Source organism: Silene latifolia, chromosome X, assembly GCF_048544455.1.
Source record: "Silene latifolia isolate original U9 population chromosome X, ASM4854445v1, whole genome shotgun sequence".
NCBI classification, from domain to species: Eukaryota; Viridiplantae; Streptophyta; class Magnoliopsida; order Caryophyllales; family Caryophyllaceae; genus Silene; species Silene latifolia.
The window spans coordinates 44,922,232-45,066,410 of NC_133537.1; the positions used below are offsets into that span (position 1 = coordinate 44,922,232).

The window sequence follows — 144,179 nt, forward strand, 5'->3', positions numbered from 1 at the left end:
TTGCACAAACTCCACTTTTCGAACCCATGGTGCGGTATGGTTCGCACCAACTTCTTGAATCGGACCCATGCTTCATGGAAATTCTCATCTGGCCCTTGTTTAAAGCCCGTGATTTGAGCTCTAATAGCGATCGTCCTTGAAGCAGAAAAGTACTTCTTGTAGAACGCCATTGCCAATGAATTCCAATCGGTAATCCCATGAACGGCTCGGTCCAGATCTCTATACCACTCTCTTGCAGCATCACGAAGGGAGAAGATGAACATGGTCTCCTTGATCTGGTCCTGGGTCACACCGGCTGGTGGGGGAATGGAGCAGCAGTAATCAATAAAGATCTCCATGTGTTTAGCTGCATCCTCATTCGCAGCTCCCCCAAACTGGTTTCTCTCAACCATGTTGATGTAAGAAGGCTTTGGTTCGAACTTCCTGGCATCTCCTGGTAGTTTGAACCCCTTGTATAAGTTTTCAGCTGTCGACTCAGAATGACTAGCTATACTCGCTTCCTCGGCCATGACTGGAATTTCAGGAGAAGTAACTGTCTCGGCTGAAGAAGTGGAAACGGGTGAAGACTGTAGGTCTTCTTCGAACAGATTGTGCTCGTAATAGCTTGACGAGTACTCGGCTCTTCCTCGTGTCGGTAGTACTCTTTGTGTTCGTCTCAACTCGCGCAAAGATTTCTCTATCTCAGGGTCAAATGGCACTAGTTCACCACCCTGTGACCTGCGCATAAGAGGAAACTACAAAAAGAATATAAGAAAAGTTTAAGGAACAGAAGTCCCTTAAACTAAGAAAGACTAGGAATAAAAACAACTAAAATTAGGACTATTGCCTCCCCGGCAACGGCGCCAAAATTTGATACCCGTCGTTGTGAGTACCAAAGATAAAATTTATAATTCCTATTAAGACTAACCTAGGCTAGTGGTAACAGGGTCGAACCACAAGGAGGCAGATGTAAATTTTAGTTGATTTATGTTCGGTCTGGGGTAACTATTGTGGGGGTTGAATTGAATTGGTCTACAACTAAAAGTGAATAAAGATAATAAACTAAATAAATGATTTAAACAGATAAAAGAAGGGTACTAGGTTGGTCGGTTCATTATAACCCGGCGGCGCAAAGACAAACTAAGTCGGTCTGAATCAAACACAGGTAAGGCGGGAGATAAAGAGGTCCTCTCGGTCCACTCTTAACAAATAGCATCTTTCGATCTCGCTATAGGTCCCTAACGTCACTAATACTAACTTTCGTCCTGAAAAGTGACTAACGGTCTAAACTATACCTATCTTTCGATCTTAGCACAGTTTAGTCGATTTAGTTGATAGTCAAATAACTTTCCCTATCTTTCGATCTAATGGGTCAATCATAAATTAGGTATCTAACTGGTCGCATGCATTCGATTTGTTAAATACAACATTAAAACAACTAAAACGAATATAAAACCCTACGAGGTCGGTCGATCGACCTACAATGTCGATCGATCGACCAACACGCGAGACGATCTGTGTATGATCTATTGCCGCCTATGCCATAAATCGCCTACATCCTAGCACTATAGAATTAGCTACTCATGCTAAGGGTAAAAACAACAATAAAACTAATAACGATTCACGAATTCATGCTTAAAGTAGATAACGAATAGCGATAATGCGATAATTGGCTTTGGGATACTAACTAGCAAATCTATACTAATGATGAAAATAAAGCAATAAAGCGTAATTAGGCGAGAAAGAATACCGAGATTTCGGAGGAAAGATTAAGAACAAGAGAAATCCAATGCTAAAACGATGTTCCAAACCCTAATTACTCGAATGAACAAAAATCAAGGTTCTTGTATGAAACTTTGATAAAAACTCCGATCCCTAAACTGAAAGTTTGTGTTACGTTATATAGCAAACAAGCGTAACAATTATTCCCAAAACCTAAACTTCACGGGCTTCAAGATTCACGGTCTTTTAATTCACGTCGAAATAGCAACTGGTCGATCGATCGATAGGATGGTCGATCGACCGCTTAGCGATGAAAAGTAGCTTTCGGAACCCGAACATTGGTCGATCGATCGATTGGATGGTCAATCGATCGCTTGAGCTGCTACTTGACCTCTATAGACTCGTGGATTTGTCTTCGGGCCTTGAAATGCGCACCAAGCTCGTTCCTTAAGCAAACACTTCTCGTCACATGCAATGCGGGATACTGGGACGGATTTAGCTTGATTTCGCTGGATTCTTCACATTTCTGCAATAATGTACAAAATGCGGAAGTAGACGGAAATAGGGAGAAATGCAGCATAAACTACATGAATGAGCTCTGAAATGCGTGTAAAAAGGGATGCAAAACATCATATAAAAGACACGCATCACCCCCTACCCCCATGGTATTGACAATATGAATTGCCATCCCACAATTTAGATTTCTTTTCTGGATCTGGTATAGGTCCTATTGGTTGAAGAAGACCTAGAGTGGATAATTGGTTCAAGGCTAGGGCTTAAGGTATTCCTAGATTTGTAAATGACCTGGGAGAGTTGTTTAATTCCTTTGAGGAAGGCTCCATGAGGTTGCCTTTGGTTTTGACTCCTGGATGAGAGGAACTAGGAATAGATCGCTCACTTTTTGCTTTCTCCTCGAGACCATGAGGTTGAGGGTTTGTCTGGACATTCTTCATCTTGAAAGACTGGGTCTTAAGCTTCTTATCCATTTCAGTAAATTGATTCCCCATGTGGGAAAGCCGAGAGTTTAGAGTATCAATGGCTCCCTCTATCTTGGAAAGCATGAGCATTCCACTTTGGACATCGTCCTCCTTCGGCGCTTTGATTTCTTTGTCATCACGAGGATCGAGAAGATGAGAAAAGTCTAGGAACGATCCTTCATCGTATTTAGTGTTGTTAGACCCAAGAGGGTCGGTCCCATCGAATTGCTCCACAAATGGTGGCATTGGAAGCTTGCCATCCTCGATCATATCTTGAATAATGTGCTTCAAACAAAAGCATTCCTCTGTATCGTGTCCCCTACCTCGATGGTACTGACAATATGAATTGCCCTTCCATCTAGGCAGTATCTTTTCAGGGTCCGGGGTTGGACCAATTGGATGAAGTTTCCCTTGGGAAACTAGTCTTTGTAGAGCTACTTCATATGTGATTCCGAGGTCAAGGAATTCCTTATGAGCTCGTCCCGGCCTTCTGGGTGGAGTTTCCAAGAGGTTAACCCCCTTGTCTTCATTGCCCTTCTTAGATGGGTGAGTTGTGTTGAAGCTATAACCTGGCCTTGGGGTATGAGAGGATGGTAAAGGTTTCATCATGTCTATCTTGTCTTCCATATTGGTGACACGAGTTCTCAAGTCTTCAACGGTGGCCTGAAGCTTAATGACTGCAACACTTAGTCCCTCGACTTCGACAGATAAACGTTCTTGAACACTTTCATTGGAAGTTGCAGAATTCCTACCGGAAGAAAATGATGCGCATTATAACTTGATTTGACATGGGATCACGCATACTAAGGCAACAAACAAAGGATACACGACGAGACGAGATGGCTAGACTCTTGAGTTGTGAATCCAGGAAATGTCGTGAGTGACTTCTCGTGTTTGGACTCACGGTGTTTGACTTTGACTTTAGACTCGAGTGTTGACTCTGACGGAGTGACCCTAATATGATTGACTTTATTGAGGACACATGTTGATTCTGGACTCGAGGTTTGCTTATAGGTGTTAAGAAGACTATTTGTAGTTTAGACTCAAATACGAGGCCCATTGAGACTCGTGTGTTAAGCCTCAAAACGTGTGACTCGATGTGTCGAAAATGATTAGATCCTAACTGAATTAGGGTAAGGAGTCCAAAATGACGGCGTGACGCCTTAGGACTTGACTTGAATTTGAAAAGACCCAAAATGTAAAGGAAGATGAGTTTATGACTCGACAGAGTTCCGACTAGGACATAGTCGGTTTGAATTTTGACTCTAGCTTAGCCCAATTGAATTACATATTTACATGTTTGAAAATATTTTGAATAAAACGTTTTTTGTTTTTTTTTTCTTTTTCGATTTTTTATTTCGGACCTTTTTTTTTGTTTTTTTGTTTTGTTTTTAGTTTTGAAATGGGTTTTAGGCCCGAAGTTTGACTCGACATATGGACAGAGTTTAGACTGGTTTTGCGCTAAATTTGGCCTTTTTCGAAAATTTACATTTTAAAAGAGGTTTTGACTTTTACAAATTTCGCCATGGTTTTGTTTAGAAAGCGATGATCACATATGGTACAAACATACAAGCATTATAACGGGATGCTGAGTGCATTTAAAAGGGTTTTGGTTTAAAGGGTGGGTTGCCGTACCGAACAATCAAACCCGGGGTCTGTGGAGAGGCTCGTACCAAACAAGAGTAAGGCCGATTCCTAGTCCATTTCCTCAAGTAGTGAAAGTCCTTGATACAAACAAGAGTAAGTACCATGGTATGGATGACATCAATCGCTATCCATCCTTAGGCCCAAATAAGAATTATGACCGTTTAGACGGGACGATTGGTCGAATGGGTTGGGTTGGGCCTAGGAAGGCCGAATAAAACAGTCTAGGAAGACCGAGTTATGAAAACCGACAATTGTCTTGTACAAACTATTCCCTAACCTTGTTCAAGTTTCACCCTTGCTACACGTAAGTGTATTATCCCAATGAGTCGCCAAACTGTGGACAGCGGGGGCCCACGGGGGCGCTTGGGAGGAAAAGAGAAACAAGCGTTTGCATTTTTGTATGGAGTCGCCACCAATTTTTATGGGAAATTGGAACCGTTCGAATACCTCGCGTCATGTCAAGACACAAAGTAAAGACATGAACAGTAAGCAATCGTTACCCTTAGCATTCTATGTCTAGAATGACTCTCGTGGATGCCAATGAACACGGATGTTCACAGAGATCTGGAGTAAGGGGTGAGGGTACGTATTAGGAACCTCTTTTGATCGAACACCTAATCCCGCCCGCCTCGATAGCGGCCTCTACTAATGATTAGGGAAATCGTCTATACTCGATATATCGTCGGGTATATGCATGCAATGCAACATCCAAGTTTTAATCCTAGCATGTGAAGATTTAACTAAGTCGGTGGACAATTAATTATCATACAATTGGGTCGAAGTAGGATGTAATACTCAATTACATGTGAAAACATACAAACAATAAAAGAAATACAATAATTATAAATTACAACAATGAAAATTACAATAATTACATTGGATTAGGCGATTTATGTCGAAAATACCTTTAAAACGGATAATTTGAGAAAAAGAATAAAAGAGAACGGATTACGACAAAACAGAAGGTGATAATACGATTAATAGTCAATTATACGTAAGCTAAATAACTAAGTCAAAGCAACAACGGAGTTCAGGGACAGAAATCAACCAGGAACAGGCGCAGCAGAGCTGCGTCCCTTGGAAGAGGCGCAGCAGTTGCTGCGTCTGTTCCTTGGCTCAGTTCTAGCTGTGAAGCCGGAATTGCAAGTTGTTAATATTCGTTGGTTAATTTAACGATTGATTAAATTATTTACTCGGATGAGAGTGATTAGTAGGTTATTTAACATATGAATGGGTCATAAAAACAATAAACATGGATGAGACGGAATTACGAATTAACATAAGATGGATTAATTACAGGAGTGAAAAATATTAACAAACCAAACAAATTAATTGGACTAAACATGATGGATTAATGACGAATATATGATGAATACGACAAATAACAGATGAAAACTATATCAAAGACGAATTCCAGAAACCCAATATTGATGAATTGAATCTCTATAACCCGGAATTGAATTTAATGACGAAAACCCGCAAATATTGGATTATTTGGGATTTAAGTCGGATTTGTGATGATTAAAACATATTAATGATGAATAATAAATATACATGTGAATTATATGCTATCATGATGAAGAATTAACGAACAAACGAAAACAAATAAAGAACTTTGACGAATAATGAGAGGATCTAACGAAGAAGAAAGGAAGCGAAGGCTGCGGCGGCCCTCACGAAGAGGCGCAGCAGAACTGCGCTCCTTCAAGAGGCGCAGCGATTCTGCGTCCTTTCTCGACGGTTATCTATCTCGGAAATCCGTAAAAAGAGGTTTTAAAGCATGGTTTTAGAAATCGGTTTTAATGGTATTTTCGACATAAACCTTACAATTGATGATACAATAAATAAATACAATAAATAAAAGAGAGATTTACACCCTCAGACTTACATGTTGACGAAACGAGAAGGACTAAGATATCGATTAGTGATGCTCGACGCGAATGTAAAGAAAGATGCCCTCGTAAGAGGAAAACGATTAATTAATTAAGTTGGTTGATGTGTAGTTGGTCAAATTGGTCGGTCATGCAACGGGGAGGCTGGTACTCAGAAGGATCCGAGCTTACGTGGTCGAAAGTTCAAGCACGTAGACGCCAAAAAGTAAGAACAAAGTCTAGAATGCAAAGGGAGAAGAGAAGGGCGGACACTCGCGTGAGAAATATGAGGAGCGAAGGCTCCTATTTATACTAATCACACGACGGAATTATGGTAAGACTAGGATACGGAAGGAAAGATCCGGAAACAACCGACTTAGGTTAAAACACGGAAACTTGGACAAAAAGAAAGCCCTGGGAAAAGGCGCAGCAGAGCTGCGTCCCTTGGAAGAGGCGCAGCACTTGCTGCGTCCTTTCCTCAGCGGGTTCCTCCTGCGCAAGAAAGCGCGTTTGACAGCCTGTCGTATTTTAGGCATAACGTTCTCTACAAGACTCGGATTAAGGTGATTTCGGTGGCATTGGATAGCTAAGAGAAAGATCTAGAACTTTCTGTGAAATAGGCCTGACCCAAAAAATTCGTTATGACCTCATAAATTGGGCCTAAAGCTCGAGTTGTCAATTTAACTAAATGAAATGCACATTTTGTAATGTAAACTTTAAGTTTAGCCTAATGAAGTGACATGGGACTCAAAATGAGATATAATCTCAACATTTTGTGATATCCTAACCTTAGGTAGACAAGCACATTGCTTTGACTCGGGATTTGACGGTTTTAGGAAATGAAGACGATTTTTGACCCGGACTCCAAATGTACTCTAATTACTGCCAAAACGACCGTATCGGCACGTAGATGACAATTAAGAGGTAGACACAAGTATTTGAGCGATCACTTGACGATAAACTTACGAACTGTCACAAATCGTTCCGCGTACCAAACATGCGGCCCAATCATCACCGGGTGGTTTGCGGGAGGTGCAGAAATGAGGTGTCTACACATGGTAAACAGGACATGTACGCCTCCAATGCCCAGTCTTGTGGCAGTGATGGCATTCCATGTTTTCGGTTTTGCTCTTTGTCGCGCCTGATGAGTTGCTTGCCTCACCAGGCCCACTCTTACCTGATCCCGACTTCTTAAACTTCGGTTTACCTACCGCTAGGTCTACCTGAGCTTTGCCCTTACCCTTGCCCTTGTTTGACACAACGAGAACATCCTGTTTCAAGCTCCCACTGAACTTCATGTCCTTCTCGGTCTGTACGAGAAGGGAGTGTAGTTCATAAGGACTTTTCTTCAAATCATTCATATAGTAATTCGCTCTAAAGAGCGCAAAACCATCGTGGAGTGAATGAAGCATGCGGTCAATCACGATGTTCTCGCTGATTTTACAATCAAGCGCCTCCAGTCTCTCGACATTCTCAATCATGCTGAGAATGTGTGGGCTAACCGGTTGGCCCTTCTGGAGTCTCGCATCAAAGAAGCGAGTGGTATGCTCATAGGTCACGATTCTCGGTGCTTTCGAGAATTCCTTGGTGAGCGTGGTGAAAATCTTGTTTGCACCTTGGGCTATGAAGCGTTTCTGCATATTGGATTCCATTGCAAAAATGAGTACGTTTTTAATCGCACCCGCTTCCATGACAAAATCGTTATACTTGGCGATCTCGTTAGCTCCAGCCGTGGGACCTGGGTTTGATGGGATGGGCTCTGTCAGAAATTTGAGCTTCCGTCGGTGCGGCAAAGATTCCGTAATGCCGCCTCCCGGTCCCGCGAAGTTTGATCCATCATTCTTGATCGAGTTGACCGATTCATCTGATTCATGAAGATCCGAAGCCAGGACTCACGGTCCAATGTGGCACTTGGCATTGGGTCGTCAGCACGGCCAGGCATTTTGTTATTAGTAGTTTAAGTGATCGTGATCTACACTGAAAAAGAAAGGAAAACAAAAACGAAATAAGCAACTCATCGAGGTGATTTAAGTCTATTTAAAATTCATTTTAATCGTGTAGACTCATTGCACTTGCATGATTGATCTCCCTCAAGAATAATTCAAGTGATCCCAAGACTCAATTTCCGTAAATTGATAAGCCAACTGTTTAGCTAGTTCTTCCGTAAGAACTCCTGGTCGATAGATTTCCGTAAATCCTATCTATAGTCCACCATAATCACAGGATCGTACGAGTGACCATAGTGTTGAGATAAAATAGGTCAATCAGTTCCAACTTACCCGACGTAGAAGGGGTCATATTATGCCTACCGACGAAGAAGGGATTCATTGGAGTTTGACCTATAAAGACTATTCTCAATTTTTGGTTATACGAGGAAGATCCCATCAACTTAGTTTTAATTCATTTTAAGTGAACGAAAAACTAGCAACTGCGTGAATGAATTAATTTAGGTGATGGCTTAAAATGATCGTGTGACATATGAATGCCATAGAAAACTAACGCGTGACCTCTATATGAGTCAGTTTTCATGCAATAATTAGGTGGTTTGGTTTTAGGCGGAATATGATGCAATCTATCGTTACGATAAAATAAATAAAAGAATGCAAAACGTAAATAAAAATTCCTAGTGTGGCCTATCCTAGTAAAAAGAACATAATACAACTTTGGAATCCACCGTTGGACCCGAGAAGCTTGTCTTGATGTTCCATCTTTTTCCATGCAGTGGGAGTGAGCATCCGGTCTCCATCTTTGGTCTTCTCAAAATTACAATTAAAATTTACAAAATATAAACCTATTTACATTCTAAATAAAAACTGTAATTACAAGGAAAAAACCAAAACGGAGATACAAGATCTCAAAATACAACCAAGACCGTGTTCCATCATTACGGTAACACGTTCTACTAAGGCCACACTAAGTTACAACTGTTTGTAAAAATTAAATACGTAATAAAACATTCAAGGCATTCAAAAAACGATAAATAAAATGCATCAACTAAAATAAAATTTATTCGTGACATAATTCCGTAATTATGTTAAATTTATCCAAACCACCTTTAATGATTAAAATTATGTGACAAAACCGCTTTAATCAACTTAATTTTAATCCATGATAATCCGTTACTTTAAATCGCTTTAAAATAACTAAATGTTACGTGAGTGAACCGTTTTACTTATCAAGCGAGTGCACAAAATCCGTATTATGCACATATTGGCCGAGAAAAAAAATAAAACACGAAATTTTTTTTTTCTTTCTTTCACGGCCTGACCGTGAACAGTACACAAATTTTTTTTTTTTTTTTTTTTTCAGCTAATTGCCGAGAGCAAGAAAAGGCAAAAAAAAATTTTTTTAGCGGCTCAAAAAACGTGAGCATCAACAAACCAAAACAATATCGATTTGATAAAAACCAATTGCAATTTCACCTAATCCGTATAGAAATGAATTTACAATTGATGATACATAAACATATTGCTATGATAATCGTTTAAAATAACAATATGCAAAGAACGATTGAAAACAAAACATCGTCTGATCAGACGAAAAACATTTGTCACGGTTTTCAAAGAAACAAAACAACAACAACCGTGTATACATGACACGGTTTCCAATGCTAAAAAAAACAAAACAGGCCGTTAATTAAACAGTACGGCCGAACGGTTTTTCAAAGCAAAAATCATCGTTTCAAAATCGTTTTACGAAAATCACAAGGAAAAATTTACGTGGCCTCGCTCTGATACCACTTGTAGGGTAATATCCGTATAAAACCCTTAAAATTTAGGACTATAACGCAAAATTTAACATGTGATTATTGTCATAAAACAAAAATACAAGAGAGAAACGATAAAGCATAAGAATTAACCTCGGGTCCTTTGAAATGCGGCCTAAGATAGAAACCAACGTAGATTTCCTCCTAATCGTTGCACCCAAGACCGTCTGAGACTATGCCCCTTGTGCTAGAAATGCTCTCTAATTGCCTTGCAATATTGAGAGAACTTTTGTGAATTTTCTTGATGTGAGATCTAGGATTTTCAGAGGAAAATTGCTCTCAAAACCCTAATGTTTTGCAAAATGAATGATTAGGTTACAAAATGAGAGGAGCTCTCCTTTTGTTCCTCATTCGGCCAAACCGTGAGCCATGGGGGGAAATGGGCTTTTATTTCCTCTTTATTTTAACTCGTGGTCCGTCTCGAAAATGCTAAATGTATATGACGGGTTTTATTATAAATCGTCATCGGTTATCGGTTATTAAAACATCGACTAATAACACGAATTAGTTAAAATATTAATACATGTCCGACAAAGACAATATTGTATAATTAATTCAATATACATCAATTAAATATAATCGTTTATATTTAATTTACGAATTAACCGCTTAATTCGTCTTAGCCATTATTATTTAATCCGTATTAGATAATTATCTCAACATCGCGTTTGACTAATTATTAGTCAATAACTCCGACTAACTGCTTAGTCAAATTAGCCATCAATATGACTGTATTTTCATACCGTCACATCTCTCAAACGTATCCTATAGGTGTGACTTTTAGGGGCCAGTTGATCACCGTCATCTGTATGACAATAACGTCAAACTTATCTAGCAAGCCAACCGTTATTGATAAACGTGGACCAACTGATAATAATACAAAAGTATGCCCTTTGATCCGTTTAGAGATTTAAATGTTATTGCACTAACTGTAGAGGACACCAGCCCCAACATTAACCCCTTAATTACCCCCACTTAATTAGTCAAAACCCTAATTAATTATAAGACAACCTATTAGAGAAATTAAGGTTCACTAAATAAGAATAAGGGAGAAAGGTTAAGGATAAACTTACAAATGCTAACAAATGAGCAAGAACAAGAAATGGAAGACAAATCTTCAAATGAGAGAGCTAGATCTTTGTGGATAGTGTTTGTGATGTTTAAAGATATTTCTACAGAGTAGAAGGGATAAGGTGGGGGTGTTTTTAGGGGAGGAAATCTGAAAAATAAGGATTAAAAAGTGATAAGCCACTTACCAGAATCTTGTACAAAAGTTGGACAGCGACAGGGCACTCGGTCGAGTTCCTAGTTCACTCGGTCGAGTGAAGCTCCACTCGGTCGAGTGAACCGCCACTCGGTCGAGTGACTCAACATCAGAATGTTTCACAAAGTTACAGGTCTCACTTGGTCCCTCACTCGGTCGAGTGAGCTCTACTCGGCCGAGTACCCGGTTTACTCGACCGAGTATAGGTCTTATAAACTATGGGTATTACAATCTTCACCCCTTAAAAAATAACTTTATCCCCGAAATTCACCTCACTCTCTCTCCTTTCCGATTACTCCCTGAAGCCTCATCACTGATTCCCATGCTCTCTCTCGAGGTTCTTACTGATATCATCACCTTCGTTATGCCAATATGATTCTCATCTCTCTCACCAAGCTCACATGTTTTACTTTATCGTATACCCTCTCTTATACTCATATGCTTATTCATATGCTACTCATATACATACCACGCTTGTTTTCCTTATTTCAATTCCCAATTGTTACATTCACTCCTTCTAAAAGAGAACTTCGTCCCGAAGTTCAACGCTCAATACTCATAAATTACTCTCGCATGACTCATCATCTAATGTCACAAGCCACCACTTCCCAGGTTTACCAATCGCTTCTCTACTACCCAAGTTTATGGTCAAATCTTGTATGTTCATAATGTCGTTAATATAAGTCTTAGTCTATGAGTCTCTCGAAGGTCAAAGTACGAAGTCAAATCTGAGGTTTGACATTCTGATTTCATAAGTATATATATATATATATATATATATATATATATATATATATACAGACACATATATACATATCTACCACGCAACATGACTCAAACATTATTACGCATGCATATGACACATAAATGTATATCAAATCACAAAATATATGGACTCCATGAAACAATTAAGAAATGTCGAAACTACTCGTGATCTGACTCATCATGTTCAATCACTTTCATTTTCCGCATACACCAAGTCACGCATGTACCGCATAAAATCCCCCACATGATCACACATGTGTTTTTATACCCGTTTCCATCCACCATCGACACTTTTGTTACAAGGAAGATTACCATACTCAATCATGCAAATGACCACAATATGACACATTTGGTAAACCTCAATTAAAACGAATATCATTATTACCTTGCTTTTACAAAATAAAATCACGACAATTAATCATGCACCCCACAACATTATCATATTGTCTTTATCATCAAATTACTCATGTCAATTACCAATTTTCATTTAATTGCACCTTGAAATAGCAAAATGTCACATAATATGACCAAACGTAAACAACTCACGAGAATATCACCCCTATAGGCTATCATGCTCATCTAAGCATAAGTCAGCTAGCATATACCGCAAAATAAGGGCATACACCCAATATTTGGTCGAATATTAACAAAACAAGGGGCATAGCAGGCCACTCAGTCGAGTGGGGTGGCCACTCGGCCGAGCAGACGTCACTCGGTCGAGTGAACGGAGCACTCGGTCGAGTATCACCTAGCAGAACTGGATTGTTCCCAAAAATCGTTCTAACCCTGCCTATACTATTACACAAACGTAAATAAATCCCAATGGTGACTAACACAACGTCTATTAAACGAATCAAAATCAATATCTTGGCCTTATGTCCATCATTATAACATAATTAAAATAAATATCCAAGTTATACGATCGACATAAACATGATATTTCAAAATTCGTTTCACAATATCACAGCTGAAGCAAACACTACAACGAGATCACAATGCATAACAGATGTTTTACTGAATAATTAGAAGACAACTTTGCAAGCAATATCTATGCTACCATTCATAGGGTCAGTGCCTCACATAACTACTTCCACACTTGTACATACATACTTAAATCAAACGCTTATACCATATAATACAAGTGATCAAAGTACTTTAACAACATAATTGAACCTATGCAGTGCATATCACACTCTCAATCTCACAAAATAACACACCCCGAAAACCGACGTCAGTACGACAATGTAACCATAGTTTTTTCTATTACACGTATATAATTACTCTCAAGTAGTTTCGCCACCAAACATTACTATACCTTTTTGCTAGATACCTCTGACCGTCCGATCTACTACTTCTTATCACTTAAAATTGTCACTCACCATCCATAGGTTGTTTCGTACAACTAATTCACTCAAATAAAGACTTGGTATAAGCTAAGTCTTTTCCTAGTACTTCCAACTATTAAACATAGACTATCTGCCATACTACATTACAACCCTTCATTTTAACCCTCTAATGTACCAACGTTCCTAGACCACGAAACATTACTTCTTTTATCTCAAAACTCTACTATACATAACACTTACATCACTACCTAATCAAGCCCAGTTCAATTACCAACAATCATTTAGAGTTAAAACCAATAGCATTCTCATACACATACTTACACGACTCAAATCCACATCAAAAGAATAAGCTCACATCAACCCTAATAAAACACATGTCTCGCGTCCATAACCTTCAAGGCACATATGGAAAGATGAACTTAAGTGAAATTACACAACATAAGGACTCTAATTCAGGACAATACACAACAAGTTTAGTGAACACCAAGGCTTTTCACAGGATTAAACCAATAATGAAACATGAAATCAAAACTTTAGCATGAATGTTGGGTATCTAAAAACAATTCGGAGAAAATTTATGATAAAATTTTCAATTTAGACAATACAATGCATTATCAACAAAACTGTAGTCTTATGGGACAATTAAACCAGGTATTAAGCAAAAAATCAAACTTTTGAGCATCCACACTATAATTTTACACACATAGCATCATTAACAAAGGTTGAGGCACTATGAGACAATTAAGCCATGTTTCAAATACAAAAACCAAAATTTAGTGATCTACACATGAAATCTCAAAAATTGTTCCAAACTTTTAAGACATAATTCCCGTTTTAAGACAATACATAGCTTTGCTAATAAATAAGATGGTCTTATAACACAATTAAACCAAGTTTTTACACATGAGAAATCCAAAATTTGGGCATGAACACCCTATAATTCAAAATTCTTAGACGGAGTTTTAAAACAAAATTTTCACATGCAAGACAAGATCTACCACTAACAACAAACGTTAGCCCTTTGTTGATCATTTAAACCAAGTATCAAACACAAAATCAAATCATTGACTCAAGAACACACATTTTCGAGTTCATAAAATTTTGATGCAAAATTCAACATAAGAATTTGATGTTCGACGAAAACAATGATGGGGAAAGTGAATTACTAACATGAATTAAACAAAACATGCAAATAATTGACAAAACTTGAAGGAAATAGGATGGATCTAAACAAAATTAAATTGGGAAAAATATGAGAAAAGAGAACATCACTTACATGGTTAAATTAACAAAGTTAAGGGAGTAAAGTGGAGTAGAAAACTGGAATCCAAGCAACAAAAAACAACGATGGAGTTTTGGAAAAAATTTTAAAGAGGTTTTTGTATTTTTGTCACGAGAAGTGATAAAGAAAATGAAAGAGTTAAGATAAGGTAGGTTAATAATACAACTCTCGCGAAACTTAAAGCCCAGAAAATGGCACTCCTTCGAGTGCTGAGTCCACTCGGTCGAGTGGCTGTCCACTCGGTCGAGTATCCTTCTCCACTCGGTTGAGTGACCCACTTCCAGAAATTTTCCAGGTTTCTGGAAAATGGTCCACTCGGTCGAGTGCTAGGGTTCACTTGGTTGAGTGACTGGTACTCGGCCTAGTACTAGCTTGCACTCGGTTGGGTGCCTCTCCCTGATTTGCAATTTCCGACTAAGAAATACTACTCTTATGCTAGCGGCTACTCTACTAACCACAATTACAAATCACATTCTAACTATAGTACTAGTGAAATCCAAACATATATGCGGTATTAAAATGCAAGAGGACGGAGCTAATGCCCCTCAACCACCAACACGTAATAACCACTCTCAAAATAGTTTCATATGTATCATTGCTTTCATCCAACTTCCATACAATATCACATACCACATGAATGACCATATCATATAAGAATTCAACAACTAATCATAGTATATATGCATTCACATCATATCTCACATAACGTTTACCCATTTTTATAACCACCCACGTAGTAACCAACCAAGACAATAAGCACTAGTTTTGATATGAGGGCGCCTACTCATCCAAAACCGACCTCTTATTGTAATCATGTCGGGTTCATTTTATTTGACACACCTAGGTTCATTATGTTTCATTGATTTAGCTTCCAAAATCGTCGCCCTGATACCACTTTGTAACACCCCCTTCTTACCCGGCCAAGGTAATGAAAGGATGTTACCATCTCGGTTTCACGAGGCAGTGTTTCAAAACTCCAATTAAAGAACAACTTAAATAAATAACAAGTTTAATGATTTAAAAATGATTAAATGATTAATAAATGTAAACTATAACATATACAACTTGACTACTCTCTAAGTTATCTAACTAGGTAGCTCGACTCCAAGTCCAAAGCGCGTCCCGTCTCTCACATGACACCAAATCAACCTGTACTCAACCTGCTCCCCATATGATCGAAAATATCATACGGATCGATACAGGCCACCCCGGAAATAGGTGACAATTTACACACAACCCAAACACGTCAGTTTCAATAAATAAACATAGAACACGATATAATATGTAAGTATGCAATATGTCAATGAAATGCACAACTCATAACTACACAACACCACACAGGTACCGGGCCACGCCCAGCCGTACCCACAACCACACCGGTGCCAGGGACACGCCCACGACACCACACCACACAAATAAGCACTCGGGATACACCCGTGTTACGGGGTACGGAAGCCAACCGGATCCCCTGCCAAACGTCGTGCCTCAACCATACGAGTCCCCCCGTACTCAAGTCATTAATTTGCACATCCCTCTTGAAGTGGGCAGCTCTAAGAGGCGACTCAAGCGAAAGACGGTCTCCCAACCGCCTTACAACTCCTCAATCAACCAAGTATCACCACCACAATTCTACTAACAACCACATATATCACAATATGCATCACAATGAATATAAAGTGTAACTCTTTCACATAAACATGATTCACCAACATGACCCAAATACATGTACTCATAACCATACCGACTCTTCAAGTCGCCTTACCATTATCATGCCAAGATGCAACCTCCGCGTATTATGAGTCTAACAACGAATGCCAACTATCATGTTATCTTGCAATTACAATGTTCATATGAGACCAACACTACTACTTAATACCATTTCACAAAGAACACCCAACAACATTATGAAGCCAACACTCATAATCCACAAAATTGTATTATAATGCAATAACAATACAATAATGACACATGCAACCATTTATACTTACTGAAACCGAGTAGGATTAACCTACCTTTTAGTATACTACATAAGCCACTCGAAACCACCAAGTATCCATCTTATAACGCCATCTGATCCTACATAATTACTTAATAACTATTGATACGTGCATTTTATATAGTCCTTTTTGGCCTCTTATGCACGCATTTGTATGTAGTTATCGTAGTTTTATAGTGCGAAATGCCCCGAAAAGGCTACTTTGGTTTGGTTTGCTTTATTTGCAGGAACGGACCCAAAAGTAGCGGAATCATGCCTTTTTCAGTCCCCTTAGCATGCATTTATGGAGATGGAAAAATTGAAGCGGAATTGCCTTTGCCTCGGGAAGCGTGAAGGAGTCTCGGAAGCTAACCAACGAAGAAATGAGCTGGTTCAGTGGCTATGTAGTCGATCAAAGCCTTTTCTGTTCGAACGAGTGAATATGGTGGTCAACAGTGCTCGATCGAGTCCCTGTTGTACTCGATCGAGAGGTGGTATTTTGAGGTTACTCGATCGAAGATGTTAACTGTTCGATCGAGGGATTCTGCTGGGAAGTTACTCGATCGAGAGGTTCTATCGTACTCGATCGAGAACGTCTGTCTTTAGTCGTAGGATTTAAATTCTTAAGTTTCGTTTTAGGTTAATAAAATATCTTCTCTATAAAAAGAGAAGACGTCATTAGGTTTAATCATCTTTTAATCTTTCAATAATCTCAGAAACTCCTAATTACTCAGTAGACTTTCCTCTCTTGTTCGACGTTGCTTGTTCTCTATTTCCGGATCATAATACTTTGTAATTTTCTTTCTCTTTTATTCAAGTCTTAATTCTCTTTTGCATATTTAATCCCTTGTTCTTAATTTCTGATTTTATTAGTGTTATCATTAGTTTATGCAAATTCTCTCTTTTAATCATCTACCTTATATCATGTCTTTCTTTAATTCATTTATTCTTATTATTTTGTTATTCATCGCCATGAGTAGCTAAATCCTTTTATGTTAGGATTAGGGGAGTCATGGTAGTGAAACAATGATGTTATAATTAGGTTAGATGATTTTGTTTGTGAGAACTGTTTTATAGCAATTTAATTGTAATCATTTAGTTGAGTGCACGCTTCTAAAATAGTTAATCCGATTAAATTCAGAACTAGATGGAGAGATTGGAATGAACAGACCTGTTTGGAACAGTAGACTACACTAATGAGGGCGAGAGCTAAGTTAGTAGTATTTTAGGGCAGATAACGGACCGAGAGAACCTTTCTTTTACCCTTCTCACATCAGACCGACTGATCTCATTATGACAGAATTGGCTAATTCCCATGATAAACCGACTTCCTAGCATTTCTCTGCTTATTCGATCACATCCCTTATTTCTCTTTACTGTCTTTATTGTTCCTTTTCTCTCTGCCTTAATTTCATTTAGTAGTTAGAAAGCAAATTCAAAACACCCCAATTGTTACCGTGACGGATTAGGATAACAAGTAGATATAATAGCCTCCCTGTGGAGTACGATACCCGACTTACCTCTACTATATTAGTTGAGCCGATTGGTTTATTTTTTATAAGGCTGCGACAACCGTGTCAAATTTTGGCGTCGTTGCCGGGGAGGCAATTAGCCTATTTGCTTATCTATTTTCGTCTGTTTAAGTCTCAAGGGATTTCTAATTCCTTGAGACAGTTCTTATTATTTTTCTTTCTTAATTTTGTTTATGCCCAGGTCTAACAAGTCAGAATTAGTACCAGCTGATCCTGAACCGGAGCGGACTTTTCGCCGTAAACAGAACTTGTTGAGAAAGAATCGTCATGAGGAAGCCTTGAGTACTATTGAACCTGATCTTGAACACTTTACATTTGCAGAAGACCGGTCTTTAGAGGAAGACACTTCTATTTCTGCAACAGTTGCTGAATCTGTGAAAATGCCTAATATTGCGAGTCATTCTGAGCCAACAGCTGCTTCCATTCCTAAAGGTTTCAATCTTGCAACGGAAGATGGGAATACATTTGATATTCGGCCGTCTTACATTAATCTGGTTGAGAGGAACCTGTATCGTGGAGTAGCTGGCGAAGACCCGAGAAAGCATATGGAAGTCTTACTGATTACTGTTCTACCATTCCCGCTACTAAGGGAGTGACTCAAGATAAGATAAAGGAAGTTCTTTTTTCTTTTTCTCTGACTGATGGAGCCCGAGAATGGTTAACTGATCTGGATATAGTTGCAGCTGGAATTACAAATTGGGAGACCTTGGCTCTCGCTTTCTACAAAAGGTACTTTCCTTCACAAAGAACCAATGCATTGAGAGGGAAGATTACGAGTTTTAAACAAACTCCGGATGAGAACTTGTACAAAGCGTGGGGTCGGTTTAAAAAGCTGGTTCGGTCCGTCCCTCATCACGGTTTCAACCAGTGGTTTTTGTGCAACCAGTTCTATAATGGGTTGTATGATGACCACCGCGCCATTTTGGATGCTGCAGCCAACAGTCGATTTCAAAAGAACATTGATGATGACACGGGCTGGGGAATTATTGAAGTGATGGCCACCCATTGTGGTGAATATGGGAATCCTAGAGGTGGTATTAGAACGGTTTCAACTGTTGATAGTGCACTAGTGGCTCAGCTGGAAGCCATGAATGCCAGATTTGATAAGTTTGAGTTGCAGGCCATGGGGAATCAACAGACGGTTCACTTGTTGTCTAGACAAGAAACCGTCTCATATGAGAGATGTGGTAGTAACGATGGTCATACTATCGTGGATTGTTTAGCTGAGAAGGAGCAGGTGTATGCCTTTCAACAATACAGGCAAGGAGGCTCCTATTACAATAACCAAGCTAAAGTCCATCCTAACTTGAGATGGACTAGTCAAAATGTCTTAAATCCTACACCTCCACCGCGGCAACAAGCTTATGTGCCACCTCACAAAGCTCAACAAAGCTTTCAAAAGCCTCCATCTTTCCCACCGCCGCAACAAGGTGCCTCTTCTAGTGGCATAAGTGAAATAGCTGAGTTGAAGTCGATGGTGCAATCATTGACCATCCAATTGCAGAAGATTGACCAAGCGAAAGATGCCTCAATTAAGTCATTTGAATCTCAAATGGCTCAACTAGCTACAAATCAAGCTTCGAGGCAACCAGGTCCTTTACCGTCACAACCCGACAAGAAACATCATGAGATGGTAAAACTGATAAATCTAAGGAGTGGTCTTTCTGTTGGATTAGTGTCCTCCACAATAAGTGCGTTTACATAATAAATCTCGTAAAAGGAATATCAGGGATTTATTTATTTATTTGTCAGCTGGTCATCGTTAATCGGTAATGATTGGCTGACTAGAGTTTGACATTACTGTCGTGTGACGGCGGTGATCAGCTGATCCCTTTAGGTCACACCTATAGGATGACGCCCAAATAGAATAAATTAATTGTTTGTATGAGATACGAGATAATTAATTCCTTGTATTATTTGACTTAATTAGTCACGTAAATATATTATTTGATGACGGGTTACGAACTCGGGACAAGGAGATTTATTATTTAATTATGTGATATTTAAATAATAAATGATTAGAACTTATTAATTAAGTAATTTTATACGATATGTGTATATGTTTTGAGGTGGAATCAATTAGCTATTAAATTTTACAAGAGGTTGTAAAATTAGCTAAATGGGTTAATATTGACACATTGTATGTTAATAAAATGGTCTTATGATTACTTAATAGTTAAGTAATTATTGGTAGTTAATTTATATTATTTAAGTGTTAAATAATTAAATTAATATTTAGTTATGTAAGATAATTAAATATAAGACTTATAAGCATTTGTGGGGCAAATGTCGAAAATCGAAATGGACCAAAAGTAGTCCATATGGACCGGTTTTTCGAGGACATACAAGTGTCCTTTGTAGTGGATTTTCCACTAAGGATTGTTCCCATATTTTTGCTATAAATACCTCACTATTCACCTCATTTCTTAGGTTGAAAGATTTGAAGTAAAATTGGTCCATTTCTACTACAAAACCGGTTGCCTTCTTACCATTTGAAAGACCAATTTTCCTTCTTATTTTCTTCACCTTATTCATCTAAAAACACATATAATTATCAACTAATAATATTATCATAGTAATAATATTTATTAGTACATCAAATATATTATAAACAAGGTTTACTACTAAATTTACCAAGTTAGTAATTTAGTAGATTTTGGGTTGATTCTTGGGTGTATCCTTTGGAGACCATCTATTTTGGTGGTTTGTTGTCTTGGAGGATCATCCATAGTTGCATAGCTCAAGAACGCCCAAATTTTGCCTGATACCAATGTAAGGAACTTTTGTCTTAAGATGGTTTAATACCATTTTTATACTTTTCTTTTGCATGCATGCAGATTTAGACTAAACAAAGTTAATTTATAATTTTAATATCATAAGATGAATATTAACATGGTCTAAATAACTTACAAGTGGTATCAGAGCATTGTTAAATACATGCATGTTGTCTTAAGACGATTTTAGTAATTTATGAGATAAATTGATAAAATTGATATTATGTTACTAAAATTATTTTTATCACACAATATGGTCTTGCATGTAAATAATCTGGTCTTAGGATGATATGGGACGAAAATTTGATTTTTTTTAAAATTTTTCCACTTTTTATAACTTAAAATGGCATAAAATTGAGTAAAAATGCATTAAAATTAATTAAGAGTTAATTAAAATTGATTGCATGTTAATTTTATGCATATTTATTTAGAAATAACCACATAAATGTTCTATTTATGAGAAAAATAGAAATTTTAAATTAATGTGATTAATTTAGGTAGTTTATTGAATTTTTATTTGATAAAAATTGGTAAATAATGGTTATTTTGCAAATAAATATTGATTTAACTTTAGGGCTCGAAATTTTTAAATTTTTAGCTCCTGGAAATTGTTTCAAAATGTACAAAATTTTATTTTGAGTCATTTCAATTTTTATGGTTTGATTTAGAATTAAATCGTAAAAATTGTCGCTTTACCGATTAAATTGTGAAATCGTTTTTAAATAAATTTTTTTAAAAAAAAATCACTTGCATGGCTTTTTTGGTGTCAGACCAGAATGTTCATGGCTTTGAAATTTATTTTTCCATAAACTTTTAAATTGAATGGAATTTTTGTATGATAATTGTGAATTATTATATCATTTTTGTCATAATTGTGTTTTAATTCCCATATAAATTCAAGATAATTGTTGAGAATAATTATTTTGATATTATAACAGATTATTATGATGACTAAGTCTTAAAATTATTTTAAGAATTGTTTATGAATTTTTATTGGTAAAAATTCCGTCAAAGCAAGCTCAAATGATCGTTGTTGGTAAGTTAGACGATTTGGCATGTCTTTTTCCATAATGCATTTTATTATTCATTTGGATGAATGTTTTTTTTAGCATTATAATTATGTAATTTTTCCTAATATGGCCATAGGTAGAAGTTGGTATTTCCCGTAATGTAAAGGAATATCGACTTGTTTTGTAATTAATTGCGATTTCGTATCGCCTAATTTGTAATTAATTAATAGTTTTATTTTAATTTTATTACAAATTGTATAATAGGGTATTTTTATGTAATTTAATTATTAGTAATTAGATGAAGCATCTAAAGACGGTGTTTTCGGAAAGGCTTTCCGAAATCCTACAGAAGGATGCCCTTTTATGAAGACTCAAGGGACCAAAGAGTTGGTTTCCGAAGTGTAATAATTTTAGTTAATTAGATTAACTAGGTGGCCATATTAGGACTTGTTTGTTTTAATTATTATATGCATTCATGCCAAATCGTCTAGCATTCACTAATTATTGTTCACTTAAAGGTGATAAACAATTAAATTGATAAGATCTCTCACATTTGTTTAAAATTGAGATTAAGCCTTACCAAATAATAGCACCTATGAATCCCTTCTTCATTAGAGGTAGGTTAGGATCACCGAGGTACACTCTTTTTACGTTGGGTAAGTAGGGTAATAAAGGTTATTATTCGTGAAAATTGGTTGGACTCAACGGGATAAATATGGGTTGAATGGGTCCACCGTGCCCATATTTATTTCTGGGGCTAAAAGATAGATTTTAAGAAAATCCGTCAACCAAGAGTTCTAGTAGCAGAATCAGTCAAAATGTTGACTCACCAAATTTATATAAATATGGGTTGAATCGGTCCACCGTGCCCGTGTTTATATAAAATTGGATCTTGGAATCATTTATATAATTCAGTGGGAAATCATTATATAAATGGGAACTTGTTAAATAGTTTTACAAGTTAAATATTTCTAGACGATAAATGTTAATCTTTCCTTTATTTCCTTTGTAGTAATCACGATGACTTCTACTAGTGAAACCGTCACCATAGAATGAGATTTATGGCTACGTTCTTTTATGGACAAATATGTATTAAAAGCCGACGGTAGTAATTTTAAAGATTGGGAGGAACAACTTCGATTAGCTGCCGCAGGTGATGGCAAATTACGCTACCTTGTCGCTCCCTCTCCCCCTTCGCCTAGTACTAGGGCCACTGCCGATATAAGGGAGGCTTTTTCAAATTATCAAAAGGAATCCGCTGCAATTAAAAATGTTTTGATTTTTTCAATGGATCCTGCTTTACAAAGGCAATTGTCAAGTTTCGCGATGAACATGAAGTATTCTCGAGGCTTTCTACTATGTTTTCTCAAGCCCCGAGGATAATCCAGTATGACACCGAAGTTCGTTTCTTTGAGGCTAACCTCAAAGATGGTCAACCTGTAAGTTCACACGTACTTAAAATTATTGAGTACGTGGAAACTTTAGAGGGGCTGGGATGTAAAATCCCCGACGAACTTGTGGTGGACCGAGTGCTCCACTCTCTCTCGCACGTCAAAGGATTTACCCAATTTAGGGTAAATTACAATATGACAAACATTAGAAAGAGTTTACATGAGCTCCATTCTCTGCTTGTGTAAGCAGAGAAGGACATGGGATTGAGTGGGCGCACGAGGAAAGATGTGCTTGCGATTAACGTGAAGGGGAAGAAGCAGTTTAAGAGGAACGCGGGTAAGAAGCCCGTTCAGGTGGAGGGCAAAGGTAAAGCAAATATGAATTGCTCTACCAAGCCTAAACCTATAAAGGGTAATCCTCTAAAAGACACTTGTAATTATTGTAATAACAAGGGACATTGGAGACGTAATTGTACAAAGTACCTGGATGACATAAAAGCTGGCATTGTGAAGCCGACATGTAATTTCTCAACCGAATCTTTTATGATAGACATAAATTATGCTTCAAATACAACTTGGGTATTAGATACTAGTTATGGTTCTCACTTGTGCAATCATTTGCAGGGCCTAAAAAGCATAAGAAAGCTAAACAAGGGTGATGTCGATCTCCGAATGGGAAACGGGTCTAAAGTAGCTGCCGTCTCAGTAGGAACTTCTGTACTTAGTTTAGCTTCAGCAATGCAGTTGCATCTTAATAATTGTTATTTTTTACCAACGCTATCTAGAAATATAATATCTGTATCCGTGTTAGACACTGAAGGGTTTTCTTTTGTAATTAAAGACAAGTGTTGTACTTTTTCCCTTAATGAGATTGTATATAGCCAAGCTATTTCGATCAATGGAATTTATATTCTAGATACCTGCAATGATGTTTATCATTTAGATAATAAAAGACTCAAAACAGGTGATCCCGATCAATCTTATTTATGGCATTGTCGATTAGGACATATCAACGAGAAGCGCATTAAAAGACTACTGTCGACTGGTGTAATTAAACTTTTTGATTTCGAATCATTTGGTACATGCGAATCTTGTCTTCTTGGCAAGATGACTCGTTCACCTTTTCTAGGAAAAGGATCTCGAGCTAGTGAGTTATTGGGTTTAATAAATACCGATGTATGTGGTCCAATGACAGTCACTGCTAGAGGTAATTATGACTATTTCATTACTTTTACCGATGACATGAGTAGATATGGGTATATCTACTTATTGAGGTATAAAAGTGAAGCTTTTGATAAGTTCAAAGAGTTTCAGAATGAAGTAGAAAACCAATTAAATAAGAAGATTAAAGCATTACGATCAGATCGTGGTGGGGAATATTTAAGCAATGACTTTAAAGATCACCTTAAAAACTGCGGTATTGTATCTCAGTTAACTCCTCCTGGCATACCACAATTAAATGGTGTGGCTGAAAGGAGGAATCGAACTTTATTAGATATGGTTCGATCGATGATGAGTCAAACAGAGTTACCTAAGTCATTCTGGGGTTTTGCCATTTTATCTGCTATACAATCACTTAATAAAAGTCCCACTAAAGCAACTGACAAAACTCCATATGAGATATGGAAAGGAAAAGTCCCAAATCTGCGATACATGAAAGTATGGGGTTGTGATGCTTATGTCAAGAGCAAGTCTGACGATAAGCTTGCACCTCGTTGTGAAAAATGTATTTTTGTAAGCTACCCTAAGGAAACTTGTGCATATTACTTCTACAATAATAACGAGAATAAAGTGTTTGTTGCTCGTGAAGCTGTCTTTCTAGAAAAGGAGTTTATTTCTAGGAGACAGAGTGGGAGAAAATTTGAACTTGATGAAGTTCAAGAGCCACAAACTGATGTGACAGTGCAGGAAGATGTTCCTTCTACGTCTGAATCGGCTATTGTTCCTGTTGAACCTAGGAGGTCAGAAAGGGTTAGTCGCCAGCCTGATAGATACCTTGGTATTATCGAGAAATATGGTGACTATGAGGTTTTACTTTTAGAAAGTGATGAACCCAAGACCTATAAAGCAGCTATTACGAGTTCTGACTCTAAGCTATGGCTCGAGGCCATGCAATCCGAAATGGATTCTATGGACGATAATCAGGTGTGGGACCTGGTTGACTTACCTAAATATGTTCGACCTCTTCAGTGTAAGTGGATATTCAAGATTAAAATCGGCATGGATGGACATAAAGATGTCTACAAAGCTAGATTGGTTGCAAAAAGTTTCACCCAGGTTCATGGTTTACACTATGATGAAACTTTTACACCAGTTGCTATGCTTAGATCTGTTCGGATAATGTTAGCGATTGCTGCATTTCATGATTATGAGATATGGCAAATGGATGTCAAAACCGCTTTCCTGAATGGGTTTCTGGAAGAGGAAGTGTTCATGACACAACCTGAGGGTTTTGTGGATCCTAAAAATCCTAACAAAGTATGAAAACTTAAGAGATCCATTTATGGTCTTAAGCAAGCGTCAAGGAGTTGGAATCATTGTTTTGATAATGTTATTAAACAGAATGGTTTTTCTCGAAGTGTTGAGGAACCATGTTTATACATGAAGTTTAGTGGGAGTAAAGTTGTTTTCTTACTTCTTTATGTGGACGCCATATTACTTATTGGGAATGATGTTGATATGCTTGCTTCTGTTAAGAAGTGGTTGGGAAATCACTTCCAAATGAAAGATTTGGGAGAAGCTCAGCGCATCTTGGTTATCCGGATCTATAGGGATAGATCCAAAAGGATATAAGCATTAAGTCAAGAAGCCTATATCGATAAGATTCTTGACCGGTTCAATATGAAAAACTCCAAGAGAGGTTTTTTACCTATGGGCAGTGGGATCACTTTGAGTAAGTCACAGTGTCCTACTGATCCTAAAGATAATGAACGCATGAAATCGATTCCCTATGCTTCCGCTGTTGGATCGATCATGTATGCTATGATGTGTTCTCGTCCTAACGTCTCGTATGCTTTGAGTATGACGAGTCGTTTTCAGAAAACTCCAGGTGAGAGTCACTGGATAGGCGTCAAGAATATTCTAAAGTACTTGAGAAGGACTAAAGATTCATTCTTAGTTTTTGGAGGAGAATCTGAATTACGTATAAGAGGTTATACGGATGCCAGTTTCCAAACCGATAGGGATGATGTTGGACCATATAGATATATGATTAAGTTTTTGATAATGACAAGTGTGTGCTTCGTTTTATATAAACTCTTGCTCGTAATCGTCTGTTTAGTCTTTGTTAGATTAACTTAGGTTTACAAGTTTAGCAAGTAATGTTATAGCATTCTTAGCTATAACATTGAAGATTTGTGGGGCATCATTCAAGTAATGTTATAGCAGCTTGAGCTATAACATTGAAGATTCTTAAAGCGTCATAGTAACTGTAACAAGTTTCAAGTATGATGATCACTCAAACAAAAGGCTAGATTAAGTCTTTAACAAAGCTCAAGATGAAGAGCTTTTGGTCAAGATAAATAGAAGATCCTATCACTGAAGATCTCCAGGAAGATTAGCTAGTATAGGTCTTCATCTAATGACGGTATCTTAAGATAAGAATATTGGGAAGGTAAAGTTATAGCTATTTCACCTATAACTTTACTTACAAAACTTAAAGTTATAGCTGTTTCTACTATAACTTTAGGTAGCATTTTAATAGCACGATTTTAATAGTTTTAAAATCATTTTTCAAAGGATAAAATTCTTTAAACATATTTCGAAATCATTTGTGTATATAATAGAGATGAATTATGGGTTGTTATAATTGATAACTTGCATTTCTCTATTGGTTAGTAAAACAATTTATGGGTCGTCATGCTACCTAGGGTTTGCTAGTCTATTTAACCTAACCCTAATCCAAGTAGAGAGTTTTTCATCTAAGATGGACTCGGGCCTAGGGTTTCGGCCGTGGGCTGTAAACCGATGGGTTGTGTACCTTGGTATTATCGAGAAAGATGGTGACTATGAGGTTTTACTTTTAGAAAGTGATGAACCCAAGACCTATAAAGCAGCTATTACGAGTTCTGACTCTAAGCTATGGCTCGAGGCCATGCAATCCGAAATGGATTCCATGTACGATAATCAGGTGTGGGACTTGGTTGACTTACCTAAATATGTTCGACCTCTTCAGTGTAAGTGGATATTCAAGATTAAAATCGGCATGGATGGACATAAAGATGTCTACAAAGCTAGATTGGTTGCAAAACGTTTCACCCAGGTTCATGGTTTACAATATGATGAAACTTTTGCACCAGTTGCTATGCTTAGATATGTTCGGATAATGTTAACGATTGCTGCATTTCATGATTATGAGATATGGCAAATGGATGTCAAAACCACTTTCCTGAATGGGTTTATGGAAGAGGAAGTGTTCATGACACAACCTGAGGGTTTTGTGGATCCTAAAAATCCTAACAAAGTATGAAAACTTAAGAGATCCATTTACGGTCTTAAGCAAGCGTCAAGGAGTTGGAATCATTGTTTTGATCATGTTATTAAACAGAATGGTTTTTCTTGAAGTGTTGAGGAACCATGTTTATACATGAAGTTTAGTGGGAGTAAAGTTGTTTTCTTACTTCTTTATGTGGACGACATATTACTTATTGGGAATGATGTTGATTTGCTTGCTTCTGTTAAGAAGTGGTTTGGAAATCACTTCCAAATGAAAGATTTGGGAGAAGCTCAGCGCATCTTGGTTATCCGGATCTATAGGGATAGATCCAAAAGGATATTAGCATTAAGTCAAGAAGCCTATATCGATAAGATTATTGACCGGTTCAATATGAAAAACTCCAAGAGAGGTTTTTTACCTATGGGCAGTGGGATCACTTTGAGTAAGTCACAGTGTCCTACTGATCTTAAGGATAATGAACGCATGAAATCGATTCCCTATGCTTCCGTTGTTGGATCGATCATGTATGCTATGATGTGTTCTCGTCCTAACGTCTCGTATGCTTTGAGTATGACGAGTCTTTTTCAGAAAACTCCAGGTGAGAGTCACTGGATAGCCGTCAAGAATATTCTAAAGTACTTGAGAAGGACTAAAGATTCATTCTTAGTGTTTGGAGGAGAATCTGAATTACGTATAAGAGGTTATACGGATGCCAGTTTCCAAACCGATAGGGATGATGTTGGACCATATAGATATATGATTAAGTTTTGATAATGACAAGTGTGTGCTTCATTTTATATAAACTCTTGCTCGTAATCGTTTGTTTAGTCTTTGTTAGATTAACTTAGGTTTACAAGTTTAACAAGTAATGTTATAGTATTCTTAGCTATAGCATTGAAGATTTGTGGGGCATCATTCAAGTAATGTTATAGCAGCTTGAGCTATAACATTGATTATTCTTAAAGCGTCATAGTAACTGTAACAAGTTTCAAGTATGATGATCACTCAAGCAAAAGGCTAGATCAAGTCTTTAACAAAGCTCAAGATGAAGGGCTTTTGGTCAAGATAAATAGAAGATCCTATCACTGAAGATCTCCAGGAAGATTAGCTAGTATAGGTCTTCATCTAATGACGGTATCTTAAGATAAGAATATTGGGAAGGTAAAGTTATAGCTATTTCACCTATAACTTTACTTACAAATCTTAAAGTTATAGCTGTTTCTACTATAACTTTAGGTAGCATTTTAATAGCACGATTTTAATAGTTTTAAAATCATTTTCCAAAGGATAAAATTCTTTAAATATATTTCGAAATCATTTGTCTATATAATAGAGATGAATTATGGGTTGTTATAATTGATAACTTGCATTTCTCTATTGGTTAGTAAAACAACTTATGGGTCGTCATGCTACCTAGGGTTTGCTAGTCTATTCAACCTAACCCTAATCCAAGCAGAGAGTTTTTCATCTAAGATGGACACGGGCCTAGGGTTTCGGCCGTGGGCTGTAAACCGATGGGTTGTGTAAGTTGTTTTGTATAAGTAATCTATCTAATCAAATCTAGCTTATATTTATATAAGATATTTTCCTATCTTAATAATATATGATTTGATTTGTTTACTTATCTAAACATCTTAAAGATATAGTTTTAGAAAACAAATAAGATTCACTTTTATCTTATTTACCTAAACTATAATATCTTGGATTAAATTAGGAAAGAGATAGATATTTATCTCTTGCAAGATATGCCGCCTATCTCACGACATCCTAGGGTTTCGTGTAAACCCTAGTTCTCTCTTCTACTATAAATACACATGATCATTCCTTGTTTAAGTAAAGCTTTTCGAAATACAACAATCCTTGCAAACATATTTGAGTTTAATTCTTAATTGTTTTATTGTTTTGCTTTTGAAAATATTACGAAAAGTCGTGCTCTTTAATTTGCTTATCTTTCTTAAGATTACGTCATAAGATAATAGTAATTTATATTGTTTCTTACTCGTTTAATTGTGTGAACACTTAGAAGAACAATCAAGTGCTTTCTTAGTAACTTAAGATAGTCAAAACCGAATATCTAGTGATATTCAAATTGAGTTATAGTTAGAGTTAACTATACGAGTTGGGTTGATAATTTTGTAATCCGGACTAAGGTACTAAAATTATTAATCGAGAATAGTGGACGTAGGCTTCGACGTGTGAAGCTGAACCACTTCAAATATCGTGTGTCCTTGCAGTTTTCATTTCAGTCATTTCATTACGTTCATAATCATTTAGTTAATTAGTTAAAGTTTAATCAATAAACTTTAAGTAATTAATTACCTTGATATAAAATAAAAAGTAGGCATAATTTTTAAATACTCAATTCACCCCCCCCCCCCCCTCGAGTATTTCGGGTGTGATAGACTCTTCAATTGGTATCAGAGCCTCGTGCTCTTGATTGCCTAACCGCAAAGAGACTAGATCCGTCTATCTTTCTATCTTTTTATTTTATTTTTATTCCGCTGCCTTACACGTGTGAAATGGATTCCAAGTATCTTAAGTGTCCCGTCTTTGATGGGAAGAATTATGGACTTTGGAAAAACATGATGACACACTATATAAAAGGACATGATTGGGAGTGTTGGACGATTATAAAGAACGGACCACATAAAATTTTGGACGCATCTTCGGAAGGCACTACCTATGAGAAAAAGGAAGAAGACTATGTTGAGGCTGATTACAAGAAGGCTGAGAAAAACTCGAAAGCGATAAGCCTGTTACAAAACGACATGACATCGACTGAATTCGATCGTTTTTCTTCTTGCACTTTGGCCAAGGAAATATGGGATGGTCTTGAATTGGCTTATGAAGGAACGTTGGCTGTAAGGAAATATCGCATTGACTTGCTGATTCAAAAATATGAAATTTTTAGAATGGAAAGGAATGAATCACTCGATAGCATGTCAGCGCGATTTTCTACTATAGTCAATGAGCTCAAAAATTTTGGTAAAACTTTCAACTCCGAGGATATTGCTAGAAAAGTACTTAGGAGTCTAACCAAGAAATGGCGTCCCAAGGTCACGGCCATGGAAGAAGTCAGAGATCTTACTTCTCTTCCTTATGCAGAACTTATTGGTGCTCTTATGGCGCATGAACTCATCCTGGAAGACGATGAGGCCGAGGCCAGTAACACTAAAAGCATGGCTTTACAAGCTTCTGCTAAGGAAGAAGAAGATGCTGAAATAGAGGACGAAACGGTCTTGTTTGCTAAACGATTTAACAAACGCATCTTCAGAAATAAGCAAGCAAAATCGTTCAATAACAAGAACAACAAGTTCTCTAATAAGAAAATTTTTGAGTCAAAGAATACGTTTGCTAATAGAGGATGCTTCAAGTGTGGAGAATCCAGTCATATGATTAAGGATTGTCCCACATGGGAGAACATTAAAGACAAAGCAAACGTGAGAAGACCAAGAAGGAATTCAAGCAAGTGATGATGGCATCTTGCTGGGGAGATCTCGACCCAGAGGACGACGAAGCATCAGAAGAAGAAGAAGTTGCTAACTTATGTCTGAGCAACATTAGTCTTGACCTCTTCTCAGACAATGATAAAGATAGCGTGGACTCCTACTGCTGTTTCCTAGGAGACTCCGATTCAGAAGAAGAAGAAGAAGAGGTAAGTTATCTTGAACTTAAGAAAAGTGTTAAGAAATTGCCTAAGAATGCTTTAATTGAATATTTTGAGCAATCTTTTGATAAGTGTCACGAACATGAGATGGAATTGAAAGACTTGAAAGAACAAATTCTCGATATTGCTGAAGAGAATCATCTTCTTAAAGCAAAGGCCAAAAAGCTCAAATCTAAAGTTACAGCTAATATGGCTACAACTTCAGATACGACAAATGCTGAGAAGAAGGCTCTTGAGTCTAAAGTTATAGCTAATGAAGCTATAACCTCAGGCCTGAAACTCAACATTAAGCATCTTCAAGCCAAAGTTATAGCCAGTGAAGCTATAACATTGGAATTGAGGAAAGTCAAAGAGCTTCTTGAGACCAAGGCTACGGCTAGAGAGGCCGTGATCTCAGATCAAAAGAAGGAGATCGAATCTCTAACTCAGCAATTAAAAGAATCTAAAATCGATATATTAAATACTAAAATAACGCATACTAAGATGGTACGAGTTCTCAATGACAGATTCCAGAACTTTCGTGACAATTATGAAGAGACTCATCCTCCCAAGGTCGTAGAGTCAGACTATTCTAAATGCAACAAAGAAATATAGTCCTTAAAAGAATTACTTTTCCATGCTAGAAAGGTTCATGAGAAATGGGAAGGTAGCACACGTGTCCTAAATTTCCTAACTGAGCAATCGGATAATAACATGAAAATGGGATTAGGACATGAGTGCTATGGTCGTAGAGATTACTCTAAATGCAAATAAAGCCCTTCTGAATGAGATTTCAGAAGGAGAAAATATACAAATTTACCAGAATATTTGATTTGCAATTACTGTGGTCGTACTGGACATATCTAAGAAAATTGTGTCAAATATGCTCAGGATTTAAGAAAAGGAATCAATTTTGTTAAAGCATCCGACACTATTTTCGAGGATAATGATTGTACCCCATCAGAACCAAGTACAAGTGGAGAACGCAACAATGATCATCGTTGGTTCTACGATATGAGTTTTGATTTCAAAAAGGCTACAAAATCAAAACAAGCACCTAAACGTAAAGAGCCCTTCAACACCAAAGATCCTCCAAAATAACCTGAAAGACCATGACATAAGGAACCCACAACTAAACCTAAGACGGCTCCTAAACAAACCCAATCGCCTCCAAAACGAAAAGTTATAAAAAGGGTTTGGGTTAGAAAAGATCTAGTTTTTAGAGTGACTAACGTCAAAGGACCCAACCTAGCTTGGGTACCTAAAAACTGTATCTAATTATTTTGCAGGTTGTGATGAAAGAAAATAACGTATGGTATCTTGATAGTGGATGCTCAAGGCACATGACTGGAGATGTAAATTTATTTCTTTCACTTGAACCTTTCAATGGAGGTAAGGTCACATTTGGTGATAACAAGAAGGGTAAGATCATCGGTGTTAGTAAAGTTGGAATATCCTCTTCTCATGCTATTAGTGATGTCTATCTTGTTAGTGGTCTCAAACACAATTTACTAAGTATCTCTCAATTATGGGACAAAGGAAATAAAGTTGTCTTTCATTTAGACTCTTGTCGAATAATAATTGAAGGAAAAAGTAGTGTTGTGCTTGAAGGACACCGTAAAAGGAATGTTTATATGATTGACCTAAATAATATTCCTACTAATTCATTCACATGCATGAAAGTAATGACAGATGATCCATGCCTTTGGCACAAAAGATTGGCTCACATAAATTCAACAACGTTGAATAAACTAAAGAAATGGGATTTGGTTGAAGGACTTCTTTCAATCAAGTTTGATCAAGAAAATTTATGTGATTCTTGTGCTCGTTGCAAACATGTGAGATCATCGTTCAAACCCAAGAGAATGGTAAGTACCAAGGAACCACTAGAACTCGTGCATATGGATATTTGTGGCCCAATGAAGGTAAGAAGTAGAGGTGGATCTAGGTATGTCTTCGTCCTAGTTTATGATTACTCTAGATATGTTTGGCCTATATTTCTCAATTCAAAAGATGAAACTTTCGAAGAGTTTGCAGTTCTAATGAAGCTTGCCCAAAATAAGTATAAATCAAAATTAGTTTCCATTCGTACGGATCATGGCACCGAATTTGATAACCAAGCTTTTATAGAATATTGTAGGGAGAATGGTGTTGGGCATAACTTCTCGGCACCACGAACCCCACAACAAAACGGTGTTGTTGAACGTATGAATAGAACATTGGATATGGCACGCACGATGTTATTGTGCAGTGGCCTACCTCGAAATTTCTGGGCTGAAGCTATTAGTACTGCATGCTATGTTCATAATTGAGCTTTGATTAGACCCATTCTCAAGAAGACTCCTTATGAGCTTCTTAGGGGACGTAAACCTAACATATCACATCTACGTTGCTTCGGGAGAAAATGTTTTGTCCATAATAATGGTAAAAATAGATTAAGCAAATTCGATCCCAGAAGTGATGAAGCGGTGTTTGTCGGTTATTCTAATCATAGTAAAGCATATAAGGTTTTCAATAAAAGAACCTTATGCAGGGATGAACTTCCAGGGATGAGGAAGAAGATTTGAACGAACCTGATTTCCGACTATCCAGGGATGAACTTCCAGAATTGGATGAGAAAGATAAAGAAATTGAGGGCACAAATGATGAACAAAGAAGCCCTTCGAATGATAAAGGAAAGAGAACTGAGAGTTTAGTTGATGATACTAAAACCTCTTCTCAATCCAAGAATTTAGAGAATAAAGTTATAACTGATGAAGCTATAACTTCAACTCCAAATCAACGAACTAAGTCCAATGGTATAACTGATTCTGTTATAACCCGAGGCTTGGATTCAGGGGGAACAAGGCCTGAACCCCGATCATTCGAAGATTATGAAACTAGTTCAGATGAAGATGTGCCTCCTGTTTCAAAGAAATCGAAATATAAGGATTCCCATCCAATGGAAACCATCCTAGGAAATTTGAATGAAGGCGTTCGAACTCGTAGAAGACTTAATAACTTTTGCTCATTCTACTCCTTTCTTTCAACCATTGAGCCAACATATATCAAAGAAGCACTTGCCGAACCAGATTGGATCGTTGCTATGCAAGAAGAGCTTCAACAGTTCGAACGGAACAAAGTGTGGCATTTGGTTCCAAGACCTAAAGACCGAACAGTTATTGGTACAAGATGGGTTTTTAGGAACAAGCTGGACGATATAGGAGTTATTGTTCGAAATAAAGCTAGATTGGTTGTACAAGGGTATAATCAACAAGAAGGAATTGACTATGATGAGACCTTCGCTCCCTATAGCCAGACTTGAGGCTATTAGATTATTAATAGCGTTTGCTGCTCATAAAGGAATTAAACATTTTCAAATGGACGTTAAGACAGCTTTTCTTAACGGTTATTTGAATGAGGAGGTTTTTGTTGAACAACCCCCGGGATTTCTCGACAGCAAGTTTCAAGACCATGTTTTCAAATTAGATAAAGCCCTGTATGGTTTGAAACAAGCTCCGAGATCGTGGTACCACAGATTGTCAAAATATCTTCTTGAAAGTGGTTTTAAAAGAGGATCTGTCGATAAAACCCTATTCCTGAAAACTGAGGATTCCGATCTATTAGTTGTACAAATATACGTTGACGATATTATTTTTGGCTCAACCAATAATCGTTTATGTAAGTACTTTTCAGATTTCATGACCTCAGAATTCGAGATGAGCATGATGGGAGAACTCAAGTTCTTCCTTGGACTCCAAATCCAACAAACTCCTGAAGGGATTATGATACACCAACAAAAATACATCAAGGAACTAATCAAGAAATTCGGTATGGAAAATTCTAATTCTAAGCCAACTCCTATGGGTACTGAGAAGAAGTTGACTGTGGATGAAAACGGTAAGACTGTCGATGAGACGACTTATCGAGGTATGATTGGCTCACTTCTTTATTTAACTGCAACTTGTCCGGATATTATGTTTAGTTTATGCGTATGTGCTCGGTTCCAATCGTGCCCTAAAGAATCGCATATGATTGCAGTTAAGAGAATCTTGAAGTATTTAATCGGTACATCTAAATTATATCTGTGGTATCCTCGTGAGTGTAATTTCGATCTCATAGGGTATTCAGATGCAGATTATGCAGGTTGTTCACTTGACAGAAAAAGTACTTCCGGCATAGCCACGTTTGTTGGACCGTGTATTATCACGTGGGGGTCAAAGAAGCAAAATTCCGTTGCATTATCTACTGCTGAAGCCGAATACATTGCTGCTGGATTGGTATGTTCTCAACTTTTATGGCTTAAGTAACAATTATGTGATTACGGTGTTAATGTTGGGGGTATACCTATTTTATGTGATAACACGAGTGCCATAATTATATCTAAGAACCCTGCACAACACTCACAAAATAAGCATATAGACATTAGACACCATTTTCTACGTGATCATGTAGATAAGGGCAACATAAGACTGGAATTTTGTAGGACAGAAAAACAATGGGCTGACATTTTTACCAAAGCATTGGCTAGAGAACGTTTTGAGATTTTACGGTTGGAAATTGGTTTAATTGGCGGCAACTAAACTTGTCACAAATATTTTATTCTCCATATGACTGACTAGATTTGACGAGATTGTATGACTGTGTCCGTATTTTTTGTTGCAAGTTTATTTATGTCAAATGTTATATTATATTATGAGAATATTCCATTTTCTAGTCATGTATATCTTAAGTTTTATTACGAACCAAAAGTCGTAACAAATTGCTTCCAGTTTCTTGCCTTAACAGAAATTCTCCACAACTTTACATGTCTTACCATATCTTTTAAACAATTTACCTTAACCACTTGTTTTATCTTATGGTAAGTAAACAATAAAAAAAAAAGGAAACCTTTACCTACTTCCACACGCCACCTCCACCTTTCCTATTTCCCTTAAAACTCTTTTACCATAATTGAATTATTACTCCCATAAATACTCACCTCCTACCATCACAGTCACACACAACACCCAAAGATTTACCTCTAGACTTTTCTACACACTCAACCTCCAAAATCCAATCATCATTATGACTCCTCCCTCAACTCGCTTACACTCGCCCTCAACTCGGTCCACAACTCGGACCAGGTCCTCCAAATCACCATGCAACAAAACTTATGTCCCTCTCAAAACTACCTCACCTTCATCAAACCAAAAACCAACTAACCCCGATCATAACCGTGTTGATCCTAAGTTAGAAGGGAAAAGACAGAAGTTAAATAAAGGGAAAAAGAAGGCCGTAGGGTTTGATGATTCGGTGGAAGAAACCGAGGTTGTAGCTACTTAAGAAGGTCATCAAAGGGAAATCTTTCGAGAGTATATGCCGAATACAACATCAACGGGGCTTGATAAGCTTCGACTCACCGCGGACGAGAGAACCCGTGTCAAATATGTTATGCGGTACGGTATTCATGGTGGTCGTTCCTACTCCGACAAATGGTATGGAAAAATCGAAGCTTTACAATTTTTTAAGGATTTCTTGAATTTTCAAGAATGGAAGAAAGTTTGTTCCTTTGTTGGTCCGGTTTATCCTATTGAGGTAATCCAATTTTACTCTTCCGTCTCCGTAAAAAATAACGTGGTCCATGCGGTGGTGAATGATTCCGAAGTCAAAATCTCCCTTGCCGATTTTTGTACTCTGTTTTCGGTCCCTGATGATAGGATCGAAATAAATCCGAGTGCGGAATGGGGAGATGTGTCGGAGGAAGAAAAGCTTAAAATTAAGAAGTCATTTGATGTTGATGCTACGGGGTCAAGTAATATGCTTGCGGGGTCATTTACTCCAAAATTGAAATTCTTTCTTAATTTCCTTTGGAACACGGTTGTTCCAAGGAGGGGTGGTCGTGATAAATTGTCGATTTATGAGATGGTATTGATGTCTAAGTGGCTTGAAGGGTCCAAAGTTAGTCTTCCTCGTCTCGTGTTTCATAAAATCGTTCAAACAAGTATTTGCGTCACTGAGGAAAAGTTTTATACTACTTTGGATTTGCTGTATGGTATGTGGGTCTCTCGGCTTTTGGAACAAAAAGGGGTTATTGGGACTTCTAGCTATGGTGTAAAGGTGAAAGCTGAGATGCGTGACACTTATCTTAAATTAATGAAGATGGGTGCCATTGGACCCGATTTGGTGTTTTTGGCAAAAGGGAATGTGGTGGAGAAATCGTCGGATGTGGTCTCGGTTGTTGAACAAAAATTGGAATCGTTTATGGCAAATATTTGTGAGAAAATGGATGCACAAGATAAGATGGTTGCGGAGTTGGTCTCGGGTTTGGGACAAGACAAGAATGGGGCTTCGGGTTCGAAGGGTTCGGATCTTGGCGAAGTCTTGTCTTATTTGCATGGGTTAGAAGCTCGGGTTGATGCTATGGCTAAGGATGCGGCTAGGGCGGCCAAAGAGTGTGTTCGTCATTCTGGATCATTGGCTAACTTAGCTAGTCAAGGTGGGGCAATATGGCGTGAAGGGAAGGCTATGCATGAGGATATGCGGGTTGTTTACGAGGCTACTAAAGCCTTGTCGTTGAAAGTGCTTAATTTCGAGAGGTGTCTCACGGCACAAGCTAACCATGTTCGTTCATGCTTTGATCGTCTTGACTCTCTTGAGTTTAGGACCCGTCCCGGTTATGTGAACCCCAATGTCGTGAAACGTGACTACCCTTAACCCGTCATCATCTTTTCCTTGCTTTTCTTTTCTAAGACTTTATATTTTGAATAATTGTCTAATTCGGCCCATTTTGGCTTGCTTCTCATTCGGCCCATATGGCTTAATAACTTGTTTCTTATTCGGCCCAATTGGTAATTAGACCACTTTGGTTTGTAGTACACTTATTTTCTATGTGACATGCTTATGTAGTTTATTTTCTCGTTTTATAATCTTTCTTTGCATGTTTAATACTTGTCTTGACTTATATTATTCTAGTTATTTTATGTCTTTTCTCGTCTTTTCGATGATGTCAAGAGGGAGAAGAAAATTCTCGTGACTTAAGTATTTGCCTAAGCTTGCTCCTTGTCGGAACCTTTAATCTCTTAAGGTCCTTAGATGCTATACTTTGTATATAAGTGGTTGTTCTTGCGTTCAACTGTCTATGACTTTTATAGTATTATGTTGAGGGGGAACTTACACTTAGTTACAAATCGTAAGAGACTTGCCATCATCAAAAAGGGGGAATTTGTTGGACCATATAGATATATGATTAAGTTTTGATAATGAGAAGTGTGTGCTTCGTTTTATATAAACTCTTGCTCGTAATCGTTTGTTTAGTCTTTGTTAGATTAACTTGGGTTTACAAGTTTAGCAAGTAATGTTATAGCATTCTTAGCTATAACATTGAAGATTTGTGGGGCATCATTCAAGTAATGTTATACATGAAGTTTAGTGGGAGTAAACAAAATGGTTTTTCTCGAAGTGTTGAGGAACCATGTTTATACATGAAGTTTAGTGGGAGTAAAGTTGTTTTCTTACTTCTTTATGTGGACGACATATTACTTATTGGGAATGATGTTGATATGCTTGCTTCTGTTAAGAAGTGGTTTGGAAATCACTTCCAAATGAAAGATTTGGGAGAAGCTCAGCGCATCTTGGTTATCCGGATCTATAGGGATAGATCCAAAAGGATATTAGCATTAAGTCAAGAAGCCTATATCGATAAGATTCTTGACCGGTTCAATATGAAAAACTCCAAGAGAGGTTTTTTACCTATGGGCAGTGGGATCACTTTGAGTAAGTCACAGTGTCCTACTGATCCTAAGGATAATGAACGCTTGAAATCGATTCCTTATGCTTCCGCTGTTGGATCGATCATGTATGCTATGATGTGTTCTCGTCCTAACGTCTCGTATGCTTTGAGTATGACGTGTCGTTTTCAGAAAACTTCAGGTGAGAGTCACTGGATAGCCATCAAGAATATTCTAAAGTACTTGAGAAGGACTAAAGATTCATTCTTAGTGTTTGGAGGAGAATCTGAATTACGTATAAGAGGTTATACGGATGCCAGTTTCCAAACCGATAGGGATGATATTGGACCATATAGATATATGATTAAGTTTTGATAATGACAAGTGTGTGCTTCGTTTGATATAAACTCTTGCTTGTAATCGTTTGTTTAGTCTTTGTTAGATTAACTTAGGTTTACAAGTTTAGCAAGTAATGTTATAGCATTCTTAGCTATAACATTGAAGATTTGTGGGGTATCATTCAAGTAATGTTATAGCAGCTTGAGCTATAACATTGATTATTCTTAAAGCGTCATAGTAACTGTAACAAGTTTCAAGTATGATGATCACTCAAGAAAAAGGCTAGATCAAGTCTTTAACAAAGCTCAAGATGAAGGGCTTTTGGTCAAGATAAATAGAAGATCCTATCACTGAAGATCTCCAGGAAGATTAGCTAGTATAGGTCTTCATCTAATGACGGTATCTTAAGATAAGAATATTGGAAAGGTAAAGTTATAGCTATTTCACCTATAACTTTACTTACCAAACTTAAAGTTATAGCTGTTTCTACTATAACTTTAGGTAGCATTTTAATAGCACGATTTTAATAGTTTTAAAATCATTTTTTAAAGGATAAAATTCTTTAAACATATTTCGAAATCATTTGTGTATATAGTAGAGATGAATTATGGGTTGTTATAATTGATAACTTGCATTTCTCTATTGGTTAGTAAAACGACTTATGGGTCGTCATGCTACCTAGGGTTTGCTAGTCTATTTAACCTAACCCTAATCCAAGAAGAAAGTTTTTCATCTAAGATGGACTCGGGCCTAGGGTTTCAGCCATGGGCTGTAAACCGATGGATTGTGTAAGTTGTTTTGTATAAATAATCTATCTAATCAAATCTAGCTTATATTTATATAAGATATTTTCCTATCTTAATAATATATGATTTGATTTGTTTACTTATCTAAACATCTTAAAGATATAGTTTTAGAAAACAAATAAGATTCACTTTTATCTTATTTACCTAAACTATAATATCTTGGATTAAATTAGGAAAAAGATAGATATTTATCTCTTGCAAGATATGCCGCCTATCTCACGGCATCCTAGGGTTTCGTGTAAACCCTAGTTCTCTCTTCTACTATAAATACACATGATCATTCGTTGTTTAAGTAAAGGTTTTCGAAATACAACAATCCTTGCAAACATATTTGAGTTTAATTCTTAATTGTTTTATTGTTTTGCTTTTGAAAATATTACGAAAAGTCGTGCTCTTTAATTTGCTTATCTTTCTTAAGATTACGTCATAAGATAATAGTACTTCATATTTTTTCTTACTCGTTCAATTGTGTGAACACTTAGAAGAACAATTAAGTGCTTTCTTAGTAACTTAAGATAGTCAAAACCGAATATCTAGTGATATTCAAATTGAATTATAGTCAGAGTTAACTATACGAGTTGGGTTGATAATTTTGTAATCCGGAGTAAGGTACTAAAATTATTAATCGAGAATAGTGGACGTAGGCTTCAACGTGTGAAGCTGAACCACTTCAAATATCGTGTGTCCTTGCAGTTTTCATTTCAGTTATTTCATTACGTTCATAATCATTTAGTTAATTAGTTAAAGTTTAATCAATAAACATTAAGTAATTAATTACCTTGATATAAAATAAAAAGTAGGCATAATTTTTAAATACTCAATTCACCCCCCCCCCTCCCATCTCGAGTATTTCGGGTGTGATAGACTCTTCAGATGATTTGAAATCCCAGGCTGGTTTTGTCTTCTTGTTGAACGGAGGAGCTGTTTGCTGGAGAAGTTTCAAGGAGTCTGTGACTGCTGATTCTACAACGGAAGTTGAGTACATTGCAGCCTCTGAAGCTGCAAAGGAAGCTGTTTGGATTTGGCAATTTTTAGAGGGACTGAAGATACTTCCAACTGCCAAGGATCCTATCACTTTGTATTGTGATAACAATGGGGAAATTTTTCAAGCAAAAGAGCCCAAGTCTAGTAAAAAGTCTAGACATGTACTTAGGAAATTTCATGTAATTAGAGATTTAATCGAAAGGAAAGAAATTACAGTTTGTAAGGTTGACACAGCTGACAACATCGCTGATCCTTTAACCAAGCTTTTGTCTCAAGCTAAACATGATAGTCATGTAGTTTCGATGGGGTTGAGACGAATGCCAGAACTGTTGTAAATTATATGATATGTAATAATCAAAATATTGTATTTATTATTCCATATATGATAATTGTATTTATCGTTATATTCAGTTTAATGTCTGAATTTATATACTTTGTTTTCTCCAAATAGGTTGTAAAGACAATGTCGAACCCTATTAAGTGAACTGGATTAACATTGTATTTTGTCCCTAGTTACTTAATAAGGTGACGTCTCGGAGTGACTAGATTGTAAGGCGATAGATGACAGGTTCGACTGTTATATGGTCATAGTGATGACTGGTCAATTACATAGGCAGATTGTGAGACAATTTGTCGGACAGTGACCGTTTATAAAGTCCTTTTGTTGCTAGGTCGTGGCAAAGATTTCTATTTATTCCTTTGAGTCAATTCTTTAGACTGTTGACTATTTGTCTGAGTTGGTACGGTTTTCCGGTGGCTTTGGTTTTTGTTCTAGGTCGCACCGTAAAAAGAGGCCGATGAGCATTTACTGGGTCATTGTGATCCGTATCGAATAAGAAAATAGGTCAACGGGATTGTCCTTTTAAGTCATATTTTATCTCAAGGCCACTCGAGGAGAGATGACTGTGAATGCGTGGCCACGCTCGGATGAGATCTATAGTAGATTATCCGGTCAGACAGTCATTCTCCTGATCGAGGAAACCACTTTATGATATGATCACGTGCAAGAACGACCTGAAAGACATCTTGCATTGAGTGGGAGATATTATTGGACAAGAGAATTGGTAACGCACACTTGTATCGGACAAGTGGGAGATTGTTGGATTAGTGTCCTCCATAATAAGTGCGTTTACATAATAAATCTCGTAAAAGGAATATCAGGGATTTATTTATTTATTTGTTAGCTGGTCATCGTTAATCGGTAATGATTGGCTGACTAGAGTTTGACATTACTGTCGTGTGACGGCGGTGATCAGCTGATCCCTTTAGGTCACACCTATATGATGACGCCCAAATAGAATAAATTAATTGTTTGTATGAGATACGAGATAATTAATTCCTTGTATTATTTGACTTAATTAGTCACGTAAATATATTATTTGATAACGGGTTACGAACTCGGGACAAGGAGATTTATTATTTAATTATTTGATATTTAAATAATAAATGATTAGAATTTATTAATTAATTAATTTTATACGATATGTGTATATGTTTTGAGGTGGAATCAATTAGCTATTAAATTTTACAAGAGGTTATAAAATTCGCTAAATGGGTTAATATTGACACATTGTATGTTAATAAAATGGTCTTATGATTACTTAATAGTTAAGTAATTATTGGTAGTTAATTTATATTATTTAAGTGTTAAATAATTAAATTAATATTTAATTATGTAAGATAATTAAATATAAGACTTATAAGCATTTGTGGGGCAAATGTCGAAAATCAAAATGGACCAAAAGTAGTCCATATGGACCGGTTTTTTGAGGACATACAAGTGTACTTTGCAGTGGATTTTCCACTAAGGATTGTTCCCATATTTTTGCTATAAATACCCCACTATTCACCTCATTTCTTAGGTTGAAAAATTTGAAGTAAAATTGGTCCGTTTCTACTACAAAACCGGTTGCCTTCTTTCCATTTGAGAGACGAATTTTCCTTCTTATTTTCTTCACCTTATTCATCTAAAAACACATATAATTATCAACTAATAATATTATCATAGTAATAATATTTATTAGTACATCAAATATATTATAAACAAGGTTTACTACTAAATTTACCTAGTTAGTAATTTAGTAGATTTTGGGTTGATTCTTGGGTGTATCCTTAGGAGACCATATATTTTGGTGGTTTGTTGTCTTGGAGGGTAACACCCCCATACTCCAAGTGCCTTACCAGGACCACTTAAGGCATGTAAGTGCTACCATCTCGGTTTTCCAAGGCAATGATAATCATAAGACAATAACGAACCATACTTAAAAGTAAATAATGTTTAAATTGATTACATACCAACTCCAAAACTGATAAAAAGAAATACAAGACTCTCAGACGGTCTACTGCTAAAACTATCAAAGCTATAAAACATCGTCTGACACAGCGGAAGACTTCTAACTGCCAAGTGATGACTCATCCCAGCTATCCCATACGCGACATATCATACCTGCTCAATAACTGCTCACCACCCCCGAATGGATCACCACGGTTTTTAAAACATTAAACGGGGTCGAGACTAATCACACAATTTATATAACCAACAACACAAGTAAACAAGCGGCTCAAACGGTCACACACACATTCACACCCACTCCAATCAATCTCGTCACCGATCGTCCCCTTTGGACCACCCGCCAGTGGGGACCGCAGCCGTTCCCACCTAAGCCCCGCTCATCATACCGAGCGATAACCCTGTCCCATTAATGTGCACATCTCCTCCCGTGGCGAGTTCCACGGAGGGCGAAACTAGGGCGTGAAGCCACTCCCGCAAGTGACTCCACTCAGCCGAGAACGCATCTCGAGAACCAGAGACAAACAATCACAACCATTAAACAGCAATCAAACCAACAACCGTCACAATACTCGTATAACAATAATCACCAATCACAAATCATCACCAACACATTATGGGACTAATACTGAGTAGGGAAACCCTACCTGGAAAGCAACACAATCAGACGGTCTCACAGCTGATATCAAAAGGCTTCTTCTACGAATCCTCCTCCTAACATACAAACATATAATCACTACCAATTACAAAATACAAAAAAACCCCCAAATCCCAATATTAGGGTTTAACCAACTTTGACTAAATACTATAAAAACGGTACGTAGATCTTACCCTCGACGCAAGGATCGCAACGGTATAAAGAAAGGTAAAATCCGACCTTCCACGCTCCGGAATTTGCCAACAATGCGATTGATTCGAAGAACGTAGTTTGATTTCTCTTTTGAAAGTAATTAGGTTGTAAAAGTGTTTAAAGAAAAGTGACGGAAGTAATTATATACTTAATCGCATTATTAACAAAACCCAAGAAATCATCCCCCGTAAACCGGCTACTCGATCGAGTAGCTGAGGTACTCGATCGAGTGCCCCCTTACTCGATCGAGTATCAACGTTACTCGATCGAGTACCCAACAGGTCAGAAACTATTTTAAAAACGCAACTCACCCTTACTCGACAGAGTAAGGCCTACTCGATAGAGTACCCAGAGACTCATAAAACCATAGTATTACATGGAGGATCATCCATAGTTGCATAGCTCAAGAACTACAAAGGTAGGAGACCTTTGTAGTGCCCAAATTTTGCCTTATACCAATGTAAGGAACTTTTGTCTTAAGATGGTTTAATACCATTTTTATACTTTTCTTTTGCATGCATGTAGATTTAGACTAAACAAAGTTAATTTGTAATCTTAATTTCATAAGATGAGTATTAACATGGTCTAAATAACTAACACTTTCTTATGAGGGACCCAAAATGCTAAGTAAAGATGCTGAACTTTCTGACCCGGAAGTTGAAATTTCTGAACATGAACAGTCGTCTTTTGACGAAACAATGCTGACACCATGAAAGGTCCTCGATCGACTGATTTCTGGTGTCGATCAAGGGATATTGCTGACTAAGTCTTTGATCGAGGGATTTAAAATGCTCGATCGAGCACTGCTGAAACTACCATCCTCGATCGAGTAGATCAAAATGCTCGATCGAGCACTCCTGCTGATAAAAGTACTTGATCGATAGGAAATTATCCTCGATCGAGTAATTCTGATGCTGATTGCAGAATTCTTTGGCGAAGAAGAATGAAGGACTAGCGTTCCCAATTACAGTCCCATTTCCAAGGCGAATGCAAAACAAGAAGATCGAGCAACAATTCGGTAAGTTTGCCGAAATTTTGAAAAGTCTTTATGTTAATGTACCCTTCACTGAGTTACTAACCCAGGTACCCTCCTATATGAAATTTATGAAAGACATATTAGTGCGTAGGAGGCACATTAATGACCATGAGACAGTGGCTTTAACCGAAGCGGGCACTGCCCTAATTCAAAATAAGACCCCACCTAAATTGTCTGACCCGGGTAGTTTCTCCATACCATGCCATATCGGGACCCACTTAATTGATAATGCATTATGCGATCTGGGAGCTAGTGTGAGTGTCTTAACGTTGTCTCTCGCTAAGAGGCTTGGTTTGACCAAATTTCATTGTACTAATATGACCGTACAGATGGCTGACCGTACTTTATCATGGCCCTTAGGTGTCTTAGAGGACATACCTGTTAAGATCGGGAAGTTCTTTATTCCCGTTGACTTCGTAGTCTTAGACATCCCCGAAGACTCTTACACTCCTATCATTTTAGGACGACCATTTCTATTTACCCCTCGCGCAGTAATAGATGTCGGGGGGAAGACTTTAACTTTTCAGGTAAGCAATGAGGAGTTGACTTTTTATCAGTCTAGCGTTCGCAGGGCTCCTATGCAAGTCCAGCCCTGCAATGCAATACCCTCTACAGAGCCTGACACGGAACCTCCAATTGACAATGTTGAGTCGTGTGCTGCGATATTAACACCTCCGCCCCAGATTGGGAGCAATATGGAGGACCATTATGCCATTTCTGTTGTTACAGGTACAGGCAGATTGGACATTAGAGATCCCGGTGATAAAAGTACAGTGGAATTGGAGCTCACTGATGAGAATGATGCCAAAGACAAAGGCCATGAAAGGAAGAAGCAGGACAAATAAAAGAAGAAGGTGAAAGCGTATGTGGATGCGGATTATTCTCCTTCGATAAATTCGAGATCATGGAAGCCGAAAAGGACTGTCCGCGATGCTGAAGGGACCTCCTCCAGTCAGAAGCCCTCTTTTGGGCTATTCAAGTGTTTTGGAAGATGAAAAGGGAAGCCATCCCGTTTGTAAAAATAATTTATAACATGAATTTGTTAGACATTTTAATTGCTGTTAGACATTAGCTTAGTTTAGTTAGTTTAATTAGCGTAAGACCGAATATAGACTGTGCTGCTTCTATTTTGGTATTTTTGCGGGATATATATATGCGTAAATTGCAGGTTTGGACGATCTATGATTATTAGGGAGCGTGCCAAAGAGGAAAGCACTCGATCGAGCACTTTTTGTGTTCGATCGATCAACTGTGCATCACAAAGCCCTCGATCGAGTAATAAGAAGCTCTCGATCGAGTAACAAAAGTACTCGATCGAGTAAATGGTGATAAAAGTTGTCGATCGAGTTATTTAAAACCACTCGATCGAGTAGTTTCAGCTGATATGAACACGAGGGAGTTTTCTTTTCCCTTACCTTCATTCATTTGTGCATTTTAATTTCCCCCATATTTTTCGACATTCTCCCTTTCCCAAACCTAAATTCACCATTTTCTTCCCCAAAGTACCAAATTAATTACCCACATTCTCTCCTTATCATCAATTAAATAAATCCCCCTTAATTACTCCATTGATTTTCGACTAGTTTGAGGGTTTTTGCGGGATTAAGGTTCGAAAAAATCGGGATTTATTTCGATCAAGTTGTGTTTTTTGTTGATTTTAATTGATATCTTTGTTGGGTAATCGTCATAAGTAACTTCTTTCCCTTCCTATTTCGTGTTTAATTGCATTTCCGTGCTTTAATTTTGAAATTAGGATTTTGAAAATTCTGATTTGGGGAAAATCAGATTGTGTTAACTGTATTTTTGATTAGAATTTGCTTGTGATCTTAGGATGGATAGTGGTATGACTGCCTCTGCTTCTACCTCCGCTACTATTTCATCTATGTCTGAGATGGTGGTCCCTGCTGCCACCACTGTCACCACCACCACCACTATTACTACCCCCGCTATTGTTACAACCACTGCTACGGTAGTCCCTACTGCTGTTGTTACTGTCCCTACTCCGATGTCGACCCCTGTTGTGTCGACACCAGCTGTCACTGTCACTTCCACTCCCCTAGTACCCACGCCAGTCACTACTGCTACTGCTGGCCTCGCTACTGCTGCTCTTGCTGCAGCAGCTGGTTCAGGTTCACGGGGGGAAGGCCACGGGTTTTCGAGCTGCCGTTTTATGTACCGCTACTAGGTACGCCGCTGACACTTCCCTGGAAACTTTGCATGAGTTTCTGCAGTAGAGTGGCTCATATAGAGCGGGATCAGGCACTTGCCTTATTCCCTCGATATGAGTACCACATGATGAGAGGGCGTCCTGTTCCTAACGGCTGGCCACACCCTTCTTTCTACCGGTTTCCGGCGGAGGGGTACCCACAGCCAGCGAGTGAGGAGGACATAGCTGAGAGGGAGGAGAGGTACAGAGCTGACCTTGCTTCAGGGAGGCGTCAGAGGAGGAGAGGAGAGGAGGAGACGGACCTCACCTACGAGGTGGTTGACGAGGAGGAGGCTGACGAGTAGCTACTGGTCTACTCACTTCCCCAGTTTGTTGACTGGTTTGGTGAAGTTCATATATATTGTAAGTATTTTCTGCTTTTATTTCTTTTTCATCTCCTTTTATTTCATTTGTTTATATATTGGCTTTATTTTCCCTATCCCCCATTTATTCTGCTGGTGTATGCTGGAGGACAACGAGGGCGTTGTCCGTTTTGGTTTGGGGAGGGTAATGCATCCTTTGAGTCTGCATTTGCATCCGTTTTGCATTCACGTTTATTGTATTTCTGCTTGCATTGTATTTTAATTTCAAAAAAATAATGAAAAAACCAAGAAAAAATCAAAAAAATTCAAAATTTCAAAAATATTTCACGTTTATTTTTCCATTGAGGTCGAGTCGGAACGATAGATTTTAGTGATGATATTGCAATATAATTTGTCATTTCACTTAAGCCTTGCAACAAATTGTCATCTTATTAGCTTTGTCTTCTGCATATGTACGAGTTAATGTTGAAATTTAGCTGAACAAATAGACTTGACCTGATAATTTGACAACCTATTCATAATTTCTAAGTTTTAGAGCCTCAATAACTGGTGTCATTTATGACCAGTTCATGTAGATTGTGAGTAGTATACTCATTACATAACATGTTTCATTAATTTGCACGTATGTGAAATTCAATTGCTTTTTGCGTATATATATTCGAGTTTGTGGTTGGTGTCACATGCAGGGAGGTGCTTACAATTCCCCTTTCTTTCATTTTTACCCATTTAACTCCACTATTAGCCAAATTTGCCTTTTGACCCTTTACTACATCCAAATTTAGCCTGCCTTGTCAAGCTAGTTAGTGTATGTTTTGCGGTATATAGTTTATTGTGCCAAGTTTGGTTTGTATTGCATTACTTGGAGGTGGTAATTTATGGAGGAAGGAGGATGATTGAAATTAAAAAGAGAAGTTGAAAATGAAAAAAAAAAAAAAAAAAAAAAAAAAAGGAGAGAAAACGTGAAAGAAAAAAAAGAAATTGTGAGAAAGAAAAAAAAAAAAAGTTTGATTGTTGACGGTTTCACTCCTATGCTTTATTTATATCTTATGAGGAGTATTTATTTGGTTAGTGAGTTGTATGCCAGCCAAGGGCATTTGTGTTTATTCTGAGATGGATTAGAATCGGAAATTGTTTAGTTTAATTTGATTAGGTAGCTAGCTTGACTATTAGCCTCACATTCCCAAATCATTTTGCCTTTTCTTACCCATTGCCTCACTTTCCCATATTCTTGTAAGCCCGCGGCTGTGACGGACTCTATTTGGTTGGAATGTATGTGCGGTAGTTAGAATTGTCTATCATATTAGTTGCATGCATGTTTATGTGGGTCGTAGTTTAGGTGAGCGACTATTTTTCTTCCTCTCTTACATCCACATGCTTACCCTTTGCTTCATGAGATAAGAGTGACCCGTAAGAGTCCATTTTTAAAGGTCTTGCAAGGTCGACGGTTTAGCTTATTAATAAACATCTTACAACTCGTTTGCATTTGACTGTTTTGCTATAAGTGTCAGTTTTGTTTGCATTAAACCGGTTTAAGTGGACAACTTGTAGCTAGCTCTGAGTTTTCTTTTCCGTTCCATTAGTTTTCATTTAGTTTACTCGAGGACGAGTAAAGGTTCGGTTTGGGGAGATTTGATACGTGCATTTTATATAGTTCTTTTTGGCCTCTTATGCACGCATTTCCATGTAGTTATTGTAATTTTATACTACGAAATACCCCGAATAGGCTACTTTGGTTTGGTTTGCTTTATTTGTAGGAACGGACCCGAAAGTAGCGGAATCATGCCTTTTTCAGTCCCCTTAGCATGCATTTATGGAGATGGAAGAATTGAAGCGGAATTGCCTTTGCCTCGGGAAGCGTGAAGGAGTCTCGGAAGCTAACCAACGAAGAAACGAGCTGGTTCAGTGGCTAAGTACTCGATAGAAGCCTTTTATGTTCGATCGAGTGAATATGGTGGTCAACAGTGCTCGATCGAGTCCCTGCTGTACTCGATCGAGAGGTGGTATTTTGAGGTTACTCGATCGAAGATATTAACTGTTCGATCGACGGATTCTGCTGGGAAGTTACTCGATCGAGAGGTTCTATTGTACTCGATCGAGAACGTCTGTCTTTAGTCATAGGATTTAATTTCTTAAGTTTCGTTTTAGGTTAATAAAATATCTTCTCTATATAAAGAGAAGACATCATTAGGTTTAATCATCTTTTAATCTTTCAATAATCTCAGAAACTCCTAATTACTCAGTAGACTTTCCTCCCTTGTTCGACGTTGGTTGTTCTCTATTTCCGGATCATAATACTCTATAATCCTTCTTTCTCCTTTATTCAAGTCTTAATTCTCTTTTGCATCTTTAATCCCTTGTTCTTAATTTCTGATTTTATTAGTGCTATCATTAGTTTATGCAAATTCTCCCTTTTAATCATCTACCTTATATCATGTCTTTCTTTAATTCATTAATTATTGTTATTGTGTTATTCATCGCCATGAGTAGCTAAATCCTTTTATGTTAGGATTAGGGGAGTCATGGTAGTGAAACAATGATGTTATAATTATGTTAGATGGTTTTGTTTGTGAGAACTATTTTATAGCAATTTAATTGTAATCATTTAGTTGAGTGCACGCTTCTAAACTAGTTAATCCGGTTAAATTCAGACCTAAATCGAGAGATTGGAATGAACAAACCTGTTATGAACAGTAGACTACACTAATGAGGGCGAGAACTAAGTTAGTAGTATTTTAATTAGGGCAGATAGAGGACCGAGAGGACCTTTCTTTTACCCTTCTCACATGAGACCGACTGATCTCATTATGACAGAATTGGCTAATTACCATGGTGAACCGACTTCCTAGCATTTCTCTCCTTATTTGATCAGATCTCTTATTTCTCTTTACTGTCTTTATTGTTCCTTTTCTCTCTGCCTTAATCTCATTTAGTAGTTAGAAAGCAAATTCAAAACACCCCAATTGTTACCGTGACGGAGTAGGATAACAAGTAGATATAATAGCCTCCTTGTGGAGTACGATACCCGACTTACCTCTACTATATTAGTTGAGCCGGTTAGTTTATTTTTGATAAAGTTGTGACATCCGTGTCAACTATCACAAAACATTCTACAACAACTAATAATATTAATTAACCCCCTTAATTACCCTCACTTAATTAGTCAAAACCCTAATTAATTATAAGACAACCTGCTAGAGAAATTAAGGTCCACTAAATAAGAATAAGGGAGAAATTAAAGGTTAAGGATAAACTTACAAATGCTAACAAATGAGCAAGAACAAGAAATGGAAGGCAAAACTTCAAATGTGAGAGCAAGATCTTTGTGGATAGTGTTTGTGACGTTTAGAGATTTTTCTATAGAGTAGAAGGGATAAGGTGGGAGTGTTTTTAGGGGAGAAAATCGGAAAATTAAGGATTAGAAAGTGATAGACCACCTACCACAATCCCGTGCAAAAGCTGGACAACGATAAGGCACCGGGCACCCATTGCCCCGTTCACTCGGTCGAGTGAAGCTCCATTCGGTCGAGTGAATCACCACTCGGTCGAGTGACTCAATATCAGAATGTTTCACAAAGTTACAGGTCTCACTCGGTCACTAACTCGGTCGAGTGAGCTTTACTGGTCGAGTACTCGGTTTACTTGACCGAGTATAGGTCTTATAAACTATGGGGTATTACTTAAGCAGATTCCTTTTGGAGGTAAAAGTTTTGACAAGTTTTATTCTCTAGTATGTAGGAGATGTTAGGTGAAACTAGTAGGTAAAATTAACTTATATGAAATGATTGGTAAATAGCATGAAATGATATAGGAGGTATTTATTATTATTGTTAGAGAAATTTGTTGATTACAACCTTTTAAAACCACTTTTTAAAAATTACAGCCTTATAATTTTATTTTTTGAAAATTACATCCATAATATTACTTCTGATCATAAATTACAGTCAAAACATTAACTCCGACGGAAAATTGATGCCAATTTGAATTTTTGTGACTTAAGTTCATTTTTTAAGACCAAAATACCCTTACCCTCAACTTTTATAAACCCTTATGTTCATCCCCAAAATGAGATTTCACAACTCATCTTCTCTCCAATTCTTTATTTCTTTAACAATATCAACTAATCTAATTCACCCATTTTATTCAAATTCTACCCTAATCAATTTAATTGAATTCTAATTCTATTATTTTTATTTTCCCTTAAAATTAATTAGTGTTCTTTATCTTCAATTTTCCCCAAATTAAAATTAATTAGGGTTCATCATCAATTTTTCCCAAACTAATTTAGACATAAACCCTAAAATTTGATTCAATCAATTGAAAAACAACAAATTTCGGCGCATTGTTGTGGAGCTCTTCATCGCTGAAAGGCCTATGAAAAAGCAATTAAACAACAATAAGAGAGCGAAATAGAAAAGAGTGAAAAGCGAGGAGGATTTCAGGGAAAACCTGCAGCGAAGGAGGACTTGGACATTAACGTCTTTCTCCTTGTTGTGGCAATTCGACATTATAAGTTAGTATCAGTGAAGCGAAGAGAACAAGTGAAGAATGAAGAATGGAAAATGGAAAGAGATTGGAAGAATGTTGTGTTGTGAGAGAGGTAAATGATAGGTAAAGTGAAAAGATCTAGGTAAGTAGGCAAACAAATAGGCAAGGGTATATCAGTTACTTTTTGACAAAACTTACCGAAAACGTCATCGTGGTGCAATTTTCAAACAAAAGTGATTTTATGGATGTAATTTTCAAAAAACAAATAAATTATAAGGCTGTAATTTTGCAAAAAGTGGTTTTTGAAAGGCTGTAATCAATAATTTTCTCTTATTGTTATGCTAATTTAATCAACGATAAAAGTGGGATTAAAATAAATATGATGGTTAGCCTTTTTTTTTTATCATTGATCTTTTATATACCTGATTTACCCAATCATGTACTCTATGTCTTAATTATTTATTTACCTTAGATTAGGTATAGAAGATGTTACACGAGTCACAAGATTTTGCATACTTATACATACGCCTAATAGAATCGAACCATAGAAATTAGGCATGATAAAGTCCTGATATAGGACTTAACATACAAATTATCGTTGACCGAAAAGATGAATTATGTTTCTCTAAATAGATTAAGATTCGAAATAATTAAGTCTTTATTTGGTGAATACAAATTATTTGATAGTTGCAATTGATAATGTAGCTAAAAATTCAATAGTTTATAAGTTAATAAAGTAACGTTAAATGTAAGATAAAACAAGTAGGTATACGTAGCTGATATGAAATATTTGGCAAACGATATAAAATGATAAACGCGGTATTTATTATTATATTATGCTAATTTAATCAACGATAAAAGTAGAATCAAAATAAATATGATAGTCAGCCTTTTTTGTCATTGATCTTTGATTTACATGATTTACTCAGTCATGTACTATCTATGTCCCAATTATTTGTTACCTTTGTTTGGGTTTAGAAGATGTTACACGGGTCAAGAGTATGCATAGTTATAGATACACCTAATAGAGTCGTAACACAAAAATTTGGCATGGTAAAATACTCACATATGACTTGACAAACAAACTATCGTTGACCACAAAGATGAATCATGTTTCTCTAAATAGGTTAAGATTCAAATAATTAAGACTATTTTTGTGATAACAATTTATCTATACAATATTGTTAAAAGGCTTCTAAAAGCATTACATTTAATTCCATGTGGCGTACTCATTATATTTCATTCTATGTTGCATTTTCATAATTTTTAAATTTATATTGATTATTAAATTTACTAAAATTTCTTACAAAAGTGTCATCATATATTTTGTAACATATAAGTTAAAGTAAATCAAAGTAAAAGACTTTTAAAAGAGATAAATTTAATTCCATGTGGCATAATCATTAAATTTTATTCTATGTTGCATTTTTATAATTTTAAAATTTGTATTGATTAAATTTACAAAAATTTCTCACAAAAGTGTCATCATATATTTTGTAACATATAAGTTAAAATAAATAAAGGGACATTATCATTATTCTTAAATTAATTGTATACATTAAATATTTCTTGAGTTAAAAAAATTTCAAAAGTGATGTAATTTATACAAATTCCCTTACAAATTTCATAATTTTTGTAACATATAAGATAAACCAAATTGAAGGATATTAGCATTAATCTTAAATTAGTTTTATACATTAAATATTTCATGAGTTAAAAAAAATTCAAAAGTAATGAATCTATACAAATTCACAAATAAAATTTAACATTTTAATTAAAGTTTTTGTAAAAAAACCTGTTAATGAATTGATTAAAAGTCCTCCATACTTATTTTTCTAATTTATAAATTTGATTAAGTGTTTGTTGAAAGTGATGTATTTTTTTTTATAAATTGTTATACTTTACTTTTCTAAAATTAAAACCTTTTTAATTAAAAATAAAAATAATTTTGTAGTTTAATAACGTTCCTAAAAGTAAAAGTATGACATTTTACTTCAACTAATATTTAAGAATAAGGCAATTGAAAAACTATGACATTTTTCACATTAGTCCAATTTACTTATAATGTGAAAAACTATTCACGCATCTAAAAACAAGGCAATTGAACACCCACAATTTTCATTAACCTTTTTCCTAATTAATTTACCTCTTAAGGTCTTCATAATAAATTATCTTATTTATTAATACTCATAACTCACAAAATAAATGAAAAGGAATATGAAAAATGAGAATCAATGGTTGTATAATCTTATTTAATAATACTCATAACTCACAAAATAAATAAATGAAAAGTTTAAAAGTAATGGTTGTATAATGGATATAAAACTAATAGTTTCCATTCACTAATCCTCCATTTAATATCCATTGATCATAAATTTTCAAATTACATACTATATTTCATGGTTGAATATTATATTTGATTTTGGTGAGTATGAACATATGGTATATAAAAATAAATTAACATCTCTTATATGAAATTGTTATTGTTGTTGTTTTGTAGTATGATAAAGTATTTTAATTTTTTATGTTATTCGTACTTATGAATCGTTTGCTTTATATTGAAATTTATACTTTTCATCTAGGTTAATTTAAATGGCCTACATGTGAGAATATTTTGATTCTTTTGTTAAATGTTCGTCATGTTGATGTTTTCTCTTTGATCAATAAAACATGTGTATCAACTCTACAGCATCATCAAAGGCACGTGAATGTAGATATGGTAGACCCTCATGCAAGTAGTTTGAAGAAAGAAGTTAATCAAAAGGCACAAGACTAAGGTGAAAACTAAGATAAAACTTAAGGTATAAACTAATAAATTATTGATGTATCGTTTTATTAGTAGATAAAGACAAAAAAAATGTACTTTGTGTCAAATGACAATGAGTTGTAAAGTTTGTATTACAGATTTTGGATAACTATTTTGTTCATATTAGGGTAATTTTTTTTCACTTTCTCATATTTAATTTCGTAGATCAAACTATTTATGTTTCAAAGACAATGTGTAATTATTGTCTTGTACTACTATACTAATATATCTTCATTTGTACAAGAATTTGTTGTACATTTAGTTTAATTAAACATTATTATTCACTTTTGAGTATTAAGAAGCACGTGTAAATTTTAGTAAGAAAATTTATGTTTATCTCGTGCATTGCACGGGTAACAAAACGAATATACAATCAAAAGGCTACCTAAATCATTTAATTTTAATTCACATGACATTTTTATAATCCATTCATTCATAAATTATTATCCTTATTATTACTATTACTATTATTATTACTACTACTACTACTATCACTACTACCACCACTACCACCACCACCACCACCACCACCACGACGACGACTACTACTACCACCACCCCCACTACCACTACAACTACTACTGCTACTGCTACTACTACTGCTAGTGCTACTGCTACTGCTGCTGCTGCTGCTACTACTACTACTACTAGTATTATTATTATTATTATTATTATTATTATTATTATTATTATTATTATTATTATTATTATTATTATTATTATTATTATTATTATTATTATTATTATTATTATTATTATTATTATTATTATTATTATTATTATTATTATTATTATTATTATTATTATTATTATTATTATTATTATTATTATTATTATTATTATTATTATTATTATTATTATTATTATCTATACAATAACATAAAAATGATATTTTGTGTAATTCCTTAAGTATCAAGTGACATCATCTTACTCTAACTAAGTGATCACTTAAGAACCTTTATAAATTTTCTAACATAAATAAGCACTAAATTTTTCATAACCATGACTAATGATCTTGGTAACTAAAAAGACAAAATAAAGATAAATATGCACTAAAATTTTCATAACTACATGAGTAATAATTTTGGTAACTATAAAGACAAATGCATGGGCCCGGGGAGGATTCAACCCCCTCGCCATCAAAAAACAAAAAACAAAATTATAAAGACAAAAAATAAAAATTGGCTAAATAAATGACTATGTAAGAACCTTAAAAAACTATCTAAGAAATATGCATTAAATTTTTCATTACTCCATTATCGTTAATGATCTTGGCAACTAAAAAGACAAAAAATAAAAATTGGTTAAATTAACTCATTAAAATGATGTTTACATCAACTCATTATAATTCATTAAAGTTTAATTTCAATAACTCTCATTATCATTAGCACTAGGAGGGTTTATTTAGATCAATTATAACCGATAACTCAAGAGATATATCAATAAAAGTCATATAATCCAAGATTATAAATAAGACCACAAAAAGGCGGGGGGCCTTCCATTCACCTATCAATACTATATATTAAATCCAGAAACCAAGGGACTTCAATTTAATTAAAGAAAGTTATACAAATTAATTATACTATATAGTTTTAAATCAATAGCACCGTGTGATGGACCCGATTAAGGGATCTCAATGCAAATATTATATAGGTTGGGTTAAAATTAAATTATATAGAAGTTTGGTAATTTTCCTAAACATGGTCAATCTCCTTAAAATAAAATAATTAATTAAGATGATCAATTTCCTTAAAATAAAAATAATTAATTAAGATGGTCAATTTGAAGGAGACTAAAAGAAAGAATATGCCTAGTAATTTTCCTAAATATCCTTAAAATAAAATAATTAATTAGTATAAACATGCACACTTATGGTATTAATTATTATCATCATAAAATTATATATTAAATTTAAAATCTATGAAATTTTATTAAACTTTATAGTTTATTAGATTTATAGAGATGTTAATTATTTAACATACAAAAATATAATAAGTAGGTTATAAATAATTCAAGTTAGATTCCATAATATATAATATTGCATAATTCTTTCGATTTGATTTAATGCATATATGTAATATATTTATATAAATATATAATCCTCTTAAAATTGCATGCCTAAGTAGTAAAAGTAATTTCGTCAGTAAAGAAAAGAATTGTAATAACGTTGAATATAATTATATGATAGTAATTACTCATTTGAATAGTAAAAGTAACAATATTATCAACGAGATTAGTGAGAGTAGTAGAAACAACAACGGGAATAGTGAAATAACCAATATTAATGCGGTAATAGTGAAAGTAACAATAATTACGGCGAGAGTATGTAGTGAAATTCAATATTAATGCGGCAGTAGTGACAGTAACAATAATTACGGCGGGAGTAGTGAAAGTAACAATGATTACGGTCAAGTAGTGAAATGTTATTACTATTGTTTCATTAATAAGAGTAAAATATTAATAGCGGGAGTAGTGAATTTGTCTAAAAAATTATTTCATCGTAATTTTAGGATATGTCATAAAAAATATATTAATGATAAATTTATGGGTTATGCAACTTTAAGTAATTTTATTTAATGAAAAAAAATTAATGGTAAGTAGAGGTAGCCCGGGCGAAGCCGGGCACCAATACTAGTAATTTATTATTTGCATACTTTTGTTTAGTCTTTTACACTCTATTTAATTGGATTATAATTTATTTTTGTTTATTTTCAGAGTTACTTACCAAGGTCTAAACGTGAAATGTCGAGGTATAAACAATTAATATTTTATTCTTTTTTACTTTTATTTCAAATATACCAAGTATTTTTATTTCGCTTAAGTAAGTTTAATTTAGTGGTTACAATGCTCGAATATTAAAATGGAATACTAACTTAGGGGTTGTCATTAAGACAAATCAAACCATCATACAGATTTAGGAGTTTTGGTGTCATTCCTCATTACATAGTTTTGGCTCATATCACAAAATTTCTAAATACCCTAACTATAATATATCTCCAAGTAAAAAAGAAAGTACAGAAAAAGCCAAAAAACACTTTCACGAACAATACACCGAAAATAAAACAACAAAAAAAGTCAAACCCGTGATTTTCACGGGTCACAAAACTAGTTTGATAGTTAAAAATTGAATATGTAGCTTTAAATTTAATAGTCTATAAGTTAATAAATTAACATTAAATATTAAGCAAAACTAGTAGGTAAAAGTAATCACCAAAAGTTGGGAGAGACAACCTCTCATTAAGTTATTGAGAGACCAAACTTTCGTATCCATTTATTTGTTTTTTGTAACCCTATTATTGTTGATCGTGACATAGTAATTTCGTACCTATATACATAATAGATGTACCCATTTTATCTTTAATCATGATTTGTACCTATTTTCTTACGTCTAGTACCCTTTTTTCTTAAAATTGTAAAATAGTCTCTCAATAAACTTATTGAGAGACCGTCTCTCAGGAGACTTACTCGTAAGTAATTGCTATGAAATATTTGGTAAATGATATAAAATGATATGAGGGATATTTATTATTTTTGTTATGCTAATTTAATCAACGATAAAAGTGGAATCAAAATAAATATGATAGTCAACCATTTTTGTCATTGATTTTTATATACATGATTTACTGAATGAATCATGTACTCTCAATATCCCAATTATTTATTTACCTTTATTTTGGGCTTAGAAGATGTTACATGAGTCACGAGGGTATGCATAATTATACATACCCCTAATACAGTAGTACCACATAAATTAGGCATCGTAAAGTCCTAATATATGAATTAACAAATAAACTATCGTTGATAAAAAATGATGAATCATGTTTCTCAGAATAGATTAAGATTCGGAATAATTAAGGCTTTATTAATTTGGTGAAAACATTTTCTTTGATAGTTGAAAATTGACAATGTAGATGAAAATTTAATAGTTTATAAGTTAATAAGTTAACATTTATAAGGTAAAACTAGTAGGTAAAAGTAACTGATATAAAATATTTGGTAAAAGTAACTGATATGTAGAGGATTTTTATCTACCTTCTCCCCCTCACATTCTCTTGCACCTTTTCCCTTTGCCCTCTCACAATCGATTAAGATAATATATATCATGTGGGGTTGGATGGCATATGAATGAAGCTAAATATACTATATTTTAACCGATTATTAGAAGAGAAGGTAGAAAAGAGAAGGTGGATAACAATTCTCAATTATTATTATTCTTATGCTAATTTAATCAACGTTAAATGTGGAATCAAAAAAAATAGGATGATCTGCCTTTTTTGTCATTAATCTTATAGACACATGTTCACTCAATCATGTACTCCCTATATCTCAGTAATTTGTTTACCTTTGTTTGGGTATCGAAGATATTACACGAATCACGAGATTATGCATACTTATGCGTACACCTAATATGGTTATCCTTTTTAAATTGTAGTGTCTCATTTATTTTTTATTTTCAAATTTTCTAAGCGTTTTTAATTAATTAATCGCACATTCACTTGCATATCGCCATATTGGTCTACTTGTTATGGAGAAACAAATGGTCTACTTGTTATATTACTGCAATAATATAACAATAATGTCTGATTTATGTTTTTCTTATAAATTAGTAAGCTACAACAAAACAATAAATAAAGAAATAGTTGAAAATAAGAGAGGATATGAAATAAATAAAATTATATTACTAATTTACTTCTCAGACTACACCATGTACATGACTAAACACCTGAGTGGTTAAGTGGATAACATGCATTAAAGTTAGAAGTAACGGAAATAACCAACCCACAAATATTAATTAGCCTTAGGAATACGAATACAACCTATATATGATACGAAAACAGTGTGCCGTAATACATTGTGGAATTGTCCTCTTAAACACAAACTATAAAACCACTTCAGTCAACCTCCAGCGCACACTACTTAAACTGTGGCTTAAGCATTTGAGAAATGTCCTTTTTTATGTGATATCAGGTTTGAATCTCCCAGAAATAGTGGAATATATTCCAACATCTAACGTTGAAAACTTCAGTCTACGTCATTATGGAGAGCAATAGAGGATAAAAAAAGAAAAACAATTTAATATTAGCATGCATTTCGTTTTTGGGTGTAGGACTAGTAAATTAGTCATTTAGTCCTTGTTAATTAGTAGTTATTCAAAATTTAGATTAATGAACTAATTAGTGTCATTGATCACTTCAAATATATGAGAATTAAATGATTTTCATTGTGAGCATTATTACCAATAATGTACGAAGTATCTAATAAGCCTTAAGCAAGAGATTGTGAGACTATCTCAATCAAAATTTTTAGGTGATGGTTGAGGTCTAACCAATAATTTTTTACCTTAATACACCTCCCTACTCCAATGTCCATTAGGCTTGAAGAGTGGATAATGAAGTGCTCAAATTCCACCTGTGAGATTTTTGGAGACTTCCGTGATTTGACTCGTGAACTTTTGGTCAAACTAGCTCTAATATCTTGTGAGATAACCATCTCAGCCATATCTAGGCCCAATTAATGATCTTGTACCTTAAGAGAGACGTGGAACTTATGAAGTAATTTCGCCAGATCATGTTGTATATTACTCCCTATAATCCACACCAAACTTCCTATATTTTAGAGTTCTCCAAGCATGTTTGCGGGCCACCGGTCATTTTACTGCGATTACTATGTTTTAGGGAGTGTTACTTATTGATAAAATTATCGTTTCGTGATTTCGTGTATTCAATAACATATTATTGATCATAACACGTTAGTATTTATGGAAACGTATTGCCCGACTTTCAATATAACCAAACAGGACAACTATCTCATTCAGTTGTCATTCTGTCTTCCAAATCTGAAATGTAGACCTTGTACAGCTTTTTTTTTTTATGATTAATTTCAACAAATTTAGTTGATTAATAATAAAGATAATAATCACATAAACTACTATACTCACCTAGGACTAAATAAAAAAATGGGTTTAGAGAGAGAAAGCTCTGACTTCTCTCTAGCTTTTCTAGGGTTTTAACTTGCACAATGGCAAGGAAAATCACCAAAAAAAAATCCCAATTAAACAGTAAAAATAAATCTCGTGCAAAACTTCGTCTTTCTTTTACTAATTGTTCAGATCATCGATTAGATATGGATCAGCCATCGTCCTCTCGTCATTCTCCAATCGTTCCTTGTACTGGGGATTCACATAAAACGCGTGAGGTCAATGAAATTGTCGGTATACCTGTGATTAATCTCAGTTCAATTGTTCCGGAGGGTGGCCAGGAGACTCAGACGGGTGCTGTTGAGGGTGAAGCGGATACTGAAATTCCCCAACCATCTGTAGAAGAAGAAGAAGGGTGGACTGAGGTCCAAGGTAAGAAATCCAAATCTCCTCAGAAATCTTCTGGTAGTTCTGACCCTAAACCCTTGTTACAATTGTCTGCTGATGATGTCGACTCTGAGTTAGCTTATTGGGACAATGCTGTAGTCTGCTATGTTTTGGGTGGAAATCCGCCATGGGAATTATTGGAGGGGTTTGTGAGGAAATTATGGGCCGCGTATAAAATTGATAAGATATCTTTCCTTCCCAATGGCGTGGTTTTGGTTAGATTTTTGACCAAAGAGTGTCAATCTCTAGTGTTACAGCAGGGGTTTCCCATGTTTGATAACAAACCTGTTGTTGTCAAACAGTGGACTGAAACTTGCAGCCTGCACAAGGAGAAAGTCAAGTCTGTGCCAATCTGGGTTAGGCTCTGTGGATTGCCACTTAAGTTCAAGAGTAAGAATTGTCTTAGTAAACTTGCTGGGCTATTGGGTAAGTTTCTAAAAAGGGATGGAGCTGAAGGAAATGTAAATTCATATACATACTAACATACTCATATATGTCTAAATAAATTTGTCATAAAAATAAAACGGATTTTATGCATGCAAACAATAATATAATAGAAGAGAAATCATGTCCTTACATTGTTAATTTCGGATTTAAGGGCACAAAAGAGATCACCTTTCTCTTTTGATCTTGAGCTTTTCCTTATGGATGAACAAGATCTAAGTATAAGATATCTCCCTAAGCTTAATACCCAAGGCTTTCTCTTAATTTAATTAATATTACAAATACTAGTATAATATTAATCTTATGAAAAATTTGAACCAAAAATGTTTGGTTTTAGGCTCTCAAAACCGGTTGAGAGAAGAGGAGAGGAAGAGAGATTATTTTTGTCTCACTAAAATAAAATTGTGATAAGAATTAATAATTATTTTTCACACACTACTCCATATAGTGAATAATAGAAAAATAAGAAAAAGAACCCTTGTTCTTTCCAAGGGAGAACCGGGTAGGGTGGAAGGAAATGGCCTATGCATGGCCTTTGTGCTCTTACACAAAAGGCACTAGGTATGCATGCCTAAATTAGAGTAATTATCATTATGCTTACCACTAACTTAAACAAACACAATATTTGTTTAAACAACCTCCCATTTTCGGCACATATGGTAATATGAGATCCATATTATTTTTGTCAAATGTCAATATGTCACATGTCATATGTGACATAAATTTGTTATGTAATTTTTAACATGTTAAAAAATCAACGTATTATCAAAAATACTTCACATACAAAAATTGACTTAGTAATATCATAATTACTTGTACCAAAATTTTATCAATTTATAAATCGCATTTATAATGATTCATTCAAATCCAATCGTTTCTTTAAACAATAATTTCATCCGAGTAATGATACAATTCGATTACTCAGACCGTATCTCATTTAATCACATTTCAATTTGATACGTAAGTTTTACTTCCAAAATCGTCCGTCAATTTTTCAAGTAATTTAATTAACTCGTAACATTATACGATTAATTAAATGATCAATTAAGAGTATTGCCCTATAGGTATGACCTAGGGGGTCAACTGATCACCACCGTCACACGACAGTAATGTCAAACTCTAGTCAGCCAATCATTACCGATATATGTTGACCAGTTGACAGTAAAAATACTTCCCAATTGTATTCTTTAAAATGAGATTTAATAACGATATTTAAATCATGTGATCGCGCTATTGTTGAGGACACATTTCCCAACAATCTCCCACTTGTCCTCGACAAGTGTGCGTCACCAATTCTCTTGTCCTATTACTATCTCCCACTCAATGCAAGGTGTCTTTCGGTCGTATTTTGCAAGTGATCATATCGAGAGTGGTTTCCTCGATCTGGAGAATAACTGATTGACCGGACTTATCTATCGTAGATACTTTCCGAGCATGGCCACGCATTTCCAATTCATTACTCCTCGAGTGGCCCTGAGATATTGTTATAACCCTGACTAGGGGTGGACAATTCCTATCGCACTCATTCCCTTCGACTAGCCACAGCCATCATAACCCAAAATATGCCCATTTGACCCCATTTACGAAGGTCGTAGTAACACAAATCAAAGTTAATCTGAAACTGTGCCATCTTAGGCGAATAGTCTTTAGTCAAAAGAATCGACTCATTTAGAATACTATAGTAGCTCTCGCCACGACCAGGCTATATAAATTTGCCAGAACTCTATAAGCGGTCATAAGGCCCGACAAAATGTTCCTAACAGTCTGCCTATGTGATCGACTAGTCATCTCATATGACTCTATAGCACTTGAACTTGCCATCAATCGCCTCACACTCTAGTCACTTCGAGACGTCACCTCATACAAGTGACTATGGGCAAATACTATGTTAATCCGTGTTCACTTTAACGGTGTTCAATTGTCTCTACAACCCGTTTGGATGTAACAAAGTATAAATTAAAGATAAAAGACAAATGTGATTATGAACATGAACAAAAACAACACTTTTATTTCATTTCAAAATCTAGCAAAAACTTGGTACACGTTTAAGTCCCATGGACGTAACATGTCCATCATGCTTAGCCTGCGATAAAGGCTTGGTGAGCGGATCGGCTATGTTGTCATCCGTCCCAACCTTACAAATCGCAATTTCCTTTCTTTCAATGAAATCTCTTATTACATGATATTTTCTAAGTACACGTCTAGATCTATTACTAGACTTTGGCTCCTTAGCTTGGAAGATCGTCCCACTATTATCACAATAGAGAGTGATGGGATCATTGGCGGTAGGTACTACTTTTAGACCTTCCGTGAATTGCTTGATCCACATAGCTTCCTTGGCAGCTTCGATCTTTGCTATGTACTAAACCTCCGTTGTCGAATCCATGATTCTGACTTCCTTGAAGCTTCTCCATTTTACGGCACCACCATTGAGCATGAAAACAAAACCACTTGTGATTTCATGTCATCTCTATCTGTTTGAAAACTTGAGTCCGTGTATCCATTAACACGCAACTCAGTGTCTCCTCCAAACACAAGGATAGAGTCCTTAGTTCTTCTCAAGTACTTAAGGATGTTCTTGACAGCAATCCAGTGACTCTCACCTGGATTTCCTTGATATCTACTAGTCATGCTCAAGGCATACGAGACATCAGGACGTGTGCATATCATGGCATACATGATTGATCCAACAGCGGAAGCGTAAGGGATCAACTTCATGCGTTCAACATCATGGGGTTCGGAGGGACATTGAGTCTTGCTCAATATCGTTCCGGTTACCATAGGTACCAAACCCCTTTTGGATTTGTCCATGCTGAATCGTCGAAGAATCTTATCAACATAAGACTCTTGACTTAGTGCCAATATCCTCTTGGATCTATCTCTATAGATCCGGATACCTAATATGCGTTGTGCCTCTCCTAAATCCTTCATTTGGAAGTGGTTACCTAACCACTTCTTAACAGAAGACAACATTGGAATATCATTTCCAATGAGTAGTATGTCATCGACATACAAGATTAGGAACACAACATTGCTCCCACTAAATTTCATGTATAAACATGGTTCCGCAACATTTCGAGTGAAACCATTTTCCTTTATTATATCATTGAATCGATGATTCCAACTTCTTGATGCTTGCTTAAGACCATAAATGGATCTCTTAAGCTTGCACACTTTGTTAGGATTTTTAGAATCAACAAAACCTTCGGGTTGTATCATGTACACCTCCTCTTCTAAATGCCCATTTAGAAAAGCGGTTTTGACATCCATTTGCCAAATTTCATAATCATGAAATGCGGCGATCGCTAACAAAATCCGTATGGATCTTAGCATGGCTACGGGGGCGAAGGTCTCATCATAATGGAGACCTTGGACTTGGGTAAATCCTTTTGCCACTAGCCTAGCTTTGTAGACATCGTCATGTCCTTCTATGCCATTTTTGACCTTGAATATCCATTTGCATTGGAGGGGTCTTGCCCCTTTAGGCAAATCTACCAAGTCCCAAACTTGGTTTTCAAGCATAGAATCCATTTCGGACTTCATGGCTTCAAGCCATAAGGTGGAATTAGGACTAGAGATTGCGGCCTTGTAGGTGGCGGGCTCGTCACTTTCCATAAGCAACACATCGAGTGTTCCATCTTCCTCGATAAGTCCCACATATCGATCGGGATGGCGAATTACTCAGCCCGTCCTTCTTAGTGGAGGAGGTTCAACCGCGTTAGACGACGAAGGAACATCTTCTTGCGTCTCTACCTCGGTTTGTGGCTCTTGAACTTCGTCAAGTTCAAAATTTCTCCCACTCTGTCTTTTAGAAATAAATTGTCTTTCTAAGAAGACAGCCTCGCAAGACACAAACACTTTGTTATCTTGAGGTTTGTAGAAGTAATAACCTCGAGAGGTCAAAGGATAGCCTACAAAGATGCATTTTTCGGATCTTGGGGCAAGCTTATTGTCGGGTTTAGTCTTGACGTAAGCATCACATCCCCAAATCTTCATATAGGATATATTTGGGATCTTACCCGTCCACATCTCACATGGAGTCTTTTCAGTGGACTTTGTGGGACTATTGTTCAAAGATCGAATTGCGGTTTGTATCGCAAATCCCCAAAACGAGTTCGGTAACTCGGTTTGACTCATCATGGATCGAACCATATCTAGTAGGGTTCGATTCCTCCTTTCGGCAACACCATTGAGTTGTGGTGTTCCAGGTGGAGTAAGTTGTGATATGATACCACGACCTTTCAAGTGTGAATCAAATTCAAGGCTAAGGTATTCTCCACCACGATCGGATCGTAGTGCCTTAATCCTTTTGTTCAATTGGTTCTCTACTTCGTTTTGAAATTCCTTGAATTTCTCAAACGCTTCACTCTTATGTTTCATCAAATAGATATACCCATATCTACTTAAATCATCGGTGAAGGTTATGAAGTAGTCATAATTACCACGAGCGGTGATAGTCATTGGTCCACATACATCGGTGTGTATGAGTCCCAATAGCTCACTAGCTCGTGTCCCTTTACCACTAAAAGGATTACGAGTCATTTTGCCAAGTAGGCAATATTCGCATGTACCATATGATTGATAATCAAATGGTGTAATCACATTAGTCGAAATTAATCTTTTGATGCGATTCTCGTTTATGTGACCTAATCGACAATGCCAAATGAACGCTTCACTTGGGTCATTTGTTTTGTGTTTCTTTGATTGTATGTTATAAATATCATTAATTGGATTTGAGGTCTCTAAAATGTAAATGCCATTGATGGAAGTAGCTTGGCCAATAACCAAATCATTCCTAAAAATAGAGCAACGATTGTTCTTAATGACAAAACAAAAACCGTCCACGTCTAGCATGGCGATTGAAATAATGTTTTTAGAGAGTGTAGGTACATAAAAACAATTATGCAAATACAACTCAAATCCATTTGGCAAAGCTAAAACATAAGTTCCCTTGGATTCGGCCGCTACCCGAGCTCCATTTCCAAGGCGTAGATCCACATCTCCCTTGCTAAGCCTCTCCACATCTCTTAAACCCTGTAAATGATTACAAAGGTGAGAACCACAACCGGTATCTAGTACCCATGTCGTAGTGGAAGTATAATTTATATCAATAACATAAATTTCTTTAGGAATTGTACCTTTTGGAGTAATGAGTCCTTCCCTTATATTTCGCAAATACATAGGGCAATTCCTAAGCCAATGTCCCATGCCATAGCAATAATGGCACTCATCATTAACTTGCTTGAAGTTTTTGATTTTCTTTCCTTTCTTCTTGAACCTCTTGCCCTTTGAAGCAAGAACTTGATTGCTAGAGCTCCCACTAGCTTTGGCATCCTTATCTTCCAGAGATAAAGACCCTATAGATCGTATGAGGTAGTCTTCCTGAGACGGACTCACACGAGGTCTAGTAGAAGTGGGTGGTTTAGAAGAGGTGATGAAGTTAAGGTTTCCATCCGAACCTATCCCGAAATGAAGTTCTCTAGTTGTATCGAAATTATTGTTGGAGCATACGTCGTCAAGAACATGGTGATATGACTCAATAGTTATAGGTGCGGTAGCATTTGTTGGATTCATTGTAATGCACTACAAATATGGAGGAAAGGAAATATTAACATTTGTCTTTTTAAATCATACTTGCAAATTTAACAAGATATGAACATTTATATAGTGACCTCTACCCAACTATAATAAATGATTCCAAGACCCAAATTCATATTAACTTGGGCACGGTGTGGCCGATGAAACCCTTATCAATATAACTCGGTGGATTAACGCTTTAATCGATTCTACTTATAGAACTCTTGGTTGATAATATTACATTAACATTTATCTATAGCCCAAAACACATTCAACAAGGGGACGGTGTGGCCGATAAAACCCTTATCGAAAAACTTTTGTTGAGTTCAATCCAAATTTCGAATAAATGTGTCCATGATCCAAACCCACATTAACTTGGGCACGGTGTGGCCGATGAAACCCTCATCAACATGAATTCGTTGGATAGACATTTATCACCCACTTCCCCTACGTAACAAGGTTTGTACCCCGGTGTGGCCGAGTGCACTCCCTCACGAAATAGGTTTTCATGGTTTCTACTCTTTGGTAAGGCTATGTCTCAATTAATTGTTTTAGCGAGAGGTCATGTCAAATTATTATCTATCACGTTTTAAGTGAACTAAAGCGGTGAACTACGATAATTATATTTGACACGGTCGATAAACTCGATGAGACAATGCATGTTTAGTTATGGCGATTTAGCGATGCATGTGACATAAAATAAAATGCAAGCATAAAGATAAATAAATCTTAGTATGGCCTTTCCTAAAATAGAAAAACTATTTAACTATTACATATTCGGAAACCAACTCCATTGGTCCCATGAACTTCGGTTGTGGCACGCATCTCGAGGTAACACCGTCTTTATGTATCGTCATTCTTGAAGAAATCCGTATTTTGGAACTCCGGAATGAATAAAATTACATAATAAATTACATAATTTCCTATTATACATTTGTAACTAAAATAAAATAAATCTATTAAATTACAAAACGGTGATACGAGATCACAATAAAAATTACAACCGAATCGATATTCCCATACATTTCGGGAAATACCAATTAAAATCTAAGGCCATACTAAGTAAAATTACATAATTCAAAAATTACATAAATTAAAATTATGACAATCATAAATAAAATGCAGCATTATAATATGTATGAACATGCTCAATTTTATGCTAAATCGCCTTTAATTAGCCAATATCGTATATTACTCGGTTTTTACGGATTTGCGTGATTTCAACATTTTATAATCACAAAAATACATAAACTCATATTTATGCATAAGTTAATTACCCTAACCTCTTAGGACTCAAAAATTTAGTCTTCACTAATAATTTGACCATAATTAACCCATATTTTATAAAATTGTTCATAAATGGACCAAAAATACAAAAATAAGCTATTGAACTTCAAATAAATCACAAAATTTCAAATAAATTCAAAATTTGAAATTTAAACTCATGAACATTCTGGAAAAATCCATGACACTCATAATGTTCAAAATCTTAGGTTAAAAATTTCGAAATTTTTCCGGAAAAACAATGTTGCGGTTTATCGATTTTTAATAAAATAATCATAAAAACATGGAAAAATTATTTTCATTAACTTTTCAATTTTAGATCTGAAAAAGATAATAAAATGCAACATTACACGTTTTTCCTAAGTCATAGATTATGTTTTATTAATTTTCACTAATAATGTCACTATTTATGCTATTTTTCTTCAAAAATTCATAAATCATGCAAAAAGACTTCTTTATAGCCAATTATTTTACACACATCTTTTTAAATTGCATGTGACAACATATTAATTTTCTATGACCAGATTCGAAATTTAACTCATATTAACCTATTTTTCACTTAAATCCGAATTTAATAATGAAAAATTCATTTTTCGAGCATAACAAGTCCAAAAATTATGAAAATTTACAGGTTATCTCAAAATAATATATGTGACAACATATCCAAAAATCAACTTAAAATTCGAAGTATAGCTATTTTTAGACCAAAATGACATTTTTACTCATAAAATCACATTTAAATGCCATTATTGTAAATTATGAACAATAAAAATCCGAAAAATTAACCAAAATATCCTAAAACATTTTAGGACCAGAAATATTAACATGCATGTAATAATTTCGTGATATATCATAATAACACAAATTTTACAAGTTTTATTTGTTATTCTTATAACTCGGAAAAACTTTTAACCAATTTGCATGCAAACAACCGTGGCTCTGATACCAATTGAAGGAAATGTAAATTCATATACATACTAACATACTCATATATGTCTAAATAAATTTGTCATAAAAATAAAACGGATTTTATGCATGCAAACAATAATATAATAGAAGAGAAATCATGTCCTTACATTGTTAATTTCGGATTTAAGGGCACAAAAGAGATCACCTTTCTCTTTTGATCTTGAGCTTTTCCTTATGGATGAACAAGATCTAAGTATAAGATCTCTCCCTAAGCTTAATACCCAAGGCTTTCTCTTAATTTAATTAATATTACAAATACTAGTATAATATTAATCTTATGAAAAATTTGAACCAAAAATGTTTGGTTTTAGGCTCTCAAAACCGGTTGAGAGAAGAGGAGAGGAAGAGAGATTATTTTTGTCTCACTAAAATAAAATTGTGATAAGAATTAATAATTATTTTTCACACACTACTCCATATAGTGAATAATAGAAAAATAAGAAAAAGAACCCTTGTTCTTTCCAAGGGAGAACCGGGTAGGGTGGAAGGAAATGGCCTATGCATGGCCTTTGTGCTCTTACACAAAAGGCACTAGGTATGCATGCCTAAATTAAAGTAATTATCATTATGCTTACCACTAACTTAAACAAACACAATATTTGTTTAAACAACCTCCCATTTTCGGCACATATGGTAATATGAGATCCATATTATTTTTGTCAAATGTCAATATGTCACATGTCATATGTGACATAAATTTGTTATGTAATTTTTAACATGTTAAAAAATCAACGTATTATCAAAAATACGTCACATACAAAAATTGACTTAGTAATATCATAATTACTTGTACCAAAATTTTATCAATTTATAAATCGCATTTATAATGATTCATTCAAATCCAATCGTTTCTTTAAACAATAATTTCATCCGAGTAATGATACAATTCGATTACTCATACCGTATCTCATTTAATCACATTTCAATTTGATACGTAAATTTTACTTCCAAAATCGTCCGTCAAATTTTCAAGTAATTTAATTAACTCGTAACATTATACGATTAATTAAATGATCAATTAAGAGTATTGCCCTATAGGTATGACCTAGGGGGTCAACTGATCACCACCGTCACACGACAGTAATGTCAAACTCTAGTCAGCCAATCATTACCGATATATGTTGACCAGTTGACAGTAAAAATACTTCCCAATTGTATTCTTTAAAATGAGATTTAATAACGATATTTAAATCATGTGATCGCACTATTGTTGAGGACACATTTCCCAACAGGAGCCACAGAAGACAAAACCAGACTAGGCTTTGCTCGTTTGTTAGTAGAAGTAGAAGTTGGTCAACTTTTTCCAGGGAAGCTCCACTTTCTAGATGAGAAAGGGAAGGAGGTGAGCATTCTTGTGGAATATGAGTGGAAACCTTCTGTGTGTAGTGACTGTAAGGGCATTGGTCACACTGCAGATATGTGCAAGAAAAAGACTGTTGTACCTGTGACTAAGCCTATTCCTGGTCCCCCTAAGAAGGTTTGGAGGCCTGTTCAGCGAGCTCCAGTGGCCCAGAGTGATCCTCCTCAGGTTCAGGCAGGTCCTGCTCAGGAACCTGAGCTGCCTTTTGGGGGTCCTACTTACCACAATTCTTCTCTAATCAGTTCAGTTTCGGTTGTTCAAAAAATATCAAGACAAGAGCATGCCACTGGGGCACAAATTTCACCTACTAAATCTTATGTGGAAGCTCTCAGTCCTAGAAGTCATGAAATTACTGCTGGTACAGAGTTGAATGGGAGAACGGGAGACTCACCTGGAATAATTTCAAATGGATAGAGTTGCATTTTGGAACGTAAGAGGAATAAATGGGGCCAACAAACAGCTAGATGTTAGAAAATTCTTATATCATAATAATGTTGGTCTCTATGGTCTAGTAGAAACTAAAATTAAAGATCAAGATTTTGCTTCTGTTCTAGGAAATTCGGGTAATCACTGGCAAGGAATAAATAACAATGATTGCCACCATGGGGGCAGAGTATGGGTAGCTTGGGACCCTTAGCTTTTTGGTGTTACCTTACTCTGAAAAAATAGTCAAGTTATAACAGTTAAAGTAGTAGAAGTCAGTTCTGGGGATAATTTTATTCTATCTGTTGTCTATGGTTCTAATGATGATGGGGAGAGAATAGCTTTGTGGGATCACCTGAAAGACATCAAAGTTAGATTTCAAGGTCCTTGGGGAGTTTGTGGGGATTTCAACTGTGTGCTTAACTTCAATGAGAGGATTGGTAGAGATGTCACTTGGGCTGATATAGCTGATTTTAGGGATTGTGTTGCTTTTTGTGGTTTAATGGATTTGAAGGGGCAAGGGGCATTCTTTACCTGGACCAACAAACAAGCCCCTACTACTAGAGGATATTCCAGAATTGACAGATTCTTAGTGAATGATGATTGGATGGATGTGTATCCTGAAGCTTATGCCCACTTCCTTCCTGAAGGTCTTTTTGACCATAATCCTTGTGTATGTTATAGGAGGAATAGTGGGGTTCCAAGGAAGAGACAATTTAGATACTACAACATGTGGAGCTTGGACCCTGGATTCAAGTCTGTGGTTCAGCATTCTTGGAATGTCCATCTAGCTGGTACCCCTATGTTTCAAGTTGTAACCAAAATGAAGAATCTGAAAGGCCCTTTAAAAGAGTTGAATAGAAATGGGTTCTCTGATGTTGACAAGTCTGTGGGAGTAGCCAGAGCTCTGCTGGAAGATATTCAAGTCAAATTACGCTCTAATCCTACTGATTCAGATTTGGTTAATGCTGAAAGTGCTGCTGCTGAATCTTACAGGCATCTTTGTAAGGTACAACACAGTTTCCTGAGCCAGAAAGCTAAGGTGGACTGGCTGCAATATGGGGATGATAACACCAGGTTTTTTCACAATCAGGTTAGAGCTAAACAGGTGTATAATAGAGTTCTGAGCATTCAGGGTACGGATGGTGTGCTGTATACAGATTTGGACAAGATTGAAAATGCTTTCTTACAGTACTATAAAACTCTTCTGGGCTCCTCTCTGCCAACCTCAGCTGTTCACTTTCCCACAGTCAGACAAGGGAAACTGGTCACTCAGGACCATTGCTCTATCCTGTTAGCTGATGTTACTGATATTGAGATCAAAGAAAGTCTGTTCTCCATCTCCCCTATCAAATCTCCTGGCCCAGATGGTTTTTCTAGCCAATTTTTTAAAGACGCCTGGGATATTGTTGGAGGGGATATTACTGCTGCCATCAAAAAATTCTTTCACACAGGAAAGCTTCTTAAGCAAGTGAATACCACGAATATTACCTTAATTCCTAAGTCTTCTAATCCTACCAGTGTGCTTGATTTTAGCCCTATAGCCTGCTGTAACACCCTGTATAAAGTTTTTGCTAAAGTTCTGTGCAAGAGGTTGAGTAGGATTCTCCCTGATATTGTGAGTGAGAATCAAGGGGGCTTTGTTCAGGGAAGGAATATTGTAGAGAATGTCCTGATTTGTCAAGATTTGGTCAGACTTTACAATAGGAAAGGAGCTTCCCCCAGATGTTTAGTTAAGATTGACCTTAAAAAAGCGTATGATTCTGTTGAATGGGGTTTTCTTTCTCAAATGATGCAAGCTCTCAACTTCCCTAAAAAATTCATTGACTTAGTAATGACTTGTGTTACTAGTCCTACTTATTCTTTGAATATCAATGGAAACAAGTTTGGGTTTTTCAAAGGTAAGAGAGGGCTAAGACAGGGTGACCCTCTTTCTCCCCTTCTGTTTACTATCTGCATGGAATATTTGTCAAAAATTCTTGGGGTTGTAGCTACTCAAGATGGCTTCAGATTTCACCCTCTGTGTGGTAATCTTAGGCTTAACCATCTTTTATTTGCTGATGATCTCCTGCTTTTTTGCAAAGGGAATGCTCCATCTATAATGTGGATCCTTAGAGCTTTTGCCACTTTCTCCTCTGCTTCTGGGCTGTGCTTGAACAAGTCAAAGTCTGAGATTTATTTCAATGGGGTCAATTCTGGCACTATTAATGACATTCTGCAAATTTCTGGGTTTCATAGGGGTACCCTCCCTTTCAAGTACTTGGGTGTTCCTATTTCCTCTAAGAAATTAACTAAGCTCGAGGGCCAAAAGTTGACTGATAGAGTTGTGGCTAGGATTAGGGGATGGGGGACTAAGCACCTTTCTTATGCAGGCAGACTTACACTCGTAAATTCTGTCCTGACCACATTGCATTCTTACTGGGCGTCCATCTTCCTAATCCCAAATGGGATAATGACTAGGATCACCAACCTCTGTAGGAACTTCCTTTGGAAAGGATCCTCTGATTACAAGGGTGTTCCTAATGTGAACTGGGATTCTTGCTGCTTTCCTAACGATGAGGGGGGGGCTAGGAATCAAAGATGTCAAAACTTGGAACAAAGCTCTTCTTGGAAAATATGTTTGGTGGCTTGCCAAAAAGAAGGATCATTTATGGGTTCGTTGGGTGAGTCATGTCTATATGAAAGATATCCCATGGACTGAGTATAAGGCCCCTGCTGATTGCAGTTGGCCATGGAAAAAAATTAGTTTGATCATGATCATTTTTAAGCAAGCCTATCACAACGATCTCTGGCTCAATTCGTCTTTGGATTATACTGTCAAGGCTGGGTATGACTGGTTAAGAATTCCTAAACCTAAAGTGGATTGGAGGTTTCTCTGCTGGAATACCTTGAATATCCCTAGATGCTCCTTTGTCTTTTGGGAATATTTGCTTCAGAGACTCCCTACGAGAGACAGGCTCAGTAGAAGGGGGATGCTAATTGATCCTATCTGTCCCATCAACTGAAATCGCTGAAAGTCATCGCATTTTGTTTATTGATTGTCCATTTGCTGTCCTCTGTCATCAGAAGTTGCAGGGTATTCTGAAAGTGCACTTCAGGATGGCTGATCTGGTTACTTGGTTTTCAAATGCTAGGCGCCTGTCTAAACTGCAGAAACGATACATTGGTTCATGTTATGTTGCGTTGGTTTACTGGATTTGGAGATGTAGAAATGAAGCTTGGTTACATAACAAGGTTCGGAGCCCTGGCTTTGTGGTGTCTCAGATTCTAGCTGATACAAGATCTAGATTTCTGGTCCTTAATGCTACTACGCTGAAACCTAGAGATAGAGCTTGGTTTACTACATTGTAATAGCTGTTTTCTCCCTTTCATTGTCTTTTGAGTCATATACTTGAACATTGTATACCCTATTTTTGAGATTTGATAATATATACTTACCTTTCCTAAAAAAAATCACATAAACTACTTGATTAACTCGAAATTTTATTCCATAATTAACTTGAAATTTTATAACTTTGAAACTTAGTTCCCCTGAAAAAGTTGATCAAACAATCCCTTAAAAAAACCTATATCTACCGTGTAACATGTGTTGCTCAAATTCTATCAATAATAATTCTAAGCAAACCCAATAAGATTTCAATTTCAATTTCGTGGAAATTACTTAATGTAGTGAATCAATTTACTAAATGACAAATTTCACTTTTACAAATCCTTATATAAGATCATCAAATTTCCATTTCTAAGTTCCATATATACAACATACCTTTATTAAAATAAAAACACTATAACATGAATTCAATAAATAACAATTGTCCTACATTTGAAAAACCTATGTTTCTAGGCGCTGTCCAAAACCAGGAATAGACATATCAGGAAAACAAAGTTTTTGAGAATGCTTTAGAATTAGATCTTAATTCTCCTTTGTTATTTGATAATTTAATGGATATTTTACCATGGAAAACTTATGATCAAATTAGGATTCGTTATGAAGAATTAATTAATGATGTAGTAATGATTGAGGCAGGTCATTTTTGTGGTACTAATGCAAATACTGGAACAACTGAGAACAAACGTAAGGCAACGCCATGAACTGAAGATGAGCATAGGTATGTAAATCTATTCCTTGATACATTTTGCTTTTAAGTTTGTTATAATAAAAAACATTAGAATTTGTGTCATCGAAGTTATTGAAAAAAAATTGGCGCGACGTAATTTTTAAAAATAACGCGCGAATGTCTTGTTTTCAAATCTATCACATGACTTTATCGTTTTCGAAAAAAGGGTTGGGATTTGATGTAATTGAAAAGATTTTGAACCGGCGTGTTGAAAAAAAAAGTGACTTATCGTGTATTTATCTTAATTTGTGAAACGACAAATTTCTTTTTGATAAGTTATCATTTTATATGATGCTCAGCTGAGTAAAAAACCATTGATTTAGTCACGCCCCGATTATATATGCCTCCCTTTATTTATCAATTTTAATTTTCTTAAATTATTGGTTTTGATATATTTTTTATCATCATTCATCCTACTTGAATCTTCTCATAGAGATTTTTAAGACATATAATGATGTTCATTTTCACATTCTTTAGAAAAAGTAATTTTCTTAAAGTAATTATATGCAAGTTTGTATAAATTTTAAAATAATTATGTAACTTTGTAATGAAAATAGCAAATTGATATTTATGGTGATTCGGAGAATTTAGTTGCACGTTTAGATGAATTACTTATTTACATTTACACGATTTATCATGTCGGAGTACAAGTGATCATTTTCACGGTGGATACCTGTCTTTGTTTGTCAATAGTATATTTTGGTCAAATAATGACTAGTCAATTTTTGATCGTCCATCTTATACTTAATTTATCATCTCAAAAAGAATTTAGAACATATGATCATGCTATTCACAATTTTTGATACGGCATAAAAAACAATATATGAAACTTTATTGTTATGGAGAAAATAGAAAAAAGCTTGATATTTAGGTAAGTTACTTCACTTATTTTACTTGTCGTTATATCTAACTACAAATTTTTAAATTAGGAAACTAAGGGACTCAACAAGTGATCATTAATTTGATACAGAGTACACATTAATTGAAGAAGTGACAATTTATTACTTTACCATATATTTATATGTCTCCCTTTGTTTATAGATGGTAGATTTTAATTAGTTGAATAATGGTGGTAGATTTCGTGATCATCCATGTTACTTAATGGTAAATGTTTAGTATAAAATTTGTAAATTGTCTTACAAAAGACTTATCGATCTTGAATATGTGTTGAACAGAGCATTCCTCCAAGGTTTACAGAATTGTGAAAAAGGAGAACGGAAGAACATATCAAAGCACTATGTGTCAACCAAAACCGTATCTCAAGTGGCTAGCCATGCTCAAAAGTACTTTCGGCGTGCCAAGTGCAAAACACCCATTGAAAAACGTCGTAATAGCATCAATGACATTCGAATTATCAATAATTACACCATTGCTCATACTTCTCCAAGGCAACCAATTTACAATACAAATCACTCCATTATTTCCTTCACAAATTATGGAACAATATTGACACGATATTGTTACGATATTGTGACGATATTGTTACAATATTTAGTGCATAATATCTTCCTTAAGAATGTAAAGTGTATATTTGGTTACCTAGTTTATGGCCTAAGTTATAGGAAGTAAATATTGAGTAAGTTGTATATATGTGATATGCTAGCATCGTGTATCATTCATCAATTGAATAACAATCTTTTTCCTTCTCCATCCCTGTAGTTATCAGTTTTACATGGCATCAGAGAGATATTGATCCTGGTTTTTCAAAAAAAAAAAAAAAACACATAAAAAAAAAACAAACGGAAACAATGACACAGGGAGATGGAGCCAAAAACAAAAACGTAAAAACTGAGCAAATTTTACCATCCTCACCATTATATTTGCATCCAAGTGATAGCCCAAGTTTGTCATTAACTCAAACCATTTTTAATGGAGAAAATTTCGAGTTATGGGCAGATGCAGTGCGAAACGGTCTCGACGCCAAAAATAAATTAGGCTTTGTCGAGGGTGCCGTTAAGCAACCCGTGACTTAGGAAGTCAAAGAACAAACACTTGAAGCCGTGGCTTGGCGCCAGTGCAATGCTGTGGTGAAGGCATGGTTGAGAAACGTAATTGATCAAAAACTCCATCCTAGTATAACCTTCTCTGGAAGTGTGATGGAGATTTGGAAGGAATTACATGAACGTTTTTCTAGCGGGAATGCACCGAGGGTTCACCAACTGAAGAGTGACCTTAACGAGTGCAAGCAAAAGAAAAACCAATCTGTAGTTGAGTATTACACTCAATTAAAGGCTATTTGGGACGAACTAGCCAATTATAGCAAAGTACCCCAATGTACTTGCGGTGCGGCAGCCGCGATGATCAAGGAGCGTGAAGAAGAAAAGGTACACCAGTTCTTAATGGGTCTTGACAATGTTCTATATGGTCACATTCGATCAAATTTGTTGATGGAAGACGAGGTTTCCTCCTTGAGCAGAGCGCATGCCCTTGTTATGCGAGAAGAACGGCATCGAGCAGTAACCAAAGTGAAAGAAGAAGCAGTAGAGGCAGCAATGGCGGCACAAGCAGTTGGTGGCGCTGGGAGAGGTCGTGGAACTGATATGACCAAAGACAATGAGGATACGAGTATCATAAAATGCTCGTATTGTGGAAAATTTTGGCACACCGAGGAGAACTGTTGGGATAAACTAGGTCTTCAAGGCAGAGGAAGAGGACGCGGACGTCGTGGCAGGGGAGGAAGAGGCCGTGGTGGCAACCACCAACGTGCCAATGCCGCGGCAGTAAACGAGAATGAAGCCCAGAAACAGGAACTCACTCCGGAAGAGGTAGTGCAGTTGAGAGGATTGCTAAGCAACAAAGCAGAAGGTAGTTAGAAACCTCAAACAGGTACGAGTAATAAATTATTTGGTACTTGGTTGCTCGATAGCGGAGCGTCACATCATATGACGGGGCGACGCAATTTACTCGACAATATATGGCAAGGCATAAAATCTACTGTTGGGCTACCTAATGGGTCACGCATAGTAGCACAAGAGCATGGAACTGTGACGTTGAATGATAATTTTGTGCTTAGAGACGTCCTTTTTGTTCCGTCTTTAACTTGTGATTTAATTTCCATTCAACAATTGATTAAAGAAAACAATTGTATTGTGACTTTTTATACTGATCATTGTGTTATACAGGACCAATCTACGAGGATGAAGATTGGACGGGGTGAGTATAGTGATGGGGTCTATTATTTCAATGACGGACGTGAGAATATTTTGGCAAGAGCAAGCACAAGTGGAGATGCAAGGCTATGGCACAAAGGCTCGGTCATCCGTCGTCTAGTATTTTACCTCTTTTCTCAAATTTAGTTGGTTTTAATTTGTCATGGAACTCTAGTGATATTTGCGACCCGTGTTGTCGGGCCAAACAAACTCGCTCGGTTTTTAAATCCAATAATAAAAGTACGGAATTATTTGCTCTCATACACTGTGATATTTGGGGACCGTACCACACTAAGAGTTTGTCGGGAGCACACTATTTTCTTACCATTGTTGATGACCGAAGTAGAAACGTTTGGGTTTATTTGATGCGAGATAAGGGGGAAGTGAGTCAATTAATGGTAAATTTTTGCAACATGACAAAAACGCAGTTTGGGAAAGAGGTTAAAGTAGTACAAAGTGACAATGGGACGAAATTCCTTTCCGGTTTCATGAAAGATTATTACAATGAACATGGGATGGTCTTCCGAACTAGTAACATTGACACCCCGCAACAAAATGGTAGGGTTGAAAGGAAGCATAGACATATTCTAGAAAAGGCAAGGGCACTTCGTTTTCAAAGCAATTTACCCATTGATTTTTGGGGGGAATGTATCCTAACCGCTGCGTACTTGATAAATAGAACACCCACTCGATTGCTCAATGGTCTAACTCCTTATGAAGTTTTATATGGAAAACGACCTTGTCTTGAAAATATACGAGTTTTTGGAAGTATATGCTATGCACATAATAAAGACAGACCCAAAGACAAATTTAAAGAACGGGGTAAAAGATGCGTGTTTTTGGGATATCCACATAGTAAAAAAGGGTGGAAGGTTTACGATTTAAAAGCGAAACAGTTGTTTGAATCAAGAGACGTAATATTTTACGAGCATATTTTTCCATTTGCTGGTGATAATTCGTCTTATAATAACGAAAAACAACAAGCCCACACTCCTGATTCATTAGAAAACGTGGATAAAGTGGCTGATGACCATGAGCTTTATGAAGATATTCATGAGAATGAAAAAGGAAATAATGATACTGATGTCATAGACATAGAAGAAGAAGTGGCAGAGGAAACACAAACAGGGGATACAGAGTCTGCACCCACGGATGGAATAATGGGTCGTGGTGCTCGCGAAAAATTTGAACCATTTTGGAAGAAGGACTATGTTTGCAAATCGACCCGAATTATAGACCCCGCTGCTCACCCAATTCAATCAACGTCCAAGAAGAAAGGTACCCGTTATCCAATGCTTAATTATGTCACTACCAATTGCTTTTCTAACAATCACAGGAGTTACTTGGCGAAAATAGATGCGATAAAAGAGCCACACAACTATCAAGAAGCTGCCCAGTCAAGCGAATGGAGGAAAGCTATGTCAAAAGAGTTTGAGGCGCTTGAAAAAAATGGAACTTGGCAGATTGTTGATCTCCCAAAAGGAAAAAGACCTATTGGATGTCGATGGGTTTACAAAGTTAAGCATAAGGCAGATGGAACAATTGAATGATACAAAGCAAGGTTGGTTGCACAAGGTTACACCCAGATAGAAGGCGTGGATTACCATGAAACTTTCGCTCCGGTGGCAAAGATGACGAGTGTTCGTTGCTTACTTGCAGTGGCAGTTTCGAAAGGATGGTTAATTGCTCAATTAGATGTTAATAACGCTTTCTTACATGGGGATTTGGATGAGGAGGTTTATATGCGAGTACCACCCGGCTTTGATAAAGGAGGATCGACTAAAGTATGTAAACTAATGAAGTCGCTATATGGTTTAAAACAAGCTTCGCGCAATTGGTTTGCTAAGTTGTCGGATTCCTTGATAAGGTATGGCTTTGAACAATCTATGGCAGATTACTCGTTATTTACTTACAATAAAAACGATATATTTCTTGGAATTCTGGTTTATGTTGATGATATGATAATCGTGAGTAATAACGAATAAGCAAGCAATCGTCTCAAAGCTTTCCTAGACCGGAGTTTTGGTATTAAGGACCTAGGAAGACTCAAATACTTCTTGGGCATTGAAGTAGCCAGCGGGTCAAAAGGCCTTTTTCTTAGTCAAAGAAAGTATGCTTTAGAAATTATAAGTGAAGCGGGATTGGAAGGAGCAAAACTGGTAGACACTCCTATTCAACCAAATCATCAATTGGCTTTAGCTGAAGGCTACATATTGAATGATCCTATGAAGTACCGACGTTTGGTAGGACGACTCATTTATTTGACTATCACGAGGCCAGATTTAGTGTACGCGGTTCATGTATTATCTCAGTTCGTACTTGCCCCGAGGAAGGAGCATATGGATGCAGTTTTCCGAGTAATACGTTACATTAAAGGAAGTCCAGGGAAAGGAATCGTGATAGAAAGAAGTAACGATTTAATGTTACGTGGGTATTCAGACTCGGATTATGCAGCATGCCCATTGTCGAGGAGGTCCATAACCGGCTATTTTGTGTCGTTGGGTAAGTCACCAATTTCATGGAAGGCACGAAAACAAACGACGGTGGCAAAATCAACAGCCGAGGCTGAATATAGAGCACTGGCAGAGGTAACTAGTGAAGTAATATGGGTGAAGTCTTTCCTTCAGTCACTCGGCATTGATCATACGAGACCAATTGAAGTTTTCTGTGATAACAAGGCAGCTTTGCACATCGCCAAAAATCCAGTTTTTCACGACCGTACGAAGCACATCGAGATTGATTGCCATTTTATACGTCATCACCTTGTCAATAAAACCGTTGCAACGTCACATATACGAAGTAAAGAGCAGATTGCAGATATTTTCACGAAGGCACTTGGGGGTGATGCTTTTCGCTATTTACGGTCCAAGTTGGGCATTGGCTTACCAAGTGCTCCAACTTGAGGGGGAGTATGGAACAATATTGACACGATATTGTTACGATATTGTGACGATATTGTTACAATATTTAGTGCATAATATCTTCCTTAAGAATGTAAAATGTATATTTGGTTACCTAGTTTATGGCCTAAGTTATAGGAAGTAAATATTGAGTAAGTTGTATATATGTGATATGCTAGCATCGTGTATCATTCATCAATTGAATAACAATCTTTTTCCTTCTCCATCCCTGTAGTTATCAGTTTTACACAAATCAACACCCACCTGCATCATTGACCGCCCCATTGCTTACTAATTACCCCACCGCTCTCACTCATCAAAACTCGCTCCCTGCTGATGATCCACTAACTAATATAGTTAGTGACATGGGCAACTTTAATAATTATAATTGTGATTATAGTTATTATAACTATAATAACAACACTTCAATTGAGAATGCAACAAACAGTAGCGGATTCAATAACATGGACATGATGGGTTACAGAAATTATAATGTGATGAGCAATAACAATGTTATTGGCGATTATGATCAGTACACTACAACTCATACTTGTGATTGGTTCGTTCAAGCAAGTCAAATGCCTTACTTTGCTTGATCAATTAATCATATCAAGTTTAAACAAAAAAAATGTGATTGTGGAAGGTTTAAGTTAAGGTTGTCTATGTCATTGTGCGTTATCCGAAAGGTTGTATATGTTTTTTTTCCAATTTGGACAATGGTTATGTTTATGGCATATCCTTCACTTTGCGGTTATGAATAGAACTTCTATATTATGAAACGATTATTTGTCAGTGTTAATGGAAATGAGTTTGCATCAATTAATTCTTCTATTGAATTAATACTATTATTATCAATTTATCATACTTCTATAAAAGTATTTTATTAATTAATATTAATATAATATGACCATTGAAATATAGTACCACCTAGTAGCTCTCCTATACTGATATGATGTACAAGTAGTCGAGAATTTAATTTGTTGATAATGCTTACATCTGACTTTTTTTTATTTAAATGTTGAATAAATAACCTAAGTTTCAACTTCTATTGTAAGCAACGTTTGTCTATGTTTGTCTATTCGGGTGTTTATTGGTCAGTTCTAATCGGGAAATTGGACGGATCAGATCGTACGAAAATAGGAATAAATAATTTTCCGTCTAAACACCGGTTATGTGTTTTTAGGATGTAACACCCCCATTGATTTAAGAGTCTTTACTAGGCATTCCTAGATAAATAAAAGTGTTACCATCTCAGTTGCGTGAGGTGGTGATTACAAAGATAAACGAAACCACAGTACTTTAAATAAATATAACGTTTAACGGCCTTATTACATTGTTCCAAACTTAATAACTGTAAAGTAAATTAAATACAACTGCAACGGAAACTAAATAAAGCGAATAATAAAATAATGTTTGACCAAGCTAGGTGATCTAGACTCCTAGGTGTTCGTCTTAGCCTCACGCCCGTCCATGCTCCAGTCTAAGCCAGCTCAATTACCTATCAGTCAATCTGCTTCCCAATAATTGGTTTATCACAGGTGTTTAACGAATACACTGTTAACCAAACAGTTGAGTAGGAATAACAATTTCAAGACAAGGAATAATGATAACAAGACGATGATGTAATTTATGCAATGCAATACTAATGCAACCAAGCTCATAACCCTCAACCTCAAGTTGAGTAGACACACCAGAGACAGGACTGTAATACCCGCCTGAGGCCTTACACAACCACAAAGGTATATAAACGGTGACTCCTAGAATAAATCTGAATATGTCACCCGAAGGCTCTTACCACGACGTCTGCTAGTAAATTTGTAATACATCACCCGAAGGCTCTTACCATGATATCTGCCACTAACTCAAATGACCAAAGCATATATCATGCCAGTGAATGCAACCATGATTATAATAATCATTAACCAATCATAAAATAATAATCCAAATCAACCAATTAATCAATTACGCATAAACTCATCTACACCCTTTACAAAAAAGTGAGTAGGATGGTTATTGTTCAAAATGAACAGTAACTAAGTGTAACACTTTGCCTATTGTCCAACAAAAATGCACAATTTTGAGCTTGCCCATTTTATTATATAATTCTTGCTTTCCTTCATTTTATCCCTCGCCTCAATCATCCCCTACAACTCTCTCCATAATCACTCTCTCTCTCTCTAATCTTCATCGGTAGACCATATTATCACCCCAAGAAAACCCCAAAGCCATCAAACCTAAATCCTAACCCTAATTTCAACAATGTCTGACAAAAATGGGAACGGAAAGAAGCCGCCAGATCAATTGATTCCATTTTTTCACAACTCACCTTCTACTCTAAACCCAGATCAAATCGAATTGAAAAGGTTACCCGTTTTCATGCATGTTTGATGATTTCATTTATGGGTTTGTTGTTTGATTTTGTTTAATTGATCTTGTTTAATCTTGATGTTATTAAGTTTATGCTTTGAATTATGTTAGAGATTGTTTTTTTTCTATCAATTTTGAGTGATTTTAGTGGATTATTGTTCATATTTGATGAGTGCTTTTGGCAGATTGAGATTAGCATCTCCATCGGCAATACTGTTCATAATCAATAACTACTTCTATGTTTCTCCTTCGTTTCTTCATTTTAGGGTATCTGAATGTATCATAATCAGTATTCACCTTTTCCTTTGATATTACTTCCAATCTAATCTTATCTAATAAATAAGCTTGAAAAGAGAAGATGTTGCTAGAACTATTGTGCTCTTGCCTTGCTCTCCTTTTTCTCCTTAGAGCTTTTTTTTTTATTGTTATTGACTAAAATAGAGGGATTATTTATTATTTTATTAATGCAATTTTCATTGAAAAAATGGCAGCTTCATGAAGGTGTTTAGAGGAAAGGCGTATGAATGCCGGACTTTGAATTACCTACCTTGATGCTGATTCGGCTTCTCATAAATTGTTATTTGCTCCTCGCCAATTTGTACCTTTTACATGAAATAAACAGGAAATTAGGGATATAATCTCACTTCACTGGTATGTCTTGATCCTCACCGAATGGAGCCTTTATTATTTCAGTTTACTTTGTATTCCTAATACCGCCTTTTATTTATATTTATATTTTCATTGCTTCTGGTTAGGGTTGTGTAGTGAGTTTCTCAAATTTTTCACATTTTGGGTGTTCTTCGATTGATGATTGATAACTTAAAAGTCATCTTCTTGGTTATTTCTACCTTGGGTGGGATGTTTTCGCTGCCATGTGCTAATTGATGTTCATTATTGATTTTGCGATTATAGTGTGATTAGTGTATTCTTGTACAAGGATTACCAAAGTGACAATGACTCCAACCTAAACACTTTCACCTCTCCTGAGTAGTATTTATTTTATTTTTAAAACAGAAGATCAAGTGCCTTTTGCGAGGCGTGTGTAATTATAAACAATTGAGACATACTGCCAGTTGCTTCTAGAAGTGGCTAGGAACTGCTCCTTAAGTCCTTGGTAAAATCAAGAGTATAAATAATTAGCTTTAAGCTGTTAGTAAGAAAATTAGTAACCATGATCTCTCTACAAAATAGAGAAACAATGTTCTTGATGGCGGTCGGGAATTTCAAAGTTTTTAGTTCAAAATTTTCAAATTTTTTCGAGTTTCCCTTTAGAACATTATCCTTTCGCGCCCACTGAAATTTTTTTGCTCCCTCTCAGGTAAATTATTCGCTCTGCCTCTGGCTTTAGCTTTCAAAACTATTCACAAAAATAATTAGAGATTATTATTACTTTCCAACCATCAATCTTATTTTGATTATTAGAGATAAATACGATTATTTTGTTTGCTTTAGAGTGCTTTTGATGGATTGTTTTTCATTGAAAAAAGAATTTTGTGGGTTAAGATTAGTAATTGCCCGTATTGACAAAATGTTCTACCATATCAACAAAAAGGTCTGAATTGAAGTAAAGGGAAAGACTTTTGAGATTATTGAAATTTAATGAAATTTTCTCGGCATATTTGATCAGGCCCTTTTGAGAGTTTTAGATCAGATGTGTTGATTTGGAGTTATTACATTGATATATGTAACTAAAATTTGAGAATGATCTGGCATTTTTTAATTACGCAGTTCATCATCATTGTCTTTTAGCGCGAATTAACGGTTTCTTGGAAGCTTTTAACTAAAAAAAGAAAGTTAAGTCTTTAGTGTTTGCCTTGTTAAAGTGGTTTGTGCTGAACTTTCGCATCTTTCTTTGTTAGAGAATACAAATACTATGATTACCAAAAGGGTTGAAGGGAGTCTAGAACACACTTTTTTTTAGGAAAACAATGCTAGAATGGAAAGAAGCTAAGTGATGTTTGTCTCTTAACTTTTTAATTTATACAAAGAAGAACTCATATTGGTATATGAGTTTGTGCTTAATGGTACACTTAAAGATAGTCTCTCGGGTAATATATGTGACACAATAGTTTAAATCATTAGATTATTAAATCATTCTCTGTCCAAACAGTTAGAAACTTGAGGCAATTGAAATATTTTATGGTGCATCTTTTTTGTTTTGAGGTTTTTATGATATTAATGTGTTCTTAAATGTATGTTCTTTGTGTTAAAAATAAAATAAAATTTGTTGTGTTCTATTTGATGGGCTCCATAATTGTGATTGTTAAGTGTTCCTTTGATGGGCTTCATAATTACCCATCTTGTAGTTTGATTTAATTGATTCCTTGACTGGGTTTTCATTCGAAGTACTTTTTGGATATCAGCGGCAACCTAAACTATGCCAGCGACGACATCGGGTTCAACGTTGGAGAACGTGGCAGTGACAATGGTAAGATTGCAGTTTTTTTTGAAGAACTACGGTTCAGTTTGTGTTATGATTGGTTGGAGCTAGGGCTAGACTCTCCAACTTACGACGGGGATTCCTACTGATAGTGTAACACCCGCTCTTTTGCGAAACTACTTTAAAATACTTTTAACCGCTTTTTTTAAATAATTTTTTTTAAAGCGTAATTACTATAAAAATATGTGTTTTAGTAGTATAACAATAATAATGATGATAATAATAATATTTTCCCGGCTTGAGTTTATAGTAGACTCGGGATGTAAATTCTAGCAAAAACCGACTCAAAAAAGCGGGTTTTGACCAAGTTTGACTAAGGTAACCCACCCACTCATCTTCCTCCACCTACCTCCTTCATTTCCAACCCTAATTCCACCATTTTCCAACAACATTTTGTTGGGGCTGGTGTCCTTTACAGTTAGTGCAAGGACTTATAAATCTCTAAAAGGATCAAAGGGTATACTTTTGTATCATAATCAGTTGGTCCACGTTTATCAATAACGGTTGGCTTGCTAGATAAGTTTGACGTTATTGTCATACAGATGGCGGTGATCAACTGGTCCCTAAAAGTCACACCTATAGGATACGTTTGAGAGATGTGACGGTATGAAAATACAGTCATGTAGATGCCAAATTTGACTAACCAGTTAGTCTGAGTTATTTGACTAATAATTAGTCAAAATGTGATGTTGAGATATTTTATTTAATACGGATTAAATAATAACGGCTAAGGCGAATTAAGCAGTTAATTCGTAAATTAAATATAAGCGATTTATATTTGATTAAATGTATATTGAATACAATTATACAATATTGTCTTTGTCGGACATGTATTAATAATTCAACTAACCCGTATTATTAGTTGATGCTTTAATTACCGATAACCGATGACAGTTTATAATGAAACCGCGTCATATACACTTAGCGAATTACATGTCGGACTACGAGTTAAGATGAAGAGGAAATGAAAGCCCATTTCCTCCCCTTGGACTCGGTTTTGGCCGAATGGGATAGACAAAAGAGAGCTCTCTCTCTTTTGTAATCTAATGCTAATTCATTTGCAAAACAACTAGGGTTTTGGAGATCATTTCTCTCTAAAACCTAGATCTCTCATCTAAGCAAAACTCACAAAATAATCCTCTCAATATTGCAAGGCAATTAGAGGATTCATTCTAGCACAAGGGCATTTCTCAGACGATCTTGGGTGCAACAATTAGGAGGAGATCTACTTTGATCTCTCATTGCCGAATTGCACTAGGACCGGAGGTTATTACTTAATCTTTATCGTTTCATTGTGTTTTTCGTTTATGACTATTAATCACGTATAAAATTTGCGTTATAATCCTTCAATTTATGGGTTTTATACGGATATTACCCTTCAAGTGGTATCAGAGAGAGGCCACGTAAATTTTTCTATGTGATTTTCATCAAACGAATTTTGAATCGATGAATTTTTGTTCAAAAATTGTCACGGCAGCCATTTTTTTCTCGGCAATTCTTTTTTAATTGCTGCGTTTTTTTTTGTTTTTTTGTGCCTTGGGATCCGTGTCTTGGTTACACGGTGTTGGTTGTCGTTTGTTTTGTTTTCATTTTGATCTTTGCATATTGTTTTGTAATCGATATTCATTGCAATATGTTAGAGATCTATCAAAATGATTGCATAAAATTTCGTGTGACACAAATTTTTGTCTCGAAAATTTTTTTTTTGGAAGAACCGTGCGGCCTCTTGGCCTGTTTTTCTGATTTTTGCATCGATTTGCGTGCCACACATTTTTGTTAGATCATTCGATCTCTTGTTTTCAATCGTTCTTCACATGTTGTAATTTTAACCGATAATTATTGCAATATGTTGAAGATGTAACAATTGTAGTTTGATTTCTATACGGATTAGATTAAAATTGCAATTGTGTTTTATCAAACCGTTTTGTTTTGATCTCTTGTTGCTCACGATTTTGAGCCGTTTAATTTTTTTTTTGGCTTTTTGATGCTCTCGGCAATTTCAGCACTTAAAAAAAAAAAAAAAAATTTCTGGGTACTGTTCACGCCCAGCAGTGACGAAAAAAAAAAAAAAAAATTTGTTTTTTTTCGGCCTTTTATTGCATAAAACGGTTTTATGCTCTCGCTTGATAGTGAAACGGTTCACCCACGTAAAATTAAGTTACTTTAAAACGATTTATAGTAACGGATTATCTCGGATTAAAATTAACTTGACTAAAGCGGTTTTGTCATATAATTTTAATTGTCTTTGGTGGTTTGGATAAATTTAACATAATTACGGAATTATGTCACGAATAAATTTAATTTAGTTGATGCATTTTATTTATCGTTCTTATTTATTTTGAATGCTTTTAATTACGTATTTATTTATTTTTGCAAACGGTTGTAACTTAGTGTGGCCTTAGTAGAACGTGTTACCGTAATGATGGAACACGGTCTTGGTTGTATTTTGAGATCTCGTATCTCCCTTTTATTTCTTTTAATTACAGTTTTTATTTAGAATGTAAATAGGTTTATATTTTGTAAATTTTAATTGTAATTTTAAGAAGACCGAAGAAGGAGACCGGATGCTCACTCCCGCTACATGGACAAAGATGGAACATCAAGACAAGCTTTTCGGGTCCAACGGTGGATTCCAAAGTTGTATTATGTTCTTTTTACTAGGATAGGCCACACTAGGAATTTTTTATTTACGTATCGCATTCATTTATTTATTTTATCGTAACGATAGTATGCATCATATTCCGCCTAAATGCCAAACCACCTAATAATTGCATGAAAACTGACACATATAGAGGTCACGAGTTAGTTTTCTTTGACATTATCATGTCACACGTTTTAAGCCATCATCTAAATTAATTCATTCACGCAGTTGCTAGTTATTCGTTCACTTAAAATGAATTGAAACTTAGTTGATGGGATCTTCCTCGTATAAACAAAAATTGAGAACGGTCTTTATAGGTCAAACTCCAATGAATCCCTTCTTCGTCGGTAGGCATAATATGACCCCTTCTACGTCGGGTAAGTTGGAACCGATTGACTTATTTTATCTCAACACTATGGTCACTCGTACGATCCTGTGATCATGGTGGACTATAGATAGGATTTACGGAAATCTATCGACCAAGAGTTTTTACGGAAGAACTAGCTAAACAGTTGGCTTATCAATTTACGGAAATTGAGTCTTGGGATCACTTGTATTATTCTTGAGGGAGATCAATTATACAAGTGCAATGAGTCTACACGATTAAAATAAATTTTAATAGACTTAAATCACCTCGATGAGTTGCTTATTTCGTTTTGGTTTTTCTTTCTTTTTCAGTGTAGATCACGTTCACATAAACTGCTAATAACAATATGGCTGGTCACTTGAACGACCCAATGCCAAGTGCCACATTGGACCGTGAGTCCTGGCTTCGGATCTTCATGAATCGGATGAATCGTCAACTCGATCGAAGAATGATGGATCAAACTTCGCGGATGGGAGGCGGCATTACGGAATCTTGCCGCTGGCGACGGGAAGCTCAAATTTCGCTTGAGCCCATGCCGTCAAACCCAGGCCCCACGGTGGAATTAACGAGATCGACAAGTATAACGATTTCGCCTTGGAAGCGGGTGCGATTAAAAACGTACTCATTTTTGCAATGGAACCCAATTTGCAGAAACGCTTCATAGCCCAAGGTGCAAACAAGATTTTCACCACGCTCACCAAGGAATTCTCGAAAGCACCGAGAATCGTGACCTATGAGCATACCACTCGCTTCTTTGATGCGAGACTCCAGAAGGGCCAACCAGTTAGCCCACACATTCTCAGCATGATTGAGAATGTCGAGAAGCTGGAGACGCTTGATTGTAAGCTCAGCGAGAACATTGTTATTGACCGCATGCTTCATTCACTCCACGATGGTTTTTCGCAATTTAGAGCGAATTACTATATGAATGATTTGAAGAAAAGTCCCCATGAACTGCACTCCCTTCTCGTACAGACCGAGAAGGACATGAAGTTCAGTGGGAGCATGAAACAGGATGTTCTCGTTGTGTCAAACAAGGGCAAGGGTAAGGGCAAAGTTCAGCCAGGCTTAGCAGTAGGCAAACCGAAGTTTAAGAAGTCGGGTTCAGGTAAGAGTGGACCTGGTGAGTCGAGCACCTCATCAGGCGCGACAAAGAGCAAGAATGAAAACATGGAATGCCATCATTGCCACAAGACTGGGCATTGGAGGCGTACATGTCCTGTTTATCATGAGGACTTAAAGGCAGGTCGTGTTAAACCTGTTGGTATGTCTTCTTCTTCTACTTTTATTCATATGATTGAGATTAACCACGCAAGTTACGGAACTTGGGTACTTGATACTGGTTGTGGTTCTCATCTGTGTAATCATGTGCAGGGGCTCCGAAACATCGAACCCCTTGTAAAGGGTGAGGTTGTAACACCCCCATTTATCTAAGGGCCTGAACTAGGACTCCTCAGATAAATGACGGTGTTACCATCTCGGAAACCCGAGGCAGTAGATAACAAAGGAAAGAAACACAGTACTTTATTAAAATGTTTATAGTGAGATTACAACTGGAATTAAAACAAAGCCTCCAAAAACATGGCCAAAAGATAAAGTCTGATAAAACTACTAATAAGACTAAGGTGGGCTAGGCACTAAGTCAGTCATCCAAGCTCTCTTCCCGGCCAGCTCCCATCAGTCTCCGAAATACCTGTCAATCTGCTCCCCAATAATTGGATCATCACAGGCGTACACGAATACACAGGGTCAGCCGCGAAGCTGAGTAGGGAAAACAATGAAACAGTAGAAATATGATATGCATGCTCCTCCGTCACCTCCATCTCCATCTCAACTCATATCTCATATCTCATACCCCGGACAACCCAGCCATACCGATCCCCGGTAGACTATATATATATCGACCGTAGCCGATCCGCCGCCATTTCCTTGTTGAGGACACCAGGGCAAGTCTGCGAGAACCCGCTGGGCCTTATCACAACTCACATCATATCTCACAACATCGTCACTCCTACACCATCCTCCAACTCCAATGCATATGAAATGCTCAATGAAATTTAATGCAACACAATATATATATTAATGAATGAAATCATGCCGATTCCGAATGTTGTGATAACAAACTCAACACGATCAATTCAGTCAATCACCTTCCCGTATATGAATCATAACGTAACTCAACAACCACGAATCAAGTCAACACAATTCATCATCAACGATAATAAGTCAAGTGTATTTCCCTACCTCATAGTGCCAGCAAATCCAATTAAGCAGTTAAGAAGTCCAGACATAAAGCAACGAATCTGATTATCGATCCTTCACGAATCCGTCACCTAAAACAATTGTAATATTTATAATTACTAACTACTAAATATAGTCATCTCCCGAAATAGAAGCTTTCCCGATATAGTAACTTTTCTCTTTTAACCACCCGACTCAAGATAATTAATTATGATTAATTATTATTTTATTTTAAACAACTCGGAATTTAAATTAAATAATTATTTAAGTGACTCGGGATTTGAAGTAAATAACTACTATGTTAATTAAAAGATTTAAACGAATTAAACGATTAAGAAACCCGAATCAAACTTTAAACAACTCAAACACCCGACTTAAACCCATTTCTAATTATTTAAATAACTCGGGAATTACATTAATTAATTATTTAGAAGACTCGGGAAAATAAATTAATTAATTAAGAATACGACTCATTACGGATTGTAACGATTTAAATATGAAAAACCCGCTTCGAAATAAAAAAAACAACTCGATATCAACACGTCCCCTTCACACACGCACACACACCACCGCAGGCCACCTCACCACCGTGACAACCACCTGACCAAACCCCCACTCTGCCCCAGCCACCAACGGCCACCCCCACTGGGGTCGACTGCCGCCGGCGAGTCAAACCCAGGCCGTCAACTGGCCTGGTTCGCCACCACGCATCACCAAACACCATTCGTTCTCAGCCTGCCACCACCGCAACTAACAACTACCCCTGCCCAAACCACCACCATTACTCTCGCCGCCAACCCACGAACACCGACACCACAGCACCACCTTGTCGACCTCCCCCTAGTCGACGGTGGTGCCACCCAAAACTTACCCCTCTAAACTCGCCTGAAAACCCGTGTTATAACCCCTTTGCCACCCCTCGTCGCTGCTGCCTTTTTCCGCCACTACCACCACCAACAACCGCCCTAAACACCACCATTACACTCGTCCCTTACCACCCATTACCATTACCCTGCCAACAACTATCCTAGACGCCATTATAAGACACGAAACAACCCACCAAAAACCGACATTAAATGAAAACAGAGAAAGTGAGTTGCTCTTACCATCTTTCTGCCACCACAACGGCCACCACGGCCAACCTAGGTCGTCGCCAATCATCCCTAGCTCTTCCTTGCAGTGCCGTCAGCCACCCACGACCACTCTCTCTCTCTCTCTATGCGGATTCGTGGAGATTGGATCTGGTGAAGTGAGGGAGGCGTGAGGGAGGCGGGTTGAGGAAAGGATTAGAGTAGTGATTAGGTTAATTAGGTTTAGGGTTATGGTTAATGGGCTTAGGGTTAATTAGGGTTAAATGGGCTGGACAGTTAATGGGCCAGCTCAATGGTTCAGCTCACATTTCGAATTCCATATAAACCCGTCACAATTAACTTATATCGATAGCTTAACATAATTATCGACTCACAATTAATCCGACTTAATTAGTAACATAAAATGTATAATAAATAATATTTAATAATATCCATTTAATAATATCCGTTTAGGACAATAATATCCGTTTAATTAATTATATAAAAATACGGGGTATTACAGTCTTCCCCCCTTAAAATGAACTTCGTCCCGAAGTTCGCTCCCTTACCCAAACCTCAGAAGGGTTTTGCATATCGTACTTACGGACGTCGCGTATTTCTAACTCGGTTAACACACACTTTTGACACCTTAATTAACATAACAAATACGGAATGTTACATTCTGCCCTCCTAAAAATAAACTTCGTCCCGAAGTTTAACTCGTCATTACTTAACCAACTAACTATAACTAATAACTACCTGAGAACACAAATGCATAAAACTAAGTATTCATCTGAGAACGCCGTCAAACTCAAGTAACTCAATCACCATGGTCACACTGGACCACAAATGTAACTCGGCACAAAGGCCCCACAACTCATAACTCCATACCAGTAGTTTAACTACACTCTCCTTTTACGCCTCAACCAACTAACAGAAGTAGGAACAAAACATATAGAACTCATTTGCATAGGTACCCCACAACTAAACGTCAACTTGGTCAACCATAACCTACAAACAAGTGCAAATTAAGCATCAAGATTTTTCAATCCTACCCAACTAAAAACAAGGTTACGTCCTCGTAACCTTCATTATTATAACAAAAGTTCTCAAACTACTGCTATCGACTGAAAGAGAATAAAAGATTCACAACTCACGTTCAAGTTAACTAATCTTTACCAAAGACAACCAATATACCAACTCTCTCGAGGAAGCTACCGTTACCAGTAAAATCATTAGTAATTATTCATTTTACCAATCATTGTAATCATACCTTAGAAACATAGGGAATCAATCAACATGAGAAAAGAATTAGGGTCCAAACTTGATAAATCGATTTATGAAAATTTATAACCTAATAGGTCCAGTCTGACTTTCCTTTACACAATTGTACAGATTTAGGTCCAGACACAGAATCACCGATAAAATGAAGACAACCAGTTTCGCAATACTTATCATCCTAGAATTATTTTTATTCCTCATAGCAAGGGTTTGGTATTTATTCATGAATGACGAATGCACATTGATTGGCAAATTTTATAAACTTATTGGTCGAGTCAAACAAGCGAGTAAACAACGATATTGGAAAGTTATCGTACAAGACTATTATACACAAAATTTCGTTCTTGGTGTTAATTATATTTAGACTGTACCCAACACAATGACAGAAAGATTAGATGTATATAACTACACAAATTCTACAAATATTCATTATATGTGATGCTAATATCAATTTACCATGTTAACACATAACTCACTTAAATCATCACATTACCTTTCCCGTTTTGACATTCGTAACTAACCACAACCCACCAATTCGTTACATGAACAAACCACATGACTAAATTAACTCACTACTTGCGACTCCGTTCTAGTTTCATCCCTCCAGACTAGCAATTTTCATGGAACCATACCACCAAACATTGGCTGAAAATCTCCTCCCGAATTTATACTCACGACAAAATTTAACTTCATTTTCAAAACTTTTACTTTCATGCTGGACGGTGAATAATTTTCTTAACATATTCTTATAACAGGGCTATCATAGAATCCATTTACAGCTTACTGCGAAACTCAAAATCAGATAAACTCAATTCAATTCCTTCTAACCAAAACAAGCTTAGGTGTCGACTCATATCTCGTAATTTACAGGTTCATCTTATTCATTTCAGTCCTATCTTTACTAATGGACGATTATTACCTCAATCATCAGGATTTTAGTTGCACTTCTTTACTCAGTTATATTCACGGCTCAATTAAACGTAACTATAACGGCTATCATTTAAACGAACGCATATCATGTGAATCATCAAAGGGTTATCCCATTATAATTGCCAATATAATTATCATAAACAATCTTTATTAAAATATAATGATAGTAACGACTCGAGAATATAGATGGGTCAAATGTCGTGTTACAATTGCAAAAATCACTTTAGCATTTTATGACAATATAATAATGAACATATTCAATAAAGAATAACGACATGGTTTATTATCATGTTATAGGTTTTAGGTTCAATTGAAAGAATTTAATGTAATGAAAGTAATAGGTATAACTTTAGGCACATAAACTCACATAAAAGGCCTTAGAACTCAGATGACATCCTACTTGTGGGAATATTTAGACATAATTATTATAATTATTCATGCGAGTATATTAGAACAATCAATTAACTTTTAACGCCATCAACTTACAAAGATATGACAATATTGTTTTATATTTATATATATCCGACCACTATGCAAATGTTATGGACACACCAGAGGTATTACAACATGCCAAATGTATTTAACGTATGCAAACAACTGGACTCGTATAACATATTTCACCCTTGATTAGAAATCAATTTAAGCTTATTCAATTTTACTCATACTATCATGCCAACCATGTTATCACTAAGTTTTAAATTTTTGTCACTTGTTAAGATACATAATTACTGAACATGCGTGCTACTATCGCCATATGAAACATTATAAATTCACATTATTAAAACTCATGAATTAACCAAACAATTGTATGAAAATTCAACATAGAACGCACATTTTAAATGTTTTGATTTACGTTGTAACTTTCAAAGATCACGGATAAATAACCGTTCGATTAAAAACTTGATTTATTTTACTTTTATAAAACATGGTGAGTTCAAAATACAGGGAAAAAGAATTAGGTTTAAAGTACAAGAATTCCATTTTTTTTTTTTTTTTTTTTAAATAATTTTCAACTCAGTTGGTCCAACAAACATGTGACAACAATTGGTCTAAAACTTGGGTCAGTTTGCAAAACTTATTATTTAATATTGAAACATCAAGATTTTTCGTGGCTTATCAATTTGAAAACATATGCGAATTTTATGATCGATGGAGTTGGAATTATGCGAAAATTATTAATACAATTTAAATGAGGATTTTTACAAAATCGTTGGTCAAACATCACTGCACAAGAACTTCCTAACCACAGCTCACTAAATATTTATCAACTCTAACCCGTATATCATATAAGCATGAAACCAATGTCAAATGGACACTAACTCCCAAGGCTATCTCTCATATAATTTTCATCGGTAGGCAATAAACAGAAAAGAAATGGCAGTAAGGTCAATTAAAGAGTAACATTAACCAAAACGTGTTTAATCACTATGTCATTCATTTTATATGTTCCAACTCTTACAATCATACTATCGATACTAATCTATCCTAACTTAAATCTCACGCCGTACAATTCGTAACATCTACCCCATAGAATCCCTTCGCATCTCGATCTACTCATTATATCTAAATCACGATTGCGATGACAAAAGATATGAAATTCTATCGTGTTTCTTATTACTAACACAATACTATACTAGCATGGCTTTGGAATCACAAAACCGCATATTACTAGACCTAATAGTACTATCAGCACATTGTTCATACAAAATACTTACCGTAGCGTTGTCCTGCATAATGGTTAGAATATATAGGTCTCAAAGTATACATCAACTCGATTATGCAATAATCAATGTATCAATCAGTTAATACTTAGGCAACGATATTTGAATTTCATGCTCAACCTTAAGCAACTATTCTACCCTTTCTCTCGTATACACTCATGGTTTCCGGTTCAACTGAGAGGACCACTGGTTCGGTGTGAGGGGGCCCCTAACTCATACCTTACCTTAGTGTGCTCCTAACAGTCCTATCCCGGAGTTCATTTTAATTAGACACATCCTATGTTCATTGGGCTCATTGGTTTAGGCCTGAGGATCGTTCGCTCTGATACCACTTTGTAACACCCCCATTTATCTAAGGGCCTGAACTAGGACTCCTCAGATAAATGACGGTGTTACCATCTCGGAAACCCGAGGCAGTAGATAACAAAGGAAAGAAACACAGTACTTTATTAAAATGTTTATAGTGAGATTACAACTGGAATTAAAACAAAGCCTCCAAAAACATGGCCAAAAGATAAAGTCTGATAAAACTACTAATAAGACTAAGGTGGGCTAGGCACTAAGTCAGTCATCCAAGCTCTCTTCCCGGCCAGCTCCCATCAGTCTCCGAAATACCTGTCAATCTGCTCCCCAATAATTGGATCATCACAGGCGTACACGAATACACAGGGTTAGCCGCGAAGCTGAGTAGGGAAAACAATGAAACAGTAGAAATATGATATGCATGCTCCTCCGTCACCTCCATCTCCATCTCAACTCATATCTCCTATCTCATACCCCGGACAACCCAGCCATACCGATCCCCGGTAGACTATATATATATCGACCGTAGCCGATCTGCCAGCTCGCAGCTGAGGACACCAGGGCAAGTCCTGCAGAACCCGCCTGGGCCTTATCACAACTCACATCATATCTCAACATCGTCACTCCTACACCATCCTCCAACTCCAATGCATATGAAATGCTCAACAGAAATTTAATGCAACACAATATATATATTAATGAATGAAATCATGCCAGTTACCGAATGTTGTGATAACAAACTCAACACGATCAATTCAGTCAATCACCTTCCCGTATATGAATCATAACGTAACTCAACAACCACGAATCAAGTCAACACAATTCATCATCAACGATAATAAGTCAAGTGTATTTCCCTACCTCATAGTGCCAGCAAATCCAATTAAGCAGTTAAGAAGTCCAGACATAAAGCAACGAATCTGATTATCGATCCTTCACGAATCCGTCACCTAAAACAATTGTAATATTTATAATTACTAACTACTAAATATAGTCATCTCCCGAAATAGAAGCTTTCCCGATATAGTAACTTTTCTCTTTTAACCACCCGACTCAAGATAATTAATTATGATTAATTATTATTTTATTTTAAACAACTCGGAATTTAAATTAAATAATTATTTAAGTGACTCGGGATTTGAAGTAAATAACTACTATGTTAATTAAAAGATTTAAACGAATTAAACGATTAAGAAACCCGAATCAAACTTTAAACAACTCAAACACCCGACTTAAACCCATTTCTAATTATTTAAATAACTCGGGAATTACATTAATTAATTATTTAGAAGACTCGGGAAAATAAATTAATTAATTAAGAATACGACTCATTACGGATTGTAACGATTTAAATATGAAAAACCCGCTTCGAAATAAAAAAAACAACTCGATATCAACACGTCCCCTTCACACACGCACACACACCACCGCAGGCCACCTCACCACCGTGACAACCACCTGACCAAACCCCCACTCTGCCCCAGCCACCAACGGCCACCCCCATCTGGGTCGATCGCCGCCGGCGAGTCAAACCAGGCCGTCAACTGGCCTGGTTCGCCACCACGCATCACCAAACACCATTCGTTCTCACCGCCACCACCGCAACTAACAACTACCCCCGCCCAAACCACCACCATTACTCTCGCCGCCAACCCACGAACACCGACACCACAGCACCACCTTGTCGACCTCCCCCTAGTCGACGGTGGTGCCACCCAAAACTTACCCCTCTAAACTCGCCTGAAAACCCGTGTTATAACCCCTTTGCCACCCCTCGTCGCTGCTGCCTTTTTCCGCCACTACCACCACCAACAACCGCCCTAAACACCACCATTACACTCGTCCCTTACCACCCATTACCATTACCCTGCCAACAACTATCCTAGACGCCATTATAAGACACGAAACAACCCACCAAAAACCGACATTAAATGAAAACAGAGAAAGTGAGTTGCTCTTACCATCTTTCTGCCACCACAACGGCCACCACGGCCAACCTAGGTCGTCGCCAATCATCCCTAGCTCTTCCTTGCAGTGCCGTCAGCCACCCACGACCACTCTCTCTCTCTCTCTATGCGGATTCGTGGAGATTGGATCTGGTGAAGTGAGGGAGGCGTGAGGGAGGCGGGTTGAGGAAAGGATTAGAGTAGTGATTAGGTTAATTAGGTTTAGGGTTATGGTTAATGGGCTTAGGGTTAATTAGGGTTAAATGGGCTGGACAGTTAATGGGCCAGCTCAATGGTTCAGCTCACATTTCGAATTCCATATAAACCCGTCACAATTAACTTATATCGATAGCTTAACATAATTATCGACTCACAATTAATCCGACTTAATTAGTAACATAAAATGTATAATAAATAATATTTAATAATATCCATTTAATAATATCCGTTTAGGACAATAATATCCGTTTAATTAATTATATAAAAATACGGGGTATTACAGAGGTGGACCTGCGTGTTGGGAATGGAGCAAGAGTGGCTGCCATCTCAAAGGGGACATATGTGATCCAGCTTCCTAGCGGATTTGAGTTGTCATTATATGACTGCTATTATGTACCCAGTCTTTCGAAAAACATTATTTCAGTTTCTGCACTTGACAAACTTGGTTTTTCATTTGTAATAGAGAATAATACTTGCATTTTCTCTTTACACGATATGATTTATGGCAAGGCAGTCTCCATGAACGGAATTTATGTTTTAGATCAGACCACCAAAATATTACACGTAATGAATAAAAAGTTAAAGGTTGGTGACAAAGATCAAACGTATCTATGGCACTGCCGTATGGGACACATTAATGAGAAACGCGTAAAACAGCTCATAAAGAATGGAGCTATCTCGGCCTTTGATTTTCAATCATTTGGCATGTGTGAATCATGTCTCATCGGTAAGATGACTCGGATTTCCTTCAAAGGTGTTGGAATGCGCGCTGCTGACCTATTAGGACTCATACACACGGATGTATGTGGCCCTATGTCAATCACCGCACGAGAAGGCTATAGGTATTTCATCACTTTCACGGACGATTTAAGTAGATATGGCTATGTCTACTTAATGAAGCACAAAAGTGAATCCTTTGAGAAATTCAAGGAATACCAGAATAGGGTACAGAACCTATTGGGTAGAAAGATTAAAACACTACGTTCAGATCGTGGTGGCGAGTATCTTTCTCACGAGTTTGATCAACACCTTAAAGACTGTGGGATTGCCCTACAGTTAACTCCACCTGGAACACCTCAATTGAATGGTGTGTCCGAACGGAGAAATCGAACACTACTTGATATGGTTCGATCCATGATGAGTCACACCGTGTTGCCTGACTCATTGTGGGGTTATGCTCTTCTGTCAGCCGCTCTAATACTTAACCGAAGTCCGTCTAAAGCTGTTGACAAGACTCCATATGAACTATGGAAGGGAACGGTCCCTAACTTGTCCTTTATACGGGTTTGGGGCTGCGAGGCTTATGTCAAGTGGAGACACGAGGATAAGCTCGGCGTTCCATTTATGGACTTAAGCAAGCATCTCGGAGTTGGAATCATCGCTTCGACCAAGTGATTAAAGAAAATGGATTTACTCGATCGGTCGAGGAACCATGTCTTTATATCAAGTCGAGTGGGAGCAAGATTATCTTCCTAATATTGTATGTCGATGACATACTCCTGATTGGGAATGACATACCTCTCTTAACTTCGATGAAAGTATGGTTGAAAAACCATTTCCAGATGAAAGATCTGGGAGAGGCACAAAGAATTCTAGGCATCCGTATCTATCGAGATAGATCACGACGGATGTTATCTCTCAGTCAGGAGTCTTACATAGACAAAGTCCTAGAGAGATTCAGCATGACTAACTCCAAGAAGGGGTTTCTTCCTATGGCTCCAGGGGTGCATTTGAGCAAGTCTCAGTCACCAGAGACACCGGAAGAGAAAGAGCGCATGACACGGATTCCTTATGCCTCAGCTATAGGATCAATCATGTATGCCATGATATGCACACGTCCGGACGTGGCATATGCATTGAGTATGACAAGTCGATTCCAACAGCATCCAGGTGAATCACATTGGATGGTTGTCAAGAACATTCTTAAGTACCTACGGAGGACTAAAGATTGGGCATTGACTTATGGAGGCGATCAAAAGCTATGCGCAAGAATTCTGTGCAGATGCTAGCTTCCAAACGGATCGGGATGACTCTAAATCTCAGTCTGGATTCGTTTTAACTCTTAATGGCGCTGCGATCACTGGAAGAGTTCCAAACAAAACAAAGAGATTCTACGACCGAGTCCGAGTACTATGCCGCGTCCGAAGCTACAAAGGAAGCGATATGGATGCGTCAATTCTTACATGGACTATCAGTAGTGCCTAGTTCGAATGACCCGATCACCATCTATTGCGACAATAGAGGTGCCATCTTCCAAGCTAAGGAGCCAAAGTCTAGCAACAAGTCTAGACATGTACAACGGAAAGCACATCTAATCCGAGATTACGTGGAGCAAAAGGAAGTAGTGATAGAAAAGATTGCTACAGATGATAACATAGCAGATCGTCTCACTAAACCATTACGACAAGATAAGCATGAAGGGCATGTTAATTCCATGGGAATTAAACGTGTTCCTAAGTTGTAGTACTCTTTTATGGATTAGATTCATTCTCTTTTGTACTCTATACGACATCATCGTTTTGATATTTTATATATTTTGTTTTTCATGTGGATTTGTACGACAAATTTTGAACACCACAAAGTGAACTGAACAAACATTATATTTTTGGTCCTTAATTGCCCACGTGAGCTGATAACTCAAGGTAATTATTTTGTGACGTTGGTTGATGGTGGGTTCAACGAGCCATAAGTCAACAGGTTGGATCGACCAATCACAGAGGCGATTTATACGGATATCTCGCAGACACAATTGTGACATCAACGTGGAGTCCTAAATGTTTTATAACATTCGGTGCCGGTCGTGGATAGGACCTCCATGGTGATCCTAAGAGTCGATTCTTTTGACTATCGACTGTCTCTTGAGACTAAGGCAGATTTTGGGTGACTTTGGTTTCTTTCTCACGGTCATCCGTAACAGGGGGCCAAGTAGATTGTTTCTGGGTCATTTCATGCTGTGCTTAGATCGGAAGGAGTTCGAGTTGAAGGAAATATTCAGCCTTTATCAGGTACTCGATATTTCTCAGGGCCACTCGAGGAGCTGTAACTGAAATGCATGGCCATGCTCGAATACGTATTCGTTTTATCAGTTAAGTTACTCTCTAGTCGGGGAAACAACTCTTGATCCAGATCGATTGTAAAATACGACCTTTGCGGATCCGGATCTGCAAATTGTTTTACATTGAGTGGGAGAAATTTTAAATGAATATGAGAATCGGTTATCGCACATACACTTGTACGGACAAGTGGGAGTTTGTTGGAGGTGGTGTCCTCCAGTTAGTGCGGATAACGTCATTGCACATACACTTGTACGGACAAGTGGGAGCTTGTTGGGGTGGTGTCCTTTACGATTAGTGCAAGGACTTATAAATCTCTAAAAGGATCAAAGGGTATACTTTTGTATCATAATCCGTTGGTCCACGTTTATCAATAACGGTTGGCTTGCTAGATAAGTTTGACGTTATTGTCATACAGATGGCGGTGATCAACTGGTCCCTAAAAGTCACACCTATAGGATACGTTTGAGAGATGTGACGGTATGAAAATACAGTCATGTAGATGCCAAATTTGACTAACCAGTTAGTCTGAGTTATTTGACTAATAATTAGTCAAAATGTGATGTTGAGATATTTTATTTAATACGGATTAAATAATAACGGCTAAGGCGAATTAAGCAGTTAATTCGTAAATTAAATATAAGCGATTTATATTTGATTAAATGTATATTGAATACAATTATACAATATTGTCTTTGTCGGACATGTATTAATAATTCAACTAACCCGTATTATTAGTTGATGCTTTAATTACCGATAACCGATGACAGTTTAAAATGAAACCGCGTCATATACACTTAGCGAATTACATGTCGGACTACGAGTTAAGATGAAGAGGAAATGAAAGCCCATTTCCTCCCCTTGGACTCGGTTTTGGCCGAATGGGATAGACAAAAGAGAGCTCTCTCTCTTTTGTAATCTAATGCTAATTCATTTGCAAAACAACTAGGGTTTTGGAGATCATTTCTCTCTAAAACCTAGATCTCTCATCTAAGCAAAACTCACAAAATAATCCTCTCAATATTGCAAGGCAATTAGAGGATTCATTCTAGCACAAGGGCATTTCTCAGACGATCTTGGGTGCAACAATTAGGAGGAGATCTACTTTGATCTCTCATTGCCGAATTGCACTAGGACCGGAGGTTATTACTTAATCTTTATCGTTTCATTGTGTTTTTCGTTTATGACTATTAATCACGTATAAAATTTGCGTTATAATCCTTCAATTTATGGGTTTTATACGGATATTACCCTTCACATTTAAGCTCTCCAACTTCTCTCTACCTCCATTTTCTTTCAATTACTTCAAATTCACAAAAAAAAAAAACTCATAACTTCTTCGTTTCTTGTCTGATTCAAGTGTTTTCCGCGCCAACTTCTTCCCCTCATCGCCCTCCATCTATCTAGGTCAGAAAAATGTAACACCTCAGCTCAAGCGGGTCGGGAGCGATGACTTATGATAGCTCACTAGGCTGTGTACATAGCCCACAGATCAACACGGGTCCTTTATAGCGCATTTTGTCCTCACTCATGCGTATCCCAGGAACCTTTCCAGGAGGTCACCCATCCTAAGACTACTCCCAGTCAAGCACGCTTAACTGTGGAGTTCTTTGGCATGGATGACCATAAAAGAAAGTGCACTTTGTTGATATGAGTAGTACTTCCAATCCCTTTAAGCACTAGTCATTTAAGCCTATCACTGGACCTCTTCAATTAATGTGGAGTGTTACAAAAAATCTTAACTTTCATCTTCCCTACCTTCTGGCCGTCCCATTTATGGTACGTTTTCCCATGCTAAACCGCTTCTTTGTATGTAGATGTTATTTTGGACGACCCGGAGTAATTTTGAGTCGGAAATGTGAAGAACAAAAGGTAACAGTGATGGGTTACTCAGTATTATGTCAATTTGTTTGTTAGTATGGTGTATTTATGTGTTGTGTTTCATTCTCATATGTTATAAATGGAATTTTAGTGAATGTGTTAGTGTTGTGTTGATTTTGAGACGACTTTTCTACTAGTTATACTTGACGATTTTAAGTAAAGATGGCACTTTTGTGTTCATGGTGAAGTAGGTAAATGAGTTAGGTAAATTATTTGTGTGAATACTACCATTTTTTTGTTCAAAATTTCGTCTTAAGACGGTCACAAAATGACCAAAATCCGTGAATATGGAGCTGGACAGCCGTGTTTGGTACTCGAATTTTGTGTTGATTTTTTTGTCGGTTTGAGCCAATTTGTTAGCTTCTATATTGTATACATATCCTTGAATGAATTGGGTCACTTGTTTGGGTGAATTCCGTCTCGTATCATGCTTAAAGTTTCATCTTTAGACGGTATAACAAATTCTTTATACATGTTGTGTTGGACTGTTTTCCTCCGTCTTTTAAGTTACTTTTCGTTACTAATTTGAGTCAATTTGTCAACTTCCATCTCATATGTATATACATGGAAGTATTGGGTTGCCTACATGTTCAAATTTCATCTTGTTTACGCTTAGAAACCCGTCTTAATTTGGCCACGAAGTGGACTGTTTTGAGCTACTGGAATCCAGTTTTCTGGCTGACTAGTTTTCGTAGAATGGCTATAACTTCCTTGTTTCTTGCTTGCTTTGGGCTTATGACCTACCGTTAGAACCGTAAGAGGTTAAGCTATCACCTCCATTAGGTTTTTACTCATTATCATTTCTAGAACTTGCGTTATAATCGCTTGAAGTTGATCCTTGTTGTAGCCATGTTCTAAACTTGTTGTTTTGAATTGGGATTTTAGTCCCCTGTTTTCCCCTTTGTTGGCCAGCACCACCATCTCTTTGGCCGTGCCTGGACTACCCTAGCCGTGGGTGGCTTGGTTGGGGTAGTCCATGGTTGTTTGTGGAGTAGTTTTGAGCCGTATATGGGTCGACTTGGAGCATGTATGTATTACATGTTTGGTGTCATGTATCTGTGTTTGAATTAATTAAATTCCGTCTCGTGTTTTATATAACGTAACTCATTATTTATCGTTATTTATATGTTTATCACATGAATCGTATTTGGATTATATACGTCTTGCTTCAGATTTTATATGAAGTAAAGCATCTCTTATTGGCTATTTCTAAGCTCTCCATATGTCATGTTAATGTGGAATTTATTATTTAAATTACGGTAATATCATATGAAATGTCTAAGTTTATTCATAATATGAACTTTAATTAATTCATTCTCATTTAGTTATTGTATTTCAATTATGGGTGATTTAATTTACTTGAATAATTGGATGAGCCGTATCCATGTGAAATTGCCACTATACTATACTTTTGCTTGACTTATAATTATACCTCACTTATGCTGTTCTGGCAACTGCGGGTTTATCTCACTCTTTGCCCACCTCTTTCGTGCTGTTCTGACGAATTTGGTATACCTGGCTTCCGTTCTGTTACCTGGGTCTTAGATGTGAGATGTTTATTGCATACTAAGAAGGTAATTATCTAGTGTGGTTCTTGGGTGTCTACTTATGGTGATGTCATATTGTGTAGCATACTAGCTTGACTATCCTTATGCCGTACTTGTGCAGTTCTGCCAAGTGTTGGTTAACTCATGCTTTTTTCGCCTTTTTCGTGCCGTTCTGCCGAATTTGGGGTACTCGACTTCCGTTCTATCGATCGAGTCTTGGATGCAAAACGTTTATCGCTTGTCGAATCGGGTAAAGTACCTCCCAAGAGCCTGGCCAGATTTAGACTAGGACCGTATATTTTATCGTCGTCCTACCAGGAGGAATTGAGTTTTAGAGAGTAAAAGTCTTGCATAGTTATGAGTCTTACATATGCCATTTACCGTGAGAATGATACCTTTTGATTGTTTGGATGGTAAGAGTCTTTTGGTCCTATTAAGCACTAGGGGTGAGATGCAAGCCACCTAGTATCGATATGATCGACAGGATTGATGTTCTCATTCGTATTTATGGTGAGATGCAAGTCATAGGTACGCCTGTGACATTAGTAGCCACGTCCCGTTTTTGTATGTCAAAATGATTTCAATGTAAATGGCTACAGTTTTCCTTCACGTGTATTATAACTGTTGTTATCCATATCACACGATATCTATGATTGATTTACAGTTGTGTCACCATATATGATGCATTGGTCGATTTGTCTCATATGAATGTCTCATATGCCATTGTTCTTGTTTGACCTAACATGTATTGAATACTATTCTCATGTTATAGTACTTATGTCACTTGGTTATATTTCTCATGTTATAATATGTCTTTGTTCATCTGTGTTTTGATGTAATATGGCTGGGAGAACCCTGAGTTACTCCCCACTAACTGTGGCATTCATTTTTAATGAATGAATAAGTTGCAAATTGGTGCTTATTTGGGGATTACGACGAGTGAGCTACCGAGCATTGTTTATATAACGATTGACCATATACGTTGTAGTTTTAGTTATTTTTAGTATCGTATTCATGTATTTATCAAGGGATCGAGATCCCTTGCTTTCTTTTAAGTTAACATTTGTATAAAAGCCTATTCTTAACTTTTCATTTCTTTATGTTTTATTGAACCCTCGCTTTGAACTTAAAGAGTTTTAAAAATTTCATAAATTCTACTGCATTTTACTAGTTTTATGTTACGTTTACTGCGGGGGATCACAGATAGTCCCAAGGGAACGACATCCTCTTGGGAACCCTCGGGGCAAGACTCTACCATTATACGCCATTGGAAAGGACAAGAGGGAAACCCTCACTTTTAGGTTAGGATCAATCTCGCATTCATTCGTGGCCACAAAACAACTTGGTGAGTCTCAGGGAGAACAAATCGGTATTCTAGAGTGAGTGGAGCAAAGCATAAACTGCCTTGCCCAAAAAGACCTTCTCGAATTTCAACATATTTTGATTCGAGCAAATGATGATGCTATACCTTCAATCAGATTAAATTGCAATTTCTGAAGGTTGTTCTAGCTATGGAAGAAATCCTTAATTTTTTTTATGAAATCAACACTTCGATTCATTTAGTTTATAATAGAATTGGTTAATATTTCTAAATACAAAAATATATAATAAACTAAAGGGAAAGGGCTGATGATATTATGTGATTTAATTAATAGGTATCCAAAATAAAAAAGGCAATTCAAAAAAAGTGTAGACAAGTCGAGAAAGATTATTGAATCAAAATAATTTTTTGTAAGTTATATTTGTGTCAGAGGACAATATGAATATTCTAATCATATTCAATAAACACACTAAAGAAAGGATTGTATGATATGTCTATGTGAAAGTAGGTTAACATTTGTTTTTAGCATATACGAGGTATTCGAATCCCTGGCCAAGTAATTATACCTTCTTGGGATGTAATTGTTATGTTACTAGGTTCGGTTGCTATAGCTGGTTAGAATCCATAAACCCCCTTCTGACACAGGTCATAATTTCTTGGAATATGTCTGAACTAATTCGAGACGTGAGCAAAATGCAACTTGAAGAATATTACCCTCGGGTTCCTTTATTGAACTATATATGTTTCTATTTATTTTTATTTCTAATTGGTCAGGGGCCATTTTCCTGTGGAAAATCATGCAGCTACCTCATGAGGAGTTAGTTGCTTCCACGAATGATATAAATACTATTACGGAGTATAACTTTAGCTTTACTCATATCAGTAGCCTATTTCTATGCGGGTCTTAAAGAAAAAGTATTAGGTTATTTTGGTAAATACATTCAACCAACTCTATTTTGTTTTTCACCCATTAACATTTTAGAAGATTTCATAAAACCCCAAGGATGCAACTTGAATTGGCAATCGTCCGCTACTTATCATCCTTACCGAGGATGAGAAGAAGTGGAAGCTGATTCGACCAAGACACGTACCACTACCACAAAAGAATCTTTTTTACTTCGCCCTTCATGTACAAGCCTTTCTCTTAAGGTGCGTGCGAGCATAGTAAGTCAAAGGTCTGATGTCGATAGGATGTTCCTTAATGCCATCTCTTTTTTTTTCCTACAACCTTTTTTTTTTTTATGTCAACGACCAAATGCTATAAGCAAATGTCTTTCCATACTCATCTACTATTACACCGGCTAAGAGGGAGTTAGCCCGAAAAGAATATGATAAATGAATGGAAAGTCCTTTCTTGGGTTCAGTAGAATCTCTATCAGCCTTAATGCTTCCGCTTTCATTCATTATTCTCGATATATGATTTTTTTCTTGCTTACGTTGTCCATTTATTCTATATGATTATCTCGTAATTTTATCCATGTCTTGTTACTGTACAATTTTCGCCACTAAAGTTTTCCGCTTCCAAATCTTTCATGTTGTTTGTCCACCCTTTTTTGGCCGTGTCAATCTGATATTGTCTTATCACTTTTCTCTAACCAAGTGTTTATTATACCAATATCATATACTAATCCAAAACACTTATTACTTCGCTCATTCCTCCAAAACCAAAACCACCATGAACACTCTCAAAGCCATCTCGGCAAATACCAACGTGTATGTTAAGGTCATTACCAATATCAACTTCTCGCCAATAGAGACTCATTCAAAAATCTCCTTTAAATTTTCCCAAACGTTTCGCCTAGTAGACTCATATAATCCTACTTGTTGTGATTTGTGCATATGTGATTTGTGCATATGCATATATGATAATTAAAATCACATTTCCTACCACTAACTTAATTCTCCTATCACTCACTTCTACCACATCGTCAATATATTCCTTATCCATGACAATACCACTCCATTACGACATTTTTCCTTTCTCGAGTACCGGAGCTTATATAACCCTAAAGAGTTAATAGCCTTGGTTTTTCCTCTGCCTCGGTCATCGCACCCTCGGGAGGAGCAAGACGGCCGCTGCTAGCAGCGTTAAGGAAGTACTCAGGGAAGCGGCGATAAGAAATAATTGACGCGATGTCCCACGTCCAATGTCCTCATGACGACGATATTCACTCCTCTCCTCCAAATTCTGCCGTCAATCGACGGGAGCCAAGGAGCCCACGCCTTCAGCAGGCTCGTCTTGACTCTTGAGCCTTCATCAACTTGACCATGTCAACGATATGTTGAAGCCTCGTCATCCTTGATAAGAGACTAAGGTTCGGAGATCGAGAGAGGTTAAACGGCTTAGCCGCAGCAGCAAGAGACTGGGGCACAGCCACAACAGGATCACTGCTGGCAGAGCCATGGCCAGAAGACTTTTGAAATTCTTTGTTGGACATCTTCAGCAAATGAGAGCATTGAAAATAAAGGGGACAAAATATGAAGTATACATAATACGAATCCCACAGAGAGCAAAGATGCCCTATTTATAGTAAGATTACAGCATTGAATGCGCACCTAAACATTTATGGGAAATTGAAGTCCTACACGTGTCATCAACGGCTGGGGGCATCAAACGAATCATTATATTTTAGTCAAGGGGACCCACGTGATGGAAAAACTCACCCCCCCCCCCCCCCCCCCCCAAAGAGTCAACGCCTAAAGTTCCATACCGAAAGAGAATCGAAGAGCGCCCGATGCCATCAGCCATCTTTGAATGAGGCAATTGATGAGGCACACAAATCGGGCACAAAATGAACATGCCCAACTCTTACTGTAACCACTATACTCATGATAAAGCCATAAAGCATAAGGCGTAATGTCCAGAAGACAGGGACAAGCTCGGTGATAGTGTCGACCGATTGCTTGGGATAGGGTATTTATGCCTAAAGCTCAAGGGGGGCTTGGAATTTGTGACATGAAAAGATGGAATATTGCTGCAGTGGGCAAGTATGTCTGGTGGATCATGAACAAGAAAGATCACCTTTTGGTTAAATGGGTGCATAGCATTTATATAAAAGATGCTGCTTGGCCTAACTATAAACCATCTCAGGGGAGTAGCTGGGCCTGGAAACGCATTTGCAGGATTAAAGATAGGCTTCTTGCAGGTTATGTGAATCAGGGGTGGCTTACAGAGGATGGTGAGTATACCATTGCTAAAGGCTACCAGTGGTTGGGCAATGCGGCTCCTTCGTAGCATGGTATAATCGCATCCTGGAGTAACATTCATGTCTCTAAACATCAATTCATTGGATGGCTTTGGATTCAAGGTCGTTTGCTTACTAAGGACAGACTGTGCTCAATGGGAATTGGTTCAGACACACAATGTGAGTTATGTGGTCTTGTTGCTGAGAGTCATGACCATTTATTCTTTGGTTGTGAGTACGATCAGAGGTGTTTTTCTGGTGAATTGGTGGTCTCACAGTTCCATTCCTTCTCTTCAGTTGATGGACTGGTGGATGGGTCTTGGTCAGGCAGATCACAAAGATGTTATGGCTGCAATTATTTTGGCACTGATATATCATATTTGGTGGGCTCGGAACCAATGTCGAGTCAATCAGATGGTTTGGTCTCCTGAATTCATTTTTAGGCGATTAAAGAATGATGTAATGGTTCGTGTTAATTACAAAAGTCAAGATAGGGTGAGGAGAGCCTTAAATTGGCTCACTGTCTAGTGATCTTTGTATGAGTCTTTAGTTGTTGATCAGAATTGGATTCTCCAATTAGATAATATGTTGTATGTGTAATACTCCGTATTTATAAGTCTTGGGGTACTCTATCGAGTAGCCCTTACTCTGTCGAGTAAGGGTAAGTTGCGAGATAAAATAGTTTCTGACCTGTTGGGTACTCGATCGAGTAGCTGGAGTACTCGATCGAGTAAGGGGGTACTCGATCGAGTACCTTTGGTACTCGATCGAGTGTCCGGTTTTACAGGGTGTTTTCTCGGGTTTTGTTAATTATGCGATTAAGGTATTTAAACATAGTCGTCATTGTTTTAAATCACTTTTACAAAACCTAAAACCCTGTTTAAGAGAGAAAGCAACCAGTTCATCTTCCTAATCGCATCCTTAGCAATTCCCGGAGTTCAGACGGTCAGTTCTTGTCGTTATTCGTATCGTTGAGTTCCCTGCGTCGAGGGTAAGCTTTTAATATAATTTTTATAATGTTTTGTTAAGTTTGGTTAAACCCTAATTTAGAGATTGGGGGTTTTGTGTGTAGTTTGTGATGTGTATCCTCTATGTGTTATATGATAGGAGGAGGGTTCGTAGAAGAGACTTTTTGATACAGCTGTTGATACCGTCTGACTGTTGTGCTTTCCAGGTAGGATTTCCTACTCGGTATTAGTCCCATAATGGGATATTGGTGATGTGCTGTATTTGGTTGTTTGATATGATGATTATACTGTGTTTGTGGTTGTGATTGGTTGTCTATGGTTCTCGATATGCGTTCTCGGCTGAGTGGAGTCACTTGCGGGAGTGGCTTCACGCCCTAGTTTCGCCCTTCGTGGAACCCGCCACGGAAGGGGATGTGCACATTAATGGACAGGGTTATCGCTCGGTATGATGAGCGGGGCTTAGGTGGGAACGGCTGCGGTCCCCCACTGGCAGGGTTGGTCCAGTGGACAGTCAATGATTGAGATGATTGGAATTGGTTGGTTGTGTGTATGTGACAGTTAAGCTGTCTGTTTATCTTATTGTTGATATATGTGTTGAATTGTGTGATTAGTACTGACCCCGTTTAAATGTTTTAAAAACTGTGGTGATCCATTCGGGGGTGGTGAGCAGTTATTGAGCAGGTTTGATATGACGCGTATGGGATAGCTGGGATGAGTCATCACGTGGCAGTTAGAAGTCTTCCGCTGTGTCAGACGAAGTCTAGTAGCTTTGATAGTTTTAGCTGTAGACCGTATGAGAACCTTGCAATTCCTTTTATTAGTTTTGGTTTGAACATGTAATCACTTAATCTATAATTACTTTAAAAGTACGTTTCTTTATTGTCTTATGATATTCAGTACCTCGGGCAACCGAGATGGTAGTATCCTTATACCTGAGTGGTCCTGGTAAGGCAATTAGAGTATGGGGGTGTTACAGTATGGTTGATAAAACATTGTATGCGGGCTTTCAATGTTAATGAAATTCTTACTTTCTACCAAAAAAAAGATAGTGTCGACCGAGCAGTGAGCACTTGTCATGCGGAGTGTCCACCTTGCCAGATCCCGCACTCAGAGCTTCCCCTTTTGCCAGGTCATCAGTATAAACAAGGCCACTGAAACCGCCACGTGGACTACCTCGGCCCGTAAAGCTGTTCCTTAAAAATACAGAACACTATTCACCAAGTAAGGTATCTAATCTCTAACCCTCTAAATACTTTCTCTCACTACAATAGTCGGCCAAAGATATCTCCCCAAGAGTAATCTTGTCGGCCCCCTAATGAGTATAAAAGTATGACTTAGTCATCGGAAGGGCTTTCCTCGAGCTCCCCAAGGCTAGGTTTGCTACCCGTTTTAGGTGCAGGCCGAAAGGGAGAGAACCAGTTCAAGGACCTCACGTCCAAATTGTTGGACCAAGCTTAGCATCGAGCATTACTTAGATCATCATCTAATCTCGTGTGTAATTTTACTTAGCTTTGAGTATATTTATACCCGAAACATTCTCTTAATAAGAGATTAGAGTCTGAAGTTACTTTGGCTGAGATTAACCCATTACAGAAAAAATTACATCACTCTCATCTTAAGGATGCTAAGGCTATGAGTTACTTTTTTAATTAGAATAGTAAACATGAAGTTAGATTTAGCGCTTTTACTAAGCTTGACAACATGTTGATAAATGATGATTGCTGATTTCTGATGCGGTTCAAATAAGCGCACTTTTAACCCCATTTTAAGCCCCGTTTCGCATGCTTTTTCGCACTTATTAGGGTCATTTCGGCGTCTTTAGCTTCTTATTTGATTTTCTATAAGATTTTAGCACATTTTTAGGAATGGAAGCAAAATAGGCGAAAATCACGCACTTATGGAGCATTTAGGAGCTAAATTGACGGTATTAATGACCAAGCATGGAGGAGACGGAAACTAAAATGCCATAGCAAGATTTTGAGGCTAATGAAGTCAGCCCCCGTGGCCTAGAGCCATCCCTCACGGATTATGGGGCAGCAATTGAAGAAGGGAAGAATTACAAGAGCAGCCCGAGCGAGCACCACCACAACCTGGTCGGGTTGACCACCAACCCGGGCGAGCAATACTCCAGCCCGGGCGGGTTCTCAGTTAGAGTTCCTATGTTCTACTATCAACCCGGGCAGGGAACTGTTTCTTCGCCTTCGGATTATAAGTTTATTTACTTAATTAGCCTCGTAACCTTGTGATTAGTATAAATATCCCTAATTCCATAGGGTTTATATACATTATTGGAGGGATAATTAGGATCAAATATTTTAATTAGCATCTTAATCTTTCAATTAGCTTAATCTTTCCACAATAATTCTTAGATCTAGTCTTGTTATTGAAAAATTCTTGGGTTGTAATTGAAGAAGGTGACAATTCTTCATTAATCAAAGGGTTTCTTCTATTTTATTCTTCATTATTATTGTTCATCTCCTTAAGTTTGGTATAATTCCCTAATCTCTACTTTATTTCTTGTTAATCCTTGTTTATTACTTACTTTGTTCATCATGTTTACTATTGTTATGATGCTTGACAACATTATTTGCATGATCAACATAATAATGAGTGAGTAGTCTCCTAGCTAGGGTTAATTCGGCGGGTAGGGGGGAATGATTAAAGGGTAGATCCATATTTCATGAGTTAATTTGGTTGATTAAATTGTTGTTGTAAGTTCTAGCCTAGTGCACATGTTAGGTTTGATGAAATGCTTGATTGACAACCATGCATGATTCTCAACCTATTCAAAACAACCCATAAGATCGGAAGCCTCGAGGATTGTTAGACCTTGCACTAAGTTAGTAGGAAGATCGGGTGTACGCGGAAGCTAACTCGACTCGACCTATGAGCCGCAGGACCAAAAGTTCCGGTTCTACTATATCATGACCTTGACCAAACCAAACTCATACCCATTGGATTTACCATTTGATAACCCCTATGAACCCATGACACCCTAGTATTTTTCTCATATTGATTTCATCCTCATTTACTTTACTTGATCTTGTTTTTATTAGTTTACATTTTATTTCAATTATAGTTGTGACTCATCTCATACCAATCAATTGTGACACCCTTGACACTATTACAAACATCTTACTAAACATTGCAATTTACTTGAATTGATAGTTAACCGTCATTTGGGTTCGACCTCTACTTACTACTTGCTAAGTTGTTTTTCGAGTGATAAATATTGTTTGAGAGATTATAACGACCTATCAATTTCTTTTCTAGATCTTATGGTCATATTATTCCTTACAGACCGTATGGTCATTGCCCCTGTATTACTCATTTTGGTGCTCATCAATATAGTAGTACGAATAGTTTCAAATATTTTAATATGTGGTCATTGGCCCCTAAGTTTGATAAAATTGTGCAAGCAACTTAGAAGCTTAACATTGGAGGTAGCGGAAAATCCTAAAAGGTGATTTTATATGATTAAATAAGGAGGAGTTTAATAATGTTGAAAATAATGTTGAAGTAATTGAAGGGTAATATCCGTATAAAACCCATAATTTGAAGGACTATAACGCAAATTTAATACGTGATTTATAGTCATAAACGAAAACAACATTGAAACGATAAAGATAAGAATTAACCTTCGGTCCTAGTGCAAATTGGCAATGAGAGATCAAAGTAGATCTCCTCCTAAATGATGCACCCAAGATTGTCCGAGAAATGCCCTTGTGCTAGAAAGAATCCTCTAATTGCCTTGCAATATTGAGAGGATTGATTTGTGAGTTTTCGTTGGATGAGAGATCCGAATTTTGAGAGGCAATTTTCTCAAAACCCTAAATTTTTGTGTAAAATGAGTTAGGTTACAAAAGAGAGGAGAACCTCTCTTTTGTTCTCTCTCAACCGGCCGGCCATGGGCTCTCTTGGGAAGTGGGCTTCAACTTCCTTTTAGTTTTAGCTCATGGTCTGGTTCGCAAATCGCTAAAATGTATATGACGCGGTTTTGTTATAAATCGTCATCGGTTATCGGTTATTAAAGCATCAACTAATAATACGGATTAGTTGAAACATTAATACATGTCCGACAAAGACGATATTGTATAATTATATTCAATATACATTTAATTAAATATAAAACGCTTATATTCAATTTACGAATTAACTGCTTAATTCGCCTTAGCCATTATTATTTAATCCGTATTAAATAAAATATCTCAACATCACATTTTGACTAATTATTAGTCAAATAACTCGACTAACCGGTTAGTCAAATTTGGCATCTACATGATTGTATTTTCATACCGTCACATCTCTCAAACGTATCCTATAGGTGTGACTTTTAGGGACCAGTTGATCACCGCCATCTGTATGACAATAACGTCAAACTTATCTAGCAAGCCAACCGTTATTGATAAACGTGGACCAACTGATTATAATACAAAAGTATACCCTTTGATCCTTTTAGAGATTTATAAGTCCTTGCACTAACTGTAAAGGACACCAGCCCCAACAAGCTCCCACTTGTCCGTACAAGTGTATGTGCAATGACGTTATCCGCACTAACTGGAGGACACAAGCTCCAACAAACTCCCACTTGTCCGTACAAGTGTATGTGCGATAACCGATTCTCATATTCATTTAAAATTTCTCCCACTCAATGTAAAACAATTTGCAGATCCGGATCCGCAAAGGTCGTAATTTACAATCGATCTGTATCTAGAGTGGTTTCCCCGACTAGAGAGTAACTTAACTGATAAAACGAATTCGTATTCGAGCATGGCCATGCATTTCGATTCTGACTCCTCGAGTGGCCCCGAGAAATATCGAGTACCGATAAAGGCTGAATATTTCCTTCAACTCGAACTCCTTCCGATCTAAGCACGGCATGAAATGACCCGTAAACAATCTTCTTGGCCCCCGTTACGGATGACCGTGAGAAAGAAACCAAAGTCACCCAAAATCTGCCTTAGTCTCAAGAGACAGTCGATAGTCAAAAGAATCGACTCTTAGGATCACTATGGAGGTCCTATCCACGACCGGGCACCGAATGTTGTAAAACATTTAGGACTCCACGTAGATGTCACAATTGTGTCCTACGAGATATCCGTATAAATCGCTCCGTGATTGGTCACCAACCCGTTGACTTATGGCTCGTTGAACCCACCATCAACCAACGTCACAAAATAATTACCTTGAGTTATCAGCTCACGTGGGTAATTAAGGACCATAAAATATAATGTTTGTTCGGGTTCAATTTGTGGTGTTCAAAAATGTCGTACAAAACCACATGAAAAAACAAAATATATATAAATATCAAAACGATGATGTCGTATAGAGTACAAAAGAGAATGAATCTAATCCATAAAAGAGTACTACAACTTAGGAACACGTTTAATTCCCATGGAATTAACATGCCCTTCATGCTTATCTTGTCGTAATGGTTTAGTGAGAGGATCTGCTATGTTATCATCTGTAGCAATCTTTTCTATCACTACTTCCTTTTGCTCCACGTAATCTCGGATTAGATGAGCTTTCCGTTGTACATGTCTAGACTTGTTGCTAGACTTTGGCTCCTTAGCTTGGAAGATGGCACCTCTATTGTCGCAATAGATGGTGATCGGGTCATTCGAACTAGGCACTACCGATAGTCCATGTAAGAATTGACGCATCCATATCGCTTCCTTTGTAGCTTCGACACGCGGCATAGTACTCGGACTCGGTCGTAGAATCTGTAACAGTTTGTTTGGAACTCTTCCACTGATGCAGCGCCATTAAGAGTAAAAACGAATCCAGATCGAGATTTTCGGTCATCACGATCCGTTTGGAAGCTAGCATCTCACAGAATCGGTTGCGCATAGCTTTTGTTCACCTCCATAAGTCAATGCCCAATCTTTAGTCCTCCGTAGGTACTTAAGAATGTTCTTGACACCATCCAATGTGATTCACCCGGATGTCGTTGGAATCGACTTGTCATACTCAATGCATATGCCACGTCCGGACGTGTGCATATCATGGCATACATGATTGATCCTATAGCCGAGGCATAAGGAATCCGTGTCATGCGCTCTTTCTCTTCCGGTGTCTCTCGGTGACCGAGACTTGCTCAAATGCACCCCCGGAGCCATAGGAAGAAACCCCTTCTTGGAGTTAGTCATGTTGAATCTCTCTAGGACTTTGTCTATGTAAGACTCTGATCGAGAGATAACATCCGTCGTGATCTATCTCGATAGATACGGATGCCCAGAATTCTTTGTGCCTCTCCCAGATCTTTCATCTGGAAATGGTTTTTCAACCATACTTTCACCGAGGTTAAGAGAGGTATGTCATTCCTAATCAGGAGTATGTCATCGACATACAATATTAGGAAGACAATCTTGCTCCCACTCGACTTGATATAAAGACATGGTTCCTCGACCGATCGAGTAAATCCATTTTCTTTAATCACTTGGTCGAAGCGATGATTCCAACTCCGAGATGCTTGCTTAAGTCCATAAATGGAACGCTTAAGCTTGCACACTTTCTTAGGATGTTGTGGATCGATGAAACCTTCGGGTTGTACCATGTACAACTCTTCCTCCAAAACCCCGTTTAAGAAGGCGGTTTTCACATCCATTTGCCAAATTTCATAGTCATGAAAAGCGGCAATCGCTAAGATAATCCGAATGGAACGCAGCATGACTACGGGTGCGAAAATTTCATCGTAGTGCAAACCTGGCACTTGGGTGAAACCTTTAGCAACTAGTCATGCTTTATAGATATCTTGTTGACCTTCCACCGAATGCTTTATCTTGTAAAGCCATTTGCATTGAAGGGGACGAACCTTAGCAGGTAAGTCAACAAGATCCCATACGTTGTTCTCATACATAGAGTCCATCTCGGATTGCATGGCCTCAAGCCATAGCTTTGAGTCGGAACTAGTCATGGCACCTTTATAGGTTGCGGGTTCACTACTCGTTAAGAGTAGAACGTCATCTATGTCATGTTCCTCGACCATACCAATGTATCTGTCTGGAGGAATAGAGACTCTTCCCGACCTCCTAGGTTCCTCAGGAATATTCACCGCAGCCGAGATTGAAGGAATTTGTTCCTCCAATGGTTGCTCGGTATTTGGTTCTGGAATCTCCGACAGGTCGAAGGTTCTATCACTCTTTGCATTCTCGAGAAATTCCTTCTCCAAGAATGTCGCACTAGCCGCAACAAAAACACGTTGTTCGGTTGGCGAATAGAAGTAATGACCAAGTGTTCCTTTAGGATAACCTATAAAGTATGTCTTGACCGATCGCGGGCCGAGCTTATCCTCGTGTCTCCACTTGACATAAGCCTCGCAGCCCCAAACCCGTATAAAGGACAAGTTAGGGACCGTTCCCTTCCATAGCTCATATGGAGTCTTGTCATGACTTTAGACAGACTTGGTTAAGTATTAGAGCAAATTTGAGAAGAGCATAACCCCACAATGAGTCGCAACACGGTGTGACTCATCATGGATCGAACCATATCAAGTAATGTTCGATTTCTCCGTTCGGACACACCATTCAGGTGAGGTGTTCCGGTGGAGTTAATCGTAGGGCAATCCCACAGTCTTTAAGGTGTTGATCAAACTCGTGAGAAAGATACTCGCCACCACGATCCGAACGCAGTTTTTTAATCTTTCTACCCAATAGGTTCTGTACCCTATTCTGGTATTCCTTGAATTTCTCAAAGGATTCACTTTTGTGCTTCATTAAGTAGACATAGCCATATCTACTTAAATCGTCCGTGAAAGTGATGAAATACCTATAGCCTTCTCGTGCGGTGATTGACATAGGACCACATACATCCGTGTGTATGAGTCCTAATAGGTCGGCAGCGCGCATTCCAACACCTTTGAAGGAAATCCGAGTCATCTTACCGATGAGACATGATTCACACGTGCCAAATGATTGAAAATCAAAGGCCGAGATAGCTCCATTCTTTATGAGTTGTTTTACGCGTTTCTCATTAATGTGTCCCATACGGCAGTGCCATAGATACGTTTGATCTTTGTCACCAACCTTTAACTTTTTATTCATTACGTGTAATATTTCGGTGGTCCGATCTAAAACATAAATTCCGTTCATGGAGACCGCCTTGCCATAAATCATATCGTGTAAAGAGAAAATGCAAGTATTATTCTCTATTACAAATGAAAAACCAAGTTTGTCAAGTGCGAAACCGAAATAAAGTTTTTCGAAAGACTGGTACATAATAGCGATTATATAAAAATAACTCAAATCCGCTAGGAAGCCGGATCACGTATTTTCCCCTTGAGACGGCAGCCACTCGTGCTCCATTCCCAACACGCAGATCCACCTCACCCTTTACGAGGGGTTCGATGTTTTGAGCCCCCGCACATGATTACACGAGATGAGAACCACAACCAAGTATCAAGTACCCAAGTTCAGTAACTTGCGTGGTTAATCTCAATCATATGAATAAAAGTAGAAGAAGAAGACATACCAACGGGTTTAACACGACCTGCCTTTAAGTCCTCATGATAAACAGGACATGTACGCCTCCAATGCCCAGTCTTGTGGCAATGATGGCATTCCATGTTTTCATTCTTGCTCTTTGTCGCGCCCGATGAGGTGCTCGACTCACCAGGCCCACTCTTACCTGAACCCGACTTCTTAAACTTCGGTTTGCCTCGCTAGGCCCGGCTGAACTTTGCCCTTACCCTTGCCCTTGTTTGACACAACGAGAACATCCTGTTTCATGCTCCCACTGAACTTCATGTCCTTCTCGGTCTGTACGAGAAGGGAGTGCAGTTCATGGGGACTTTTCTTCAAATCATTCATATAGTAATTCGCTCTAAATTGCGAAAAACCATCGTGGAGTGAATGAAGCATGCGGTCAATCACGATGTTCTCGTTGATTTTACAATCAAGCGTCTCAGCTTTCTCGACATTCTCAATCATGCGAGAATGTGTGGGCTAACCGGTTGGCCCTTTCGAGTCTCGCATCAAAGAAGCGAGTGGTATGCTCATAGGTCACGATTCTCGGTGCTTTCGAGAATTCCTTGGTGAGCGTGGTGAAAATCTTGTTTGCACCTTGGGCTATGAAGCGTTTATGCAAATTGGGTTCCATTGCAAAAATGATTACGTTTTTAATCGCACCCGCTTCCAAGGCGAAATCGTTATACTTGTCGATCTCGTTAATTCCAGCCGTGGGGCCTGGGTTTGACGGCATGGGCTCAAGCAGAAATTTGAGCTTCCCGTCGCCAGCGGCAAAGATTCCGTAATGCCGCCTCCCGATCCGCGAAGTTTGATCCATCATTCTTCGATCGAGTTGATCGATTCATCCGATTCATGAAGATCCGAAGCCAGGACTCACGGTCCAATGTGGCACTTGGCATTGGGTCGTTCAAGTGACCAGCCATATTGTTATTTGCAGTTTAAGTGAACGTGATCTACACTGAAAAAGAAAGAAAACACAAAACGAAATAAGCAACTCATCGAGGTGATTTAAGTCTATTAAAATTTATTTTAATCGTGTAGACTCATTGCACTTGTATAATTGATCTCCCTCAAGAATAACACAAGTGATCCCAAGACTCAATTTCCGTAAATTGATAAGCCAACTGTTTAGCTAGTTCTTCCGTAAAAACTCTTGGTCGATAGATTTCCGTAAATCCTATCTATAGTCCACCATGATCACAAGATCGTACGAGTGACCATAGTGTTGAGATAAAATAAGTCAATCGGTTCCAACTTACCCGACGTAGAAGGGTCATATTATGCCTACCGACGAAGAAGGGATTCATTGGAGTTTGACCTATAAAGACCGTTCTCAATTTTTGTTTATACGAGGAAGATCCCATCAACTAAGTTTCAATTCATTTTAAGTGAACGAATAACTAGCAACTGCGTGAATGAATTAATTTAGATGACGGCTTAAATCGGGTGACATGAGAATGTCAAAGAAAACTAACTCGTGACCTCTATATGTGTCAGTTTTCATGCAATTATTAGGTGGTTTGGTTTTAGGCGGAAAATGATGCATACTATCGTTACGATAAAATAAATAAATGAATGCAATACGTAAATAAAATTCCTAGTGTGGCCTATCCTAGTAAAAAGAACATAATACAACTTTGGAATCCACCGTTGGACCCGAAAAGCTTGTCTTGATGTTCCATCTTTGTCCATGCAGCGGGAGTGAGCATCCGATCTCCATCTTTAGTCTTCTCAAAATTACAATTAAAATTTACAAAATATAAACCTATTTACATTCTAAATAAAAACTGTAATTAAAAGAAATAAAAGGAGATACGAGATCTCAAAATACAACCAAGACCGTGTTCCATCATTACGGTAACACGTTCTACTAAGGCCACACTAAGTTACAACCGTTTGCAAAATAAAATAAATACGTAATTAAAAGCATTCAAAATAAACAAGAACGATAAATAAAATGCATCAACTAAATTAAATTTATTCGTGACATAATTCCGTAATTATGTTAAATTATCCAAACCACCTTTTAACAATTAAAATTATGTGACAAGACCGCTTCATCAACTTAATTTTAATTCATGATAATCCGTTACTTTAAATCGTTTTAAAGTAACTAAATTGTTCGTGGGTGAACCGTTTCACTATCAAGCGAGTGCATAAATCAGTATTATGCAATAAAGGCCGAAAAAAAAAAAACAAAACAATTTTTTTTTTTTTTTTCACTGCTGTACGTGAACAGTACCAGAAAAAAAATTTTTTTTTTTTTTTTTTTTTATAAGATTGCTCATTGCCGTGAGCAAAAAAAAAGGAAAAAAAAATTCAACCGCTCTAACCGAGAGAAAAACATCCAATACCGAATCGATTTGACAAAACTCAATTGCAATTTGAACATAATCCGGATTAAAACAAAATTACAATTGACATGATCTTCACATATTGTTGTAATTATCGTTTAAAACAACAATTCGCAAAGAACAAATCGAAAACAAAACAAAACAAAAGATCGACAATGCAACCGTGTAAACTGGACACGGTTCCCAAGGCACAAAACAGGCCGTGACAAAAACAGCCACACGGTTTTATCATTTTTAAGCAAAAAAAAAAAATCGATTTGATAAAAAACCAATTGCGATATCACCTAATCCGTATAGAAATGAAATAGCAATTGATAGATCTTTAACATATTACAATGAATATCGATTACAAAATAATATGCAAAGATCAAAATCGAAAACAAAAAGAAAACAAGGCACGAAAAACAAGGCAGCCGTGCCAAAAAAAAAATAAAACCGTGCATAAAAAAATTTGGCCGAGAGGTTTCTAGCAAAAAAAAAAAAATTTATCGATCCATTTCGATTGATGAAAATCACATAGAAAAATTTACGTGGCCTCGCTCTGATACCACTTGAAGGGTAATATCCGTATAAAACCCATAATTTGAAGGACTATAACGCAAATTTAATACGTGATTTATAGTCATAAACGAAAACAACATTGAAACGATAAAGATAAGAATTAACCTTCGGTCCTAGTGCAAATTGGCAATGAGAGATCAAAGTAGATCTCCTCCTAAATGATGCACCCAAGATTGTCCGAGAAATGCCCTTGTGCTAGAAAGAATCCTCTAATTGCCTTGCAATATTGAGAGGATTGATTTGTGAGTTTTCGTTGGATGAGAGATCCGAATTTTGAGAGGCAATTTTCTCAAAACCCTAAATTTTTGTGTAAAATGAGTTAGGTTACAAAAGAGAGGAGAACCTCTCTTTTGTTCTCTCTCAACCGGCCGGCCATGGGCTCTCTTGGGAAGTGGGCTTCCACTTCCTTTTAGTTTTAGCTCATGGTCTGGTTCGCAAATCGCTAAAATGTATATGACGCGGTTTTGTTATAAATCGTCATCGGTTATCGGTTATTAAAGCATCAACTAATAATACGGATTAGTTGAAACATTAATACATGTCCGACAAAGACGATATTGTATAATTATATTCAATATACATTTAATTAAATATAAAACGCTTATATTCAATTTACGAATTAACTGCTTAATTCGCCTTAGCCATTATTATTTAATCCGTATTAAATAAAATATCTCAACATCACATTTTGACTAATTATTAGTCAAATAACTCGACTAACCGGTTAGTCAAATTTGGCATCTACATGATGTATTTTTCATACCGTCACATCTCTCAAACGTATCCTATAGGTGTGACTTTTAGGGACCAGTTGATCACCGCCATCTGTATGACAATAACGTCAAACTTATCTAGCAAGCCAACCGTTATCGATAAACGTGGACCAACTGATTATGATACAAAAGTATACCCTTTGATCCTTTTAGAGATTTATAAGTCCTTGCACTAACTGTAAAGGACACCAGCCCCAACAGTAATGTATCAAGCCTTGGTGAGATTGCAAGAAGAGTTAGCTTGTAATCCTATTGATCCTGTTATTAATGTTGGTGAAAGAGCCACTACAATGCAGTATGATACTCTTCTTAAGGCCAAAAATAAATTCCTGATGCAAAAAAACCAACAATGATGGCTGACATTTAGAGGGTGGTGATAAAAATTCTTATTTTCATGTCATTATCAAGAGTAGAAGGGTGCAAAATAAAGTAATGGGATAGATAACACTGATGACTGAGTTATACATAACCTGAGCTAATTAAGGTGCTTGAAGATTATTATCTTAAATTGTTGGGAAGTAACCATGATGTAACTGCAGTTCATATCCCCACTGTCACCAAGGTAATGTTATGAGTGATAAGCATCATGGCATCCTTCTTAGACCTGTTTCTGGCAAGGAGATCAAAAAGGCTATTTTCTCTATCCCTGGTACTAAAGCCTCAGGACCTGATGGATACTCCAATCAGTTTAAAAGGACTCTTGGCATATTATTGGAACTGATGTAATAGGGCTGTCCTTGAAGCAAGTGAATGCCACTAGTACAACTCTTAATCCAAAAGTTGTACTTCCTTCTTTAGTAACTCAATTCAGGCTTATTGCATGTTATAATAACATTCACTACAAGGTCATTTGCAATAGGTTGGGGGATGTTTTGCATGACATTATTAGCCCAAACCAGTGCATTTATAAAGGGTAGAGAGATTGTTGAAAACATACTTATTTGTCAAGATTTGGTCAAACTTTACAATAGGGGAGCATATTCCGCTGGTATCATAATGAAAATTGATCTCCAAAAGGCCTATGATTTTATTTGATGGCCTTTTATGAGGGATATGAAGGCAACTCAAAAACTTTTTTTTTCTCTTTCATTAACCTTATCATGGAATGTGTCACTACTCTCCCATATACTCAATGGTGAGTATTTTGGCTCCTTCAAAGGAAAAAAAATTAGAGGCAAGCCGATCTCCTCTCTCCCCTCTTTTCACTTTGGAGTTAAGGGGAAGATAAAGACCTACTTTTTGCTTCTTCTTTTTTCAGTTAAGGAGCCAAACTTCTAAATTTTACAGTTAAGAGACTCTACTAACTCCTCCATTAGTTATCCATGCCAATAACATGCTTTCTTAACTGTTTACTCTTTGTATAATAATAAATTGGTGATTATCCTTCTCTTTAAGTCACTAATCCTTGAATGTACTTAGAGGTGGTGATCGGACCACTATAATCAGTTGAACTTTCGAGACATGGTACAATGGGTATGGTCATACACTCATATTACATTCGAATTTTATAGGCCGAATATCATCATTCATGTTGCTTTAAGTTGGTCTTATAATTAGTTACAACTGGAAGGGAAAGAGTATCATCATTCGTCACAATTGACGTAGTCGAAAAAGAAGTAGAGAGGTATGTTGATGACCCGACGTGACCTTTAACAGACTCGAACTAGTTATTGATCAAACACAAGCAACCCCGCTTTGACCCGATCGATTTATTGTGATTAGCAGTCGTTATAGACGGTCGTAAAATGCCTACTTTCTTGTAGTGCCATAACCAACCCGATTACCACCTCTAAAAGGTAAATCTTTCTAACAAAAGAAATATAAATTTTAATTTCTTCATTAGAAGATAGGAGTAGTTTTTCAAGCAAAGCAGTATATCAATATAGATTACTTGTCTAGTCTCATGAGTGATGGAGTGTAAAGTGATGGAGATGCATGGTTTGCACGTGTAAAAAAATTGTGCGATTTAATTAAAGTTTAAAAAATGGGTTCAGAAATTTTGCTTGTAGCTGATGGAATGTAGGAAAATGATGAAGAAAGCAAATAGTTCTTTTTATTAAGGGTTATTTGATACGAATAATCCAAACTATCTCACCCCTTCTCATATTAATCCATACTAACGTTTAACCTAGAAAAATCTGTACTACGCCCTCATTTAACTTTTACTGAACTCGGCCTTATTTTTACCTGTTACAACAGGTAAAGGTTCAAGTCATAGTGGGGTCCATTTTTTTGGTTCTTCTTCCAGAATCTACAAACCTAGAATTACACCTCCCCAAATTAAAATTAAAACCCGGAATTACAACTTGCCCCAAATTTAAATTGAAATCTCAGAATTTTTTTTGAAGATGTTACTAAATCCAAAAACAAAAGAACCCAATCAAACAATCAATCAAAGACTAAGACCCCAACTTTACCAAAAACCCAAAAAACCCACTAATCAAATGTCACCAGCCACCACCACTCCACCACTCCACCACCATTAGCACAATAAAGTACCTCATCTGCCTCTACAATACTTGAATGGCACTACCATCCGGCGAAGACTGAACGAAGCCGTGCTTGAAGAAGACAGAAACCCATTAAAATAGGGAAAGAAATGTTGAGTTTTAGAGAGGTTAGATAACGTACAAATGACGAAAATTGATTTGAAGAGGTAGAAAGTGAGATTCTTGGTTTTTATTTGTTGTTTTAATTTGATTTGAAGTGAGATGTCAATGGAATTTTTATTAGATTTGTTGTTAATTAGAAAGAGTTTGATTTTGACAATTGCTAGGTATAAAGTGTGAGATTTGTTTTGAAGAGTGCATCCGAGCATATACTCAGGTTAGGTTGGTGGTGATGGTGATGGTGGTGGCGGTAGCGACGAAGTAGTCAGGTTAGGGAGAGGGAGGTAGGGAAATGAGTGTGACATGTAGTTTTTGGGTGTTTAATGGTTGATGATGAAGAATTGTTAGTGGGTGGGATCATGGGATGAGTAGATGACTGTTATTATTAAAGCATTATCGATTTTAAGTGTTTTTTTTTTAAGTGTGACCTGATCAAGAGGTATCCGGTTAGCTGGGGTATTGTGAGATAAATGATGGCGTAATTCAGATTTTTCTCAGTTAAACGTTAGTATGGATTAATATGAGAAGGGAGGTCATAGTTTGGATTATTCTAGTCAAATAACCCTATTATTATTTAATTTAGCAAGTGTGGCAGACATTACAATCTTTTAAATTGTTAAATTTCTAAGAGCAACTCCAATGGTTGTATTTAGGGACTTGCTTGCAATTATTCTAAATATTCAAGCGGTATGCTCACCATTGGAGTATCAAAATACGTCCATGCTTGTAAGCATGTGTAGCTTTGTCAAGCTACATGCTTGGAATGAATTAGTATTTAAGAAAAAAAAAATTAAATTAAATTATAATATTTATTTGTTATGTGGGCCCTTTTAAGCTAGATTTGTTGTAGTTTACCATTGGAGGACATTGTAGTTTAAAAGCCATGTTGCTTGAAAAAACGATGTGTCAAAGCAAGCTACAAGACCTCGTAGCTTGCCATTGGAGTTGCTCTAATAGATAAGAAAACAAGTTAGAAATTAGAATGGAAAACTAACGGAGGAGTTAGTAGAGTCCCTTACATATAAAATTTAGAAGTTCGGGTCCTTAACAGGAAAAAAAAAGTAAAGTATAGGTCTTTATCTTCCCTTTAACTCATATGTTTGGAATACCTTAGAAGAATTATAAGTGTAGTTCAAAAGCTTATGAATAATTCAGATACTACCCCTTGTGCAAGCGCATGAGATTGAGTCAGTTTGGTTTGCTGATGATCTTGTCTTATTCTGTAGGGGTGAGAAGCCTTCCACTCTCGTTCTTCAAAGTAGAGCTTTTAAGACATTTTTTAGAGCCTCTGACTTACAAATGAATAATGGAAAGTCAAGTATTTATAATAATGGGGTTAAGCCTGTATTCAGGATATTGGTATGCTATTGGTATGAAATTCTAATTCCCCTCATCATGGTTTCTTAGTCTCTATTGTGCGCCAGCATAGGAAGAATGATTGATTTTAAAAGGTGTAACATTGCAGCAATAGGGAAATATATATGGTGGGTTGCTCAAAATAAGGATAGTTTTGGGTAAAATGAATCCATTGTTATTTAAAAAAATCTGAGTGGTTTTGAGTATTGTTCCTTCCAGGGTGCAAGCTGTGCTTGGAGATAAATCTGTAGAATTAAAGAGCGGGCGAAATTGAGTTACAATGGGAATTGGTGGCTCACTTCTAACCATTAGTACATTATTAAAAGAGGTTATGAATGGTTAGGAACTGTGAACTCTAAAGTGCAATATGACCCTCTCATTTGGAATGGCATTCGCATACCAAAACATAGCCTTATTGGCTGGATTTAGGATTTATGCTCATGGCAAAATGCTTACAAATGGGCATTGTTAAAGATGATTATTATGTATTGTGTGGCATTAAAGTGAATCCCATGACCGCTCTTTTTTCAATGTCTATACAATAGCAAATTTCTCAGCCTGATAACCATGTGGTTGGGTTCTTGTATTCCTAAGCAGGGGTTTATTGCAAGGTGAATGAGGAAGAGGTATATGTCATTGTTGATTTGCTGCTTAAGTATATGTTTGCTGCTATTATCGTGACTTTTATTTATAATACATAATGGATGCAGAACCACTGTAGATATCACCATGTCATTTATATGCCAAAATGGATTCTTCAAAAGCTTAAGAAAGACATGAATACTCTGGTTGATCAATGCCTGTAGAGTTATGATCAACTCAAAATTAGTAATGGACTAGATGGAATCCCGTGCTTTGCACGGTCAGTTTTTATATGTTTTTTGTATGTTTTTAATTTTAATACTATTAAAATCAATGTATATATATAAAAAAGACTTTTTTCAGGCACTGTGAAACACTCCAACTTTTCTAAAACACCTAAATAATTTTTAAATTAAATTAATATTATTCTAAAACTAAATCTTAAAAGATATTGATAAGCCAAATACTAGGTCGCTAAATACTAGAATTAGACCTACCAAATTAACAATTTATAAGCCTAACTAAACTTTACTAACTTCAAGCAATAAGGTAGTAAATTGGCAAGCTAGGGTCGAACCCAAGGGAAGGACTTTTGAACTAAAGACTTGAATTTTAACTATATATCAACTAATTAGGACTTTTGAACTAAAGACTTGAATTTTAACTATATATCAACTAATCAAGATACTAACCACAATAAAGACCTACTAATTATGTTTATCAACAAAAAATGGTTATGAACAATGGTAAACAAGTGGTGACATAAATGGAGAAAGACATTTGATGGGAAACAAGCATGATAAAACTAAAGATGTGAATTTTTCTAAGAATCAAATCAACAAACACTTGATATGCAAAGATCAATATAAGGGAGGACTTGGTGTAACAAGGCTCAACAACTACTTCCTAAGCATAAAGATCCTCTCTTTTTCTTCCCTCGACAATTACTCAACTACTAATGTAAGATAGTGACTACTTACTCCTAAGCTAGAGTAGTTGGTCCTACTAATATGGTCACCCAATTGAAAACCACAACAAGGTTTGCATAAGAGAGCATTAAGAACAAAAGCCAAACAAAAGCACCAAAATTAATCCTTTAGGAGGCTTAATCCAACTATCCCAAGGAGTAACATACAAGTTCCGCTCACAAAGATACAAACTTTAATCCAACTTCATAAAGATGCAAGCTTGCTACAAGGATTGCAATAGTAAGATGATTAACATGCAAGGTTCATGACTCCTAACATAATAACATCCAACATAAACAATGAAATCAAGGAAACATGTAATAATTATTGAGGAAAGATTAAGAGGTTCTTACAAACTTAAGGAGAGTAGTGTCTCACCAAATTACACCAAGAAAAAGGTCTAGCCTTCCATAACCATGGATGAATCCAAGAATTGTGGAAAGATTGACATAAAAATCCAACTAAAGATTACAACTTTTACCCAAAAACAAAGTATTCTTCTCATACAAGTCTCTTATGATTATTCAATAATTAGGAGATTAGAGGATAATAGGAGTGTTCAAAACATGGGGTATATATAGGGCTGCACTCCTTTTTAGGTTAAAAACCGAGATGGGCCTTCAACTTCCACAAAACACGGTTCTTAAATTTCGCGAGACAGACCAAACCGCAGGCTCCGGCCTGGACCGCAGGCTCCGGTGGGCACCGCATGCTCCGTTGTGGGCCGGAGGCTCCGGTTTTAGTCTGATGTTTTTGCCTCATTTTGCTTGTCATCACCTTGCTCCTCCTTGTCTTGGTTCCGTGGCAAAGGACTTCAAACGGTGTGCCTATCCCGTTCCTTTGAGCTTGGGTGGGGATCTTAGAAGCTTGTCTCGACCTTGACTTGTTGACCGCTCGGCTTTGACCTTGGTTGACTTTGAGTTGACTTTTTAGGTTGAACTCCAAGCCTTTGTATCCTATTAATTAAAATCGTCTCAAGCAAGCAATCAAACCAAAACTTCCTTATTTCAATGACAATTCACTCCGTTTGGCCACTTTATTTACCTACAAACACTTAATTGACTCGACTCTATTTGACGCTATCAAATACCTCCACACTTAGACTTTTACTCGTCCCGAGTAAAACTCGAAACAAGCAATTGCACAAGTCTATAGGCTAATGTAGGTGTAATTGACCACTCTCCCCTCACTACAACCTTCTTATAGCTCCCTCTTAAACAATCCACCAATTGAAACGAAAAATATAGACTCAAAGTTTTACACACTCTCTTCTCTCACTCCCCCTCCTTATTACTCCCTCTTACAAAGACACGACATACCACCAACTCCTACTCATTACGCAACTCCACCCTTCTTATATCACCAACAAGAGGTGGTCACTCTCACCTTATCCCAAGGTGGAAGCAAAGTGGCCTAAGCAACTCCTAAATCATCCTATTACACCACTTATATCACCCCCTTATCACTCCAAACAAATTATGATCATGCTACTTGGTTGGCCACACTCCTATGCAAATCAACAACCAAAGTAGCCAAAACAAAAATCCACCAATTTGGGATAAGTATTTGTGACTCAAAAGAAATTAAATCCTAGACCTAACCTCCTTCCAAAACCCTCCTTATCACTCCCTTCTTATCCCTCCATCTTTTTGGTGTTTCTTTTTTTTTCAATTTTTTTTTTTTTTTTTTTTTGTGAAAATCCCTCATTTTGCCTAAGGTGCCCTTTCGGGTTTTCACCTTAGCTTTCCTTTCCTCTCATGGTGGCTCGCAACTCGTTTCTTCATTTTACCCAGAATGCCCTTTCGGGTTTTCATTCCGTCCTCGGCCACCTTCCCAATCTTGCCTTAGGTGCCCACCCTTGTGGGTTTTCACCTAACCGGGATTTTTTTTTTTTAAATGCATTAAACAACAAGAAATTTACATATGTTACAATTCATATTCCTCCCCCACACTTGCATTCCACATTGTCCTCAATGTGGAGGAGGTCACAATCTTCTCTTTAATCATGAGAACCCGAGGCACCCCCTTGATCATAGGTGCCTTGGTTCTCCCATTTTCTTTCTCGTCTTTCTCTTTCTCTTGTTGCCCGGGCATAGCTTTGGTCCACAAATTCTTGGGTGATGGAGGGTGGGTTTGTTGGGTGAAGAGACATGCCAAATAGTCCACTAACTATCCCAAGGGTGTCCTCTTGGGTCATTGCATCGTGGTATGAATCTTGGACATATTCATGATATCTTTCATTTTGGACCCCAAATTGGTGGTCCATTTGGCATCTCCACTCATTTTGCTCTTTCCACATGTTCACATTGGCCGTCATTGTTTGGTCAAGTTGTTGTTGCCAAAGACGGTTAGCCTCTTGATTGGCAATCATTTCTCTCATCAAGACCGTTTGAGCCGATGCGGCCTCCTCTATCTACTTTCCCCTTTCATCAACCACCCTTCTCCATTGATCTAGGTTCTCTAATCTTGGGGTTTGTTGTTGTTGCCAAGCCCGGTTCTCTTCCACCCTTCCACTAATAGTGGCAAAAACCTCCCTTGTATCTTTGAAGTAGTCATACATAGTTTGTTGCCCAGGGGCAACCGGGGTAGAGCTTCCCCCCGCTTCATACATAGGGGTGTCTTGATGGGTGGTGTGAGTAGAGAAGAGGGTTTGGTGGGAAGTACTCTCAAGGTGGTGAACCTCACGTTCCTCTTCTCTTCCTTTTTGACTTTGAGCTAACAAGTTGGGTGCCTCCGGATCGGGATGGCAAAAGAATTCACGTGCCATGTGACCTGCTTGGTAGTGGGGAGCGTGGTGGCCTAGGGATAATTAGATAGCCTTGTTCATGTGCTCCCAACCATATTCCTCTCAAGGGACTTGTACTAAGAATGTGGAACATCTTGTATTTCTCAAGAGCCATACTATGGTACAAATTAAATCCCCCACACTTGTTCACCTTTTGATTGTCGGGGACACCCCCATCATAGTAATCCACAAAGAAAGATATTAACCCACCTTGGTTAACTTTTCCACCCCCTTGCTTGGTGCGATGTTTGATGCAAGAATCAATGAAGAGCTTAGCCCAATCCGGGCATCCAACTCCTTCCGGCAACATGGCATAAATCCAAGACCTCACGGTTCGGTTGACTTTTGTGGGTTCACCAACGGAAGTGAAAAGAGAGGTGAGAAAACGGCCTAACAAACGGATGACGGGATTGGTTATTTGAGAAACTTTGTCATCTTTGTTTGTGACTCTCGTACCCGTTACCTCCTCCCACAAATACTCAAGTCTACCCGGGGCCACAACAATGTCGGAAGGGGGCATGGAAAAATGAAGTATTTCCCTAATGGTGTCATAGGTCTCCGTATGCCACTTCTTGTTCAAACGGAATTTCACAACTTTCTCACCACTCTCCGGCACAATCTCCTCGGACACCGTAGAAATGAACTCATAAGCATAGAAACGGTAAGTGTCGTGCCAACCATCATCGGTCAAGTAGTACTCAAGTCCAACCTTCCTCATCATAGGCCTAGCAAATTTCATTAACCCAAGGGCCTCCAAAGTGTCGTCATCAAGAAAAGTGGTGGTAATAAGGGGATGGCGTCTAGGCTCTACTAGCCGGTCATGAATTTTTTTGTGTTTGGCGGTCATGTTTTCCCACCCCATGTATACCTCCTCACACTCTTCCTCACTACCCTCTTCAATTTCTTCCTCCGGTTCCTCCACCACCCGTCTCTTACCTTTCCTAGAAGTAGGTTCTCTTGTTCTTGTCATTGTTCCTACAAGGAATTTAGAGACTACAAACAACAATAATCACTCAAAATTTGTTTTGCACTCTTTGAGGCAAATCAACAAACACCTTGTGTGCACTAACTTAAGGAAAGTGTAAATGGTGTTTTGGTGATTCCTCTAACCTTACCCAGAAAAATTTTACTACCAACAAGACAAGTAACAACAAATAAACAACAATAATCCAAATAATTAACTAAACTAAGCTAATTTTCGAATTAATAACCAAGTAAGCATTGAAAATTTGGTTTGGTGGTTATACCTCCCCGAATTCCACAAATTATTGCTTGTTGTTGTTAATTGATGCTAGTAAACCCCTTCTTGACCCTTAAATTTTCTCTTGAAGCTTCAATTGGTACCCGGATTTTCTAGGGTTCTTGAACACAATTGGGGGAAATTCTGAAATTTGAGTGATTTTGAAGAGATTAATGGGTGTTAAAGATGGAAAGGAAGAGATAGGGGTAAAAATGAGTGAATTTGTTGGAAGTATGAGTGATTTAGGAGGGATTTGGTGAGATTTTGAGGGGTAAGGTTGTTTGTTGTTCTTGCTTTGGTCGACACAAATGAAGGAAACTAGAGATGAGTCGGGTTTTTTTCACGTGCCTTAGAAACAAGACAGATCAAACCGCAGGCTCCGGTGGGGGCCGCAGGCTCCGGTACACGCCGCAGGCTCCGGTGAGGGCCTGTGTCAAATTTTTTTGCGTTTTGTTTCTTTGGCTTTTTGTTCACTTTTGGGTGTGTTTCCTTTGATGCTTGAACCGACTATGCCTTTGCTTCATTATTTCCCCGTCCGTGTTCCATGATTCTCTTCAAAAATTACTTCCAAAATCCTTCATTACTTAAAAGAATGTTAGTAACTTAATTGAATGTTTAATGCATTTTATTGACAATAATATAAATGACGGAATTGTAAATGACATGAATTTAAATTCTACCTATGGAAAGCGGTAAATTCTACACTAAAGATAGGATATGTACAAAGATTTCCGTATGTTTAACGTTGATGGCTCGACTTAGTGTTCCTTCTTGATCATGTTTGGTAAATGGAGTCTTCCAAATTGACTTCTTCCACCCAATGTGGATCCATGCCTTCATGATATTCTTTAAGTCGTTGTCCATTCACTTTGATCATCTTTCCCGTGCTTGGGTTCTCGACTTCGACCGCTCCATGAGGGTGGACTTTTCTTACAATGAACGGCCCAAACCACCTTGATCTTAGCTTCCCGGAGAACAATTTTAGCCTATTTTGGAAGACAAGAACTTTGGTTCCTTCCTTGAAAACCCGCCGACTTATCATTCGATCATGCCATATTCTAGCTTTCTCCTTGTATATGGCGGCATTATCATAAGAGTCAAGACGGATTTCTTCAATTTCTTGAAGTTGAAGCTTCCGATGGAGGCCCGCATCGTCTATGTTTTGGTTGAAAGATTTGATGGCCCAATAGGCTTTATGCTCCACTTCCAAGGGAAGGTGACATGCCTTTCCATAAATGAGTCGGTACGGGGACATACCAATTGGTGTCTTGTAAGCGGTGCGGTACGCCCAAAGAGCGTCATTTAACCTTTGACTCCAATCCTTCCTATCCGGGTTCACTGTTTTTTGTAGGATACTTTTGATCTCCCGATTGGATACCTCCGCTTGCCCATTTGTTTGTGGGTGGTAAGCGGTGGAGACTTTGTGCACGACCCCGTACTTCTTTAACAACCCTTCCATAATCCGATTGCAAAAGTGAGTGCCCCGATCACTTATCAACGCCCTTGGATAGCCAAACCTCGAGAAAATATGGCTTTGCATGAAACTTGAGACCGTTCTTGCATCATCATTCCTAGTTGGTATGGCCTCAACCCACTTTGAAACATAGTCTACTGCCAAAAGAATATAGAGATAGCCATCCGATTTGGGGAATGGTCCCATGAAGTCTATCCCTCATACATCAAAGACCTCCAAGTATAGCATGGGTTGTTGAGGCATTTCGTTCCTCCTTGATATGTTTCCAAACCGTTGGCACTTGTCACAAGTCTTTGTGAAGATGTGAGCATCTTTAAAGATGTTTGGCCAATAGAACCCGCTTTCAAGAATTTTCCGGGCCGTCCTTTGGGGTCCAAAGTGGCCTCCACAAGCATATTCATGGCAATGTCTAAGGATGGGTGGTATCTCTACATCCGGCACACATATTCGGATGACTTGGTCTTGACACATTTTCCATAGATAAGGGTCATCCCATATGTAGAATCGGGCATCGACCTTGATCTTATTCCTTTGACTTGATGATAAAGAAGTTGGAAACCTCTTAGTCACCATGTAGTTTACCAAGTTGGCATACCATGGCTCCGTCATCCTCAAACTATAAAGAGATTCATGAGGCAAACTCCCATCAACTACCCCCATTCGTTGCATTTGTTAATCATTAAGTTGTAATCGACTTAGGTGGTCGGCCACCACATTTGCCAATCCCTTTTTCTCTCTTATCTATATGTCAAACTCACTAAGTAGGAGAACCCACCTCATTAATCTTGGTTTGGTGTCTTTCTTGCTCACAAGTTGAGTGATGGACTTATGATCGGTATAGACAATCACCTTGACTCCTAGTAAGTATGGTCAGAACTTCTCTAGAGCATATACCACCGCCAAGAATTCCTTCTCGGTTGTAGTGTAGTTCCTTTGGGCATCGCTTAGAAGGGAAGAGGCATATTGAATGACATATGAAGCTTTGTCATCCTTTTGTCCCAATACGGCTCCAATGGCAAAATCGCTTGCATCGATCATGATCTCAAAAGGCCGATCCCACTTGGGTGCTTGAATGATTGGGGCCGATATAAGTTTCTCCTTCAACAAGTCAAATGCTTCCCTACAATGATCATCAAACACGAACTCCACATCCTTGTGCAAAAGTTTGCACAAGGGGTTAGCTATTTTGGAGAAATCCTTAATAAATCTTCGATAAAAACCCGCGTGTCCTAAGAACGACATCACGTCTCGAGTATTAGATGGATACGGTAAGGTTTTAATCACATCCACCTTTGCCGTATCCACCTCAATCCCTCTTTTCGACACTATGTGTCCTAACACGATTCCGCTACTCACCATTAAGTGACACTTTTCAGAATTTAAAACGAGGTGAGAGTCTATGCACCGTGATAGGACCATAGCGAGATGGTCTAGACACGAGTCAAATGAGTCCCCATAGATGGCGAAGTCATCCATGAAGACTTCCAAAATACGCTCCACATAGTCCGAAAAAATGCTCATCATGCATCGTTGGAAAGTGCCGGGGGCATTGCACAATCCAAAGGGCATGCGGCGGTAAGCATAAGTACCAAATGGGCAAGTAAAGGTTGTTTTGGATTGATCCTCCGGGTGAATGGGGATTTGAAAATACCCGGAATACCCATCCAAAAAACAATAGTACTCTTTCCCACCTAACCTCTCTAGCATTTGATCTAAAAAGGGTAGGGGGAAATGGTCCTTCAAAGTGACTTGGTTGAGGCGGCGATAATCAATACACACCCTCCATCCCGTTTGTAAACGGGTGGGGATCAATGCCCCTTGAGTGTTTTTGACTACCGTCACCCCTCCCTTGTTTGGCACAACTTGAGTAGGACTTACCCATTGGGAGTCACTAATTGGAAAGATAATACCCATTTGGAGAAGTTTGATAACTTCTTCCTTGACAACTTCCATCATAGGTGGATTAAGCCTCCGTTGTGGTTGCCGGACGGGTTTTGCATCCTTTTCCAATCGAATTTTGTGCATGCAAGTGCTTGGGCTTATCCCCTTAATATCCGCAATGCTCCATCCAAATGCTTCTTTATGTTTCTTGAGCATGCTCACCAATCTTTCTTCTTGGTCAACTTTGAGTTTGTTGGAGATGATCAATGGGAGGGTATTGTTTTCTCCCACAAAAATGTATTTGAGGTGATTTGGGAGAGGTTTTGGTTCATGTTTTGGGGGTTTTAAGATAGAGGGGAGTGGTCTTTCAAGATTGGCATCTAAGGGGAGGAAGGGTGAAAGGGATGTGTGTTCTTGAAAAGCTAATGTTTCAGTTGGGGCAGGGACATCCCGCAGGCTCCGGTGCGCACCGCAGGCTCCGGTGGTTACCGCAGGCTCCAGTGTGGGCCGGAGGCTCCGGTGGGAGTCTGGAAGTTTTTCTTGAGTTTCCTCTTTAGGTGCTTCCTTTGGAGGGTCTTCCTTCTCCAACTCCTCTAGGCTTTCATGCACATCTTGAGACAAAACTACACGCAAACCCTCGTGTTCCAAATCATTAGTAAGGGCCACCTCAAGAGGGTCCCTTTGACACAACATATAAATTTGAGAGACAATTGGTTCAATGATGTCCAAGAAATAACATGAATGTGAATCGCTAGGTTGTTTCATAGCATCATAGATGTTGTACGTGAGTTTCCTCCCATCAAATTCCATAGTGAGGTTCCCATTAGACACATCAATCTTGGTTTTAGAGGTCTTCATGAAAGGCCTCCCCAAAAGGATTGGAGTGGCCCTCGAGTTGGCTTCCATGTCAAGAACATAGAAGTCGGCCGGGAAGGTTAAGTGATCTACCTCTACCAACACATCCTCCACCATCCCCTTTGGGTATATGTTTGAGCGATCCGCAAGTTGGATCACTACATCGGTTTTGTTCAATGGTGGAAGTCCCAAGGTCTCATAGAGGGCATATGGCATAACATTGATTGATGCACCAAGGTCTAACATAGCATGAGTGAAACTTTTGTCCCCAATAGAGCATGTTATGGTGAACATTCCCGGGTCGCCACACTTTTTGGGAAGTGATTTTTTAAATATTGCGGAGACATGTTCACTTACCTGTACTCTTTGGGTTCCCTTCCTTGGGCTTCTCCTAGGTGTACAAAGTTCCTTGAGAAACTTTGCATACCTCGGAACACCTTTCAAAAGATTTAACAAAGGGATGTTTACTTCACACTTCCTAAAAGTTTCATAGAGATCCTCATCTCTTGCGACTCTTTTAGAATGTGTGAGAGCATTAGGAAAAGGTACCTCCACAACATATTCTCTCTCGATCTCCTCAATTTGATCCTTGGTGTTGTTGCTTTCATTCATTTCTTTGTCATTCCTCAAGGGACTCTTCTCCTCTTCTCCATTAGTTTTAGAGGGTGTCTCTTTCTCTTTTTCAACCACTAGCTCTTCTTCAATTTGTTCTTCAATGTGAATGACCCTCTCATGTGACTTGGCCTTTCTCTTGTTCTTCGGGGGAGATTCTAGGGTTCTCCCCTTTCTCAAAGTCATGGAACTTGCATTTTCCTTTGGTGGAAATGTTGTAGATGGAATCGAGTTAGAGTTCCTTTGATTATTCTTGGCCATTTCTTGTGCAATTTGGCCAAGTTGGATCTCAAGATTCTTCACCCTAGCATCACTTGTAATCTTGTCCGCATCCATCTTGTCAAACCTCTTGGTATTTTCGGCTTGTCCTTTCCTGATCATCTTAAACATCTCATTTGTAGACAAATCTTCATTTCCTTGGGAGGAAGAGCCCCCTCCTTGTTGGAAGTTCTTATGGTTACCTTGGAAATTCCCTTGGTGTCCTTGGTTTCCAAATTGGAAAGATCCTCCCTTGGCTTGTTGATGATTGTTGTTTCGTTGGTAATTGGAGTTTTGTCCTTGCGAGTTGGAGTTCTTCAAGTGGTTGAATTGACCATTTTTGAAGCTCTTGGAAGTATCCCCTCCCCAACTAAGGTTTGGATTGTCCCTTGACCCAATGTTGTAAGTATTACCGCTCGGATCATACTTATAATACCCTCCCCCATTGGGGTTCCTAGAGTTGTATTGACCGTGCATCATGGCACTCACATTCTCCTTGCTAATTCCTTGCTCTTCCATGATGGGGCAAGTTTCTATTGGGTGTGGCCCTTGACAAAAATTACACTCCACATTAGATCCTTGAGCTCCTCCTTGATTGTTCCCCACTAGTTGAGCAACCATTTTTGTGAGATCATCCACGGTTTTCTCAAACTTGTGGGTGGAAGAAGAAGGTGTCTCAATGGAGTTAAGAGTCTTTGACCCTCGGCTTCTTCCATAGTTCCTTGTGCCTGCGGCCAACCTTTCTATGATCTCATTTGCCTCCACCACGGAATAGTTGTCAACTCCACCACCCGTAGCGGAATTAACCATAATTTGGTATTGTTGTGTAAGACCATCATAAAAGTTGACCAAAAGGTCATCACCACTAAGACCATTGTAAGGACATTGAGCAACTAACTTCTTAAATCTCTCCCAATACTCATACAAGCTCTCACTTGCATCTTGCTCCGGAGAAGTGATGGCTTTCTTTGCATGGTTATGTCTTGAGTCGGGGTAGTATTTCTCAAGAAAAGCCGCTTTCATGTCCTTCCAAGTACGGATTGTACCCGGTTGAAGGTAAAACAACCAATCTTTTGCCACATCTTGTAGTGAAAATGGGAAAGCTCTCAACTTAAATTGATCTTCCGTCGCACCATTTGGAATGGCACCTTCACACATCATATGAAATTCGGAAAGATGGCGATTTGGGTAATCTCCCGCATGTCCATGAAACTTTGGGAGGTTGTGAATGAAATAGCCTTTCAATTCAAAGTTGGCATTAGCCCCCATGGGTGGGTAGGCTATGCAAAGAGGTTGAGTGTCATATTTCCTTGCCCGGAGCTCCCTAATAGTTCTAGTATCATTCGCCATTGGAGGGTATTCGACTTCAATCGGATCTACTTCAATAGGTTGTTCTAAAGGTGCTTCTTCTACTCTATGTTCTCTTTGTGCTCTTTGGTACCAAGGATTAGTAAATAACCACGAATATGCTCCAAAAGTGTCCTCTTCCACGGGGGTTGATTCACCGTGTTGTGGAGAACTAAACATAAACCTTTTGCACTACACACACAAGTTAGAACTTCCACTTACTTTCAAAAACAAAGAGAAGAAAAATAACTAACATGCAATTAACAATCAAGCCTTTAGCTATGTTGCCCTTCCCCGGCAACGGCGCCAAAATTTGATAAGCCAAATACTAGGTCGCTAAATACTAGAATTATACTACCAAATTAACAATTTATAAGCCTAACTAAACTTTACTAACTTCAAGCAATAAGGTAGTAAATTGGCAAGCTAGGGTCGAACCCAAGGGAAGGACTTTTGAACTAAAGACTTGAATTTTAACTATATATCAACTAATTAGGACTTTTGAACTAAAGACTTGAATTTTAACTATATATCAACTAATCAAGATACTAACCACAATAAAGACCTACTAATTATGTTTATCAACAAACAATGGTTATGAACAATGGTAAACAAGTGGTGACATAAATGGAGAAAGACATTTGATGGGAAACAAGCATGATAAAACTAAAGATGTGAATTTTTCTAAGAATCAAATCAACAAACACTTGATATGCAAAGATCAATATAAGGGAGGACTTGGTGTAACAAGGCTCAACAACTACTTCCTAAGCATAAAGATCCTCTCTTTTTCTTCCCTCAACAATTACTCAACTACTAATGTAAGATAGTGACTACTTACTCCTAAGTTAGAGTAGTTGGTCCTACTAATATGGTCACCCAATTGAAAACCACAACAAGGTTTGCATAAGAGAGCATTAAGAACAAACGTCAAACAAAAGCACCAAGATTAATCCTTTAGGAGGCTTAATCCAACTATCCCAATGTAACACCCCGTATTTTATTAAGTTGGATAAAATTCTTTTAATTGCTATTTTGAATTAAATTACATCATTTAACGATTTATATATATATGCTTAGCTAATTAATTAATTTCATCATAATTCGATACGTTAATTTTAATAATCATTAATAAGTTTATTTAAAGTTAGTTCGAGTTTATTTATTTAATAATTTCCGTTTCTTTACGAGTCCTTATGAAAGTTGTTTTAAGTGAACCCGAGATGGATTTTGGGAACAAAACCGTCCAATTAGCTATTTTGAGCTTATTTCACTAAATTAGCAATTTTTATTAATATCCGTTAGTTTTGTAAAAATCGCTAATAATTCCGATTCAAGCTGATATTGTATTATTTACGTTAACTAGCTGAGTTTATTTTATTTTCACTCATTAAATTTATTTATTATTGATTCCGTTTTATTACTGAAACTTTTACTAAAACCGGTTAAATTTAACTCGAAACGGTTTTAATAACGATCGAAGTTTCTTAACGACGAAGAAACGTACGTATAATAAATAGCAGTGAGGCAAGTCTGCTCCCCATTTCCTACGTCTCTTCCTTCTTTCCCTTCCTTTTTCTTCTTTTTCACGTTTCATTTTTTTTCTTTCTTTCGTAAAATCGATTTTCGGTCGTCCGTTTCTCATCCGTTTTCGACGATTTTCGTTCCATAGCGTTCCTCTCGTCGTTTCCGTCAATCCGTTGTAAGTAAAATTCATTTTCGTCATGTATTTTTACAAACCCATTTATATTTTCAGCTTTATTTATGATAAGACGGTTGTATGTACTAAAATAGACGGTCTGGTAGAAGATTAAAAAGGTAACGATAACGGATTACTCGATATTACTTGTAAAATATGTTTATTTCGAATGCTGGTTGGTGTGTTTTATAGTTGAGACGGTGTATAATTATATATAGGGATCCTTATGGATGTTAATTAGTCAGTTGTATAGTTGAGACGGTGTATACTGATATGTGGAGATGATTGAGACGGTGCATACTGACCTCTAGGGATCATTTGGGATGCTAGCTAGTAAGTGGTATATTTAAGACGGTGTATGCTGACATGTATGGATTGTTTTGGGTGATAATTGGTGTGTTTTATAGTTGAGACGGTGTATCTTGACATGTAGGGTTTGTTTTGGACTAATTTGGACTCGTGTTGGGGCGATTTTTGTAGTCTTTAGGGTCTGTTTTTGAGTTGCTTTATACTTGTGGATTTCCGCTCTAAAACCGTTTTAAATGCTGACTTAGTTGGCTCAGCTAGGACTGTTTTTAGGCGCGAGAATGGAGTCTTAAGGTGACGATTGGTACTGTTTTGGGCGGGGGACGAGAGTGTCATCGTGGGTTTTCACTTTGCATTTGAGGACTGGAGTTGGGGTCGAACTTAGGCATCTTTTGGGTTCTGTTTTGGACTGATTTTTGGGTCAGGTTATGAAGTAGGGTGAAGGGTGGCTATGGGTAGTCGGGTGGTGGTCGTGTCGGACTCTTAGTGGCCTATTTGTGGCACAGTCGTGGCCTAGCTAAGTCACGAGTTTGAGGCCATGTGTAGTTGGTGGTTAGGCCGAGTTTGAGGTTGTCATAATAACTTTTGAGCCATGTCTATAAATTGTTTTGACGCTAGTTTGGTTTATTTAAAATATAATTAAATTAATTTCCGTCTCATATTTTATATAAAGATAATTCGTTAATATCGTCCTTTCACATAATTATTTTAGGTGGCTCATATGTGGTTGAAGATGAAGAGTAATTTTGGGTTTTAGAAGCTTTCTCAAGTTATTACTTATCTCTTTGCTAGCGTAAGGTAACTATTCCGAGTTACTCGACGAATTAATGTCACATTAGTAGTTAATGTTGTGCCTGTTGTTTGTTAAGTGTTTAGGTGATTGATAATGTGTTACTTTCGTTTTTCACATGATAGAAATTAGAAATAGCATGAGAATTATATTGTGATAAATTTTATGATTTGGGCCAAAGTAGGCAAAGACTCTGAGCTGGGCCAGATTGACCGAACGAGTTTGGTCAAACTAGGTTTAAACCGGTCAGCCTCGATTTGACCGATGACCCGTCGCGGGACTCGGGTCGAGGGTTTGTCTTTGAGGTGAGATTGGTTGTTATTGGAAATTTTATGTTATGTCTTGATATTTGTAATTATCATTTCACATGTTGGTTGTTGGATGAATTGGTTGCCTTATACTTGGTCTTATTGCCTCTTTGCCATTTTAGCTTGTTCTCATGAATTATGAAATTAACGGTTAGCTGGAATTTGGATTATTATTGATAATGGAGATATTGTTGGATTGTCAGCTGAATTGGGTATCCTACTTGTCTTGTGTGGTGTGGGCTAAAATATTCAAGTGGGACTATTTGGGACTAGGTCCTAGGTGAGTATTTCGGCCTTCATCATAGATAGGCCTTTATAGTATTTGACGAGTATATGTTCACTGCTTAATAGCCTCTGTGTTCCAGACTTGGTGGGTTTATATCCAAGTTGGGGCATGACCTCGTTACTTATTTTGAGAGTAAGTGGTCGGCTTAAGTACTAGCCAACCCTTTGGTGGACTCCTTAGGGTACTCACATGGTTTTATAAAATTGTGGGTCTTGGGTGCGGTGGTGTGTATCCGCATGTCTAGGTCTCTGCAGATTTTAGGCTAGGGTTGTGTTGTGTCTTGGCCATGTTTTGATAGAACCTCTTAGCCAAGATACCGGTTCGATTACCTTCCCTACCTCGTGGTATAGACTCGAGTTCTGAGTGACTATTGACCGTACTAAGAACTTATGCCTATCTTTGATATATTGTCCTTTCTTGTTTGATGATTCTATGAATCATAGAAGGTGAGATGCAAGCCGGCTATGGTTGATAGAGTTTGGATTCCTGGATGTTATGTGATTCACATGATAGTGTAGTATGAGTCGGTCTAGTATTCACATGCTAGGACTATGTGTTGTTATATTGTTGTTCACATGATAAACACGATTGTCTAGCATTTATATGCTAAGGCTATGTGTTATTCATATTCATATTCTTATGTTTACATGTTATATTAATTATGACATTTCGTGGTTGGGAGAACTCGGAGTTACTCCCCCCATCGACCGTGGCTTTCGTATTTGTATAAAATGCGAATGACAGGTAGGTGATGCATATATGGGGTACATGGACGAGCTAGCGAGCAAAGTAACCTTGGAACCTAGATTGACTTTATTATATTGTGACCCTTAAATATTTTTATGACACATACTTTTTAGGGACATATGTCTCCCTTTCTCATATTTGGTTTGTATAACGTTGTTTCGCGACTTTAGCGATGGTTATGTTGTGAAACTTCTAGTTAAACCTTGTATGTTTGACACCTTCCAATTTGGATATCTTTATAACAGGTTCAGGTTTTAAAATTATAGGTTTTTACTATAATGAACCTATTACAAACATATCCATGCAGTTTTATTCTAGAATTACGTGTTTATTTTTCCGCAATAAATGAGGGTGTCACAGTTGGTATCAGAGCATATTTGCTCCCGACGCACGTTCGTGCACCCCAATATAAATAACTTGACCTTAAAATAATAAACTTGAGAGATGGGTAAGATGGGTAGACTTAGGACCTTATGTTGTAGTCTCTTTGTGTTTGCTCTTTGTTAGGTACTAACCTGTTTGTTGATTGTCATTTGATAATTGTTGCGTTCTTGGATCAATGACCGTGAGCTTATCTATAGCTAATGGAGTTATTACCCTTATTATAAAAAAAATTTTGAACTAAAGGTTTTGAAAATATTTTAATGTTTTTCACTGGTTTT

At 37.2% G+C, this 144,179-nt stretch overlaps 1 pseudogene; it reads left to right on the forward strand.

Annotated features, from left to right (window-relative positions):
• The first annotated feature begins 105,679 nt into the window (after window positions 1-105,679).
• On the forward strand, window positions 105,680-108,164 carry LOC141617280 (ATP synthase subunit a, chloroplastic-like; annotated as a pseudogene).
• The last annotated feature ends 36,015 nt before the right edge of the window (window positions 108,165-144,179 follow it).